This window comes from Schistocerca gregaria, chromosome X (assembly GCF_023897955.1).
Source record: "Schistocerca gregaria isolate iqSchGreg1 chromosome X, iqSchGreg1.2, whole genome shotgun sequence".
In the NCBI taxonomy this organism is placed as follows: domain Eukaryota; kingdom Metazoa; phylum Arthropoda; class Insecta; order Orthoptera; family Acrididae; genus Schistocerca; species Schistocerca gregaria.
This window is the reverse complement of record NC_064931.1, coordinates 163,078,936-163,223,114: the sequence shown is the minus strand read 5'-3', so window position 1 is coordinate 163,223,114 and position 144,179 is coordinate 163,078,936. Positions and strand designations below refer to the sequence as shown.

At 43.5% G+C, this 144,179-nt stretch overlaps 1 protein-coding gene across 1 annotated transcript; it reads right to left on the bottom strand.

Moving 5' to 3' along the window:
• Positions 1-49,984: 49,984 nt before the first annotated feature.
• LOC126298560 (uncharacterized) lies at positions 49,985-112,877 on the bottom strand. The gene is made up of 3 exons (XM_049989919.1): positions 112,805-112,877; positions 66,981-67,116; positions 49,985-52,489 (listed from the first exon to the last, which is right to left on the bottom strand). The coding sequence occupies exons 2-3, from the start codon at positions 67,103-67,105 to the stop codon at positions 52,291-52,293; spliced, it is 324 nt and encodes a 107-aa protein (XP_049845876.1). The 5' UTR covers positions 67,106-67,116; positions 112,805-112,877; the 3' UTR covers positions 49,985-52,290.
• Positions 112,878-144,179: the final 31,302 nt, after the last annotated feature.

Here is a 144,179-nt window from a genome sequence, read left to right as displayed (position 1 = left end):
GCCCCTGAGTGCATACCTGCCCCTAATGTAGGCAACCCGCACTAAATAAATGCGTGTTGCCGCCCTTGTCCCCCTACTCATGAGGTAGTCCTGTGGCAGAGGTATTAGTAATCAAGGGAGCTAGTTGTGAGCCAGCACTGTGCCATAAGAAGAGAAGATGAATTGAGTCATTGCAAGGAGGTGATGTGCCATTGATTTATTCTGAGTAAGTTGTGAGGTATCACTGACCCAATAGAAATTTTGTGTAAGTTAGCCAGTTGCAAGGTACCATTGTGCCAGGGATATTAGTTGATAAGTAAGACGATATGCAATTCTGTTTGAAGGTGCCAAAGTCCAGTGAGAGTAAGATGTAAAATGTTGGGTGTTTTCCTGTACTCCTGACAGGATTTATGTCTAAGCTGTTGGAGGAAACCCAAACCGAAATAAGGATAAGGCAAATGTATTATGAGAAACGAATTTTAGGTATAAAAATGGAGGACTGCAATAATGATGAAGAAAAGATAATGAATATACCAGCTGTATGAGTAATGAAACTCCATAATGTGACATTGAAGGTAAGGTCAAAAGAAAAGTAAGGAGGTAAGGATGACATGTTGCGCTAAAAATTCTAGATGAAAGAATATGCATGTTTGGTACGATGCATGATAAGTAATTTGGTATAGCTATAATATGTCCAAGACATTAATTAACAAAAGGGACATATAAAGAGGAGTGGCGATTGAAGAGCGCATCAGAGACGAATTATCGTAGAACAAACAAAACATGGATGTGGTACTATTGACAGTGCGAAGAGAGTAGGCAGTAGATGGAATGACACAGTAGCTAGGAGTTTCTAGCAGCAAGTAATAGTAAGGTGTTCGCTTCTGTATCAGCAGACATCTCGGGGGCCGTAAAATAGTACGTGAATGAATGACTAACCGCATCTTATTAAAATGTTAACAAACAAACCAACTCGTAATTTATAGAAATACGTAAAAATTATTACATGTTCTTTTAAGCAAAAAATTTGTACCAGCTAGTTCGTGGTTGATGAATCTGTAAACAAAGTCAATGTAAATTTAGCTCATTACAGACAATTCTGCGGGGCACTCGATTTTCGCGCGGAGGTAATTTCTGCTCTGTTTATCTGTCAGAAATCTCCATTTGTCTCGTGCGGTAGCGTTCTCGCTTCCCGCGCCCGGGTTCCCGGGTTCGATTCCCGGCGGGGTCGGGGATTTTCTCTGCCTCGTGATGGCTGGGTGTTGTGTGTTGTCCTTAGGTTAGTTAGGTTTGAGTAGTTCTAAGTTCTAGGGGACTGATGACCATACAGGGTGCGTTCCGAAAGTAATGCAATTATTTTTTTTAAGTAATTTATTGAACAGATTTGCACAAACACTTAAAATTCTTCAAAGTACTGTCCTTGGGCCTCTACACATTTTTTCCAGCGACTCTGCCATGACCGGTACGCGCCCTGGAAGCCGTCTTCTGGGACCTCTCGCAAGGTCTTCGTCACGGCGGATTGGATCTCGTCTATGGACGAAAAACGGGTTCCTTTCAGGGCTGACTTAATCCTAGGAAACAAAAAGAAGTCAGCTGGGGCGAGGTCAGGACTATAGGGGGGGGGGGGGGGGTGAAGCAGCGTTGGCACCTGGTGTTTGGCCAGGAACTCGCGGACTCGTAGCGCGTTGTGGCAAGGCGCGTTGTAGTGATGGAGTTGCCAGGTAGCGGAGATGTCCTTTCTCGTCCTGACGACCCTTTTGCAGAGTCTTTCCAGCACATCCACGTAGTAGGCAGCGTTAACTGTCTGTCCTTGAGGAACAAACTCCTTATGGACCACTCCTTTGCTGTCGAAAAAGACAATGAGCATTGTTTTCACTTTTGATTTGCTCATTCTTGCCTTTTTGGGCTTAAAGGCCTTTAACCACCTCGAAACTTGTGAGTAGGACAGAGCAGAGTCCCCGTAAGCATCACGAATCATTTTGTTAGTCTCCTCAAAAGATTTGTTCAGTTCAGCACAAAACTTAATCGCGTAACGTTGCTCGATCCCATTTTTTCCGTGACACGGTCGGCACGCAGAGGTTTACAATAACAGACGTCCTGCCGCTTCCACAGCTCGGAGAGCACTGAAACCGGTTTCGCGGCAAAGCTTAGCGTCCCCCCCACCTACTCCATGTGGCCCGCTCCCACTCCGACTACTAGGAGCGGCGCGGGAAATTCAATTGCATTACTTTCGGAACGTACCCTGTAGATGTTAAGTACCATAGTGCTCAGAGCCATTTTTTTCACCATTTGTCCGTTAATATTTTACAGTTACTCTGGAACATCATAGGCAGCTATTTTCCCGTCAAATCCCTTTCTGTTGCTCTGGAACATAGGAAGCCGCTATTTTCCCGTCTTAAACATCGTGAGTCGCGTTTTTCACATTCCCCAGTCTTACTCTCACGCATGTGCATGTACAGATTCTCATTGAAGCAATTTGGTATCCATATTCCCAAGATTGTGTATGGAACCTTGCTTAATGCATACAACCCACAGAAAAATTATCAACAGGTATATTCTGATTTTATAGCCAACAGCCTTGCCGCAGTGGTAACAACGGTTCCCGTCAGATTTCCGAAGTTAAGCGCTGTCGGGCTGGGCTAGCACTTGCATGGGTGACCATCCGGTATGGCGAGCGCTGTTGGCAAGCGGGGTGCACTCAGCCCTTGTGTGGCAAACTGATGAGCTACTTGATTGAGGAGTAACGCCTCCGGTCTCGGAAACTGACATGCTGTCGCGAGAGCGGAGTGCTGACCACATGCCCCTCCATATCGCATCCAGTGACGCCTGTGGACTGAGGATGACACGGCGGCCGGTCGGTACCGTTGGGCCTTCACGGCCTGTTTGGGAGGAGTTTAGTTTTAGTTTTATATACTGATTTTGTAACGTTGAATGCAATTTTCGCCATGCCCACATTACTTACATTAAACGTCAATTAAAAAACAACTCTCAAATACCTTTTTACGTTTCTTGTTACGCTCCTATGAGTCTTCTAAAAACTATTCTAATTAACGAATGAAAATGCCCCACAAAATCGGAAAATTTCCTGCAGTTAGAGGGTAAAAAAGGTTATGAAACACAGAAAATTAAAACAAATTGCATAAATAAATTATACATTGTAGTTTCCATGAATTAAGTGCAAGATGGAAGGATAATCCACATATACATCTACATTTATACTCCGCAAGCCAAACTACGATGTGTGGCGCAGGGCACTTTACGTGCCACTGTCATTACCTCCCTTTCCTGTTCCAGTAGCGTATGGTTCGCGGGAAGAACGACTGCCGGGAAGCCTCCGTGCGCGCTCGAATCTCTCTAATTTTACATTCGTGATCTCCTCGGGAGGTATAAGTAGGGGGAAGCAATATATTCAGTACCTCATCCAGAAACGCACCTTTTCGAAACCTGAACAGCACGCTACACAGCGATGCAGAGCGCCTCTCTTGCAGAGTCTTCCACTTGAGTTTGCTAAACATCTCCGTAACACTATCACGCTTACCAAATAACCCTGTGACGAAACGCGCCGCTCTTCTTTGTATCTTCTCTATCTCCTCTGTCAACCTGCAGTGGTACGGATCCCACATTGATGAGCAATACTCAAGTACAGGTGGAACGAGTGTTTTGTAAGCCACCTCTTTTGTTGATGGACTACATTTTTTAAGGACTCTCCCAATGAATCTCAACCTGGCACCCGTGATACGCCAGTATGGCGATAACGAATACACGCTTCCAATGTGCGTTCACCGCGTTGTCGCCAAGCACGGATGTGACCATAATGATGCTGTAAACAAAATCTGGATTCATCCTAAAAAATGACGTTTTGCCATTCGTGCACCCAGGCTCGTCGTTGAGTACACCACCGTAGGCACTCCTGTATGTGATGCAGCGTCAAGGGTAACCGGGTCGTCGAACTGTTAGAGCAGATGGTTGTTGTCTTGCAAACGTCCCCATCTGTTGACTCAGGGATCGAGACGTGGCTGCACAATCCGTTACAGCCATGCGTATAAGATGCCTGTCATCTCGACTGCTAGTGATACGAGGCCGTTGGGATCTAGCTCGGCGTTCCGTATTACCCTCCTGAACCCACCGATTCCATATTCTGCTAACAGTCATTGGATCTCGACCAACGCCAGCAGCAACGTCGCTATACGATACACAGGCTGCAGTCCGACCTTTGTCAAAGTCGGAAACGTGATGGTACGCATTTCTCCTCCTTATACGGGGCATCACAATAACATTTCACCAACCAACGCTGGTCAACTGCTGTTTGTGTATGAGAAATCGGTTGGAAACTTTCCTCATGTCAACACGTTACAGGTGTTGCCACCGGCGCCAACCTTGTGCGAATGCTCTGTAAAACTAATCATTTGCATATCACAGCATCTTCTTCCTGTCGGTTAAATTTCGCGTATGTACCACGTCATCTTCGTGGTGTAGGAATTTTGATGGTCAGTAGTGTAAAAACCGTCTTCTGCCCTCCAACTAAAACTAGAGCACTTCTTGGCAGTGTTAAGGACGACCTTGGTTGACGTAAATCAGGGGTTTACAAAATACCGTGCCAATGCGGTAAGGAATATATAGGTCAGACAATTCGCACCATTCAAGACCGATGCCGTGAACACCAATGGCACACTTGATTGCAACAGCTTAATAACATTGCCTGTCACAACTTCACGGAATGGATAATGACAAGACCGAGGTCCTAACACAGACTTCTAAATATAGAGACTGTATTATCAAAGAAGCTATAGAGATCAGAGTAAGAAAACCTGAACTGAGTCGTGACAGCCTCTATTCCTTAGCCAAGCTTGGGAACCAGCCATTACCCGGATTAAGGAGAAGATAGAAATATCTCAGAATATACTGACTTCGAGGGCAGGGGGAGGAACCTTCGAAACGCCGCCAACAAATCTCCCTGGATGCGGATCTACGAGGGAACACCCAGACGCGCTTCGCTGCGCTACGCAAATTCACGGAGCTTCGTACTCTAGTGTGTTGTAGGGTGAGCAGGTCACCGCTTTCCTACTTCTTCTTGGGAGTGTTGGAAGTTTTCTTCTCGTCTGAATCTTCCTCACGGTTGCGTTGGTTCTTTTAGTTCTTCTGGCTCCTGTCGCGGCGTGCCTTTACTCCAGCAACAGGTCTGGCCACCTTGTGGTAGGGCGCCAGTGCACTTTTTTGCCCAAGTTATGGACGTGGTCGTTCTCCGACATCCGGGCGTCCCCATAAAAACGATGCACCGCTTGTCGTAATCGGTGTTTGAGCAGCGGTACTCCCGCTACTCTGTGGAGTTCTCCGGTGCTGAAGTCTCGTGGCAGGTAAAGCGATAACCCAGGCGTCTTGTTCTGGACTGTCTGCAGCTTTGCGATGGACGAGTCGGCCGCGTTGCCCCGCACCACAGCAGCGTACTCTAACACTGGCCTGATTAGTGTCAGGTATAGAGTAATGCCGCCGTGTGGCGGCAGGGTTGTCGTTGGGTTGAGTAAGGGGTACAACAAGCGCAATCTGCCAAGCGCTTTACCCCTTACTTCCCTGATGTGCGCCTTCCACGTCAGGCGCCGGTCCAGAGTAACGCCTAGGTAGCGTCCGGTGTTCGACCACGGGATGGGGCCTCCCACGATACTGAGTGGCTGGAGATTAGCAGCAATCTTCTTCCTAGTGAAGATCACCACCTGACTTTTGGCTGCGATAAACTTGAGCCGCCATTTGGTGACCCAAGCTCCTAGGACGTCGCAAGCCGATTGCAGGCGGTGACGCATCAGCCTCGCGTTGACGCTTCTGCCGTAGAGCGCCGTATCGTCCGCGTAGAGCGCAACATGCAGGCCCTGCCTCTTCGGAACGTCGGCGGTGTAATCCAGACCCGGGGCCACAAGCCGGGCGTCGAACCCCGGCGCAGACGACCGAGAGAGCGCCCGCAGTGCGGACGGCGGGAGCGCCCGAGGGATGGGGAGGGGGAATCTGATATGTACCTCACTCCTGCCGTCCCTTGGCAGTACATCAGCACACCTGATGATGGCAGCAAGGTCGCTTGCCGAAATATTGTTTCCTTTGTTCACTCACACCAGGCTGTTCACCCGAGATGAAATACGCCTGGGAAAATTGAAGATAACACTAGATAACTAGTTTGTTTTTATGTCTTACACCCGTCTGAGGTTTGGTACTGAATATAAAGTAAATATGAGTTTTTACAGGTCTGACACTTGCTTTTCTCTTGATGTTTGAAACTTATGTATTCCCCTTATAAATTTCAGTGTCGTACATTTACGATACATTATACAAGGATGTAACTCACCTTCTTTTTATTATTTACTGGTAGGAATGCGACAGGTACGCCAACTTAGCACCTGGGCTGGGACACGTGAGCAAAAATTCCAGAATTCGTCGTATAACGAATAGCGCCAGTAATAAATCTGATGAATACTTATAATTACCGGATGTAATATGCTTCTTCAAGAGGAAATGCAATCATTTGGAAACTGTTGCAGGCTACACTTTCTGTCTGCAGATGAAGCACGAAACAGAGATTTAAGGAACCAGTGGCAGTAGGGACAGTACTCCACACTTCCGAAGCTCTCCTTTCGCCAGGGAGCTACAAGCATTAATGATACGACTCTCTGCGACGACTAAACGTGAATTAGATTCTTAAAAGTAAGTGAACAGTTTCTTATAAAATACTTGTAACACGAATACCCTGGATGGCGTGTGAAACCCACGCCTTCATCTTTCTAAATATTTCATAAATACGAAAGTTTGTGTGCATTAGTATGTTTTTTAGTCTTTCACGGTGAAACGCTGGACGGATTTGGATAAAATTTGGAATTGAGATAGTTTATACTCTGAATTAACACGTAGGCTACTACATAAACACTGAGGTGAAAAAAGTCAAGGAATACATCTTAATATTGTGTCGTATCTCCGTTATGCCTGGCGTACTGCAGCAATGCCGTGTCGAATGGGCTCAGCAAGTAGTTGGAAGTTTCCTGCAGAAATATCGAGCCATGCAGCCTCTATACCGCTCCATAATTCCGTAAGTGTTGCCAATGTAGGATTTTATGCACGAACTGACCTCTCCATTATACCCCATAAATCTTACATGGGATTTATGTCTATCTGTCTGGGTGGCGAAATCATTCGTTCGAATATTCCAGAACGTTATCCAAACTAATGGCGAGAAATTGTGTCCCAGTGGCATGGCGCATTATCATCTACAAAAATTAAAGCGTTGTTTGGGAACGTGAAGTCCATGAATGGGTGAAATGGTCTCGAAGTAGGCGAACATAACCAATTTCTAGACAATGATCTGTTCATCTGGATAAGTATACCTGTCTATTCCATGGAAACACAGCCCATGTCATTAAGGCGCACAATAACTTTCACACTGCATTGTTGACAGCTTGGGTCCACGGCTCCGTGGAATCTACGCCACAGTGGAAAGCCAGCATCAGCTCTTACCCAATGAAATCGGGACTCATGTGGCCAGGCCGTTGTTTCCAGTCTTCTAAAGTCCAGCCTATACAGCAAAGGGACTAAACTCGGTCGTCTACTCCACAGCCCATTAACGCTACATTTCACCGCCACGTCATACCAGATGAGTTCATCGTACCTCCCACAGTGGTTTCCACGGTTACTTCAAGGTGTATTGCTTGTCTGTTATCACTGACGACTCTACGTAAACGCCACTGCCCTCGGTCGTCGTGTGAAGGCCGTTGGCCACTGCATTGTCCCTGGTGAGAGGTAATGCCTGAAATTTGGTGTTTTCGGTACACACTTGACACTGTGGATCTCGGAATATTAAATTCGAAAACAATTTACGAAATGGATTGTTACATACTTCTAGCACCAACCACCATTAGGCGTTCAATGGCTGTTAATTACCTCCATAATCACGTCGGTAAGTTTTTCACTTGAATCACCCGACTACATACCACAGCTCCCCCAACACAATGCGCTTTTGTACACTACTCGCCACTAACATTGCTGCACCACGAAAATGACGTGCTACAGACGCGAAATTTAACCGACAGGAAGAAGACGCTGTGATATTGAAATGATTAGCTTTTCAGAGCATTCACACAAGGTTGGCGCCAGTGGCGACACCTATAACGTGCTGACATAAGGAAAGTTTCCAACCTATTTCTCATATACAAACAGCAGTTGACCGGCGTTGCCTGATGAAACGTTGTGATGCCTCGTGTAAGAAGGAGAAATGCATACCATCACGTTTCCGACTTCGATAAAAGTCGGATTGTAGCCTATCGCGATGGCGGTTTATCGTATCGCGACATTGCTGCACGCGTTGGTCGAGATACAATGACTGTTAGCAGAATATGGACTCTGTGGGTTCAGGAGGGTAATACAGAACGCCGTGCTGGATCCCAACGGCCTCGTATCACTAGCAGTCGAGATGACAGGCATCTTATCCGCATGGCTGTAACGGATCGTGCAGCCACGTCTCGATCCCTGAGTGAACAGATGGGGACGTTTGCAAGACAACAACCATCTGCACGAACAGTTGGACGACGTTTGCAGCAGCATGGACTATTCGCTCGCAGACCGTGGCTGCGGTTATTCTTGACGCTGCATCACAGACAGGAGCGCCAGCGATTGTATACTGAACGATGAACTTGGGTGGACGAATGGCAAAACGTTATTTTTTGTGATGAATCCAGGTTCTGTTTACAGCATCATGATGGTCGCATCCGTGTTTGGCATCATCGCGGTGAACGCACATTGGAAGTGTGTATTCGACATCGCCATACTGGCGTAACACCCGGTGTGATGGTATGGGGTGCCATTGGTTGCACGTCTCGGTCACCTATTGTTCGCAATGACGGCACTTTGAACAGCGGACGTTACATTTCAGATGTGTTAGGACCTGTGGCTCTGTCCTTCATTCTATCCCTACGAAACCCTACATTTTAGAAGGCACGACTGCATGTTGCAGGTCCTGTATGGGCCTTTCCGGATACAGAAAATGTTCGACTGCTGCCGTGACCAGCACATTCTCCAGGCCTCTCACCAACTGAAAACATCTGGTCAATGGTGGCCGAGGAACTGGCTCATCACAATACGCCAGTCACTACTCTTGATGAACTCTGGTATCGTGTTGAAGCTGCTTGGTCAGCTGTACCTGTACACGCCATCCAGGCTCTGTTTGACCCAATGGCCAGGCGTATCCAGGCCGTTATTACGGTTAGAGGTGGTTGTTCTGGGTAGTGATTTCTCAGGATCTATGCACCCAAATTGAGTAGAAAATGTAATCACATGTTAGTTCTAGTATAATATATTTGTCCAATACCCGTTTATTATCTCCATTTTTTCTTGGTATGGCAATTTTAATAGCCAGTATTGTACCTTGTGTACTCGATACCACTGCCTCCTGTATATGTGTACATCGCTACCCCATGACTTTTGTCATAAACACTGAGATGCGCGAAAACCTGCTGCATCATCCATGACATTGAATTTAATACATCTTTACGACTAACTCTAATCACAACACATTTCGCAGGCAGTAGCCAGTAATACCAATGGCTGCACCTGCAAAATCATATCATTCTAAGACATAAATTTGTAGAGACGACGTCTTAAACATTGAGCTGTGTGATAATTTGGTACACATTTTCGTTACGATCTGTAATGAAATACTGTGGGCTCCTGTTGATGAGGGAGTGATAACATGGAAAGAGGCGGACCGGGGGGGGGGGGGGGGCAGAGAGAGGAGCAGACAGAGATGGATGGGGAAGAAGGAGATGGACACTGACAGGGTGGTAGAGGGAGTGGACAGGCAGAGGGGATGGCAGGAGATACACATAGTCAGGATGGTGGAGGAGATGGACAGAGAGAGGGAGGAAGGAGATGGACGTGGGAAGGGAGGGGTGGACATGGATACAGGAAGGAAAGAGAAAGAGATGGACAAAGGGAGGAGAGCGAAAAAGAGAGAGAGAGAGAGAGAGAGGAGAGAGAGAGAGAGAGAGAGAGAGAGAGAGAGAGGAGATAAAAAGAGGGGTGGGGGAGGAGATGATTGGGAGGATGGAGGAAGGAGGAGATGGACAGGAAGGGTGGTGAGGTGGTGATGGCGAGAGAGAGATGCGTGAGGAGGAGATTCACAAAGAGAGTGGAAGAAGGAAGTGGATAGAGGGGGTGGGCATGAGGAAAGGAACAGGGGCTTGGGTTTTAGTAGGTACACAGAGAGAGTGGGGGGACGAGATGGACAGAGAAGGCGATGGGGGAAGGTGATGGACAGAGGGAGGAGCGAGGAGGAGATAGTCGAATGGAACACTAGAATAAATACATAACTCGACATTTTTTATAAGTACATGTTTGATCGTGGGTAGCACGTTGAGAGGTGGCACGTCACGCTCTCACTTTAAAAATACTGTCAGTCAGACATATTTTATATTTTAAGGCGTGCTCTCGGTGTTCCCTGGTACTGCGTTTCCTATGTGTGGCTAATGACTGTTTCTACATGTGGAAATTGTGGGCAGAATGTTCTTGTAGTCGGCCGAGGCGGCCGAGCGGTTCTAGGCACTACAGTCTAGAACCGCGCAACCGCAACGGTCGCAGGTTCGAATCCTGCCTCGGCCATGGGTGTTTGTGATATCCTTAGGTTAGTTAGGTTTAAGTAGTCCTAAGTTCTTGGGGACTGATGACCTCAGAAGTTAAGTCCTATAGTGCTCAGAGCCATTTGGGCCATTTTTGTTCTTGTAATTGCGTGTGAAACGTGTACAGAGCTTGTACTTGGGGGGCCATAGCAGAGGCGACCAATTCGCAAAACATTATACCTGGGCCAGGCGCCAGCCCACCACGAAAGTGGGTAGAGGAAATCATTTAAGAGAATATCGTAAACAGAGCTCTTGCGAAAATGGTGGCAAGGTCATAAAGCTCTGTGCATTCTCATGTTAGAAGTTGGGACAATAGGGACAGAGCAGCTGGCGTACATGTCTGGTTGAGGTAGGACTGCAATCCCCCGCCAACTGAAGCCAAGAAGTCACCTAGATCTTTTAGAGACCGGCAAAAACATATTTCACAGGCACAGCTTCTGGGAAGCTTAATAGCCTTCTTCCGTAAACCAGATGGTCGGCCTGGAAAGATTAGATATCTCTGTAAATGAGGAAAATTGGTCGTGTCTAGGTAGAGGTTTTTTCCTAAATATGGGCATGATTGCGGTGAGAATGACGCCTCCATAGACTAAAATCGTTTTTTTTTTTTTTTTTTTAAGGCAAGTCAGGTTTAGAGCCACTGATGGGCTCTTCTTAGGATATGGAAAATAGAGGCATGCTCCTCCAGTGTGGAAATCCCGATGTTGTGTCTGGATTGGGTACCAGGCCAACAGAACAGCCAACAGAGGAGATTCATTCAGAAGAAGACAGATTGGTTTGTGCAAAGTGGGGACTGTTTTCGTTTTCCTATTTCGGCTGCCATACCAAGGCTTGTCAGAAAAATGGTGGTAATTCTTTGCGGTCTTCATCTGCTGGCTCTCCCCTGCTGGAAAACTTCAGGTCTTTCCTTAGTGGGTGAGACTTGTGGTATGTATCTTGTGGTGGACTAAGAGCCACGTGGCAGTTCCCGGCTGTACAGAGAGTGGATCTGCACATCATCTTGGATATATAGTGTGTCATGTGGGTGAAGTTATTCGTCGTGAGTCGGCCGTCTGAAGTTTCACAATTCCGGGACGCACTGTGATGCCTGCGAGTCAAATTGGTTTGGCCAGGTCAGCGAAAGGGTGCACCTCACACTGAAATCTGCCGGAATTTCAGAGCTCAGATAGGGACGTTTCCTGCGTTCTGATAATCAGAACGCCAGACCTTGTAGTTAGCATACTTTCGTAGCCGCGTCAGAACATTACAGCTGCCGCAGCCACAGTTTCTCGCCCACAGCGCGCCGTTTTCTGCTTCTGCCTTAATGAAGTACTGCTTCACCAGTGTAGGGTTGTTAAATTATATTCACGGCTTCCTGTTGTCAGGTGTACCATAGTTTGTGGTATAGTTGGTCGTAGTTGATTCCATGTCGCCGGTCGGAGTGGCCGAGCGGTTCTAGGCGCAACAGTCTGGAACCAAGCGACAGCTACGGTCGCAGGTTCGAATCCTGCCTTGGGCATGGATGTCTGTGACGTCCTTAGGTTGGTTAGGTTTAAGTAGTTATAAGTGCTAGGGGACTGATGACGTAAGAAGTTAAGTCCCATAGTGCTCAGAGCCATTTGAACCATTTGATTCCATGTCAATAGAGGATTCATATCAACAGAGTCAGATTACGTTATAAAAGGGACTAATTCAGGGGAGAGATTGTATAGCTTCCATACCAATAGATGCTCTGGCTATCGAACATCATTCCTTATCTGGTTTGCGTTTGTCATTTTCATGTAAAATTTATTAGTTAGTTGTAGCTACTAAAGGGTTAATAAAAGTTGTCCTTATTTTGTAACCACCAATACGCCACTGTTCTCATCCACACTCCCTCTACTATTCACTGTTTTCATTGTGGTGTCTTGGTACGTGACTAGCTTCACTCACCCATACACTACTGGCCATTAAAATTGCTACACCAAGAAGAAATGCAGATTATAAACGGGTACTCATTGGACAAATATATTATTCTAGAACTGACATGTGAGTACATTTTCACGCATTTTTGGTGCATGAATCCTGAGAAATCAGTACGCAGAACAACCAACTCTGGCCGTAATAACAGCCTTGATACGCCTGGGCATTGAGTCAAACCGAGCTTGGATGGCGTGTATAGGTACAGCTGCCCATGCAGCTTCAACACGATACCACAGTTCATCAAGAGTAGTGGCTGGCGTATTGTGACAAGCCAGTTGCTCGGCCACCATTGACCAGTCGTTTTCAGTTGATGAGAGATCTGGAGAATGTGCTGGCCACGGCAGCAGTCGAACACTTTCTGTATCCGGAAAGGTCCGTACAGGACCTGCAACATGCGGTCGTGCATTATCGTGCTGAAATGTAGGATTTCGCAGGGATTGAATAAAGGGTAGAACCAGGGGTCGTAACACGTCTGAAATGTAACGTCCACTGTTCAAAGTGCCGCCAATGCGAACAAGAGGTGACTGAGACGTGTAACCGATGGCACCCCATACCATCACGCCGGGTGATACGCCAGTATGGCGATGACGAATACGCGCCTCCAATGTGCGTTCACCGTGATGCTGCAAAACACGCACACGACCATCATGTTGCGAAAAAATGACGTTTTGCCATTCGTGCACCCAAGTTCGTTGTTCAGTACACCATCGCAGGCGCTCCTTTCTGTGATGCAGTACACCATCGCAGGCGCTCCTTTCTGTGATGCAGCGTCAAGGGTAACCGCAACCATGGTCTCCGAGCTGATAGTCCATGCTGCTGCAAACGTCGTCCAACTGTTCGTGCAGATGGTTGTTGTCTTGCTAACGTCCCCATATGCTGACTGAGGGATCGAGACGTGGCTGCACGATACGTTACAGCCATGTGGATAAGATGCCTGTCATCTCGACTGCTCGTGATACGAGGCCGTTGGGATCCAGCACGGCGTTCCGTATTACTCTCCTGAACCCACCGATTCCATATTCTGCTAACAGTCATTGGATCCCGTCCAACGCGAACAGCAATGTTGAGATACGATAAACCGCAATCGCGATAGGCTACAATCCGAACTTTATCAATGTCGGAAACGTGATGGTACGCATTTCTCCTCATTATACAAGGCATCACAACAACGTTTCATTAGGCAACGCCGGTCAACTGCTGTTTGTGTATGAGAAATCGGGTGGAAACTTTCGTCATGTCAGAGCGTTGTAGGTGTCGCCACCGGCGCCAAACATGTGTGAATGCTCTGATAAGCTTATCATTTGCATATCGCAGAATCTTTTACCTGTCGGTTAAATTTCGCGTCTGTAGCACGTCATCTTCGTGGTGTAGCAATTTTAATGGCCAGTAATGTATATATCCTCTCTGTGTCAATGGATTTGGGCCTCGTCGTGGATTCGTATTAACAGAGTCAGATTTCGTTGTAAAAGGGATTAATTCAGGGGAGAGTATGTATAGCTTCCGTGCCAATATATGCTCTGGCTATCGAACACTATTCGTTATCTGGTTTGTGTTTGCCACTTTCATATAAGATTTATTATTTAGTTGTAGCTACTAAAGTGTTAATAAAATTTGACCTTATGTTGTAACAATCAATACGCCACTGTTCCCATTCACACTCCTCTACTATTCAGTGTTCTCATTGTGTTGTGTTGGTACATGACTAGTTTCACTCAGACATATATTTATGATCAAACGGAGGGACGCCCTCGAATTGGCGTCCCTTGGCCTGGATTTCGAAACATGGTGCTTCTGTGAGGTGGTTAGTGCGTTATCTTTTGGAATAGGCGCGTGTTTTCCTTTTTGTCTATCTTTCTTGAAAGTGAAACAATGGTGCACTACCAACATGTAGACTCGGATTTGGCTCTATGGATTGTATGTCAGCAAATTGTAGTATTTTGTAGTCATTTTATTTTAGTCTGTTTATTGCTTGTGTCATTTATTTAATTATTGTTCTTCATTGTGTCTTGTCAGTGACTTCTGTGCCAGTTCTTGTCTAATGTTGCATCGTTGCTAACAATGTTGTGCAAGCTGTTGTGGGAGACATTTGACTAGGGTGTGTGTACGACAATTCATAGTAGGTCTTTTTATTTCATGAGCTTAGCCAGATATGTGTGTATTATTTAAAAGAAGATCAGAGTAAAGTTGTGCCACGTTACGCTATAGAATTGCGAACTTGCAGTAGTAGCAGTCCATTTGAATGCTTAACGTGAAACGTCCCCTTAGAAAAATTATACATGACTGTGTTTAAACTGACACACAGTACTTTTAGCGCAACGCAGTCTGACTTTCAATAATCCCTACAAAAGAATGGTCCTGACTAACAATAACCTATACCTTTCACAAATCACTTACCTCACAAAAATCTTCGTTACTCGAACTACTGCAACGCCACTACTACCAGCTAAATAAAAGATTCAAAGTACTGAAGGCACAAACTACTGATAGGCATAATTAGCAAATGAAAGATTTTGATAGAGAACAAACAACGTATTTACCTTAACAGTGTTCAAAAGTCATAATATATATAGCAGCTCATGACATCCAGTCTTACAAATTTACTCTTTCTGATGAATACACGTCCAGATAGTCCGCTCTCAAAATTCCGCCATCTCTCTCCCCACATCCACCACTGCTGGCGGCTCACAAAAGTTGTACTTAATGCTCTTGATAAACATGAGTGTGTCACAGGCATATTTTTGGATCTTTCTAAGGCTTTTGATACAGTCGACCACAAGATTCTATTAAATAAATTAGAAGCATTAGGAATAAGAGGGGTAGCTAATGACTGGTTTCGATCATACCTAACAGATAGGGTACAAAGAGTAGAGATAACACATACTTCAAATAGATCTAAACATTTAGTAAAATACTTATCAGAACCAAAACATATTAATATAGGGGTTCCACAAGGTAGCATATTAGGACCAATACTATTCCTGATATACATCAATGACTTTCCCAGTAGTGTTACTCATGGTGAGAAAATTCTCTTCGCTGATGACAGCAATATTATAGTCACTGAGAGAACAAGAGAACTCCTTACCGAGAAAGCAAATGAAACTCTCAAGGAAGTTTACGATTGGTCAATAAGCAACAAATTGACATTAAACATAAAGAAAACTAATGCCATGAACTTCAGTTTGAAGAGGAAAAATGACAATGTTAAATTAAATGTAGATGGCACCTCTATAGACTGTGTAACAAATGCAAAATTTCTAGGAATGAATATTGACTCTCAGCTGAAGTGGTGCGAACACACAAAGGTACTTGCAAACAGAATGTCATCAGCATGTTATGCCCTTAGAATTCTATCATCTGTGTGTAACATGCAGTGTCTTTTAGTTACATATTATTCATATGTACACTCAATTCTTAGCTATGGCATTCTTTTTTGGGGAACAAATCCACAAAATATGAACACAATTTTCAAACTCCAGAAAAGAGCCATAAGAATAATAACCAGAAATAGTAGTCGAGCTCATTGTAAAGATCTGTTCAAAACACTGGGAATTTTAACTGCTCCATGTGAACACATTTACCAGTCAGTTGTACACATCAAAAGTAACATTGGCAATTACTGCACAAACAGCTCTGTCCATGACCATGCAACAAGAGATAGACTCAACTTACATTTAACAAGAAAAAATAAACATAAAACTCAAAACAGCATTTTCTACCAAGGAATAAAACTGTACAATAAATTACCAAAAGAGATTAAAGAAATTTCAGAAATACACTTATTTAAGAAGGCAGCTAAAAAGTACCTGTTATGCAATACATTTTATACATTGAAGGATTACTTAGATAAAGCAGAGTAGGGGTTTGATAAAAAAATGTTATACAAACAAATAATAATAATAATGATGATTATAAAACATCCAATATTCCACATAACACCTTCACTTTATTATTTTTCTTCTTTTTTCCTTTCTAGAGACACTCTCCCCTCAAGCTATGCATAGCACAATACTAACACCTTTTCCTCTTTCTGAGCTCAATATCTCACTCATTATGAAGGTATGCTGACTCAGTTTTTCAGGATAGCAAATGGGAACTTGCAGTACAGAAAATGGCCCAAGGATCACCTGTGTGTGTGTGTGTGTGTGTGTGTGTGTGTGTGTGTGTGTGTGTGTGTGTGTATGTAGTGAGTGAAGTGTTATGAAACAATGTGTGTATAGTGTGTGCAGTGACTGATAGTGAAATATGAGTGAATAGTGTGGCATTACATTATTTAATGAGTTATTTGTAAATAAATTATTGTATACCAGGAGTAAAATCTAATGATTGTCTCTAACTAGAAGTCTGTAAATATATGTGTATACGAATTAGCTTATTGTAAATTGATCTAAGCTTGTAAATACTTTGACATGTCCTATATCCTTGTAAAAAGAGATCTACGGATGAATAAAACTACTACTACTACTACCTCAAACTTCACAACGATACGCGCTGTTAACATCCAGCTGTCCAACACTACAATAGCGTATACTCCAACAATGTAAACCAGCCACAGTTTGCACACAGCACAGCCGGTGATTTTCATACAGAGTGCTACGTGCCGTTACCAATATAAAAACCTAAACAGCGTACTTACAAAGGGAAGCAAAGCACATTTAAATAGTGAGAAAAACTGCTCACTAATATTGTCCAAAAAGAACACTAGGCTGCCATTAATGCGGAACTAGACACAACGGTGGAAGAGGCTCATTTAAATCAGTCTGTAAACAAGGCTCAAATGTCAAACACGGAACACTCCAATGACGGGGGTTCAGTTCACTTAGAAACTGAAAGTGAAAACCATGCCGAGGCGTAAGGCGCTGTAGGCTCTGAAAATTCTCTACTGGCAATTAAAATTGGTACACCACGAATATGACGTGCTACAAACGCGAAATTTAACCGACAGGAAGAAGATGCTGTGATATGCAAATGATTAGCTTTTCAGGTGGCAACACAAACAACGTGCTGAAATGAGGAAAGTTTCCAACCGATTTCTCATACACAAACAGCAGTTGACGGCGTTGGCAGGTGAAACGTTGTTCTGATTCCTTGTGTAAGGAGGAGGGGACTAACTTATCGAATGTTGGCATTACGCTTTGTAGCAATTTCGTTACGACTAGCTGCAACAAGCAACAATGAGTCTGTAGAAATCCAAAATCTAGTCTCCTAGAATATACAGGCCAATTGAAATATATTAGTGTACACGTCATGCTATGGATTAGTTAGAAAGTTAGTTTGTTGTCGGTGTGTTGTGAGATCGAGCGTATTTTTACATTCTGAGCGAAAATTAGAACTACGTGACTGAATACAGCGTTGTACACTCCTGGAAATGGAAAAAAGAACACATTGACACCGGTGTGTCAGACCCACCATACTTGCTCCGGACACTGCGAGAGGGCTGTACAAGCAATGATCACACGCACGGCACAGCGGACACACCAGGAACCGCGGTGTTGGCCGTCGAATGGCGCTAGCTGCGCAGCATTTGTGCACCGCCGCCGTAAGTGTCAGCCAGTTTTCCGTGGCATACAGAGCTCCATCGCAGTCTTTAACACTGGTAGCATACCGCGACAGCGTGGACGTGAACCGTATGTGCAGTTGACGGACTTTGAGCGAGGGCGTATAGTGGGCATGCGGGAGGCCGGGTGGACGTACCGCCGAATTGCTCAACACGTGGGGCGTGAGGTCTCCACAGTACATCGATGTTGTCGCCAGTGGTCGGCGGAAGGTGCACGTGCCCGTCGACCTGGGACCGGACCGCAGCGACGCACGGATGCACGCCAAGACCGTAGGATGCTACGCAGTGCCGTAGGGGACCACACCGCCACTTCCCAGCAAATTAGGGACACTGTTGCTCCTGGGGTATGGGCGAGGACCATTCGCAACCGTCTCCATGAAGCTGGGCTACAGTCCCGCACACCGTTAGGCCGTCTTCCGCTCACGCCCCAACATCGTGCAGCCCGCCTCCAGTGGTGTCGCGACAGGCGTGAATGTAGGGACGAATGGAGACGTGTCGTCTTCAGCGATGAGAGTCGCTTCTGCCTTGGTGCCAATGATGGTCGTATGCGTGTTTGGCGCCGTGCAGGTGAGCCCCACAATCAGGACTGCATACGACCGAGGCACACAGGGCCCAGACCCAGCATCATGTTGTGGGGAGCGATCTCCTACACTGGCCGTACACCTCTGGTGATCATCGAGGGGACACTGAATAGTGCACGGTACATCCAAACCGTCATCGAAACCATCGTTCTACCATTCCTAGACCGGCAAGGGAACTTGCTGTTCCAACAGGACAATGCACGTCCGCATTTATCCCGTGCCACCCAACGTGCTCTAGAAGGTGTAAGTCAACTACCCTGGCCAGCAAGATCTCCGGATCTGTCCCCCATTGAGCATGTTTGGGACTGGATGAAGCGTCGTCTCACGCGGTCTGCACGTCCAGCACGAACGCTCGTCCAACTGAGGCGCCAGGTGGAAATGGCATGGCAAGCCGTTCCACAGGACTACATCCAGCATCTCTACGATCGTCTCCATGGGAGAATAGCAGCCTGCATTGCTGCGAAAGGCTGATATACACTGTACTAGTGCCGACATTGTGCATGCTCTGTTGCCTGTGGTTCAGTCTGTGTGATCTTGTAATGTATCTGACCCCAGGAATGTGTCAATAAAGTTTCCCCTTCCTGGGACAATGAATTCACGGTGTTCTTATTTCAATTTCCAGGAGTGTATATACCTGTGCGTGGGCATTTTTACCATAAACCGCTGGCAGTCGAGTGGAAGCCGGCACGGTTGCCCAGCGTGTTCGGTCAGAGGGTTTAGCTACCCTCTGTAATAAAAAAAACTGAGTCAATGGCTCAACGAACAACCTGGATGAACGTCATGGGACGTCCGCCTCGAACATATACAACGAACAATATAGACCAAAATGAGATGAAACAAAAAGTGGTTAGCGTTCAAGCCTCGTAATCACTGGGTCGCATGATCCAGTCCCGCATGTCAGTTTCTTTATTTATTTCTAACACAGTCATTTTCTTTACTATTTATATTACAATTGATACAATGGGAATAACACGTGTAATCGGATGAACTTTAATTAAATTTACAATGTTATTTGGCAGTCTACAAATTTTTATTATCACAAATAATATAATATTCATAACTACCGACTATTAAACGGCCAAATGCACAGAGTGATACTGAAAATGTATGCTTGTCCGTGATTTGAGAAATCCTTTGTACCTGTAGGGAGCTCAGAACTTGCTTGTTACCTCCAAGTTTTGACCGACACAGACGGCTTTCGAAAGATGTCGCTTTCGAAATTACAAGTTCCGGGATGGTATTTTTCGTAAAAAGATGAAAAACAAAGTTAAACGGCACCAGCTGCATTTCATAAATGCTATGTTTCCGCACACGCAAGGTCTTTTGAGGTTTTCCGTGGAAAAAAAAAAACCTCGTTAACATTTTCAAAAACCTCACTTTCAGTCAATAATTTGGAAGCAAACCGTGCATAACACAGCATTTCCTTAAATATCGGCGCTGATCATTGGCCATGCAGTATCGAGTGTATTTTAACAGCGTCTTCATGAGAAGCAATTTCTAGTTCTCTTTCGATAAAATACGAATAAATTTAAAGACACGGACAAGCATACATTTTCAGTATCACTTTATGCGTTTGGCCGTTTACTAGTCTGTAGTTATAAATATTATATTATTGGTGCTAATAAAAATTTGTAGACTGCCAAATGTTGTTGTGGTCTTCAGTCCTGAGACTGGTTTGATGCAACTCTCCATGCTACTCTATCCTGTGCCAGCTTCTTCATCTCCCAGAACCCACTGCAACCCACATCCTTCTGAATCTGCTTAGTGTAGTCATCTCTTGGTCTCCCTCTACGATTTTTACCCTCTACGCTTCCCTCCAATACTAAATTGGTGATCCCTTGATTCCTCAGAACATGTCATACCAACCGATCCCTTCTTCTGGTCAAGTTGTGCCACAAACGTCTCTTCTCCTCAATCCTATTCAATACTTCCTCGTTAGTTATGTGATCTACCCATCTAATCTTCAGCATTCTTCTGTAGCACCACATTTCGAAAGCTTCTATTCTCTTCTTGTCTAAACTATTAATCGTCCATGTTTCACTTCCATACATGGCTACACTCCACACAAATACTTTCAGAAATGTAAATTTAATAAAAGTTCATCCGATTACACTTATTTTTCCCATTACATGAATTGTAATATAAATAGTAAAGAAAATGATTGTTAGGAAAAAAACTGACGAGCGGGACTGGATATAGCGACCCAGCGATTACGAGCCTTCAACGCTAACCACATTTTTTTTTTGTTCGATGTATTTGTTCGCAGTGGACGTCACATGACATCCATTGAAGTTCGTTGTTGATCTTTTTACTCAGTTTTTTTATTACAGAGACACGCCAGGTCTCTGACTACACACGCTGAGCTACCGTGCCGGCGCCGCTAAGCTGCCGGCGCTTCATGGTAAAAGTGGCCACGCACAGATATATATTCGACGACCGAAATTATCTTGCAGTTCTCTCAGTAAGGTTTGAGAAGTACGCGCTACTGCTTACACATTTTGTTGTCCTCATGGGGTACTACGAGTGTACGAAGTTTACAGTAAATCCGCGTTCCAAACGTCGTGGCCTCCCCTTGTTAGAACTACTGAAACATAACTAACCTAAGGACATCACACACATCCATGCCCGAGGCAGCATTCGAACCTGCGACCGTAGCAGCAGAGCGGTTCCGGACTGAATTACCTACAACTGCACGGGCACAGCGGCCGGCTGAATGAAATTCTCAAGGTACATAGGGTGGAAATAATGACGGGCAAAACGCAACCAGAAACAGGTCGAGAAATAAACAATATCAAGTCCAAAGGTTTAACAATGAGCCTCAGTGGAATGTCAGAGTATGAAGATGGGCGCATTGTCGTAACTTTTAAGAAAACAGAAATATCAAAATACAAATGCAAAATTGTAACCAGTTCATGCAGCCGGTCTGGAACCCACAAGGGGAACTCCCCATCGTACCCGCATCAGATTTAGTGGCAAGAGGACGCTGTGGACAGCCCGTCAAAAACTGAACACAGATCAAGCATGAAAATAGAGACAAGGTGGACTGGACTATGAACAAAAAAGCAAAATAGAAACAGTTAACCGCCGGCAGCGGTGGTCTCGCGGTTCTAGGCGCGCAGTCCGAAACCGTGAGACTGATACGGTCGCAGATTCGAATCCTGCCTCGGGCATGGATGTGTGTGATGTCCTTAGGTTAGTTAGGTTTAAGTAGTTCTAAGTTCTAGGGGACTGATGACCACAGCAGTTGAGTCCCATAGTGCTCAGAGCCATTTGAACCATTTGAAACAGTTAACCGTCTAAGAACAAGAAATACAATAGAGAGCGAGTGAAAAGTTAAATGGCGTCGGAATTAAGTGGTTACGGTGTTGGATTGCGCTCCGTGTTCTAACCTCCATCGTGCCCGTTTTTTTTCCGCTGTTCGCGTTATTGAGATTTGTGTCTGTGTTGTGGTGTAACGTCCGTTTGCCACAGCCAGGTGTAAAGTAGGGACCTATAATGACAGTTGATTCTGCAAAACTACTCTAATAGCATACAATGGAGGCTTTCACTGCCAGTGTTGTCTTCAGTTAAAACTTCCGGGTTGAGAGGCCGTGGTCTACGTATAAAATTTCCACCTGAGGTTTCGTCTCCATCTGCGGGAGACACCTTCTGAGATCGTTTTCCAGTAGGTGACCATTGTCGCTCTTGACTTCTGGCTTCTTTTCTTCTTTGCCCGAAGTCAAGAGCAACAACGGTCACCTACTGGAAAAGTTGTCCTACCATTCATTAATGAAGTCACGGACCGTATCGGGAAAGTTCCGGCCAGGTATGGGATCGAAACAATCTTCAGACCCACCAAGAAGATTAAGGAATATTTAAGAACTGCAGGAGACGCCCGACACCCTCTAGCAACACCTGGGGTGTAGAAAATTCCATGCAACTGTGGACAAGTATATATTGGAACAACGAAAAGAAGTGTAAACACCCGCATACCCGAACATAAAAGAAACTGTTGCTTAGGACACATCGAAAAATCGGCCGTAGTTGAGCATGTTTTACGAGATGGGAACTACGAAATTAAATTTAACGAGACAAGCGTTCTAGCACGAACATCGCATTATCATGCGCGCATGTATAGAAAAGCAACAGAGATTCACAATCACCATAATAATTTTAACTGAAAAGAGGAAGTTTTAAAGTTGGACCAAATATGGATGTCGACGTTGCGCCAGCAGAATGACAATCGATTACTCTTAATCGAGAATGATAATGCTTTCCAAAGACAGGCATACCGTCGGCATCACGTGACGAATGGTGGTGCCCTGTATGCGCTCTATAAATGCGAGAGTACCTGAAGCCTCAGTGGCAGTAGCCGGACGACTTCAGAAGATGTCTCCCGCAGATGGGGACGAAACGTTAGGTGGAAATTTTATACATCGACCACGGCCTCTCAGCCTGGAAGTTTTAACTACTCTAATAGCAGCCGAAAGGAAGTGGCTTTCGAATGGGAACCGCAAACATTTGATTACAAGGCCACAAGTCAACCGAATCCTCCACCGGTAAACACGTCTGATGAGTCATACACGGCACTAGTGGCATTACGTGTGTCATATGATAGGAATCTCTTATCGACACACCCAATTTGTGCGACTGGTAAGTGAGTGAGATATGCCTCCTTGCCTGATACAGGTGTCTGTAGAAATATGAATGTGGTCACGCCCAAGGAAATGATGAAAACGTGATAGTTTGTCACATAGGCCGCAACAAATCAACGCAACAGTTTCACAATCACACAGTTTGTCTGTGCTCTGTTAAAGTATATGTTTTTAACCTTTCTGAAGTTGCGTTCTGTTTTGGAAGTCTTGACTCTTGAATTCGTTTGTTGTAACAAAGTTAACACCCGCTTATTTGTTGTTTTCATTTCTGCGAGATGCCTATGTCGTATCTCTCCTCCTCTCACTATTGATCACGTTTACTTGCTACTGTAACGTTTTCTTACCACATGACTCATATTCTATAACTAGTGACAAACGCCAAGGCCGGCCGGTGTGGCCGAGCGGTTCTAGGCGTTTCAGTCGGGAACCGCGCGACCGCTACGGTCGCAGGTTCGAATCCTGCCTCGGGCATGGATGTGTGTGCTGTCCTTAAGTTAGTTAGGTTTAACTAGCTCTAAGTTCTAGGGGACTGATGACCTCAGATGTTAAGTCCCATAGTGCTCAGAGCCATTTGAACAACCACCGAGACCATAGAAAGAGAGCAAACATTTCAATGACCGGACGGAAAGTTTACAACGTTGTGAAAAAAACATTGCAGAAGGTAGTTTTAAACAAGGCTCGCTCACTTGGTAGTCTACGACAATGACCGTTTACCCACGACGCCGTTGTTGTTCGGTACTGCTCTTCACTACACACCTTTTTCTTGGACCGTTCACTGTTTATATTTTTTTTCACTCTTCAGGACACCTTCTTCCTGTTTTTATGCTTGATCTGTGTTCAGTTTCTGACGGTCTATACATTTGGCCATCTTACCACTAAATCTGAGTCGGAGCGATGGAGATTTTCCCTTGTCAGGATCAAACAAGGAATACTGGAAGGATTGGTAGGCGAAATTCGCAACTCGATCACCAGAATGACGTAATGGAAATCAGGCCACTTAACCCCTCAAACAAAAACCGCAACCAAATTCCGTGTAGGAATTGACGGTTCTCCGCTGCGGCCTGAGCCCAAGATAAAAGCCCGCGCATAAAATCGGTACGGACAACAGAATAAGAGTTGGGTTGTTTGGGGGGGGGGGGGGGGGGCTGACCAGACAGCGAGGTCATCGGTCTCGTCGGATTAGGGAAGGACGGGGAAGGAAGTCGGCCGTGCCCTTTCCCAGGAACCATCCCTGCATTTGCCTGGAGCGATTTATGGAAATCACGGAAAACCTAAATCAGGATGGCCGGATGCAGGATTGAACCGTCGCCCTTCCGAGTGCGAGTCCAGTGTGCTAGCCACTGCGCCACCTCGCTCGGTCAACAGAATAAGACTTGTACGGTTATATCATTAACTTAGTGTTAACAATAATTTTTTTTCCATTTCATTTATGTAGTCATTTAGAGTTTTGTTCATTATTAGTTTACACATACAATCTTTGGATGGTTTATTATTATAATTATCGGATAAAACCTTTTACTGTGACATCTGGTCATTGAGTTAGGCGCTTGTAATTTTCCGTACAGCATTTGCACTTTGATAATTCACCACCAATTTGAGACGTACTGGTATTCTGTCACGTTTCGCAGATAGAAAACTTTTTCATGGATAGGAATGAGCCGATTTATCGGTGGAAAACTTGGGATTATAATAAAACTGCAATATTGCAGTGCCTGTATTATTCTGATTACGATGGAAAGCTCCTTTGGACAATCAAACGGTCACAACGAAAATTTATGCAGGATCGGGACTCGCTGGCCGCTGTGGACGAGCGGTTCTAGGCGCTACAGTCCGGAACCGCGCTGCTACTACCGTCGCAGGTTCGAATCCTGCCTTGGGCAAGGATGTGTGTGATGTCATAAGGTTAGTTAGGTTTAATTAGTTCTAAGTTCTAGGGGACTGATGAGCTCAGATGTTAAGTCCCATAGTGCCCAGAGCCATTTGAACGGAGACTCGAATAGGATTTCCCGGCTATCGTGAACGGTCGCCTTACCACATTTTTCTTTCCTTTTTTTTATTTTTGTTAACGTGGGACCTTTCCCTTGGCGGGCAAGTGCCCTATCGTCCTTTTTCTTAAATTGAAAACAAAAAAGATCCCTGTTTGTTGGTATTACAAAATGAGATTAACAGTTTCTTTATATATGAACTTATATAAGCTGAACACGATAACTATACACCAGACTGACGTAAAATTAACATCGTAGTAAGTAATAAACTTTGGGAAGTTAAACATACGTCAGAAATGAAGAACACGCCAAAAAAAGGAATACTTCTCTAACTACGAATTACGAAAAGAAAGAAAAACACTTCATAATGGAGAATAGTTTTTCCAATCCTCTCACTGTTCTGTCATCCGGATATGTCATCTCGTGAGTATACGGTATCCACCGTTCTTATCATCCGTTCAGTCTTTCTTCAAAAATGGTCAAATGTGTGTGAAATCTTATGGGACTTAACAGCTAAGGTGATCAGTCCCTAAGGTTACACAATACTTAACCTAAATTATCCTAAGGACAAACACACACACCTATACCCTACGGAGGACTCGAACCTCAGCCGGGACCAGCCTCACTGTCTATGACTGCAGCACCTTAGAGCGCTCGGCATTCTATCTTCGAATCGATAATTCAACTTCTCTTGTTCAGGACGTCCAGCTATGTGGGGGCTATTGAAACGCACTCCATAGAAAGTTACAGCAACACTGTCGGTATTATAGTTCACTATCTTGAGATATCTTTCTTGTACACTACTGGTTGTTAAAATTGCTACATTAAGAAGAAACGCAGATGATAAACGGGTATTCATTGGACAAATATATTATACTAGAACTGATATGTGATTACATTTTCACGCAACTTGGGTGCATAGATCCTGAGAAATCATTACCCAGAACAACCACCTCTGGCCGTAATAACGGCCTTGATACGCCTGGCCATTGAGTCAAACAGAGGTTGAATGGCGTGTACAGGTACAGCTGCCCATGCAGCTTCAACACGATACCACAGTTCATCACGAGTAGTGACTCGCGTATTGCGACGAGCCAGTTGCTCGGCCAACATTGACCAGACGTTTTCAGTTGGTGAGAGATCTGGAGAATGTGCTGGCCATGGCAGCAGTCGAACATTTTCTGTATCCAGAAATGGCCCAACAGGACAAGCAACATGCGGTCGTGCATTATCCTGCTCAAATGTAGGGTTTCCCAGGGATCGAATGAAGGGTAGAGCCACGGGTCGTCCACTGTTCAAAGCACCGTCATTGCGAACAAGAGGTGACCGAGACGTGTAACCAATGACACCCCATACCATCACGCCCGCTGATACGCCAGTATGACGCTCACGAATACACGCTTCCAATGTGCGTTCACCGCGATGACACCAAACACGGATGCGACCATCATAATGCTGTAAACAGAACCTGGATTCATCCGAAGAAATGAAGTTTTGTCATTCGTGTACCCACGTTCGTCGTTGAGTACACCATTGCAGGCGCTCCCGTCTGTGATGCAGCGTCAAAAGTAACCGCAGCCATGGTCTCCGAGCGAATAGTCCATGCTGCTGCAAAAGTCGTCGAACTGTTCGTGCAGATGGTTGTTGTCTTGCAAACGTCCCCATCTGTTGACTCAGGGATCCAGAAGTGACCACACGATCCGTTACAGCCATGCGGATAAGATGTCTGTCATCTCGACTGCTAGTGATACGAGGCCGTTGGGATCCAGCACGGCATTCCGTATTACCCTCCTGAACCCACCGATTCCATATTCTGCTAACAGTCATTGGATGTCGATCTACGCGAGCAGCATTGTCGCGATACGATAAACCGCAATCGCGATAGGCTACAATCCGACCTTTACCAAAATCAGAAACGTGATGTTACGCATTTCTCCTCCTTACACGATGCATCACGACAACGTTTCACCATGCAACGCCGGTCTACTGCTATTTGTGTATGAGAAATCGGTTGGAAACTTTCCTCGTGTCAGCACGTTGTAGGTGTCGCCACCGACGCCAACCTTGTGTGAATGCTCTGAAAAGCTAATCACTTGCATATCACAACATCTTCTTCCCGTCGGTTAAATTTCGCGTCTGTGTCACGTCATCTTCGTGGTGTAGCATTTTTAATGGCCAGTAGTGTTAAAAGGTCCAAAAGCCTGTTACACTTTTTGGGCCATCTCTGAAAATAGAGCAATGTCTGGCCTAGAAACCACGTTACGGCATTCGTTTTGGTACGTGGGTAGTGCGTCCCGTTCGGAAAGAATATAATCCCTGGTTCAATATCGTGTTGTCCCATTCGAAGAAGCAAAGTGATCACTGATGTCACCAAACGCCACACTTCTGACGAGGGCCGCATGTAATGCGGCGTTCATCGTTGTCCAGGTTCGGCACTGAGGATATAACGGTGAATCTGTCATATGAATCGCGTGAAGTTTGGAATGGGTGACGTTTCTACCATTAACTGTTAGGTACCACTAGGAAACAAGCTGTATCGGTAACCATTCTACACTCCTGGAAATTGAAATAAGAACACCGTGAATTCATTGTCCCAGGAAGGGGAAACTTTATTGACACATTCCTGGGGTCAGATACATCACATGATCACACTGACAGAACCACAGGCACATAGACACAGGCAACAGAGCATGCACAATGTCGGCACTAGTACAGTGTATATCCACCTTTCGCAGCAATGCAGGCTGCTATTTTCCCATGGAGACGATCGTAGAGATGCTGGATGTAGTCCTGTGGAACGGCTTGCCATGCCATTTCCACCTGGCACCTCAGTTGGACCAGCGTTCGTGCTGGACGTGCAGACCGCGTAAGACGACGCTTCATCCAGTCCCAAACATGCTCAATGGGGGACAGATCCGCAGATCTTGCTGGCCAGGGTAGTTGACTTACACCTTCTAGAGCACGTTGGGTGGCACGGGATACATGCGGACGTGCATTGTCCTGTTGGAACAGCAAGTTCCCTTGCCGGTCTAGGAATGGTAGAACGATGGGTTTGTTGACGGTTTGGATGTACCGTGCACTATTCAGTGTCCCCTCGACGATCACCAGAGGTGTACGGCCAGTGTAGGAGATCGCTCCCCACACCATGATGCCGGGTGTTGGCCCTGTGTGCCTCGGTCGTATGCAGTCCTGATTGTGGCGCTCACCTGCACGGCGCCAAACACGCATACGACCATCATTGGCACCAAGGCAGAAGCGACTCTCATCGCTGAAGACGACACGTCTCCATTCGTCCCTCCATTCACGTCTGTCGCGACACCACTGGAGGCGATGTTGGGGCGTGAGCGGAAGACGGCCTAACGGTGTGCGGGACCGTAGCCCAGTTTCATGGAGACGGTTGCGAATGGTCCTCGCCGATACCCCAGGAGCAACAGTGTCCCTAATTTGCTGGGAAGTGGCGGTGCGGTCCCCTACGGCACTGCGTAGGATCCTACGGTCTTGGCGTGCATCCGTGCGTCGCTGCGGTCCGGTCCCAGGTCGACGGGCACGTGCACCTTCCGCCGACCACTGGCGACAACATCGATGTACTGTGGAGACCTCACGCCCCACGTGTTGAGCAGTTCGGCGGTACGTCCACGCAGCCTCCCGCATGCCCACTATACGCCTTCGCTCAAAGTCCGTCAACTGCACATACGGTTCACGTCCACGCTGTCGCGGCATGCTACCAGTGTTAAAGACTGCGATAGAGCTCCGTATGCCACGGCATACTGGCTGACACTGACGGCGGCGGTGCAGAAATGCTGCGCAGCTAGCGCCATTCGACGGCCAACACCGCGGTTCCTGGTGTGTGTGCTGTGCCGTGCGTGTGATCATTGCTTGTACAGCCCTCTCGCAGTGTCCGGAGCAAGTATGGTGGGTCTGACACACCGGTGTCAATGTGTTCTTTTTTCCATTTCCAGGAGTGTATTTGCCAATTGTTATGTGGATGCTTCCTCTCAATATGATTGCTGTGTCGTCCTGTCGTTGGTATCCGATAAATGTCAGGCACCGTTACAAGTCTGGTTTACGGCAGAGCCGTCTGAACTTAGCTGTATTCTATAAAAAAAGTGCTTACATGCTGTAGTGACTGGGAAATTAAGATTCCTGAGGGACAAGTCTGGTGTCGTTTCCACAGTTTTAACATTGTGCTGGTATACAGGGTGGCCCATTGATAGTGACCGGGCCAAATATCTCACGAAATAAGCGTCAAAAGAAAAAAACGACAAAGAACGAAACTCGTCTAGCTTGAAGGGGGAAACCAGATGGCGCTATGGTTGGCCCGCTGGATGGCGCTGCCATAGGTCAAACGGATATCAACTGCGTTTTTTTTTAAATAGGAACCCTCAAAATTTTTGTTACATATACATGTAGTACGTAAAGAAGTATGAATATTTTAGTTGGACCACTTCTTTCGCTTTGTGACAGATGGCGCTGTAATAGTCACAAACATTTAAGTACGTGGTATCACGTAACATTCCGCCAGTCCGGACGGTATTTGCTTCGGGATACATTACCCGTGTTAAAATGGACCATTTACCAATTGCGGAGAAGATCGATGTCGTGTTGATGAACGGTTCAATTCCCGGCTGTGCCGGAGATTTTCTCCGCTCAGGGACTGGGTGTTGTGTTGTCTTAATCATCATTTCATCCCCATCGACGCGCAAGTCGCCGAATTGGCGTCAAATTGAAAGACTTGCACCCGGAGAACGGTCTACCTGCCGGGAGGCCCTAGTCACACGATATTTATTTTTTATTTTTTTACGGTTATGGTGATCAAAATGCCCAACGGGCGTGTGCTATGTATGCTGCACGGTATCCTGGACGACATCATCGAAGTGTCCGGACCGTTCGTCGGATAGTTAAGTTATTGAAGGAAACATGAAGCGTACAGCCACATGTGAAAGTCAACCACGACCTTCAACAAATGATGATGCCTAAGTAGGTGTTTTAGCTGCTGTCGCGGCTAATACGCACATCAGTAGCAGAAAAATTGCGCGAGTATCGGGAATCTCAGAACGTCGGTGTTGAGAATGCTACATCAACATCGATAGCACACGTACCATATTTCTATGCACCATGAATTGCATTTCGACGACTTTGAACGTCGTGTACGTTTCTGTCAGTGGGCACAAGAGAAATTACGGGACGAAGGCAGATTTTCTGCACGCGTTCTATTTAGCGACGAAGCGTCATTCACCAACATCGGTAACGTACACCGGCATAATATGCACTATTGCCCAACGGTAAATCCACAATGGCTGCGACAAGAGGAACATCAGCGATCTTGGCGGGGAAATGTATGGTGCGGCATTATGGGTGGAAGGATAATTGGCCCCCATTGTATCGACGGCAATCTAAATGGTGCTATGTATGCTGATTTCTTACGTAATGTTCAACCGGTGTTACTACAAGATGTTTCACTGCATGACAGAATGGCGATGTACTTCCAACAAGATGGATGTCCGGCATATAGCTCGCCTGCGGTTGAAGCGGTATTTAATGGCATATTTCATGACAGATGGATTGTTCGTCGAAGCACCATACCATGGCCCGCACGTTCACCGGATCTGACGTCCCCAAATTTCTTTCTGTGGGGAAAGTTGAAGGATAAATGATTCAAATGGCTCTGAGCACTATGGGACTTAACATCTATGATCATCAGTCCCTTAGAACTTAGAACTGCCTAAACCTAACAACCTAAAGACAACACACAACACCCAGCCATCACGAGGCAGAGAAAATCCCTGACCCCGCCGGGAATCGAACCGGGGAACCCGTGCGCGGGAAGCGAGAACGCTACCGTACGACCACGAGATGCGGGCAGTTGAAGGATATTTGCTATCGTTGATCCACCGACAACGCCTGACAATATGCGTCAGCGTATTGTCAGTGCATGTGCGAACACTAAGGGAGGCGAACTACTCGCTGTTGAGAGGAATGTAGTTACACGTATCGCCAAATGCATTGAGGTTGATGGACATCATTTTGAGCATTTGTTGCATTAATGTGGTATTTATAGGTAATGACGATGTAACAGCATGCGTCTCAGAAATGATAAGTTCACAAGGGTACATGTATCACATTGGAACAACCGAAATAAAATGTTCAAACGTACCTGAGATCTGTATTTTAATTTGAAAAACCCATCTGTTTCCAACTGTTCGTCTAAAATTGTGAGCCACATGTTTGTGACTATTAAAGCACCATTTATCACAAAGTGAAAAAAAGCCGTCCAACTAAAACATATTTCTTTACGTACTACACGAATATTTAATAAAAAATGGGAGTTCCTATTTAAAAAACGCAGTTGATATCCGTTTGACCTATGGCGGCGCCATCTAGCGGGGCGACCATAGCGCCTTCTGGTTTCCCCCTTCCAGCTAGACAAGTTTCGTCATTTGTAGTTTTTTTTACGCTTATTTTGTGAGATATTTGGCCCGGTCACGATCAGTGGACCACCTTGTATAGTGCCACCACACGAAACGAACATGAGCAAGTCCAAGTCCACTCCTACTAAGAGGCAGCGTAAGGGTGTCGTATCTTACTTTAAATAGTAGACCTGCACTCACAAAGGAACAGAACGCCACCAGTATTCGTCCTGGTATCGTCACCACCATTGGGAGTACTTGAGAAAAAAGCTGAATTGGTGACACCAGGTAGGTGTTAATATACGTCACTCGTTGGATCATGTCTAATGCCCTTGTGATGTTCCCTCTAAGGCCGTCCGGACTGACAGTACTAGTCTCTTATAGTTGTACGGTGCTGTGCGACGTATGTCGTTGGTAAAAACAATACCTAGGCATGTCAAGCGTTGGCGTAGGCCGCAAAATACCTAGTCGAGTGCCAGTGCACATAATGGTGTTGTTAAGGAACGTCCTTCTCTGACCGATCTCGTTACGACGAGAGGCTTTTTCATGTGTCCATTGACGAGCACTTTGGAGGAGGCATTGCTGAGTAGCCACATCACGACAGCGACAAATGAGCGTGGAAAACGCTTGTGTGTCAGAACTTCTGCGAGATATTTATGGCTTGCTCTATCAAAGGCTTTATCAAAATCTATTGACGCTGTACTGCACGGAGGCGGCACGCCGTTGCTAGGGCGATCAAATCCGTAACAGGTCGCGTTGTCAGAGGAGATAGAGAAGATCCAAGGAAGAACAGCGCGTTTTGTCACAGGGTTATTTGGTAAGCGTGATAGCGTTACGGAGATGTTCAGCAAACTCAGGTGGCAGACTCTGCAAGAGAGGCGCTGTGCATCGCGGTTTAGCTTGCTGTCCAGGTTTCGAGAGGGTGCGTTTCTGGATGAGGTATCGAATATATTGCTTCCCCCTACTTATACCTCCCGAGGAGATCAAGAATGTAAAATTAGAGAGATTCGAGCGCGCACGGAGGCTTTCCGGCAGTCGTTCTTCCCGCGAACCATACGCGACTGGAACAGGAAAGGGAGGTAATGAGTTATTCAACAAGTGCTGTCTGGATGTTGTTATCTCCACTGAGTGCAGTTTAATCGAGTGAGAGTACTTGGTGCAGTACTCTTCCGAGGCGTGCTTCTAATAATCTGGTGAATATTTTAAAGTTGCAGTTAAGGAACATCAATGGTCGGTAGTCCTGTATCCGTGTACCACCCGAGGGTTTCTGTATCGGCATAATCAGCCCCTCCACAAAAGCCGGCGGTAAGGGCACGTCAGGAAACAGTAATTCGCGGCAGATAGTAGTCAATCCTGGTGCTAAAGGTTCCGTAGAAATCCAGAGGGAGGCCATTTGGTCCCGGCGATTTGTTAACCGCTCCCCTACCAATGGCTTTCTTCACTTCCTCCTCTGTTCAAATGGCTCTGAGCATTATTGGACAACATCAGAGGTCATCAGTCCCCTAGAACTTAGAATTACTTAAACCTAACCAACTTAAGGACATCATACACATCAATGCCCGAGGCAGGATTCGAACCTGCGACCGCAGCAGTCCCACGGTTCCGAACTGAGCGCCTAGAACCGCTTGGCCACCGCGGCCTGCTCCTCCTCTGTAATCTCCTCCGTCAGTTGTGCTTCCGTGTCTGATTCAGTGGTGCCGAAAATCGTATGAGAAACTTCGTTAATGGCCGCCATATCGGTATCCACTGCGGTGAAACGTTGAGTGTAATGTTCTACAAAGGCATTGTCTAGTTCTTGCTGCGATGTTAGGTATCTGCCATCATCTGAGTCCACGGCATGTACTGGGGCTCTTCGTCGTCTTTTGTTTTCGTTGATGGTGTGACACTTCGATGGACGTTCTCCTGCAACTCGCTCTAGTGTCCGAGTTCTGACCATATTTCATCACTGCACGGCGCAGCGCCGGTTTGGTGCACCCCATCCACCAACTTAGGGTCGTGGGATACGACCGAAGACGTCGCTCGCAAGACGTCCAAACACCTTCAATGACGTCTCGACAAGCTCGGTCGCGCAGGTGGGAGACGTTCATTTTCCAAGGACCGCGGCTACGCCACATTTGCTAGAGCCGCAAGGAGATTGAACATACAGGGTGTTTCAAAAATGACCGGTATATTTGAAACGGCAATAAAAACTAAACGAGCAGCGATAGAATTACACCGTTTGTTGCAATATGCTCGGGACAACAGTACATTTTCAGGCGGACAAACTTTCGAAATTACAGTAGTTACAATTTTCAACAACAGATGGCGCTGCAAGTGATGTGAAAGATATAGAAGACAACGCAGTCTGTGGGTGCGCCATTCTGAACGTCGTCTTTCTGCTGTAGGCGTGTGCTGTTCACAACGTGCAAGTGTGCTGTGGACAACATGGTTTATTCCTTAGAACAGAGGATTTTTGGATTTTTCTGGTGTTGGAATTCCACCGCCTAGAGCACAGTGTTGTTGCAACAAGACGAAGTTTTCAACGGAGGTTTAATGTAACCAAAGGACCGAAAAGCGATACAATAAAGGATCTGTTTGAAAAATTTCAACAGACTGGGAACGTGACGGATGAATGTGCTGGAAAGGTAGAGCGACCGCTTACGGCAACCACAGAGGGCAACGCGCAGCTAGTGCAGCAGGTGATCCAACAGCGGCCTTGGGTTTCCGTTCGCCGTGTTGCAGCTGCGGTCCAAATGACGCCAACGTCCACGTATCGTCTCATGCGCCAGAGTTTACACCTCTATCCATACAAAATTCAAACGCGGCAACCCCTCAGCGCCGCTACCATTGCTGCACGAGAGACATTCCCTAACGATATAGTGTACAGGATTGATGACGGCGACATGCATGTGGGCAGCATTTGGTTTACTGACGAAGCTTATTTTTACCTGGACGGCTTCGTCAATAAACAGAACTGGCGCATATGGGGAACCGAAAAGCCCCATGTTGCAGTCCCATCGTCCCTGCATCCTCAAAAAGTACTGGTCTGGGCCGCCATTTCTTCCAAAGGAATCATTGGCCCATTTTTCAGATCCGAAACTATTACTGCATCACGCTATCTGGACATTCTTCGTGAATTTGTGGCGGTACAAACTGCCTTAGACGACACTGCGAACACCTCGTGGTTTATGCAAGATGGTGATCGGCCACATCGCACGGCCGACGTCTTTAATTTCCTGAATGAATATATCGATGATCGTGTGATTGCTTTGGGCTATCCGAAATATACAGGAGGCGGCGTGGATTGGCCTCCCTATTCGCCAGACATGAACCCCTGTGACTTCTTTCTGTGGGGACACTTGAAAGACCAGGTGTACCGCCAGAATCCAGAAACAATTGAACAGCTGAAGCAGTACATCTCATCTGCATGTGAAGCCATTCCGCCAGACACGTTGTCAAAGGTTTCGGGTAATTTCATTCAGAGACTACGCCATATTATTGCTACGCATGGTGGATATGTGGAAAATATCGTACTATAGAGTTTCCCAGACCGCAGCGCCATCTATTGTTGACAATTGTAACTACTGTAATTTCGAAAGTTTGTCTGCCTGAAAATGTACTGTTGTCCCAAGCATATTGCAACAAACGGTGTATTTCTATCGCTGCTCGTTTAGTTTGTATTGCCGTTTCAAATATACCGGTCATTTTTGAAACACCCTGTATTAATGCTGTATTGCCAGACGGGGTGGCCGAGCGGTTCTAGGCGCTACGATCTGGAATTGCGCGACCGTTACGGTCGCAGGTTCGAATCCTGCTTCGGGCATGGATGTGTGTGATGTCCTCAGGTTAGTTATGTTTAAATAGTTCTAAGTTCTAGGGGACTGATGACCTCAGATGCTAAGTCCCATAGTGCTCAGAGCCATTTGAACCATTTTTATTGCTGTATAGTCGGTATAGGTTGTAGGCCACAGCTCCGCTTCCAGAACGTCAGCGTTAAGATTGGGAGCAATATGTATTCGGTTGAGACGGCTAGCAGAATGACTCGTTGTATGGGTAAATCCAGGACTGAGGCCATGCACATGCTCCCAAATGTCGACCAGATGCGTACTTTGCACCAACATTCGAAATTCTGGGCACGGGGTATATTAAGGAAATTGTTCTTTCCGTGCAAGATGTAAAGGTTCTTTATTTATGTGACCATTACGGTACTCCAACCCCAGTTCTCGATACCAGTAATATCGTACTACTTTTCCGCGAAGTAACAGACATATTTTTGTGACAATATTCACATTTGGTTTTATTAATGTATAGGTACTCCGATATATCGATATATTACAGTGATATGGTTGTTGTGTGTATTCGTCCGCAACCCGCAGTCCGGCTTTCGCCGCCGTGCAGTGCGGACGTGTTGTTTCCGCCTGCGGAGCGCGCGCGCTCGCTGTTGTTTACATTTCAGCGGCCGCCACTAAAAAAAAAAAAAAAAAAAAAAAAAAAAATGGCTCTGAGCACTATGGGACTCAACTGCTGTGGTCATTAGTCCCCTAGAACTTAGAACTACTTCAGCCTAACTAACCTAAGGACATCACACACATCCATGCCCGAGGCAGGATTCGAAGCTGCGACCGTAGCAGTCGCACGGCTCCGGACTGCGCGCCTAGAACCGCGAGACCACTGCGCTAGAACCATGGCTAACCGTTTTCGAAAATCAACATTACGATTCACCTTCTGCAACGAATACGCACGACCAAAGGCCTTTGAAGTGGAACGCTTTCTACGCGACGTTGCTAAGATCCCAGCTTCCGACATCTTGGGCATCCATTTGTCCATATTAAGCAGTACTGTGTACGACAAAGTCGTCAATGACGCGGTATGTGAAAGAATACTTCGTGACAACAAACATGGATTACAGTTTTGCCACGCCGACGGCAATATCGGAGCGGTCACTGTCGACCATGCCGGCTTATGAATGCGCACCATACGAGTTTTCGAACTGCCGTTCGAGCTTCCGGCGAAAGGCGTTATCGCGGCTTTCCGCCCCTATGGCACTGTACATGACCACGCTGCCGAACGCTGGGCGCAATTCCAAACGTACCCCGTTCTTAACGGTGTACGGCAGATCACCATCGACCTCCATCGCCACGTGCCATCTTAGCTGCAAATTAGCTGGTGCCGCGCGGTTGTCAACCCAAGACCTGTTCCGGGTGCGGCAAAGAAGGCCACCTCAGATCTGAGTGTCTTCAGCGACGAATCACCCAATTGCCAGCCGCTACCGTGGCACCTCCGGCTCCGACGACGGTTTTACCGATCACCTACGCATCGGCGCTCTCTTCTCCTCCCACCGGCCGCCGCCCATCGGACCACGTAGCGGTAACCCTTCCAGCTGCTACGGATACCGCCGCGGCCGACACGTCGCGCCCAAAGCCTGACGCTACTCCGGCGCCACTACCAACAGCGTCGACTTCCGACACCCACCCGCCTGAACATATGGACGCCCCTTCATTTGACGTTCCCGCGACGGCCTTCCTCTCAGAGCGACGCGACTCCCTTCCGTCTTCTGACACGGAGGGACAAACCCGCAAACAACGTTCACCTAAGAGGCGCAAGAGGAGGCGCCGTACGGTCTCGGAACGAGACGGATCACCTCCCCCTGATGCTCCAGAGGCTGTCCGACCCGACGAGGCCTCGGAGAACCTACACGACGATACGAATGACGCCAACACGACGCCGACTGTCGCTGTGTCGATGCCTACTCTACTGGCTCGCTCAGGTGATCCTGAACCAATGGACTCCACCGTTGCGACTGCCGCCGAGACGTCATCCGCCCCTACGACCGAAGTGGAACGTACGACCATCACAACGACAGCGCCTTTAATGGTGTGGAGTGAGGACGTCGATGAGGACCCGGACCACAGGCTGGGGACAGAGTTAAAAAATGGCTCTGAGCACTATGGGACTCAACTGCTGTGGTCATTAGTCCCCTAGAACTTAGAACTACTTAAACCTGACTAACCTAAGGACGTCACACACATCCATGCCCGAGGCAGGATTCGAACCTGCGACCGTAGCAGTCGCACGGTTCCGGACTGCGCGCCTAGAACCGCGAGACCACCGCGGCCGGCGGACAGAGTTACCCCAGACGGAAGCATCGTTACGCCGCTGATAGTGCCGTCAGGTGGCGTAAGGCACGACTCGCCGTTGCCTCGTCCCTCTTCATCCTCCGCCGGTGGAGTGCCCCTCCACGGCTGGGTACGGCTCCAAACCTACCGAATAGCGACGATTAACACTAACACCATTAGCTCACCAGTGAAACTTCAACTGGTGCGAGAGAAGATATGGGCGTCGGACGTCGATATGGCACTACTACAGGAAGCACTCTTGGCCACACTTCCAGACGTCGCGGGATATAACACTTATCCTTCTCCTGGTGACCACCTGGGACGCGGCGTAGCCATCTACGCCAGAGAAGTCATTCCAGTGGCCGATATCACATACCTCCCATCTGCATGAACACGTGCCTCCTTTCTTTTATGCACTATACCAGATGGCCGGCCGCGGTGGTCTCGCGGTTCTAGGCGCGTAGTCCGGAACCGTGAGCCTGCTACGGTCGCAGGTTCGAATCCTGCCTCGGGCATGGATGTGTGTGATGTCCTTAGGTTAGTTAGGTTTAAGTAGTTCTAAGTTCTAGGGGACTGATGACCACAGCAGTTGAGTCCCATAGTGCTCAGAGCCATTTGAACCACTATACCAGAAAACACTGATTTTTCCCTAACTCCACTGTATATTGCTTCACACCTCTTAGCTTAAATCAGTATTATTATTCCTTTTTTCCTACACCTTGTTCAAAAAAAAATTGCTCGCCTTGTACGAGTATAATGTCTTGTGTTTTTTTTTTCGCCGGAAGGATGGCATTTCTGTTGCATTTACGTTTGCACCAATAAAGATCTTTTGTTCATTTACCCTGTTCCTGGTGAATAAAAAAAAGAAAGTAGAAGGTCGTGAGTTCAGAACTCACCTGAACCGTACCATTTTAATTTCCATATTCGGTACGAGTACATTCTATAAGCATCGACAAATGTTAAGAATCAAATATTTAAAAAAAAGTGGTCTTGCGGCAGCGTTCTCGCTTCTTGCGCTCGGGGTCCCTGGTTCGATTCCCGGCGGCGTCAGGGACTTTCTCTACCTCGTGATTACTGGATGTTGTGTGTCTTTCATCATCGTTTCATCATCATTGACTCGCAAGCCGCCGAAGTGGCTTCAACTAAAAAGGATTTGCAATACGGCGGCCGAACTTCCCAACATGGGGCCTCTCGGCCGATCATTTCATTTCATTGTGTGTATTTACTTCTGTGAGACTGTCATAATTTTTGACTTACTTGTAACCGTTTTGGCGCAAATGCGCGCAGAGCAGTCTTTGTTTCACTTTGCAGATGTAAAGTTGTTATCTCGATTGGTAAAAGAACAGTCAAGTCTTGTGTTTGGTTAAAGTGGAAATAAAATATATGAAGATTGATACAAAACTGCTTTGCTGATGATGTGACAATTGAGAAGAAGTATATGTGAATTTACAACAAATTTAATAAAAATGTTGATCGAGAACACCAAGTCAAAAATTATTTCTACCATACCATTGTTCTGATCTGGGATTGTTTCATCATTAAGAATTTCCTGAAAAACGCGTTCGTTAGGCCTTCAAATATTGCTAAAATACAGATCTGGACCTTCTAGCAGTCAAAGTGGAATCACGCTAGAATCAACAAGATGAGCCATAACAACTTTGACGAAATCTACGTGGGAGTCATTTCAAGATCAGTGCCAAAATTAATAACCTTTTTACAGTGACTTCATTATTTCCATTCTGACGATACCCTCCACAGTCAATAACTTTGTTGTTGCCCGATAAAGCGAACACATGCAGCGTGAGCAACATTATTAACCTGATTTCTAACCTACTTTGCAAGTGGTGGTATTGGTAGAAAGTACACAATTAATATCACCGCCTAGAATTAATCGGTCGTGTCGACCTACTACGAACGGGGCAATTTCGTATGCGAAAAAGCGATAACGCTCTCGTCTCCTGTCTGTAAAGGACGCCGGCCGTGGTGGTCTAGCGGTTCAGGCGCTCAGTCCGGAACCGCGCGACTGCTACGGACGCAGGTTCGAATCCTGCCTCGGGCATGGATGTGTGTGAGGTCCTTAGGTTAGTTATGTTTAAGTAGTTCTAAGTTCTAGAGGACTGATGACCGATTTCTCATACACACAGCAGTTGACCGACGTTGCCAGGTGAAACGTTGTTGTGATGCCTTGTGTAAGGAGGAGAAATGCGTACCATCACGTTTCCGACTTTGATAAAGGTCTGATTGTAGCCTATCGCAATAGCAGTATCGTATCGCGACACTGCTGTTCGCGTTGGTCGAGATCCAATGACTGTTAGCAGAATATGGAATCGGTGGATTCAGGAGGGTAATACGGAACGCCATGCTGAATCCCAACGGCCACGTATCGCTAGCAGTCGAGATGACAGGCATCTTATCCGCATGGCTGTAACGGATCGTGCAGCCACGTCTCGATCCCTCAGTCAACAGATGGGGACGCTTGCAAGACAACAACCATCTGCACGAACAGTTCGACGACGTTTGCAGCACCACGGACTATCAGCTCGGAGACAATAGCTGCGGTTACCCTTGACGCTGCATCACAGACAGGAGCGCCTGCGATGGTGTACTCAACGACGAACCTGGGTGCACGAATGGCAAAACGTCATTTTTTCGAATGAATCCAGGTTTTGTTTACAGCATCATGATTGTCGCATCCGTGTTTGGCGCCACCGCGATGAACACAAATTGGAAGCGTGTATTCGTCATCACCCGGTATGATGGTATGGGATGCCATTGGTTACACGTCTCGCTCACCTCTTGTTCGCATTGACGGCACTATGAACTCTGGACATTACATTTCTGATGTGTACAGTCATTTCTGGATACAGAAAATGTTCCACTCCTGCCCTGGTCAGCACATTCTCCAGCTCTCTCACCAACTGAATATGTCTGGTCAATGGTGGCCGAGCAACTGGCTCCTCACAATAAGTCCGTCACTACTTTTCATGAACTGTGGTGTTCAAATGGTTCAAATGGCTCTGAGCTCTATGGGACTTAACATCTATGGTCATCAGTCCCCTAGAACTTAGAACTACTTAAACCTAACTAACCTAAGGACATCACACAACACCCAGTCATCACGAGGCCGAGAAAATCCCTGACCCCCCCGGGAATCGAACCCGGGAACCCGGGGGCGGGAAGCGAGAACTCTACCACACGACTACGAGCTCCGGACAACTGTGGTGTCGTGTTGAGGCCGGCCGCGGTGGCCGAGCGGTTCTAGGTGCTTCAGTCTGGAACCGCGCGACCGCTACGGTCATAGGTTCGAATCCTGCCTCGGGCATGTATGTGTAAGATGTCCTTAGGTTAGTTAGGTTTAAGCAGTTCTAAGTTCTAGGTGACTGATGACCTCAGATGTTAAGTCCCATAGTGCTCAGAGTCATTTGAACCATTTTTTTTTGTCGTGCTGAAGCTGCATGGGCAGCTGTACCTCTACACGCCATCGAAGCTGTATTTGACTCAATGCCCAGGCGTATCAAGGACGATATTACGGCCAGAGGTGGTTGTTCTGGGTACTGATTTTTCAGGATCTATGCACCCGAATTGCGTGAAAATATAATCGCATATCAGTTGTAGTGTAATATATTTGTCCAATGAATACCCGTTTATCATTTGCATAGTGTAGCTCTTTTAATGGCCAGTAGTGTATATCGGTCATGGGAGCTTACGCCGTCTGCCGTTGTACTGGCACGTTATGTGACCCCGTCCTGCACGCCGTCGTTGGTTATAAGTTGAACTTTAGAGGGTCGCAGCCGCCGTCGTGTTGTCTGTTGCGACTGTCGGTGGGTCCCCTTCACAATCGTCAGCCCGCGCCCGTATCTCGTGATCGTGCGGTAGCGTTCTCGCTTCCCACGCCCGGGTTCCTGGGTTCGATTCCCGGCGGGGTCAGGGATTTTCTCTGCCTCGTGATGGCTGGGTGTTGTTTGATGTCCTTAGGTTAGTTAGGTTTAAGTAGTTCCAAGTTCTAGGGGACTGATGACCATAGATGTTAAGTCCAATAGTGCTCAGAGCCATTTGAACAATTTGAACATCAGTGCACTCTTCTTGGGTCCGGTGTTCGCCAACCCCGTCTCTCTGTGGCTCCTCTTCTAACGCGTTTGAATGGCAGTGGACTGCTGGTTGCCGCGCGATGTCAAGTTTTTCCGGTCTCTCTTGACGTATTCGGCTGTCGAGACCGCGGTATTCTGGATAAGGGCCTCGGGACTGTATGTAAGGTGGCCGTCTTCCTCGGTCGTTTCTTGATCGTCGCCCTGCATACGAATTAAGGAGTCGTCCGACGGAGTTAGGCGTCGTTTCTTGCGTCGTTTCGGAGATCGTTGCTTAGCGTGTGCGTTTCCGTATCAAAATGTGGGCGAGTGTCTCTATCGCCACTGCCTCTGACAGGAAGGCAGCCGTTATTACTATTCGACTGTCGAGGACAATTTGCTCGGCCTATCTGTGTTCTGGTGGTATCGATCGGTGCTGCTCGGAGAGAGGCGTCCCCGCCGCCACCATGCTCGTGTCTTCATCCGACGACGTCGACTTTTCGACTGGCCTCTCCAGCTGTTGGGCGCTGTCACTGTCCAGTGGGGTGTCCTTCCGGAACACGTTTGCATATGTGAGTGGCAGAGACGTCGCCATAGGTGTTGTTACAGCTTCACCTGTCGATATTTGTGCAATTTTTGGAGACATCCTGAGCGAACGTGGCCTTCCTGACCACAGCCTGAGGAAATTTTGGGCTCACCATCGTAAATGACTATCGCTCTGCAGCCTCCAGTTGTGAGATAAGACGGCACATGATTTGATAGCTCGATCCGTATTTGTCGCACACCATTAAGTACCGGATAGATCGTACACTGTGTGAAATCTTATGGGATTTAACTACTAAGGTCATCAGTCCCTACGTTTACACAGTATTTAACCTAAATTATCCTAAGGACAAACACACACAGCCATTCCCGAGGGAGGACTCAAACCTCCGCCGGGACCAACCACACAGTCCACGTCTAAGGCGCTACAGTCATGGACTGTGCAAGGGTGTGTGTGTTTGTCGTTAGGATAATTTAGGTCAAATAGTGTGTAAGCTTAGGGACTGATGAACTTAGCAGTTAAGCCCCATAAGATTTCACACACATTTGAACATTTTTTTTAGATTTTACAGGTTGTCCATTTTTCTGCTATGTGACTAAGTACCCGACCATGGGGTTGTAGCTCGTTAACCAGCCAGAATCTCAAATGGTAGCTCAAATACTCTGACAGTTCTCAATCCCAGCCCCGCATGGTCAATAGCTACCGTTCCGACATGGGCGTCAGAATGTTTAAATGTAAGCCCACCTTTATGGTCGCGTACGATGTTGTCACACACCATGTCGTTGATCAGTTTGACGTAGACCACACTGATTGTGAAAGAGAAGTGGATGTCAATTATATCTTGTGGTTCAATTTTAATTTCTTCACGTATAAATTGTTCAACTTAAGATGCCTTCGGTCGTTGTAATTCATTATTAAAGCTGATTTTGATAGTAGATTTTCGGTACAAATGGTCCATTCCATGTCGAAAGTGCAAGCACTAGCGAAGGCTAACACGGAGTAAACAACGTGTGTGAGCGAAGCTCCGTGGTAGGGACATAAACAGACGTCCGGTCCTCACGACTGCGGTAAGCAGACTTCCCATTTGCCGCCCCCCCCCCCCCCCTCCCCCATGCACGACTCACGGCTGCAACCAAACTTCCATACGTCATCAACTAATCGTTTACAATCTTTAGTCCTACATCCATTAAATAAAAGGTTGCGAACCCTAGGTGTTTTCTTTGATTTAACGAAGGCCTTTGACTGTGTTGACCACAAAATATTACTGCAGAAGTTGGACCATTATGGAGTAAGGGGAGTAGCTTACAATTGGTTCGCCTCTTACTTTAAGAACAGAAAGCAGAAGATAATTCTGCGCAGTATTGAGAGTGGTAGTGATGTTCAGTCCCAATGGGGCACTGTTAAGTGGGGCGTTCCCCAAGGGTCGGTGCTGGGGCCGCTGCCGTTTCTTATTTATATAAATGATATGCCTTCTAGTATTACAGGTGATTCAAAAATATTTCTGTTTGCTGATGACACCAGCTTGGTAGTGAAGGATCTTGTGTGTAATATTGAAACAGTATCAAATAATGTAGTTCATGAAATAAGCTCGTGGCTTGTGGAAAGAATTTGATGCTAAATCACAGTGAGACTCAGTTTTTACAGTTTCTAACTCACAATTCAACAAGAACCGATATTTTGATCAGACAGAATGGGCATATTATAAGCGAGACGGAACAGTTCAAGTTCCTAGGCGTTCGGATAGATAGTAAGCTGTTGTGGAAAGCCCATGTTCAGGATCTTGTTCAGAAACTAAATGCTGCTTTATTTACCATTAGAAAAGTATCCGAAATAAGTGACACTTCAACACGAAAAGTAGTCTACTTCGCATATTTTCATACGCTTATGTCATATGGTATTATTTTTTGGGGTAATTCTTCTGATTCAGAAAGGGTATTTTTGGCTCAAAACGGGCTGTTCGAGCTATGTGTGGTGTAAGTTCGAGAACCTCTTGTCGACTCCTATTCAATAGTCTGCGAATTCAGACATTTCCCTCACAGTATATATTTTCTTTAATGTCGTTTGTTGTTAGCAATACTAGCTTATTCCCAAGAGTTAGCAGCTTTCACTCAGTTAATACTAGGCATAAATCAAATCTGCATGTGGAATGCACTTCCTTGACTCTTGTGCCGAAAGGAGTGCAGTATTCTGCTGCATCCATTTTCAATAAGCTACCACAAGAACTCAAAAATCTTAGCAGTAGCCGAAACACTTTTAAGTTTAAACTGAAGAGTTTCCTCATGGATCACTCCTTCTATTCTGACGAGGAGCTCCTGGAAGAGCTGAAAAATTAAGCAAATTCCAGTGTTACATTGTTGATTTTCTGTATTTAAACTTACGAATTGTCACCTGAATATGTTTCTTATATTTCATTTTATCTGTTTCTACTATCGTGCAAAATTTCATGTATTGACACGTTCCATGACCATGGAGACTTCTTAATTTGGTCCCACGGAACAATAAATAAATAAATAAATAAAAAATGTATATTCCTATACAGGTCAGACGTTGTATTTCAAAGTCGCTTGCTCGGTATCGGCATATAAATACGATATTGCAGTGCCTGTGTTATTCTGATGGCGAGGCAAAGTTCCTTTGGCCCTCGCGGTTACCACTTTACCATTGTTGTATTAGTAGCTTCTCTCGTCATGGCAAAGCTATGTGCTGGAACAGCATGAAAATTTCATTTTTGGTTCAGAAGTAACTGCACAAATCTTGGAGAGACAGTTCTTCTCAGAATCGATCTTGGAATGTAGTAATGGTTTGGTTTCTTCCGTTGATATTTTGTGCGTTGCCAGCGGGGCGAATGCACGGTCTGTTCCACCATTCGTAGCGAGGAGGCGATAGTGGTGCAATAGAAGTTGATTTGCGATCCGCCAATGGATATTGGCTTGATTTCAATCATCTACCGATACCTATGGGGTATCTTGCAAGAGAGACATCGTTTGTCTAGGCCAGAGGCGTGTTGACGTTCAAGTATGGTTTTTTTCGTCATGGTTTGATTATCGCCAGTGGAGCTATATGCTCTGGTTGGTGGTTTTCCAGTATGGTTACGCTTGTGGATAATAGCCTTTAATGAGATATTTTTCCACTGGTGGTGCTTTTTCGACTGTGGTTTTTGCTTATGGATTATCGCCAACAGTGCGGTGATGTTTGCCTTTTGATATTTCGATTGTGGATCGCCAAGGCCAGAAGCGTGTCATCAGCGAAGTTTGGTGAGCATGTGGAGTGCCAGTCACAGCAGCTGTTAATTGATGATATCTGCACGCGGATTTCTGAGAAAGGTGAATTCGTGCCAAAGTCTCATTTATCCTGGTATCCTGGTAAGGAGTGAGCGGATGGCGTTGGGTGGTATTTGTCTCGGCTTCTCTGTCAGATATCTGCGTCAGCGACACCACCCAAAAAGTTGGCGTCAGGAGAAGTATCAAAATCCAGATCAGCGTAAAGTAGAAAGGGGTATAGTTACCTGGACCTGGTAATGGGTAGAATATAATTAGAAGTAAGTGTTGCATGGTGTGAGTGTGCTTGAAGTATGAATGTGCAGGCTGTGCCCACTTAGCCCATTGTTGTGCATGACTAGTGTTGGGAAACCAACAACACGATGTCATACACTACAGCAAAATGTCTACACTACTAGAAAATGATTAGTTTATGTCTTTTAGATTAGCGATTGATGATCAATGTTTATTAAAATAAAAGAAATGTATCTGTGAAGGACTGCAATTTTTTAAAGGAGCCTTAGTAGTAACAGTGTTAAAATAAAAGAATGCAGTAAGGCATGTGTCAGTTCTTTGCATTAATCATAATGTAAAGTTTCATCTACAAGCAGTTCAAGTTTTTGTTATGATTTTCTATATGCGTGTTTTTGTAAACATTCATTGTAAAAACACAGTACTAAGATATGCGATACGGACTGTGCAGAGGGATAGAGTCTCCCAAACATTGATCTAGAAGCAGACCTGTGGACGACGGTGGCTGGTGCTAAGTTGGCAGTACTCATTGCAGTGCAGCTGGCGGTGCTGTGGTGAGGTAGCGAAACGTCGCCTGATTGGCGAGCTCCAACGCCTGCAGCTGGTTATGGGACGTCACCACATGGCCATCAGCTGAGACGAGCGACCAACTGACGTGACATCATCGCATGACCATACCAGCAGCTGTCAATTGCATGTGACCTGTCCCCCCATCTAGCCTCCCCCAAGGAGACAGGGCAAACAGCCGGCTACATTGGGGTAGCTCACAGGCGATAGATGCATGCACAGTGTCCCTCTCGGCTCTTTCACTCACGCCAATGGAGAGGGAAAGGAATTCCAGACACTGTGGCACATCAGCACGGAAGCCTTGCCAGCAGGCAGCAGATAACGAAGGTTCGCCCCTGGCGTCACACGCCCAACTGGGGCCACTGTCGTTTGATGCGAGAGGCTTGAAGAAGCAAATCTGAAGGCAACGCCACCGTTGGCGGAACTAGAGAGCTCCATACCAAGTGATTAACGTCTCCTGACACTCGCCACAATACTGGCAACTGCTGCTGGAGGACAGTCTTCAACAAGAGCTACAGTCTGTCAACTGCTGCCCAATCTCTTGACTGTCAATAGCCCAGATGCCAACCTGTTGCTACCATAGATAGGTGGCAGGTTCTACTGCCACCCATGATGCTATTAAGTAAAGGGGTAAGGTAATCCTTCTCTCAGAACCAACTCAGCCGCCATAGCTGCCATGTCCAACTTCTTACACACCTCTAAAGTTTTTATTTTTGTGATTAATGTAAAGATAATTTTTGGACACCCTAAAGACCCTAGAGAACGGAGGAATAGGAGACTTAAAAATGTTTTTTTTATTCTTATTTTTGTGTGCCTGCCTGTATTTATTTTATTAGGTTAAATGCAATTTTTAATTTTGTTTTCTATTATGTTTGTCATGAGAGACAATATCATTTTCTGCTGTGTACTGGGGTACAAGTTCACCCTCATCGAAAATTTAAGATTGAGAAAGATCGCACAAAACAAATACACTAATATTCAAACCACTTTTTGAGGCTGACTCGTGTTTTTATTTTGTCTTTGCCATTTGTGTAAGGATTAAGCTTATCGATTACGGATATTTTAGAACCTATGACTGTTTATTGAATGTAAATAGATAAAACTGCAACCAGTCACTTTTTTGAACAGTTATTTATTATTCTATGAACAGGTTTTCGAACCTTTTCAGGTCATCTTCAGATGTTTTCCCTGAAATTACGTACATCGTTCTAGCAAATACTTCTTGTCACTGTGCTAGCACCCAGCATTATGCTAGAAACAGATATTTAACTTCTGGAAAACTATCTGAAGATGGTGCGGTTATAGGCGCTCCAGTCCGGAGCCGCGGGACTGCTACAGTCGCAGGTTCGAATCCTGCCTCGGGCATGGATGTGTGTGATGTTCATAGGTTAGTTAGGTTTAAGTAGTTCTAAGTTCTAGGGGACTTTCACCTCAGATGTTGAGTCCCATAGTGCTCGCAGCCATTTGAACCATTCGCGAAGACCAAGTTAAAGCGTAATAATTTCTTCTGCTCCATGCCGCACTAACCTTTTCATTGAAGTATGACACTCCCCATGCAGAAATTGTTGGGTAACGGTGACGTAGCGAGAAGAGGCACACTGCTCTCTCGTTTTAACAATACTGCCACTCAGTTTAACTTTCATATTTTAGGGCGTGATCTCAGTGTTCCCCAGTCCAACATTTCCTGCTTATGGTTAAGGACTTTTTCTGCGTGAGGAAATTGTGGGTAGAATGTTCTGACTGCATGTGTAGGCTGTAGAAAGTTTGTACCCAGGTGAGACCAGGAAGAGGAAATGAGATGAATTGGGACCACCAAATGCTGAGCACAGTGACCTAGCTGTCATTCTTAGAAACAGTGTTCAGTGGTTCTTACCTGGAGAGGGCTTCTGGCCAAAGCTCTCTTCTCCTTATGCTTAGGATCGGACACAAGAGCGGCAGCTTACAAAACATTTTAACTGGACCAGACACCAGTCTGTCATGGAAGACAGCTTGGTGTGGGAAATCATTTCAAAGAAACTGCTCTAAACTGAGCTGCTGTGTAAAATACAGGATCCGTATATAAGTGCCGACGGAGTTCGGCCAGCTCTCATTTGGTTGGCATCTCAATTTTGCCTATTCTCTTATTCGTTTATGGCTCATGTTATTGTGCTCTCTTTCAGCTATTCTGATTGTTTTGATTTACTCCCAATTGAGAAGTGCCCATTTTGGCATTTCACTTTAGCATATTTCTCATTTTTCTAATAATATGCTCCTTAGCTTTTTACAGTTGAATTGATTAACATATTCTCATGTACTGTTTGTTCATTTCAGCCTGTTCGTGTTTTGATGTTCTTTAAATACTGTAATAATTATCGGAAGCATTTCTTCCCTTAAACTTGTGTAAAGTATTCTTGATGTAGGATTTGTTCTGTGACACAAGTGTAAGGTTTTGAATATAAATTATATACGAAACTGTGCTTTAAAAGGAATTTATTTTTTTTAGTTGTACTACCTCAGACGACAATTTTGTGATATGGGGGAGAAATTTGAGGGGCGAACCCATGGAAATAGTCTTAAGTGACCCCCTTTAAAAATAAACATTTGTGTGACACTGAAAGACGTAACGCTGTAGGCACCGAACATATATTATCTTGGACATACCGTGTGCCACGAAGTTGAACTTATTCGTCCTGCATCGGCCAACTGACGTATCACAATTGCCTCTGAGTCAAAATGGTTTGGCCAGATCAGCGAATGGGTGCACCTCACACTGAAATTTGTCGGGATTTCTGGGCTCTGATAGGGAAATTTCCTGCGTTCTGATAATCAGTACGCCAGACCTTGTAGTTCGCATACTTTTGTGGACTCGTCAGAACATTACAGCTTCCACAGCCACCGTTTCTCTCCCACAGCGCGCCGTTTTCTGCTGCCACCTGAATCGAGGTGAAAAGGTAAAGTACTGCTTCACCAATGTAGGGTTGTTAAATGATATTCACAGCTCCCTGTTCTCAGGTAAACCGTAGAGTGAGGTATAGTTGATCGTAGTTGATTCCATTTAAATAGAGTTAGGCCTCACAGTGGTGTCATATAAACAGTCAGATTTCGTTGTAAAAGGGATTAATTCACGTGCGAGTTTGTACAGCTTCCACTCCAATATGTGCTTTGCCTATCGAACACTATTCCTTATCTAATTTTTGTGTAGGATTTATGAGCTAGTTCTAGTTACTAATGGGTTAATAAGACTTGTCATTATTTTGTAAACTTCAATATGCCTTTGTTCTCATTCACACTCCCCGCACTATTGATTTTATTGCGGTGCTACATAAGTAACTTAACTGAGACATACATTTATGATTTAAGTGCGCGATGGCCCGGAATTGCGAGGCACAGCTAGTCATACAGAAATTTGTTAAATTACGTTTCCAGCCGCATTTTCTTCCGGATCTTGATCTGTTTCTTGATTGTTTTATAACTATGGCACAAATGTAGGTACTCAAAGGATATGTAATGTTTACAGCAAACAGCTGATTTTATTGCTACATTAAATTTCGTTACAAGTATTTCATTGCTATAAATAGCTTGTGTTATAAATTACCATGTAAGGAAGTTCCTTTTTTGTGTCCGTACTGTTGGTCAGATTTAACTTGTTACTTGATCAGACATTCCTAAATAACACAAGAAGTCTTGAAATTCCACATGTATCTCATAGACTAACTTGAAATATAGTTTGTAAGCGTCTCTGCAATATTGAAGAGTCAGAATTCACAAATCTCAGCAGCGTTTACTTGTCAGTGGGTAGATTTAGTACACAATTCGTGAGCTATTATAGGTATTTATCACTATTACTATCAAATTAACATATGATTTTGCAGACATTAAATGTATCGAGTAAGAGTGATACATACATCAATCTTGGCCCAGAAAAAAATTCCCACCCCTCCTTCTCTTTCATGATCTTTAATGGTATAACACGCTCAGTCGCGATTTCTTGTGCTATACTTCCAAACACACTATGCGGTGACAGAAGAATGTAACGACGTTATAATATCGTTCTCCACCGGACCAATGCTTTTCCTACAGCCATGGTATTGATCACTACGAATCCTATTTTCTTTACACATTAAAACGAATAACAAGTGCCTGTGTCTAAACAGGCAGGCAATTTGCTTGCAGAAATGTTTATACACTAAGGATGCAAATTTCGAACGAAAGCTATTTTACAACGTAACTTTTAATCCGTCTTGATTGCAAAATGTTTAGTCATATTACCGGTTTCGGTTCCTCTAGAACCATCTTCAGATCTGTAAAGATAATGATACTAATTAACTATTTCACGAAAGCGAGCCTTTTTCATCTTATCTAATCAACATCAAATGCACCAGACCGTACCTAATATTTCGGTTACAGGAGCAACCCGTCCAAATACAGCAACTTTCACATCCTGCGTCACATAAAATTAGTTGGTAGATTGCACGTCATTTATATTAATTATAACACTTTTACCGACAGGTGGCGTCTGGTACGTTTGTTACGTTATAAAAGATGTGCATTCTGACAAGCAATTTTATTTGACGCAGCATGTGAAAGTTGCTGTATTTGGACGGGTTGCTCCTGTAACCGAAATATCAGTTACGTTCTGGTACATTTGGTGCTGATTAGATAAGATGAAAATGGCACGCATTCGTGAAATAGTAAATTAGTATCATTCGCCCGATTGGCCGTGCGGTCTGACGCACTGCTTTACGGCACGAAGGAGCGCCGGTCCCCGGCGGGAATCCGGCCGGCGGATTTGTGTCGAGGTCCGGTGAGCCGGCCAGTCTGTGAATCGTTTTTAGGCCGTTTTCCATCTGCCTCGGCGAATGCGGGCCGGTTCCCCTTATTCTGCCTCAGCTACACTATGTCGCCGATTGCTGCGAAAACAAGTTCTAGTGGTTCAAATGGCTCTGAGCACTATGGGACTTAACATCTGTGGCCATCAGTCCCCTAGAACTTATAACTACTTAAACCCGAGAAATCACACACATCCATGCCCGAGGCAGGATTCGAACCTGCGACCGTAGCGGTCACGCGGTTCCAGACTGAAGCGCCTAGAACCGCACGGCCACACCGGCCGGCTAAACAAGGTCTCCACGAACGCGTACATCACCGTTATTCTATCACGCAAACATAAAGGTTACACTCGTCTGGTGTGAGACGTTCCCCGGAGGGGGATCCACTGGGGGCCAAACCGCACAATAACCCTGGGTTCGGTGTGGGGCGGCGGAGGGGTGAAGTGGACTGCGGTAGTCGTCGTGGGGTTGTGGACCACTGCGGCTGCGGCGGGGAAGGAGCCTCTCCGTCGTTAACATAACCTAACATAAAATCATTATCTTTACAGATCTGAAGATGGATATAGAGGAACCGAAACCTGTCATACGTATAAACATTTTGCAATCAAGGCGGATTAAAAATTACATTGTAAAATCACTGATTGCGGCTATCCTATCAGACATTATGTCTGTTTTTGCGAAAGCTATTTTGTTGTAATTACGCAATGCCGAAGTGCGATGTAAGACCTTGGGATGTGGGTATTGCAAGAAGGGAACTTTAAGAGAGAAGACGCATGGCACCGCGCCAACGCGGCTAGACAGTACACTACTGACAGGGATTTTCATGACGTTCGCGTGGCAGCAGCTCATTGGGAACACGAGATGTCAACAGTCGTAGGAAATTAATAAATATTTCATCCAGTACATACAAAAGTTAAACCATAAATACGTCGTACATTGCGAAATGAATACTGTTTCGCGTGTAGAGAAAGTGTTGTCAGCTTCAGACGCGGAATAGTTTGAGGTGAGCCGCTGCGATGACGTCCTTGCAGTCGACGTCGGGGCTGTGCCTGGCGAGCGCGAGGACGAGCCCGATGAGGAGCCCCACGACGAGCAGCCCGAGCGCCGCCACCACCAACACCAGCCTGCGCTCCAGCTTGGTGCGCGGCCGGCACATGCAGTACTGCTCGTGCACCACCGTCCTGCAACACACCCCTCCACTCAGCGATCTCCACTATCACTTAATGAACTCTAAGTACACTACTGGCCATTACAAAAGCTACACCAAGAAGATGACGTGCTACAGACGCGAAATTTAACCGACGGGTAGAAGATGCTGTGCTATGCAAATGATTAGCTTTCCAGAGCATTCACACAAGGTTGGCGCCGGTGGCGACACCTACAACGTGCTGACACGAGGAAAGTTTCCGACCGATTTCTCATACACAAACAGCAGCTGACCGGCGTTGCCTGGTGAATCGTTGTTGTGATGCCTCGTGTAAGGAGGAGAAATGCGTACCATCACGTTTCCGACTTTGATGAAGGTCGGATTATAGCCTATGGCGATTGCTGTTTATCGTATCGCGACATTGCTGGTGGCGTTGGTCGAGATCCAATGACTATTAGCAAAATATGGAATCGGTGAGATTAGGAGGGTGATATGGAATGCCGTGCTGGATCGCAACGGCCTCGTATCACTAGCAGTCGAGATGACAAAATCTTATGCGCATGGCTGTAACGGATTTTGCAGCCACGTCTCGATCCCTGAGCCAACAGATGGGGACGTTTACAAGACTATGAGCTCGGAGACCACGACAGCGGTTACCCTTGACGCTGCATCACAGAGAGGAGCGCCTGCGATGGTGTAATCAACGACGAACCTGGGTGTACGAATGGCAAAACCTCATTTTAACTGATGAATCCAGGTTCTGTTTACAGTTTTCTCATTGACGGCACTTTCAACAGCGGACGTTACATTTAAGATGCGTTATGACCTGTGGCTCTCCCCTTCATTCGATCCCTGCGAAACCATATATTTCAGCAGGATAATGCAAGATCGTATGTTGCAGGTCCTGTACGGGCCTTTCTGAACAAGAAAATCTTCGACTGCTACCGTGGCCAGCACATTCTCCAGATCTCTACCCAATTGAAAACGTCTAGTCAATGGTGGCCGAGCAACTGGCTCGTCACAATACCCCGTATCCTGCTGAAATGTAGGGTTTCGCAGGGATCGAATGGATGGTAGAGCCACGGGCCGTAACACATCTGATATGTAACGTCCACTGTTCAATGTACCGTCATTGCGAACAAGAGGTGACCGAGACGTGTAACTAATGTCATACCATATCATCCCGCCGGGTGATACGCCAGTACGGCGATAACGAATACACGCTTCCAATGTGGGTTCACCGCGACTTCGCCAAACACGGGTGCGATCATCACGATGATGAAAACAGGACCCGTACAGGACCGGCAACATGCGGTCGTGCATTATCTTGCTGAAATGTACTGTTCGCAGGGATCGAATGAAGGTTAGAGCCACGGGTCGTAACACATCTGAAATGTAAGATCCACTATTCAAAGTGCCGCCAATGCGAACAAGAGGTGGTTGAGACGTGTAACCAATGGCATCCCATAGCATCACGCCGCGTGATACGTCAGTATGGCGATGAGGAATAGACGCTTCCAATGTGCGTTCACCGCGATATCGCCAAACACACGCTATAAACACAACCTGGATTCATCCGAAAAAATGACATTTTGCCATTCGTGCACACCGGTTTGTCGTTGAGTATACCATCGCAGGCGCTCCTTTCTGTGATGCAGCGTCAAGGATAACCGCAGCCATGGTCTCCGAGCTGATAGTCCATGCTGCTGCAAACGTCTTCGAACTGTTGGTGCAGATGGTTGTTGTCTTGCAAACGTCCCCATCTGTTGACTCAGGCATCGAGGCCTGGCTGCACGATCCGTTACAGCCATGCGGATAAGATACCTGTCATCCCGACTGCTAGTGATACAAGGCCGTTGGGATTCAGCACGGCGTTCCGTATCACCCTCTTAATCTCACCAATTCCATATTCTGCTAATAGTCATTGGATCTCGACCAACGTCACCAGCAATGTCGCGATACGATAAACCGCAATCGCCATTGGCTATAATCCGACCTTTATCGAAGTCGGAAACGTGATGGTACGCATTTCTTCTCCTTATACGAGGCATCACAACAACGTTTCACCAGGCAACGCCGGTCAACTGCTGTTTGAGTATAAGAAATCGTTTGGAAACTTTCCTCATTTCAGCACGTTGTAGGTGTTGCCACCGGCACCAGCCTTGTGTGAATGGTCTGAAAAGCTAATCATTTGCATATCACAGCATCTTCTTCCTGTCGGTTAAATTTAGCGTTTGTAGCACGTCATCTTCGTGGTGTAGCAATTTTAATGGCCACTAGTGTAGTCCGTAAATCACACTGTTTACTCAACGGGCGCGCGTAAAATTCCTACGTTAGCTCTATTAAAACGCACATTTCCTCCATCGTCCACGAAAAGGAAAGTTCCAATACAAACAGTGCGGTAGAAATTTGGAATAATTCTCCGCATAAGATAAACATTATATCATCATTCCCACATTTTAGTAAAACCTCAAGATCAGTCTTACTTAATCACTGTTCCTACCCAGTAGCAGAATCTTTGCAACATTTGAATTTCGAAGCGTAAAAGAAAAAGGAGCAAAATATCGTTATACAAGTAGCACAAGATGTCTTGTAGATTAAGCCATTCGAGGAAAGTCACCCCTCAAAAAGAGCTGAACTTATATTTACATACCATCAAATCTTATAGTATACACTTAGATTAAACAAATAATAAAGTATCAGAACCTAATAAAAACATGATCACGTGGAAAAAAAAATTGTAAGTGCCAATACGTGAACAATTTACTCAGTTCCACACAGTGACGCTACCCATTACGCTTTTTTTTGTGGTTGATCGCAGTATTTGGTCGTTGCGGACAACACATGGCATCCTTTGAAGAAGTTCTTTGTTGATCCTTCCACTCAGGTTTTTATTACAGAGGCCAACCAGCTTTCTGACCGAACACGCTGAGCTACCGTGCCAGCATCGCTAAACCAACAACACACACTTCGTCTCTAATCGTAGTATCTTACTCCTTGCTGAAAACTTTACTCGTAGACATGTTACTAATTGAAATTTAATTATAACAAATTGTGCCAAGAACAATGCGGTTTTGGCGGATCTTCAGCTGCCTTCAAATCGCCTACTCCCATAATATGCAAGTTAAAATAATTCTTTTGACACGAATATGATGTTTCTTATTATTTTATTGGAAAGAATCACACAGTTAACAACGGGTTTTCCACTAATTCTCAATTTGTTGGTGCTCAGAAACGGAATATATACATATGGGCTTGAAATGAATGCCAATATGGCGCCTCACAACTCTGTACTGAAGGGAGGCGGCATGTTTGTGACGTAGGTGGCGTTGTGCCATCTCATTGGCCAACGGTCAGACGCTGGCTCAGATTATCTGACATGCCAGATATTGCTCTGCACGTTCTAAAAGACTCCCGAACCTGCTTTTCCACGCTATGACGTCAGAAATTCTTCACGATCAACGCTCAACGTTCGGATGCACGGTCCGTGTGCAGACGGCTTTACGCTACATCGTGTTGTTCGGAAGATGCCGTACAATACCAGTTTTGAGACCTCGCTTTGTGTGTAGATTTTGTGTCGCATGTCTCTTCAGACGGTCAGAACTTTGCCGTTGAGGGACTTTCTTGCTTTTGCGGAAGAAGTGTCTCTTAACTTCTCCTGAGGACACACGTACCTCATGACGGGACATCACAGCTGTTATCACTTACAACTTCCGGGATGAGAGGCCATGGTCGATGCATAAGACCCTCTCCTGACGTTTTATCTCCGACTGCAAGAGATATCCTCCGAGGTAAAGCGGTGACCTACAAAGAGAACTCGAGGAAGCGCTGATTATAAAGGGTGGTCCATTGATCGTGACCAGGCCAAATATCTCACGAAATAAGCGTCAAACGAAAAAACTACAAGGAACGAAACTTTTCTAGCTTGAAGAGGGATACCAGATGGCGCTATGGTTGGCCCACTAGATGGCGCAGCCATAGGTTAAACGGATATCAACTGCGTTTTTTTTTAAATAGTAACCCCCATTTTTATTACATATTTGATAGTACGTAAAGAGATATCAATGTTTTAGTTGGACAACCTTTTCGCTGTGTGATATATGGCACTGTAATAGTCACAAAAATATGGCTCACAATTTTAGACGAACAGTTGGTACCAGGCAGGTTTTTTAAATTAAAATACAGAACGTGGGTACGTTTGAACATTTTATTTCATTTGTTCAAATGTGATACATGTACCTCTGTGAACGCATGCTGCTACAGTGTGTTTCCCTCTAAATACCTCATTAATGCAATAAATGCTCAAAATGATGTCCGTCAACCTCAATGCATTTGGCAATACGTGTAACGACATTCCTCTCAACTGCGAGTAGTTCGCCTTCCGTAATGTTCGCAAATACATTGACAATGCACTGGCGCATGTTGTCAGGCGTTGTCAGTGGATCATGATAACGAATATCCTTCAACTTTCCCCCACATAAAGAAATCCAGGGACGTCAGATCCTTTGAATGTGCGGGCCAATCCACCAATCCACCTGTCATGAAATTTGCTATTCAATACCGCTTCAATCGCCTGCGAGCTATGTGCCGGACATCCATCATGTTGGAAGTACATCGCCATTCTGTTATGCAGTGAAACATCTTCTAGTAACATCGGTAGAATATTACGTAGGAAATCAGCATACATTGCACTATTTAGATTGCCATCGATAAAATGGGAACCAATTATCCGTCCTCCCATAATCTCGCACCATACATTAACCCGCAAAGGTCGCTGATGTTCCGCTTGTCGCAGCCATCGTGGTTTTTCCGTTGCCAAATAGTGCATATTATGCCGGTTTACGTTACCGCTGTTGGTGAGTGACGCTTTGTCGCTGAATAGAACGCGTGCAAAAACTCTGTCATCGTCTCGTAATTTCTCTTGTGCCCAGTGGCAAAACTGTACACGACGTTCAAAGACGTCGCCATGCAACTCCTGGTGCATAGTACGGGTGCAATCGATGTTGATGTAGCATTCTCAACACCGACGTTTTTGAGATTCCCTTTTCTCGCGCAGATTGTCTGGTACTGATGTGCGGATTAGCCTCGACAGCAGCTAAAACACCTACTTGGGTATCATCATTTGTTAAAGGCGTGGTTCACGTTTCACATGTGGCTGAACAATTCCTGTTTCCTTAAATAACGTAACTATCCGGCGAACGATCCGGACACTTGGATGATGTCGTCCAAGATACCGAGCAGCATACATAACACACGCCCGTTGGGCATTTTGATCACAATAGCCATACATCAACACGATATCGACCTTTTCCGCAATTGGTTAACGGTCCATTTTAACACAGGTAATGTATTACGAAGCAAATACCGTCCGCACTAGCGGAATGTTACGTGATACCACGTACTGATACGTTTGTGACTATTACAGCGCCATCTATTAAAAATCGAAAATAGTGGTTCAACTAAATCATTCGTATTTCTTTACGTACTACACGAATATATAATGGAAAAATGGGGGTTCCGATTAAAAAAAAAAAAAAACCAGTTGATATCCGTTTGACATATGGCATCGCCATCTAGGGGGGCCAACCATAGCGCCATCTGGTTTCCCCCTTCAAGCTAGACGAATTTCGTTCTTTGTAGTGTTTTCGTTTGATGCTTATTTCCTGAAATATTTGGCCCGTACACTATCAATGGGCCACCCTGTATAGCCCGTGCAGAGGACGCCACTGTCCATCGCGTGGCGTCGGCTATCAGACTGTATCGATTGAAAGTAATCGATCGTTTCGTTTCCGGTGCAACGCTGACATTCAAATTTTATCAGGAAAATACCGGGATGGTTCCTTCGAAGAGCTTGTGCTTCGTCTCAAATGACTTTGAAATCAACGAGTTCTTGAACGCCAATTTTCTCCCTTTCTTTCGGGAACAGGCAACATTCTATTAATCCTGCATGCAGATCTTTCAGTGTGTCCCGACATCTCTGGACTGCTAGCGTTTCTTGTCTGTCAGCCTTCTGACAATGTTCGGGTATAGCATCTAATTTTACATACGCTACAATTCTCCAAACGTTACTGTAAGTTTGAACTTCTCTTAAATTATCTTAACAGAGTCCTCTTCAAAAGCCATTGGCATTTGTTCTGCTTCGGAACTTGTATGTAGCGCTGTGATTGCTAGAAGTAGGAACATTCTCTCTACATGTGCCGTACCTGAAATTGAAATAAAAACTTGGAAGGAGAGAGTGGCGTATGTAGCAACACTCTTATGCTACTGACACAAAATTTGAAGAGACATCATCTTTCGTATGTAGAAGCTCTTCTTCGAACTTTGTGTCACACAACTCCTTCTTGATGTTCCAATTTTTTTGCGTCAGTGAATAACGAGCGTTGTACTAAGTGTTGGTGTGTTACTCGAGAAAGCGCAATCTTTATGTGGGACTTTATCACCGCCCAGTGCTTTCGTTTAAAATACAAGCATAAGTCTTCACTATACAGACACAGTACAATCTCAAGAACCAGTTATAAGCGTTGTGGGCTATGTTGCCTCACCAGAGGCTCTACAAAACCTGTCCCAGGGAATCAGTGTATGCGTCCAGTCCAGAGAGTGGGCAGCGCCTAATGATAACTGAGATGGTACTGCCAAGATTTTTCCAAATTTGACTCGATATTGTAATTACTGTAATAGCATGACATACCATCCCACACTGCGAAGTTTCAATTTCGCTTTCACCTCCATTTCTGTGTTCTTCACTTTCTTTGTCGGCCAGAGTAAATTCCGAATGTCACTATACAGTGTATTGCAGACGAAATTTCGTACGAATATTAGCGATTGTCAGTTCTACTCCACTAATACATGGAGCGAGGTCATGCCCTGAACTTTCTCAGCTTTCTTGGCCACCATTTCTTTATAATTTACCCAATTTATGTTCTTGAACATCTGTGTTGCATTTCCGTAAGACTTGTATGAACTTGTTAGACCTTAGCGACGAGCTTCTGAATTCGTTCCATGTTTGTTGTAATGCCTATTAGAAAAGGGCAAAAAGCTGTCGATATAATTTAGAAAATGAAAATTTGTGGTAAGGTCTTGTGGGACGTAACTGCTGAGGTCATCGGTCCCTAAGCCTACACACTACTTAATCTAACTTAAACTAACTTACGCTATGGACAACACACACACCCATGCCCGAGGGAGGACTCGAACCTCCAATGTGTGGAGCCGCACAGACTGTGACAAGGCGCCTCTGACCGCACGGTTACCCCGCGCGGCCGATATAATTTAGACTTGGGTGCATTAGAACCTTGTATTTATTTTTCATAACAGATGCACTACGTTTCCCAAGAACCGTTCCAATTAATCTAAGTCTTTCCTAGTACGGATGTCATATTGCTTTATTATATTCTTCTCCGTATGTGAGAGGCTAAAAATCTGTACAACTAGTCGAATATTTGGGGTTCTTTCTCTTTGTTACGAGCGCTATCTTGTAATTGCCGACACTTAAAGAGGGCATCCTCTCCTTACGCCAAGTGTAAATATTGCGTTCATCCTTTTACATTTCATGGACTTGGTCAGGCAAAATTTATCGATATTTAAATACTAAGTTTACTCTTGTCCGTACTCAAGATCGTAATAGAGATTTTTCTCCATTTAACCACATATGGAGGAATATGATTTGAATGCCGGTCGTGAAAGTAATCATAATTTCTAAAACTTTCTGATACAATGTTGTTAGTCACCAGATCACATCGAACTGATTATCCCAATTATCTTCCGAAAGCTCTCTTTAGTGTCACAGGGACACAGGGAACAGTGAATTCAATGATCGCCCGTCTATGAGATGGGTCCTTTAATAATGTCAAATACTTCTATCCATTCTAACCAATATCCACCGTCAACATCTCGCTTCAGAACACGTCTGGTGTATCGTTCAGTGACACTAGATTAATCATATGACGAAACCCTATCGTTGGCCGGAGTGGCCGTGCGGTTCTACAGTCTGGAACCGAACGAGAGCGACGGTTGCAGGTTCGAATCCTGCCTCGGGAATGGATGTGTGTGATGCCCTTAGATTAGTTAGGTTTAATTAGTTCTAAGTTCTGGGCGACTGATGACCTCAGAAGTTAAGTCGCATAGTGCTCAGCGCCATTTGAACCATTTGAAACCCCGATCACGTAAACAACCGATGACCTCAGCCTTTGCAATTATCATAACACAGTCACAAAGCTGTGGTTTTGTACAATACGTCTGTATAGTAACCAACATATGTGTTCATTTCCACATGACAAGGAATGTGCTTTAGTACCAATGGTATACAAGATTTTGCAGCTTTTTCCGTTTGAAACGATAAAACAGCAATGGAAACAAGCATTGTAATAGCATACTTAATTGCAATTGTGGCTTATAGTTGCAAGGAAGCTATGATGTCTCCAGTCATGTTGATTACTTTTCCCGCTTTTATGCTAGCAGCCGGCCGAGGTGGACGATCTGTTCTAGGAGCTACAGTCTGGAACCGCGCGACCGATACGGTCGCAGGTTCGAATCCTGCCTCGGGCATGGATGTGTGTGATGTCCTTAGGTTAGTTAGGTTTAAGTAGTTCTAAGTTGAAGAGGACTGATGACCTTAGAAGTTAAGTCTCATAGTGCTCAGAGCCATTTGAACCATTTTGCTAGCATTCTTTCAGCAAAATAGTATAAAACCGATCTGAGTTAATTAAATAACAGTGACTAGAATGAACCACGTCCCACAGTATCTTAGAAACAGCCTGTCTCAAGTTAGACATTTGTCATGGAAACTTAAAGGCATGGAAGAGGAATGCTGTAAACGTTGCCTTGTTCGATAGCATACGCTATGAGGAGTTCCTCAAATTGAGTCCCGTCACTACTTCTGCTTACGAAAAGTCTGTTCGAGCAGCTGCAATGTAATCTTCATTTGCTTCTATTTCTCGTGGTTGAAACTTTCAATATTTTTTTTCTAAACATTGCTTCTCTTTCAGGTTAGTTTCTTCATTCAGTACCTCGTTCGGGAACTGTCTGTATATCTGTAATTCTTCCACAGTGTTCATGGTACATACTTTAGATATTTTCTGTAAACTTGTTACACAGTTTTCAATGCATCGTGCTTTGTCATTTTCATTTTTAAGGTGAAGATTCAGAGTTGAGTGATTGTTTTCGCGTGATCTCGTATGTTCTTTGAATCTAATGTTGATACTTCTGCCCGTTTGTGCGATGTAGAATTTAATGATAAACTTTTGGACACAAGTACATGGGGTTGCAATGGGCAACTGTGTAGCAGGAATAATTCCAAACATATTCATAAATACACTATGTGACCAAAAGTATCCGGACACTCACAAAAACATACGGTTTTCATATTAGGTGCATTGTGCTGCCACCTACTACCAGGTACTCCATATCAAAGACCTCAGTAGTCATTAGACATCGTGAGAGAGCAGAATGTGGCGGTCCGCGGAACTCGGACTTCGAACGTGGTCAGGTGATTGGGTATCACTTGTGCTATACGTCTGTACGCGAGATTTCCACACTCCTAAACACCCCTAGATCCACTGCTTCCGATGTGATAGTGCAGTGGAGACGTGAAGGGACACGTACAGCACAAAAGCGTACAGGCCGACCTCGTCTGTTGACTGACAGAGACCGCCGACAGTTGAAGAGGGTCGTTATGTGTAATAAGCAGACATCTATTCAGTACATCACACAGGAATTCCAAATTGCATCAGGATCCACTGCAAGTGCTATGACAACTAGGTGGGAGGTGAGAAAACTTGGATATCATGGTCGAGCGGCTGCTCATAAGCCACACATCACGCCGATAAAGGCCAAACGACGCCGCGTTTGGTGTAAGGAGAGTAAACATTGGACGATTGAACAATGGAATAATGTTGTGTGGAGTGACGAATCACGTTACACAATGTGGCGATCCGAAGGCAGGGTGTAGGTATGGCGAATAACCGGTGAACGTCATCTGCCAGCGTCTGTAGTGCCAACAGTAAAATTCGGAGGTGGTGGTGTTATGGTGTGGTCACGCTTTTCAAATGGTTCAAATGGCTCTGAGCACTATGCGACGTAACTTCTGAGGTTATCAGTCGCCTAGAACTTAGAACTAATTAAACCTAACTAACCTAAGGACATCACACACATCCATGCCCGAGGCAGGATCCAATCAGCGACCGTAGCGGTCACGCGGTTCCAGACTGAAGCGCCTAGAACCGCACGGCCACACCAGCCGGCTCACGCTTTTCATGGAGGGGACTTGCACCCCTTGTTGTTTTGCGTGGCACTATCACAGCACAGGCCTACATTGATGTTTTAAGCACCTTCTTGCTTCCCACTGTTAAAGAGCAATTCCTGGATGGCGATTACATCTTTCAACACTGTCGAGCACCCGTTCACTATGCACGGCCTGTGTCGGAGTGGTTACACGACAATAACATTCCTGTACTGGACTGGCCTGCACAGAGTCCTGACCTGAAACCTGTAGAACGCGTTTGGTATGTTTTGGAACGCCGACTTCGTGCTAGGTCTCACCGACTGACATCGATACTTCTCCTCAGTGCAGCACTCAGTGAAGAATGGGCTGTCAATCCCCAGGAAACCTTCTAGCACTTGATTGAACGTATGCCTGCGAGAGTGGAAGCTGTAATCAAGACTAAGGGTGGCCCAACACCAGACAGAATTCCAGTATTACAGATGGAGGGCACCACGAACTTTTAAGTCTTTTCAGCCAGGTGTCCCATTACTTTTGATCACATAGTGTACATTAGAATAAAAAATTATTAGTTCCATCAGACAATTAACTGAAAAAAATTGTGTTACTACACATACATGGACGACATCGTATTGCTGAAAATGATGACATTCAAGAAATACACCAAAAATTTAAAATTTACATCGAAAAATAAACTTTACTATGTAACCTGAGACCAATAACTCTATAAATTTTCTTGATCTAGAAATAAGTAACAATAAGAATACATTCGAAATATATAGAAAAGCAGCCACTACAGTCAACATCATTAGTAAACATTCTTGTCACCCGAATGCACATAAATAAGCAATTTTCAAAACGGTGACCAACACAATTGTAAATGTGCCCCTAGAGCATCACACAATACGAAAAGAAATCAAAACACTATAATAAATAGCACAAAAAATAATTCTCACCCACGTGTAATACCCATAATGTACAACCAACAAAAGCACGTGCAAAAAATTATTTGGGCCACACAATGAATAAAATGAACAAATTCTCACATAACACAAACGTAAAATTAGCGTTTCACACGACCAATTACCTGAAAATATTAATTCGATCAGGAAAAGCCAAAATCTCAGAATTTCCGAACCCAGGACTCTCCAGAATGTTTTGTGAAAACTTAAAGAAATTCTAAATCAGACAGACAAGAAGAAATATCAACATTAGATTTAAAGAACATGTGAGAACATGAGAAAGCAATTGTTCAACTTTCGACCAACACCTAAAAATGAAAGCGGCAAAGCAGAACACATTGAAAACACTTTACAAATTTTACACAGAATATCTAAATGACGTTCCATGAACATTTTGGAAGAATTAGAGATATACATACATACGAGAAATTTCGCGAACGGCCTGGTCAGTGAACAAACTGACTTGCAACTGAAGCCCTACTTAGAAAATTTTATTGAAATTGCCCGCCACTAGAAAGGTTAAAGAGATGAAATCACAAATAACAAATACATAAAAATGTTAACCAAATAACAGCTATGCTACAAACACTCCATCCCTGGTACTCAAAGATAAAAAAATCTGTAAGTATCTAAATTCTGGCTGTCAAACACTTATCACAAAAAATTCATGTTATAAAAATTACGTGATTCTAATAATATTATTTCGTACCAGACAGCTCACAGTTGGCCCCTAGGTGCCATGTGATCGTTAACTCTACATAGACGTAAAAAAAAATTTAAATTATAAAAGTGACATTATTGATCATAAGTAAGCCGAAAATAAAGTTTACTGTTCACAATATCCACAGGTGCACTTCAGAATGGCATTGTAAGCCGAAACAGGCAAGCATGTTCTGCAAAAATCTCGAAAAGCAAGCAAATTGGCTCACTACAAAATGTCACATTTCGACTTAGCTCGTGCTGTAGGTCCTACTGACAAGCGACTTTCGTTTATAATAAGATGTTGACATTCGGAAATAGCCTCAAATGGGAGCTGAAGGAGAAGTCTGTAAACGCCATAGATGCACGCTTGTTACGAAGTAAATGCTATCAGGAATCTAATTCATAAGCTAAAAGGTGACATTTGTTAAAAAATGACGTCAAAATGCACCCTCAGGAAGGCGAGCTCGGCCGTCGATACACGATAAACTGACTTCTGGCACTGAAATAGTTCATTGAGTGTTGAAGACTCATAAACGCACTTCTTAAAATTTTTTTTAGTGATAGCCTATTGCGATATTACTTCTGATCTGCTACTCCGTAGACAGTGAGAGAATATTAATTTTTTGTGAAATATTCAACGCCAAAAACGAATGTAACAATGTGCGTCGATGCTAATTTTAGTTTATAAAGTTTTCAAAGACGTCCCGAAGAACATTACCGACCACGATGCAGATCCTTCTGAAGAGTGTTGATAGGTGCTGTTCCCTACTAGGACAACTGAAGAAACAATTACCCAAGGAACGTTTGAACTGAACTTAGCGTTTATACAAGAAAATTACATTATGTGTACTTTTACCAGTTCTCTGTGATGTGCTACCATGTGACGCACTTTAAGAGGATTACTCACTATCTGAAGATAGAGAACGATGAATTGCCAAGATAGCTTGTAAAGCCTATTCGGTACCTCGCTTTGAGGAAGTACAGCGCTTGCGCCTAGAGCTGTGAAAAGCAGCAAGTCACCTTACGGTTGAGTTTACTCGACCGGCCCAGGAGCATTTTATTCAGCCCGTCTTAGAAAACAGATAGGAACATGCCGATGGCATGCATTCAACTGCTAAATGCAGCTATAAATGTGGTAATAAGTCTGCACAATTTGGTTGACTTCTTGAAGTAACGTCGAGAAGTATTATCCTCTGGTAGAAATGCTACTGTCACAACAGCTATATTACTTTAATTTCTTTCTTTCTTTTGCTTGTGCCGTTTGCCCGCAGTGACGCACGGTCGGCATGGTTAATCGGATTTGGCAAGGTTAATTTAAAAGGGTGGCCGGATGCCCTTCCTGCTACCACCCCGTACCCCCCGGGACGGAATGAGTGTACCCAACTGTCTGTATCTAGTGTAATCGATGGAATAGTGTGAATACTTTCAGATGTCTGCGAGCCGTGTAACTGAGGCGGGACGTGGGGACCAGCCTGGCTTTAACCTAGTGGGATGTGGAAAACCACCTAAAAACCACATCCAGGCTGGCCGGCACACCGGCCGACGTCGTTAATCCTCCGGGCGGATTCGATCCGCGGCCGGCGCGCCTACCCGAGTCCAGGAAGCAGCGCGTTAGCGCTCTCGGCTAACCTGGCAGGTAATTAGATCACTATAATAGAATTTCAAAATTTTATCTTGCATCAGTAACCTTTGGGAAATAAGACGATGATAGCTAAGGATATTTACCGTTTGACAGTTACTACAGTAAAATTTTCCGGAAATTTTTTCTTTAGTGCTGAGAACCGGCCTGAAAATATAAAGTTATCAGTAATGGAGCCTAATTTAAAGGTAGAAGTCCTTTGCTTTACACTTAATATATAACGTTCTTCGCTAGAGCATGTGGCAGTGATATGTAAAACACGCCATTCCGTTGAATACTCGTATCATCAATTTGCACTTAAATCTAAATAGAAGCATACTTCCGATGCCGTTTATTACGCATTACTAGAAAACTTCGAAAGATGCCTTAGTTTTCTGTGAAGTTTCTTTGTGAGGGAGTCATTTATAAAAATACATAAAAAAATATTTCTTAATAAACGTGCTATCATAAACTCATTACCTAATAGACTCGAGTAGATGGGAATATGGTGTACGTAAAATAAGCTCGAAAAGGAAACTACGTCTCAAAAAACTTATAACTACTGAAAATTAAATGAAGTGGCTATTAAAATCTTTAAAAGATCGCGTATTTGATTGTCATTCTTAGAGTAAGGTAACACCTGCAAGAATAGTGAAGGAATGAAAGAGCATAATAAGAGGAATGAGTCAGATGCTACATATTTTGGTTGTAGATTTGGTATTAACATTCCAATGGCATGGTATGCTACCCTTACATGATGCTGAAGATGCAGACGAGACATTCACCCCGTGCATCTGCAATTTCTTCAGGCTAACCAAATCTGACCGGAGTGAAATCGTATCTGAATCTCCCGGTTACCAACACATCATTTTATCTTTTTGTAAACACCTTCTGTGTTCTGTTGGAAAAAAATAAGAATGCATTAAGCATTCAATGAACATAATACATTACAGAAAATATGTCCACCAATATTATATTTACTATAAATATAGTTTTTGTGTCTTATCGAGAGGTATTTGATACTTACGAAACTTGAGAGATATTCCCCGCACTACCCATCTGCATAGACCCGAATGTGGACGGGGCAGACGTCAAAGTATGTATGTCAAGGGTACGGGGTGCATCTTCGATTTGATCATTGGTCCTTTTCATGGTGACTCCCTCTGAAATAAAATTAAAGCTCTTAATTTCTTCCTACCAGAAGTCATACATAATACAATTATTTGCATTTCAGTTATTCTAGACATATTTAAACGATATAACGCTTACTGTTGTAAGGCCAGCAAAACGCAGATGAGTTTATGTACCTCCACCTCCATTATCTTTAATTGAACTCGCCACTGTTTTACAGAAAAAATGGTATACACCTAGATCTCTACTAGAGTCTGGAATTTCTGTTGCGAGGATATCTTCACCAGGATCTCTGTTGTGTTTTATTTGACTGACGTAACTTTTAATCATTTCGATGCTTAGTGTTTTTAATTTTCGTTTGGGATACTATCGTGGAATTCCAGTCTTTCCGCCTATTTTTCACATTTCAATGGCTTTTAAAAACAGGCTGTCAGTAGCATACAGTATTCTTCATTGTTAAGTACGCGTTTTGGATTTTCTGCCCTGTAGCTTAGCGATTGTGGAACATACACCTATATAGAGCTGTTGAACATTTTGTGTATTATATTTTTTAAAGCTTTCATCCATGATTTGAAGGAGCTTCTTTCTAAACACTTCTTGTGTGACCTATTAATTTTATCTTGTCGCTTCTTCTCAGTCTGTTAAATTTTCCAATTATTGCTTGTTAAGCTGCTATAAAAATTGTTCCTAGCTTTATTTGTTAGTTGTAACTGATTCTTCACATTCGTTATTCCACCATCTGCGCTTTCTTTGTTTGTTCTCTGGAGCTATTTCAAATGCAATATATTTCATGGTTTCTATAAGGTTATTGGCATTAATATTCACATCTATCAACATCTTTTGAAAATCACATTTCCTTTCGCTCAAAGTTTCGTTACTAGTTCTCTTAGATGTACTGGTTCGTGTCATGATTTTATGTTTTGAAATAAATATCATATGGATATCCGTTGGGTAGTGATCTGAATCAATTTCCATTTCTCTAATGATTCTGGTGTTCTTGATTTCTTGAAAAATATGTCTGGAGATGGCGATATCATCATTTAGAGACTCTTTCAAATCGGGGTTTGGTTATATCCATGTTTTTGGCTTTCTGGGTGGCTTTTTGAAGCGTGTTTCCATGATATTAAGATCGAATGAGTTGCATATCTACCAGTCTTGAGCAATTTGTGTTAGACATTGAGAGCTTAATAGTTTCGAATAACTTTTCGGAATGATTTATTCTTACCTAGTTTGCCATTTAAGTCCCCCGTCGTGATTATTATGTTCTTTTTGTGAGTTTTCCACAGTCTGTTTTCCAGATTTTTCCCTGGAGTTTTCTACTTTGTCTCTGTTATCCTTGTTTTCTTCATTTGTTGATGCGTGGCAGTTGAGTATTGAGAAAAATTTATTATTTCATTTAATCACTAAAACAGAATCGTTCTGTAAGGACTCAAAATCAAAACCATTTCGGATTATATTTTTGTGAATTTCGATGGTTGTTACGAGAATTCTGAGGTTTGAGTTGGAAAGTCTAACTGCACGTTTATGTTTAAAAATTCGATAGTTTGCCTTCTCCATTGTTAGGTTATCAGCATAACGTGTTTCTTGGATTGCTGCTAGCAAGGTGGTAGTTGAAATTTAAGAAGTTTATCGTTTGGTTTGGTTTTCCGTATTTGCAGAGTGCGTTAATATTTATGGGTGCAAATTTATATTTGCTCTTAAATTTCAGTTTGAAATTACAAAGGTTTTCAGGGTTCCCAAACGTTCCTTGTGTGATGGTGCAGACACTCAAGAATCCGAACGTCTGCTTGCATTACTTTACAACAGGATTGGCAACCTGGAGTAATACTGGTTTTCTTAATCGCACGCCATGATTATCCAGTTTTTACAATATGGATAGACATTTGTCTAGCAACGTTATAACTCAGATTCTTAGTATTAGAGTGTTCTTTTCCAGTAGGTTGTCTACACTATGTTTGTCCGTCCTCTTCTGAAGTAATACTGCGCTGTATGGAATCCGCATCAGATAGGACTGACGGAGAACATTGTAAAAGTTCAGAGAAAATCAGTTCGTTTTGTATTATGGTAAAAGAGGTGAGAAAGTGCCACAGATGGTGTAAGCGAAATGGGGTGGCAGTCATTAAGACAACGGCGTTTTCGTGGCGGCAGGATCTCCTCATGAAATTTCAGTTACCAACTTTCTCCCCCGAATGCGAAAATATTTTGCTGGCACCCATTTACATAGATAGAAACGATCATTGTAATAAAACAAGAGAAATCAGAGCTCGCACGAAAAGGTTTAAGTGCTCGTTTTTCTCATGTACTGTTAGAGAGTGCAACGATAGAGATATACCTTGATCGTTATTTGACTAACCCTCTGTCACACATTTAATAACGAATTGCAGAGTAGTCATGTAGATTTAGACGGAAACGATATGGCAGAATCCATAAGTGAATATGATCCATTTCACGTTAAAATTTAAAAAAAAGCAGTCAGTTCATACCATGTTAAAACAGAAACGAAAGCAGTAGATTATGAATTCGAAACTGAAGAAATGAATCAGTGTAGATATTGAACAGAAATCAGTAACTTCTAAAATGACGGGAATGTTAAAAAATATCAGTGTTAATATGAATACTATGAACAGTAATATAGGTATTCTACAATGTGTTCTTACTAGCAAGGTTGAAGAAACTAGTAAGATAGAAATTATTTGTAAAACGCAACATAATAATAGCAAGATGAAATATAATATTAGTAAACAGGAGACGAACCGTACTAATATGAAGAAAGAGAAGATTACTGAATTAGATACGAGTCTTACAGTCTAGATGATGCACTCCGCAAGCACGAGCTCTCCAGCCATACCCGCACCTAGCCCTCCGGGTTTCGCTGAGAGGGAAGGAGGAAGAGAAAAACAAAGTTTGCAGCCAGGCGCCACCAGAACAAACCATTCGGCATCTCAGGCGTAAAGCAGTTTGCTGACAATACTACCTTGCGTTAAACTAATTTACATTTGTAAGTAGGCTGTTTAGGTTTTTATGTTGGTAACGCCACGTAGCGCTCTATATGAAAATCACTGACTGTGCTGTGTGAAGTCTGTAGCTGGTTTGCATTGTTGGAATTCGCTATTGTAGAGTTGTGCAGTTGGCTATTAACAGTGCGTAGCGTTGCGCAGTTGAAGGTGAGCCACCAGCAGTGGTGGATGTGGGGAGAGAAATGGCGGAGTTTTGAGAGCGGATGATCTGGACGTGTGTCCATCAGAGACAGTAAATTTGTAAGACTGGATGTCATGAATTGATATATATATATATATATATATATATATATATATATATATATATATATATATAATTTTGAACACTATTAAGGTAAATACACTGTTTATTCTCTATCAATGAACACTATTAAGGTAAATACACTGTTTATTCTCTATCAAAATCTTTCATTTGCTAACTATGCCTATCAGTAGTTAGTGCCTTCAGTAGTTTGAATCTTTTATTTAGCTGGCAGTAGTGGCGCTCGCTGCATTGCAGTAGTTCGAGTAAAGAAGATTTTTGTGAGATAAGTGATTTGTGAAAGGTATAGGTTAATGTTAGTCAGGGCCATTCTTTTGTAGGGATTATTGAAAGTCAGATTGCGTTGCGCTAAAAATATTATGTGTCAATTTAGTGATGATCAGAATAAATAAAGAGAGAAATGTCTGAGAACGTTCAGTTTTGCTCAGCGGTTTGAAAATCAAATAACGTAAGGGGTTTATGAACTGTAGGTGGCCATTAGGACAGAAACTCAGTTAATGGTAAGTATAGTAGTGATAAAATCTTCTGTAGTCGACATCGGCAATTATTTGAATTCATTAAGCGTGTTAATGCAAGGTGTCAATCACTTAGTAACAGATACGGAGGACAAGACTGATGCTGTCAAACAAACAGAAGCCATGTAGAAAAATCAGCTTCAAGTTCACGATAGAATATTTCCTGTATCTCAAGACAATCATCTGTAGAAAAGACATGACTGACTACCTTTTATTAATCGAAACATTTCATCATGAGTTCTCAAAGAGACTCCAGGACAATGAACGAATGAAGACGGATTTCGATTTATTTGTCAGACCGTTCCCGCTTTTCACTGATAATGTATCTCTTTACTATCAACTTGAAGCGATAGACATACAGTATGCCACCCAGCTCAACGACTGTTTGTTCAGTCCATGGACTTAAAAAACTTTGATAAATGTTATCCCAAAAGCAATATCCTTTACTGCACACACAAGCTTCTAAAGTTATTCCAATTTATGACTTTCTGGAAGTCCCGATTTAAAACATTTGTGCGCATCGGTTGTTTGTCACTCACTCCGCCCCACTGCAGCCGCCTAAAGTTCGAGTTGCAAAGTACTGTATACCGGAGTAATAACCAGAGCGCGATGTTGAAGGAGAGAGAAGAGGGGGCGATCGACACATTTGCCCAACGTGTTTTGAAATCTTCGAGCATACGTGCTGTTTAAAATGGTTCAAATGGCTCTGAGCACTATGGGACTTAGCTGCTGAGGTCATCAGTCCCCTAGAACTTAGAACTACTTAAACCTAACTAACCTAAGGACATCACACACATCCATGCCCGAGGCAGGATTCGAACCTGCGACCGTGGCGGTAGCGCGGCTCGAGACTGTAGCGCCTAGAACCGCTCCGCCACTCAGCCGGCACGTGCTGTTTAACCCAGCTGTTTAGTCCATACCTAAGATCTCCCCCGGAGGGCTGTGATCATGTGGGTGGGAGCAGTTAAGAAGTCACCTTTTATGTTTTTGTTGAATAACTCGAAAACTATTGCTTCTAGCGAAAATATTTCTGAGTTCAAATTAAATTACATTACATTTTCTACAAAACAGGTACTATCCATTTTTTCTCTTGGGCTATTGGTTTCTGCCTTACATGGGATGGAAAAATCGCGGGCTCGAAAGAAGCAGCACGAGGAAAGTTAGGTAGTGGGAATTTGGTCATGCATTTCCCTGCATCATGGGTCTGCGAAGTGAAGAAAGACCAGTTGATTCCCCACTCTGCCTACCCCACCACGAAAGAACAAACAATTAAAGAGTATTTCACAAAGTTACACCGACCCACAGCAGCGTGCCTTACGAATCACTGTCGATGCTCTGCGCAGATATGCGAGGGGAAAGTTTATTTTCCACAAAGCGCGTTAACATTAGGCGACGGCCTTGCCACAGTGGGTACACCGGTTCCCGTCAGATCACCGAAGCTAGGCGCTTGGATGGGTGAACATCCGAGCCGCCGTGCGTTGTTGCCATTTTTCGGGGTGCACTCAGCCTCGTGATGCCAACTGAGGAGCTACTCGACCAAATAGTAAAGACTCCGGCCAAAGAAAACCATCATAACGACCGGGAGAGCGGTGTGCTGGCCACACGCCCCTCCTGTCCGCGTCCTCATCTGAAACTGACACGGCGGTCCGATGGTCCCGATAGGAGACGGAGTGCATTACATGGTATACAGATATAAGTTACTAATAACGCAGGAAACGCTTATATACTCAATCTATGTAAATCCCTGTACATTGTATTGTATGTAACTGGGGACCCAGAAACGACGGAGAGGCTTCGTCCCCGCCGTAGCCCGCAGTGGTACACAACCCCACAACAGGCTACAGCAGTCCACTCACCCCACCGCCGCCTCACACGGAACCCAGGGTTATTGTGCGGTTCGGCTCCCAGTGGACCCCCCCCCCCCCCCCCCCCCCCTCTAGGAACTTCTCACACCAGACGAGTGTAACCCGGATGTTTGCGTAGTAGAGTATTGATGGTGTACGCGTACGTGGAGAAAGTGTTTACGCAGCAATCGCCGACATAGTGCAACTGAGGCAGAATAAGGGGAACCAGCCGGCATTCGCCGAGGCAAATGGAAAACCGCCTTAAAAACCATAAACGGGCTGGCCGGCACGCTTCCCGCCCGGAAAGCAGTGCGTTAGACCGCACGGCTTACCGGGAGGGCTAATCTCTGTACACTGTTGTACACCGATAGAGGCGAAATTGATTCTTAGTCAGCCTGCACGGCTTCAGGGAAACGCTGCCTTCCTTTCCTTCTCGAAGACTGAGAGCTATGTGTTTAACTTTGAACATAGCTGCTAAGGTTCAGTGACAGTGTCAGAATTATATTAGAACAAATAAGCCCTTGGTCACAAATATTAAGTCAAAATTGACCACGTTTCGACGCTACTATGAGCGTCGTCTTCAGAATTAAACTAAGTGTTCTAAAATATATTAGGCATATAATACATTGATAAAATTAAAGTTTGTACTGACTGGAAAGAGATGCAGTACTTACAGGTCACATTAAAAAAAATCTAAGCCTGAAAGGCAACCCTTGTTCACTCAAGTACGAGCAGCCCCTAGCGGCTCGCATTTTATTTACAACTATTTATGACGTCGAAGTTCCGGCTTAGATCTTTTTATAATGTGACTTGTAAGTACTGCATCTCTTTCCAGTCAGTACAAACTTGAATTTTATTAATGTATTATATACCTAATATGTTTTAGAACAGCTAGTTTAATTCTGAAGACGACGCTCATAGTAGCGTCGAAGTCTGGTCAACTTTGACTTAATATTTGTGACCAAGGGCTTATTTGTTCTATTATAGCTATGTCTTTATATGTTAAGTAAATATGACTGTAATAGTGACTGTATAATGTAGTGTCGTTTCCGTGTTGTAGCTTATAAGAGACACTTGGGACAGGCACTTCAGTGTAGTAGACAGCTGACTGCTCCAGCTTTGAACTTTTTCACATAACATCTCAGTTAACAGCTTCAAGTAAGTTCTCATTTAATGAAGTGAAAATAACACCACTATATAGGGTGGCCCATTGTTAGTGACAGGGCCAAATATCTCACGAAATAAGCATCACACGAAAAAACTACAAAGAACGAAGCTCGTCCACCTTGAAGCGGGAAACCAGATGGTGCTATGGAAGGCCCGCTAGATGCCGCTGCCACACGTCAAACGGATATCAACTGCGCTTTTTTTAAATAGGACCCCCATTTTTATTACATATTCGTGTAGTACGTATAGAATCCCCCCATGAACCACGCACCTTGCCGTTGGTGGTGAGGCCTGCATGCCTCAGCGATACAGATAGCCGTACCGTAGGTACAACCACGTCGGAGGGGTATCCGTTGAGAGGCCAGACAAACGTGTGGTTCCTGAAGAAGGGCAGCAGCCTTTTCAGTAGTTGCAAGGGCAACAGTGTGGATGATTGACTGATCTGGCCTTGTAACAATAACCAAAACGGCCTTGCTGTGCTGGTACTGCGAACGGCTGAAAGCAAGGAGAAATTACAGCCGTAATTTTTCCCGAGGACATGCAGCTTTACTGTATGATTAAATGATGATGGCGTCCTCTTGGGTAAAATATTCCGGAGGTAAAATATCCCCCATTCGGATCTCCGGGCGGGGACTACTCAAGAAGATGTCGTTATGAAGAGAAAGAAAACTGGCGTTCTACGGATCGGAGCGTGGAATGTCAGATCCCTTAATCGGGCAGGTAGGTTAGAAAATTTAAAAAGGGAAATGGATAGGTTAAAGTTAGATATAGTGGGAATTAGTGAAGTCCGGTGGCAGGAGGAACAAGACTTCTGGTCAGGTGACTACAGGGTTATAAACACAAAATCAAATAGGGGTAATACAGGAGTAGGTTTAATAATGAATAGGAAAATAGGAATGCGGGTAAGCTACTACAAACAGCATAGTGAACGAATTATTGTGGCCAAGATAGATACGAAGCCCACGCCTACTACAGTAGTACAAGTTTATATGACAACTAGCTCTTCAGATGACGAAGAAATTGAAGAAATGTATGATGAAATAAAAGAAATTATTGAGATAGTGAAGGGTGACGAAAATTTAATAGTCATGGGTGACTAGTATTCGAGTGTAGGAAAAGGGAGAGAAGGAAACATAGTAGGGGAATATGGATTGGGGCTAAGAAATGAAAGAGGAAGCCGCCTAGTAGAATTTTGCACAGAGCACAACCTAATCATAGCTAACACTTAGTTTAAGAATCATGAAAGAATGTTGTATACATGGAAGAACCCTGGAGATGTTAAAAGGTATCAGATAGATTATATAATGGTAAGACAGAGATTTAGGAACCAGGTTTTAAGTTGTAAGACATTTCCAGGGGCAGATGTGGTCTCTGACCACAATCTATGGTTATGACCTGTATATTAAAACTGAAGAAACTGCAAAAAGGTGGGAAATTAAGGAGATAGGACCTGGATAAACTGAAATAACCAGAGGTTGTACAGAGTTTCAGGGAGAGCATAAGGGAAGAATTGACAGGAATAGGGGAAAGAAATACAGTGGAAGAAGAATGGGTAGCTTTGAGGGATGAAGTAGTGAAGGCAGCAGAGGAACAATTAAGTAAAAGCACGAGGGCTAGTAGAAATCCTTGGGTAACAGAAGAAATATTGAATTTAAATGATGAAAGGGGAAAATATAAAAATGCAGTAAATGAAGCATGCAGAAAGGAATACAATCGTCTCAAAAATGAGATCGACAGGAAGTGCAAAATGGCTAAGCAGTGATGGCTAGAGGACAAATGTAAGGATGTAGAGGCTTATCTCACTAGGGGTAAGATAGATACTGCCTACAGAAAAATTAAAAAGACCTTTGGAGATAAGAGAACCACTTGTATGAACATCAAGAGCTCAGATGGAAACCCAGTTCTAAGCAAAGAAGGGAAAGCAGAAAGGTGGAAGGAGTATATAGAGGGTCTATACAAGGGCGATGTACTTGAGGGACAATATTATGGAAATGGAAGAGGATGTAGATGAAGATAAAATGGGAGATAAGATACTGCGTGAAGAGTTTGACAGAGTACTGAAGGACCTGAGCCGAAACAAGGCCCCCGGAGTAGACAACATTCCATTATAACCACTGACAGCCTTGGGAGAGCCAGTCCTGACAAAACTCTACCATCTGGTGAGCAAGATGTATGAGACAGGCGAAATACCCTCAGACTTCAAGAAGAATATAATAATTCCAATCCCAAAGAAAGCAGGTGTTGACAGATGTGAAAATTACCGAACTATCAGTTTAATAAGCCACAGCTGCAAAATACTAACACGAATTCTTTACAGACGAATGGAAAGAACTAGTAGAAGCCGACGTCGGGGAAGATCAGTTTGGATTCCATAGAAATACTGGAACACGTGAGGCAATACTGACCTTACGACTTATATTAGAAGAAAGATTAAGGAAAGGCAAATTTACGTTTCTAGCATTTGTAGACATAGAGAAAGCGTTTGACAATGTTGACTGGAATACTCTCTTTCACATTCTAAAGATGGCAGGGGTAAAATACAGGGAGCGAAAGGCTATTTCCAATTTGTACAGAAACCAGATGGCAGTTGTAAGAGTCGATGGGCATGAAAGGGAAGGCAGTGGTTGGGAAGGGAGTGAGACAGGGTTGTAGCCTATCCCCGATGTTATTCAATCTGTATATTGAGCAAGCAGTAAAGGAAACAAAAGTAAATTCGGAGTTGGTATTATAATCCATGGAGAAGAAATAAAAACGTTGAGGTTCGCCGATGACATTGTAATTCTGTCGGAGACAGCAAAGGACTTGGAAGAGCAGTTGAATGGCACGGACAATGTCTTGACAGGAGGATGTAAGATGAACATCAACAAAAGCAAAACGAGGATAATGGAATGTAGTCGAATTAAGTCGGGTGATGCTGAGGGAATTAGATTAGGCAATGAGACACTTAAAGTAGTAAGGGAGTTTTGCTATTTGGGGAGCAAAATAACTGATGATGGTCGAAGTAGAGAGGATATAAAATGTAGACTGGCAATGGCAAGGAAAGCGTTTCTGAAGAAGAGAAATTTGTTAACATCGAGTACTGATTTAAGTGCCAGGAAGTCATTTCTGAAAGTATTTGTAGGGAGTGTAGCCATGTATGGAAGTGAAACATGAACGATAAATAGTTTGAACAAGAAGAGAATAGAGGCTTTCGAAATGTGGTACTACAGATGAATGCTGAAGATTAGATGGGTAGATCACATAACTAATGAGGAAGAATTGAATAGGATTGGGGAGAAGAAAAGTTTGTGGCACATCTTGACTAGAAGGAGGGATTGGTTGGTAGGACATGTTCTGAGGCATCATGGGATCACCAACTTAGTATTGGAGGGCAGCGTGGAGGGTAAAAATCGTAGACGGAGACCAAGAGATGAATACACTAAGCAGATTCAGAAGGATGTAGGTTGCAGTAAGTACTGGGAGATGAACAAGCTTGCACAGGATAGAGTAGCATGGAGAGCTGCATCAAACCAGTCTTAGGACTGAAGACCACAACAACAAGAACGTATAGAATTATGAATGTTTTAGTTGGATCACACTCTTCGCTTAGTGATAGATGGCGCTGTAATAGTCATAAACGTATAAGTACGTTGTATTACGTAACATTCCTCCAGTGCGGACGGTATTTGCTTCGTGATACATTACCCGTGTAAAAATGGATCGTTTATCAATTGCGGAAAAGGTCGATATCGTGTTGATGTATGGCTATTATGATCAAAATGCCGAACGGGCGTATTCAAAGTATGCTGCTTGGTATCCTGGACGACATCATCCAAGTGTCCGGACCGTTCGCCGGATAGTTACGATATTTAAGGAAACAGGAAGCGTTCAGCAACGTGTGAAACGTCATCCACGACCTGCAACAAATGATGATGGCCAAGTAGGTGTTTTAGCTGCTGTCGCGGCTAATCTGCACATCAGTAGCAGACAAAGTGCGCGAGAATCGGGAATCTCAAAGACGTCAGTATTAAGAATGCTACATCAACATAGATTGCGCCCGTACCATATTTCTATGCACCAGGAATTGCATGGCGACGACTTTGAACGTCGTGTACATTTCTGCCACTGGGCACAAGAGAAATTACGGGACGATGACAGATTTTTTGCGCACGTTCTATTTGGCGACGAAGCCTCATTCACCAACAGTGGCCTGCCGTTCTGGCCATGCGGTTCTAGGCGCTTCAGTCTAGAATCACGTGACCGCTACGGTCGCAGTTTAGAAACCTGCCTCGGGCATGGATGTGTGTGATGTCCTTAGGTTAGTTAGGTTTAAGTAGTTCTAAGTTCTAGGGGACTGATGACCATAGATGTTAAGTCCCATAGTGCTCAGAGCCATTAGAACCATATTTGAACCTATCTGTTAAATTTCGCGTCTGTAGCACGTCATCTTCGTGCTGTAGCAATTTTAATGGCCAGTAGTGTACTTTCTCTAGGAAGTGAATTTCATCATCAAGCAGTCGAACCGTATTACCGGTACATAACTATTGCACAATTTAATCAGTTTAATATTAGGATCTTGATAAATCTCGAAAAACAACCCAGGTGATCGATATTGCACGCAAGGTGACTGGGAATGACACGAAAGCTACGTTAATGACTTGTTTCCTCAGTTACATATGTACGACCAGTACCAAAATCCATAGGTGTGCAGTCTTCTGGGATAAAGTGTCTCTTCCAGATCGAGGACAGATTTTAATAACAGTGTTTTTAATGGTAGTAGTAGTTTTGAACCGGCTGGTTTCTGTCAAAAATAGGTGCTTTCAAGAAGCCGAGGTCAAGAAACCGATACCGGAGATTGTCTTAGTGATCACTGAAGAGCCTCGTTTAAGCATTTTGAGTAGCTTCACACATGAAGACTCTAGAAACTGGAGTTGTGCTGCGTACTCTCCCCACCACCTCCTCCCAGAGAGTGTAACCGTCTTCACTGCTTCGGCCAACCACCTGAAAGAACCGCGGATTGCCTTTGAAGATTGTAAACAGCTGTCGTGGTGGCTGACTGGAGCAACTGAATTCCTCTGGCTGCATTCGGTGAGTCAGATAACTGTCAACAGCCTACTACCCATCTCTAAGTAGGGCTGTATTTCGTGAGATTATCGTGAAGGTTTTTGCGTTATCTGTATTGAACTACAGACAAGTATTGTGTCCCTGGATGTTGAAACATTTACAGTCTCAGAGATGATAACAGCTACGTCAAGGAATTACGTACCTCAACAGATCCGGACTTACACAGTGAAAGGATGATAAAAATTACGCGGAAAGGCTGGGCACCTGTCAAGATATCAGTGGCGCGTACTAAGCTATTCGGAGAAGTAGACTTAATAAAATCTTAAGGAAATGAACACAAAGATCCACAAGTACGACAAAAATTCCAGGAATTTTCCCAGATCTACCACGTCGTTTAAGTGTGGCAGTAAAATCTGATTTCAATGACTGTAAGAAGGATCCTAGTGAAAATATTACTGAACCAACAGGGAAGCCTTAGTGAGAGATCTGAAGAGTGACTTGCAGAAGATGCAGTTCAAATATTTACAAACGTGTTTGAAAATGTAGTTAAGGTAGTTCAAATTAGCAAATGGCACCGTACCGTAACAAACGATACACCGTTTTTGTGCAAATTAGCGATGGAAGGTATTCCTGACATATAAACGTGCTTAACATAGACAGTCATCTGTATGTTAAATTGTGTACCGCGGATAACATGTGGCGCATAAGGCGTCCATAGTTGAAAGGAAGTCAGTAGTCATAGGTAAAAAATATTTAAAGATATGAAATCACTGAATGACCCAATTTAAGATGTGAGTAGTGTTCTGTCACAGAACAAGAAAAACCCGTGTCAGTTTCTTATGGTAAACATTTTTATCGTGCGGTGTGAACAAAAGGTTCTCTGAATATTTTGATACATTTTTTTTATATACATATATGTTTTCAACAGGCTAGTGCAGTATGTAGTGACTTTTCAGTTTGGCACAATCAAAGTCAATTCAAATTCGCACGAAGTCGTGATGAAAAATACCTCTGCATTTTTATATGAAAAATCTTAATGCTTTTTAAATAAAAGAAAGGTTATTAACATTCCACAACTCTATTCTTCGTATCTACAAATTTATTTCTCGACATCGTACACCTAGCGATGAACATATTTCCCACAACGAGAGACCAGTTTGTGATACTGTCACTGTAAAATGTTTGACGTTGTTGACGAAACCATAACCTCACCTTCTCTTGCACAGCTTCATCACTATCGAAGTGAAGTCTTCGACGGTCTTCTTTAAGTTTGGGAAACAGGCGAAAATCGGATGGGGCTAAGCGGGAACTACGGGGAAGATGATCGATGACAGTTAACCCGAGGAGTCGGACTGTTGAAAATCTCGCAGCACCCGTGTGTGGTCTTGCATTGTCATGTTGATGGAGAGAGTGCTTCATGTGTGGAATAATTCTTCGAATTCGAAACTCGATTAAAGCACGCTCCGTCTCATGCACCGACATATTTACGTTAAAAACCACCTTGTTACATCCTACAGTTCGGACCTCTTGTGCGTGCGTGCGTGTTCGTGTGTGTGTGTGTGTGTGTGTGTGTGTGTGTGTGTGTGTGTGTGTGTGTGTGTGTGTGTGTGCTGCTGACAACTCTGTGTGGGTTCTGCTGTCAAAGTATACTGCCGCTGTCCTTGCCTCCACCTGCCACAGCTCGAGGAACAGCCTGAATGTGTATTTGGTCTATAGAGTAGATCGCGCTCCTACTCATACACAAAAGTAAAATGTCTATTAGAATAAATAAGCCATACAGAATACAAGTTACTTAATGGTAACTGAAGACAGGCCCACTCTTCCTATGGTAAAATGTGGCGCATTCAGCATACAGCAGTTTAACAAATAATGTAAAGGGAAATTACTGTGAGTTCTACAGCGTTAACGGAAACCAAAGGCGTGGTCGAGAAAGCTGGAGCTGATAATCTAAATACAGAGATAAGCTATTCACGTAGTATGAGATTAGATACACCTGGTATTGCAACAAGCAAGATTTGAGACTAGCTACAAACAGACCATTTACCAAAGGAGGGATTCGGAACATTTTGAAAATTCTTCGGTAACCGACACATATCCATATTCTGTAATTCCAAAACTGGAATTGCTAGGATGAATTAAATGCGGAAACTTTCTCTTAAGATGATTCGATGTACGGTACTCGACGGTGAACGTAATGAAATGTAGATGACATGGGATTTACGCCTTATGCAAGACACCGGTTTGTTACTTTTTGTTCACCCATACATGTTTCAGCACTTTGTGTGGTATCTTGACTAGGTTTTTTCATTCTTTTCTTTCTGCAAACGTGTTATCACATGTGCACATCTTGTATGAGTAATGGACTTTTGGCACAAGCTACACTGACGGAAAAAATCTTAACACCAAGAAGGAGTTGCGCGACATAAATGAAAGTTGTTATGCGCGTTTCTACATCTGAAAGATGGTGTCGATTCAGTTTTCGCACCAGTCGCCTAAGAGTGGCGCTAGTGCTGAAACCATGACGATGCAAATCAGGTTTGGTTTACACAGAGGCTATAACGTTCTTTAGAGTTAGCTACCTTTGAAATTGGGCATGGTGAGTTGATGGTAGTCAAGAATATGATTAAGGCCACAAAGACACCATTATCAGCACCTCACTGAGTTTTGAAGAGGGAAGACAATCGTGTTCGGCGTATGGCTCTGATGCATCCTAATGCATCTGAAATAGCAATTTGAGCAGCAGTTGGCATCACAGGGACGCAATGAATTGTAACAAATCTGTTACTTCATGGATAGCTCCAAGCTAGATGCCCCGTAGGGTGCATTCCACTGATCACAAAGCACCCCCATTTGTGACTTCAGTGGTGTCAAGCGAGAGGTCACAGAAAGATCCGTACCTAAATACTGGAAAATTGCTCAAGTCACATCAGTACCCAAAAAGGGAAGTAGGAGTAATCCGCTGAATTACAGGCCTATATCACTAACGTCTATTTGCAGTAGGGTTTCAGAACATATGCTGTATTCGAATATTATGAAGTGCCTCGAAGCAAACTATATATTGATGGCATATAGTCAGCACGGATTCAGAAAATATCGTTCTTGTGAAACACAACTAGCTCTTTATACTCGTGAAGTAATTAGTGCTATCGACAGGGGATGTCAAATTGATTCCATATTTTTAGATTTCCAGAAGGCTTTCGACACCGTTCCTCAAAAGCGTCTTCTAACCAAACTGCGTGCCTACGGAGTATCGCCTCAGTTGTGCTACTGGATTCGTGATTTCCTCTCAGAAAGGTCACAGTTCGTAGTAACGGACGGAAACTCAGCGAGTGAAACAGAAGTAATATCCGGCGTTCTCCAAGGAAGTGTTATAGGCCCTCTATTGTTCCTGATCTAGATTAACGACATAGGAGACAATCTGAGTAGCCGTCTTAGATTGTTTGCACATGATGCTGTCATTTACCGTCTTGTAAAGTCATCAGATGATCAAAACGACTTGCAAAATGATTTTGATAAGATATCTGTATGGTGCGAAAAGTGGTAATTGACCCTAAGTAAAGAAAAGTGTGAAGTTATTCACATGCGTACTAAAAGAAATCAGCCAAATTTTGATTACGCGGTAACTCACACAAATCTGAGGGCTGTAAACTCAACTAAATACTTTGGGATTACAATTACAAATAACTTAAACTGGAACGATCACATAGATGATATTGTGGGTAGAGCAAACCAAAGACTGCGTTTCATTGGCAGAACACTTGAAGGTGCAACAGGTCTACCAAAGAGACTGATTACACTACGCTTGTCCTCCCTATTCTGGAGTATTGCTGTGAGGTGTGGGATCCGCATCAGTTGGGACTGACGGATGACATCGAAAAAGTACGAAGAAGGGCAGCTCGTTTTGTATTATCGCGAAATAGGGGAGATATTGTCGCAGACATGATACGTGATTTGGAGTGGCAATCATTAAATCAAAGGCGATTTTTGTTGCTACGGGATCTTCTCATGAAATTTCAATCACCAGTTTTCTCCTCCGATTGCGAAAACATTCTGTTGGCACCCACCTACATAGGGAGAAATGATCATCACGATAAAATAAGAGAAATCAGGGCTCGCACAGAAAAAATTAAGTGCTCTTTTTTCCCTCGTGCCGTTCGAGAGTGGAACGGTACAGAGACAGCATGAACGTGGTTCATTGAACCATCTGCCAGGAACTTTATTGTGAATAGCAGAGCAATCACGTAGATGTAGATTTAGATGTGTAGATGTCATCGGAGGGTAGGGTGGAGATCTGTAATGAAAGATGGTTCTTCCACGGTGCCATTAATGGCGGTGTGCTGGTTGGTTGGAGGCCACTTAAAGGCCTGCAACCAACCTGTCTGCGTGATTGTCACATTGGACGTTCACTTGAGTCTCGGTCTGGGGTGCGATTTCGTATGACAGCAGGAGCATTCTCGCCGTTATCCCACGCCGCTGACTACAAATTTGTACATCACTCTGGTGATTCGACATGTTGTTCTAGCATTCATGAACAGCATTGCAGGGGTCATTTACCAACTGCATAGCGCTCACCCACAGACCACTCTACTAACCCACCATACCCTACAGAATGTGGACATGTTGCCCTGGCGTCCTCGATCGTCAGATCTGTCTCCAGTCGAGCACATATGCGGCGTCATTGGGCGATAACTCCAGCGTCATCCACAATCACCATTAACCGTCCCTGTATTGGCAGACCCAATCCTACAGGCATAGAACTGACTTAAACATTCTTAAAACTATTAACAGCCTATACCAAAAATTAACAGTGGAAGACAATCGTCATACCCAAAAATCAATAGCCCAAGGAACTATTTGAACAGACATCACTGTGCAAAAAAACAGTCTTTGCCACAACTGAAGAATTACATAAACCACCCACAACCCAAAAGTGCACATGGCTTCCCTTTGAAATTAAATTTTCCTCCATATACCCCAGACAAATCGCCGGCCGCGGTGGTCTCGCGGTTCTAGGCGCGCAGTCCGGAGCCGCGCGACTGCTACGGTCGCAGGTTCGAATCCTGCCTCGGGCATCGATGTGTGTGATGTCCTTAGGTTAGTTAGGTTTAAGTAGTTCTAAGTTCTAGGGGACTGATGACCACAGCTGTTAAGTCCCATAGTGCTCAGAGCCATTTGAACCATTTTTGAACCCAGACCAATCACTCAACCTGCCCATCTCTAACTCCCTCAGCCCCCCTCTCTCTGACTCTCTCCCTCTCTTCAAATGGTTCAAATGGCTCTGAGCACTATGGGACTCAACTGCTGTGGTCATAAGTCCCCTATAACGTAGAACTACTTAAACCTAACCAACCTAAGGACATCACACACACCCTTGCCCGAGGCAGGATTCGAACCTGCGACCGTAGCAGCCCCGCGGTTCCGGACTGCAGCGCCAGAACCGCACGGCCACGGCGGCCGGCTCTCCCTCCCTCTCTCTCTCTCTCTCTCTCTCTCTCTCTCTCTCTCTCTCTCTCTCTCTCTCTCTCTCTCACACACACACACACACACGCACACACACACGAACTAGACATTAAAAACGTTAACAACGCCTCAAATCCGCACACCAAATCCCAAACAAACACGACACGAAACAAATGATCACCAAACAGCCGTAACAACATGTAATGGTGTAGAAACTTTGTTCTTACAACATGTCAGGTTAACGACAACATCCTAAGGAATAGGTATGTTGCTTCGGCACAAAGAATGGAAAAAAACACCGCATCAAAAACTAGCTAACTCCTAAATAACCTTATATATAGCGATTTTCAGTCGGAAATGAACAATAAGCAAAAAAATATTGTTGTTTGCAGATTACAAACTGTAGGTTGTGTAAGATTGTGTAGTAGGTTCAAGGTAAGGCCATAAACTACCAATAGCGTCATTTGAGGTATGTAAACAAATGTATGCATCAATTTTATATCTAAATTTACTGTAAAAATAAAAGATTCAGACAATCGTAAATAAACAACATAGAATGAATCAGCTGAGTGATATATGTATGTCTCAACACTATATTGTATGCAGACTAATACAAAATATTTGACATTAATCGCTTCTACAATAAATGTAAGTATCTTGTGAAAAAGTTCGTATAGCCCTTACAAGAGCTTGGATAATAAAAAAAATAATAATACAGTTGACCTGGGCCATATTTTCATTCTCAAAGCCAAAGTTTGACATGTAACAACAGACATTTGTGGGTGAAAACAAAACTGCAAAACGATAACTAGCGTAAGGCGGAATTCCTCTCCAATTTTCCTTAGCAAGCAAGGAAATAGGGGGAACTGCATCATTTACAATATGCTAATGAAACATAGGTATCTCTGTTCCTCGAAAACTGTTGTAGCAATGAACTTAAGTCCGTTTATTGAAGAAATATCGAGCCTGCCGAGCACCGGACCAGATTTGTGGCTGGGTTCAAGACGTCCTTGCAGACAGAAGTCAACACGTCGCTCTTGTTGTTGTTGTGGTCTTCAGTCCTGAGACTGGTTTGATGCAGCTCTCCATGCTACTCTATCCTGTGCAAGCTTCTTCATCTCCCAGTACCTACTGCAACCTACGTCCTTCTGGATCTGCTTAGTGAATTCATCTCTTGGTCTCCCTCTACGGTTTTTACCCTCCACGCTACCCTCCAATACTAAACTGGTGATCCCTTGATGCCTCAGAACATGTCCTACCAACCGATCCCTTCTTCTAGTCAAGGTGTCCCACAAATTTCTCTTCTCCCCAATTCTATTCAATACCTCCTCATTAGTTATGTGATCTACCCATCTAATCTTCAGCATTCTTCTGTAGCACCACATTTCGAAAGCTTCTATTCTCTTCTTGTCTAAACTATTTATCGTCCACGTTTCACTTCCTTACGTGGCTACATTCCATACAAATACTTTCAGAAACGATTTCCTGACACTTAAATCTATAGTGGATATTAACAAATTTCTCTTCTTCAGAAACGCTTTCCGTGCCATTGCCAGTCTACATTTTATATCATCTCTACTTCGACCATCATCAGTTATTTTGCTACCCAAATAGCGAAACTCATTTACTACTTTAAGCGTCTCATTTCCTAATCTAATTCCCTCAGCATCACCCGATTTTATTCGACTACATTCCATTATCCTCGTTTTGCTTTTGTTGATGTTCGTCTTATATCCTCCTTTCAAGACACTGTCCATTCCGTTCAACTGCTCTTCCAGGTCCTTTGCTGTCTCTGACAGAACTACAATGTTACTGGCAAACCTCAAAGTTTTTATTTCTTCTCCATGGATTTTAATTCCTACTCCAAATTTTTCTTTTATTTCCTTTACTGCTTGCTCAATATACAGATTGAATAACATCGGGGATAGGCTACAACCCTGTCTCACTCCCTTCCCAACCACTGCTTCCCTTTCATGCCTCTCGAGTCCTAGAACTGCCATCTGGTTTCTGTACAAATTGTAAATAGCCTTTCGCTCCCTGTATTTTACCCCTGCCACCTTCAGAATTTGTGAGAGAGTATTCCAGTCAACAAGCTTTCTCTAAGTCTACAAATGCTAAGAACGTAGGTTTGCCTTTCCTTAATCTATTTTCTAAGATAAATCGTAGGGTCATTATAGCCTCGCGTGTTCCAACATATCCACGGAATCCAAAGTGGTCTTTCCTGAGGCCGGCTACTACCAGTTTTTCCATTCGTCTGTAAAGAATTCGTGTTAGTATTTTGCAGCCGTGGCTTATTAAACTGATAGTTCGAATTATTATATTCTTCTTGAAGTCTGAGGGTATTTCACCTGTCTCATACATCTTGCTCACCTGATGGTACAATTTTGTCAGGGCTGGCTCTCCCAAGGCCATCAGTAGTTCTAATGGAATGTTGTCTACTTCCGGGGACCGTCGCAGTTAATGGAACAAAATCGACAGATGTAAAAGTAATTAAGAGGTAGCTCTGGAAAGTTTGATAGGGCTGTGACTGTTTACAATGTATATAAATTATCTAGTAAAAAAATGTCAGAAGCATCATAAGGCTGTTGGCAGATAGCACTGTTATCTATAAGGAAGTAGAAACGACAGAAAACTGGAGCGATTTGCAAGAAGTCCTGCAGAGGATGGATGAATGTTGATGGGACTAACCATTGACTTTGAACATAAATAAATGTAACATATTGTGCACACGTAAGAGAAAAATTCCAGTACTGTACAAATAAACTAACGATGCCAATTTGCTGAAAACCGTATTTATCATAATTTATCTAAAAGTAACCATCCGGAACGAACGTAAGTTGAATGACCACGTGAAAAAAATACGAGGAAACGTAGGTGCCACACTACGATTCGCAGGTAGAATCTTAAGAAAATGTAACTCACCACGAAAGAAGTGGCTTATAGGTCAGTATTTCGACCGGTTCTTTAGCGTTGCTCAACAGACGCTTACTAAGTAGGATAAATAGAAGAGATAGAGAAGATCCAACGAAGAGCGGCGCGCTTCGTAACGGGATCGCTTAACTGCTGCGAAAGCGAAACGAAGATGCTTAACAACCTCCAATGGCAGTCTCTACGAAAGAGGTGTTGTGCATCGCAGAGACGTTTGCTGTTGGAATTCCGAAAGAGTACGTTATGGAAGAGTTCGGACAAAATATCATTTTCTCCCACATACACCTCTCGAAATGACAAAAATCGAGAAATACAGAAGTTTACCGACAATCATTCTTTCCATTCGTGAATGGAACAGGGAAAGGGGGGTTAGTTAGTGGTTCCAGAAGTACCCTCGATCACACATCGTCAGGTGGCTTGCGGAGTGTTGATATAGGAGCAAAGTATCAAAGATTTTCAGTTTTATACTTCACGAAAAGATATCGACAATAGACTGATTGCAGCACTTGACAGCAGTATGCATTAGACAGCCGCAACAAGTGCACAATTCCAGCACCATTTTCAGCGTTAACGTTATCAGTTGCTTCATATCTTCTGTTATGTCTCTGACACGCCTCAGGTTACTACTATGTAATAAGTATTTCATGTTACTCAATTTTACACTAGCCCTCCATCTACTTTAGGAGTACGGCTTCAGAGCTATCATTCATTTCTTCACTTTCATTGGTGTCCAGATTTAATTGTGCCATAAGCCGAACAACGACATTTCATGTGTCATTCTCAACCAGTAACAAGGAAAACAGGCAGTACGTGAAAAATGTTTAATTTCATAAAATTTTAATGCACCTGCGGCAGGTCTTTCACTGATTCAGGGAAAACATGTTTTCTGTCTTATTACAGATAAAGCAATATGAAAATGTAGCCGCCAAGCCTGAATGTACTACCGGTACCTAAAAATGGGGGTTAGCTCAGAGACACATTGAACATGAGCTGAAAAATAGTCATATTATGCTGGGTGTCAAATTGTTGACACAAAAGAAATGCGCAAGCATATTACCGCTGTTAATGACTTGCACTTATAATCTGTATGACAACTTAAACTGGGACAAATAATTCCCATGCATACCACATTAGAGTAAAATGCAAATAAATCGGAAATACGGCTTCTTGGAGCCGCTAGCTGATAACAGCAAAAATTTAGACCCTTTTGGACCTTTTCATCTATAGTGTTTTAACTACAAAATCGTAAGAGGATTACTGTACCTCCTTAGCAAGTAGGAACTGTGTGGTTAATTATGAAGTCCACTGAGAATCTCTGCCTTACGCAAACGACATTGCGTCATGGAGGCGCTCTCGACAATTTGACGTAAATGTTCCATCTATCAACATATGCGAACAGACAGAATTTTTCAGCCAGAATGTGTGGTGTGATAGGTAGGGTAATTTGGGGTTGCGCAAGAGACTTTGGTCAACCCTTGTCCGTCACATCCTTCTAATTTGTCCTGGACGTTTCTAATGACATTTCGATTTGGAACCAACCCCAAATCCATTCTCTTCGAGGAGTTCCTAGTAGGTCAAAGCCTGCGCGTGGTTGATAAAATTAAGTAGGGGTGCTGGACTTGGAGTAAAAAAGGAGGATTAGCTGTAAAAATATCTGAATGCGGTAGTTAAGGCCATACACAGTTACAAAATTTGCTTAAACGTAAGCCAGATTTAATTGAGAATAGAACAACTGTTGTAATTCTATCTATAAAAGAAAACCGTTAAAAGGGTCAGAATCGCACGAAGCAATGCATTCGTGTGAGCAAACACAAGTGATCTGTAACAGTTTAAACTAAATTTTATATTTTCCACTAGGACTTCAGTACGCTGTTGTAATGCCTAAAAGTAGCCTTGAGTTAGGCAGTAGTTGCCGACCGAGACAGACGCAGCAACAGGGAAGTAACGGCTTTTGTGACATTTACGAGTTCCTAACCAGGGGCGAATTTTATTATATCATGTTTGTGCTTTAATAGTTTAATTTCTTGAGTCTCTGCGTGGAAATTTAATACCTAATAGCCACAGTTCACGCGTTTTCGTTTGCGTCGTAAAGTAAACCGATTTAGTGACACATTACAAGTTCCTAATCAGGGACGAATTATTTGATTTCACCTGAGTGCTTTGGTAGTTAGGTTTTTGAATATCTGCATATTATTAGACACAGTTCCTGCGATTTCGTCAGGGTCTACAGCAGAGTTGCGCAGCACGTGCCGATAGTCCATTTATCTCCATAGTTTCGTTTTCCACAGCCTTTAGCTAGGGCAGGGACTGCAATTGTTGTGTGCAGATGCGAGCCGAGTTGGTGACACTTCGCTCTCAGCTCCAGGCTGTGATGGCTTCGGTTACACGGCCTGATGCTGCAGTGTGGATGGGCACTACTATTGTTGGCCTGCAGCGGGAGTCCAACGGACGTCCAGCACGTCAGAGTCGTCTAATCGGCCCTCATTGGTGGCCGATCCAGTTACTACTCGCACTGAGGCTGACCCCTCACCTGCAGTCGAGTGGGAGGTCGCCCCGGAGCGAAGCAGGTGGCGAAAGACTTCCCAGGCGGCCGCACGTAAGCCGCCCCCCCCCCCCCCCCGGTTTGTCTAACAAACAGGTTCCAGGTGCTGTCTGTGGCTGACACTGTCGCTGAACCATATGCTGTCGCCTGTCCTGTTTCAGAGGAAACCACTCAGCCTGCAAGAGCCGGGCAATCACAGAGGGTGGGATTATTGGTAGTTGGGAGCTACAACATTAGGCACATTATGGGGCCCCTTAGGGACTTGCCTAAAAAGAAGGGAAAGAAAACTAATGTGCACTCCGTGTGCATACAGGTGGAGTCATTCCAGGTATGGAAAGGGTCCTCCCAGATGCCATGAAGAGCACAGGGTGCAGCCAACTGCAGGTGGTTGCTCATGTCGGTACCAATGATGTGTGTTACTTTGGATCAGAAGAGATCCTCTCCGGTTTCGAGCGTCTAACAGAAGTGGCAAAGGCTGCCAGTCTACCTTGCAAGATGAAAGCAGAGCTGACCATTTGCAGCATAGTCGACAGGACCGATTGCGGACCTCCGGTACAGAGCCGAGTGGACGGTCTGAATCAGAGGCTCAGATGGTTCTGCGACCGTGTAGGCTGCAAATTCCTCGACTTGCGCCAAAGGGTGGTTGCGTGTTGGGTTCCGTTCAATAGGTAGGTGTCCACTATACGCAGAAGGCGGGTACACGGGTAACAGGGCCTGGGTGGCGTGGACTGGGTGGTTTTTTAGGTTAGAGGATCTCGGGAAGACACAAGAAGGGCTTCAGCCACAAAGGGTGCAGGCTGAACACAGGAAGAAGCTTGATACAGGAACCTTTGATATAATAGTTGTCACTTAGTGACCATCCTCAGTGCTGTAATATACAATTAAAATTGGTAGGCACTGGTATCAAGCTATAACCACAAGCTTAGAGTGATCACATAAATTTTTATGTGATCGGTCTAAGCTTGTGGTTATAGCTTGATACCAGTGGAACTCATTCGGCTGTTTGAAGATATTAAACCCGCCATTGCATAACGTTATTCTGTTCTATTATTCTATTCTATTATTCTATTAAGCTAGGGCCCTATCAAATAAAATTTTGTGGTTATTAAGCAGTAAATACTGCTTTTAGAACTTTTTTAGAATAAAAAGCCTACAATTTAGCAATGATGATTTATTATTTAATTTTATTGTACGATTTAATGAATGATAAGTTTAGTCGATTAAAAAATTGAATTCATTTTGATATACAACACAATTTATTGCATCGTTATGAATAACTACATTCTTTTTAACAAAAGAAAAAAAGTTGTTATTCAAGTCCATTCAGAATCAATATTTTAATTTTAAGAATAATATGTTGTAGCCGGCCGCGGTGGTCTCGCGGTTCTAGGCGCGCAGTCCGGAACCGTGCGACTGCTACGGTCGCAGGTTCGAATCCTGCCTCGGGCATGGATGTGTGTGATGTCCTTAGGTTAGTTAGGATTAAGTAGTTCTAAGTTCTAGGGGACTGATGACCACAGCAGTTGAGTCCCATAGTGCTCAGAGCCATTTGAACCATTTTTGAATATGTTGTAACCATAAGCAAACATGCTTCTAAGGCAAACGCAAAGTATCAAAAGGTATGTAACAACCAAGTAAATTGTATTTTTACTTAGTTCTGATACAATAGTTTCACAAACTATTAGTCTTAAAATGAACCGCGCGGGATTAGCTCCCGGCGGAGGTTCGAGTCCTCCCTCGGGCATGGGTGTGTGTGTTTGTCCTTAGGATAATTTAGGTTTAGTAGTGATTAAGCTTACGGACTGATGACCTTAGCAGTTAAGTCCCATAAGATTTCACACACATTTGAACATTTTTTCGTAAAATGAAAGTTTCAAACAATCTTACAGGCTAATTGGTTCGCACCTATACTTCGTATTAATGAAGTTACTTATAATCTGACAATAGCTCACGGTGGTTGCTTGAGCTTTTTATGTCACGACTCAGTAAGCTATTTTTCAGACGCTGTAGGCCTGAGAACGTCTTTTACGTTTCCTCCAATATACTCGCAAGAAATAAAATTGCCTGAAAATAGTGTTCCCCAGCTAGAAGAGGTTAAGAATCTGCACCTTGCTACAGGCTGTGAAGAAGAAAAAAATTATGGTTCCTTGTTTCGATGAAATGGGTTGTGGAAGACATACTCTTTCTGCGATATCGAACTCACTCACAACTGGCAGAATTCCATCAACCATTCTTTTAAATAATGTTTCTGAGCACTACGGGACTTAACATCTGAGGTCATAACTCCCGTAGAACTTAGAACTACTTAAACCTAACTAACCTAAGGACATCACACACATCCATGCCCGAGACAGGATTAGAACCTGCGACCGTAGCGGTCGCGCGCTTTCAGACTGAAGCGCCTAGAACCGCTCGGCCACACTGGCCAGCATTCTTTTAAAGGTGTTAGCGAATTTAGCACACGTTCGACTGGGTTCTACTGGCAGTTTGCCCCGTTGCCCCGCGGGATTTGAGGTGTGAATGTTAAAATAATTCCTATCAGTTGTAAACTGAAAACTTCAGCCAAATAAGCATATACGAAATAATTGCTTCCAAGCCTTTTAGGACTAGAGGGACCGCAGTATGGCATTTAAAGAATTTTTTATTTTAAATTTTCGTGATTTTTGTCTCTATACAGCATCCTAGATAGCCTGCATGGAAATGTGTCTCTGACAAGAAGGACTTATCAAAGTACAGTATGTGTCAAGAATAAACTCAATATATTTGTTGATGCATCTGGGTTGGGTGGGGATTAGGTTTAGTTTTAGGTTTAGGTTAGTCAGAAATCCTGCACAGAAATGTGTTTCTGGCTTGAAGGAGATTTGGCAGCATATGTTAAGGACAAACTCAAAATATTTGTTAATTACGTCGGATAGTGAACACAAACACCCAGCTATAGAAGGCTGTTTTCTGATTTACTTGTAAAAACGATGATGTTGATTTTTCTTTTCATGTTATTATAACATGCATTTGCCATCAATATGTCTGTTAATGTTACGCTGTTGCGATGATGTGACGTGAGGATGCAGACTTCCAACAGGGGATAACTGTTTTGAGTACATAGTTTGTTCGTGCATGAGTACGCTAGAAAATCTCCTTTGGGTAAATATATCTATTGTGTCCACCTCCAGACAATATAAGCCTACAGAGCTTTTCGAGAAAATTCACATAGCTTTTAGTAAACAAAATACTAGCTGGAAAATTATACTTACTGGCGGAGAAAGATACTTTAAAGGGAATTGTTATCTCCCATGAAAATAATAAGCAACACTGCTAAGAAAGTAATTGCTGAACTTAATATACATCCACCAGGACACAGGTGCAACGAAAAGATAGATTCACAATCACCAAACCATTTGTGGAACAGGTACCGTATGTCTAATGGAGATGATTCATTGGTGAAAGGAGTATAAAATCTGAATCGTCGATCAACGAGAACCTCTAGTGTGCTCTCGTGTTGTATTGATTTCTAACTCAGGACGTGTTTACATGAGGAAAACTCCACGAGAAGAATACAGTTCAGATCGTTTTCTTAGAACTACCAAACATGGTGAAGATTTTTTAAATGATTAGTTGTTCATAGCTGCATTTTTAGAGAACACTACGAGAACAATGTAAAAATTATCTCAAACGAATACATTTAATCAGTGTTGGAGGCTTTGTGCTTGGAGGGATTACATCTTGCAAGATGAAAAGCACTCACCTGCCAAGAATTACTCGCGTCTTCCCGGGGATGCACAGCAGCCACATCTAAATATTATTAAGCTATTGTATGTTGTTTGGGAAACATAATTATCGGTCCATTACTGCTCAAGAGAGCTGAAGCAATTTCTTTGCGAGTAATGGTACAGAGTCTCATCGACGCGGTTCGTGATTTAACTGAGCTGTTGCCCAGGAGGATCTAGGTGGTTTTGATTATTGGATTGTAACTTTGTATGCATGGTCTTACTTACACATGAGCGTGGTTAAAGGTGCGTACCACAGCTGTTACATGTCACAAGCACATTTCTAGATGTGATGTTTGAAAGCTTCGCCTAACGGTTCTTAAGCGGGGTTCCGATTATTTCTGTGGATAACACTACCTAATATTTTTAGGTTTATTAGGCAGGGACAGTGACTCAACATTCCCATCCCATTGTATAGACTCACGTATCTACAAAAGGTAAATTCCTTTAAATCGTAGGTGATGCCAAATAGGTGCAGCAGATGCGGAAACAGTATGGGACGGAACACTTTGCGTCCACTCGCAGTAACCCCAACACATCTTCGAGTTCATTTTAAAAACAAAACGGTAACGAAGCGAATACTTTGTGACTCGTTAGAAAACTCAATTACGTACGGATAGACAGATGGCACAATGCTGCTACTGACAACGTGCATTTAGCAATGATATAGCAAAAAGAGAAAGTCAGCCACACTCTTTCCAATGTGCAGCTTTTGAATGGAAAACCATGTCTCACAACACTCCGTCAAAACGTGTTGCCATGTGGCGAGCAAAGTACGGTACTCTTCTATACACGATGCCGCGATACAGCAAACACTTAATACTTCCTGCACTTTTAACAAATCGGATACCATACCATACAGCAATACTGGAAAAGAAGGTGGACAAGTATAGTGTAAGCAGTCTCTTTCGTAAGCCTGTTGCGTTTTCTAAGTGTTCTGCCAATGAATTGTAGATTTTGGTTAGCTTCCCCAGAACGTTATCTATCTTCCTGTTTTTTCAGTTGTTATTGTTATTTACGCCTGCATGGATTTCTTATGAGCCCTTCCTGTTGCTAGGCACTATCAATAACAATGAACCACAGCTGCGGTGATCGATCAGATTGACTCATCCCAGACCTTGAGCTTACAAGGTTGGACCTCCATGATAGACGGACAGATATATAAATAATTCATTTCTCTCCTTCTACAATAATTTTACACTTAAGTACGATGTTTAGGGGCAGTTTTTCAATTTTCTGGCCGGCCGCGGTGGTCTCGCGGTTAAGGAGCTCAGTCCGGAACCGCGTGACTGCTACGGTCGCAGGTTAGAATCCTGCCTCGGGCATGGATGTGTGTGATGTCCTTAGGTTAGTTAGGTTTAAGTAGTTCTAAGTTCTAGGGGACTGATGACCACAGATGTTAAGTCCCATAGTGCTCAGAGCCATTTGAACCATTTCAATTTTCTAGGCGCAGCGATGGAGGAGAATGTAGATCTAGATGTACTGCTAAGAGTCAACACGCCAACAGACGATAACGTGAGATCCATATTAAAGTCCAGACACTGATGAATTTCTACATGAGTACCAGAAATTACCGCATGTGGTCCTTGTTTACAAAATCATTACACACACAAGAGACTTATCAGTATCGTTTCTTCTTCTTCCTAGAACGAATTCTGGGACTGCCTAGAGACAGGTTTGTGGCAGTAATACTGCACCTCAATGCGTTCGCCAGGACCGTCAACGCCACACCTGGGTGGGTCAGTGTCAGACCCAAGTCTTACGGTACTGAGTATGGACTTATGAACGACACACTCCCCGCATGCAGCCCCATAGATACTGTTCTGCCGTAACCAAAAGCGACAGAATGAAGATGCGGAAGGAAAGACCAGAGAAGGCGGTGAGGAAACGTCGACCAGTGGTGCATGGAACTGGACCGCGCTGCGCCAAGAAATGAAGATAAGCGGCCCTTCTGCCAGCCTCGGCAGCTCATATCGGCTCAGTATACGGACTGTAATCAGTGACATCTGTCAACTTGTCTCAACATTTCACATATCACTAGACTAGGAATTATATTGCATGTTGCCACCCCTTTGCGACAACATTTTATAGACACAATCTGATTTATAGAAATAAAACTACAAATGTTATTTTCTTGACTTGTTATATAGCATTCAGAGAACGCAGCATCATTTAGGTGCCCAATAAGTGACGAGTGGCACAAGATCCAAGAGATACCACACTCCCAGCATCTGACCTTTTAAATGGCACACTCTTCGGCGATACCTCCATCTAGCCTGGGACTACAAAAACTGGCTAGCAGCACCTCCCTTGCCCATCTTACTTGTTTAGAATAGCGCCATGTCAGTCGACCATCAGTTTTAACTACTCAATGGTTGCATGTGCATCTAGGGATTAGATCTCATATGCTCACATGCATCACTCTACGGGAGTTACCCAGACTCAACCGTTTACCTCAACGTTAGACTACCCATTCCGGAAAAGGAGTTCCACAAAATGGTCTATGATTGATGGTATCCCGCCATTAAGTATTCTGTAGTACCGTGCTGCGAAAAACATAACTGCAGAAGAAGGTGGTAATGGTTGTTGTTGGTGTTGTTGTTGTTGTTGTGGTCTTCAGTCCTGAGACTGGTTTGATGCAGCTCTCCATGCTACTCTATCCTGTGCAAGCTTCTTCATCGCCCAGTACCTACTGCAACCTACATCCTTCTGAATCTGCTTACTGTATTCATCTCTTGGTCTCCCTCTACGACTTTACCCTCCACGCTGCCCTCCAATACTAAATTGGTGATCCCTTGATGCCTCAGAACATGTCCTACCAACCGATCCCTTCTTCTGGTCAAGTTGTGCCACAAACGTCTCTTCTCCCCAATCCTATTTAAAACTTCCTCATTAGTTATGCGATCTACGAATCTAATCTTCAGCATGCTTCTGTAGTACCACATTTCGAAAGCTTCTATTCTCTTCTTGTCCAAACTATTTATCGTCCATGTTTCACTTCCATACATGGCTACACTCCATACAAATACTTTCAGAAAAGACTTCCTGACACTTAAATCAATACTCGATGTTAACAAATTTCTCTTCTTCAGAAAAGCTTTCCTTCCCATTGCCAGTCTACATTTTATATCCTCTCTACTTCGACCATCATCAGTTATTTTGCTCCCCAAATAACAAAATTCCTTTACTACTTTATGTGTCTCATTTCCTAATCTATTCCGCTCAGCATCACCCGACTTAATTCGACTACATTCCATTATCCTCGTTTTGCTTTTGTTGATGTTCATCTTATATACTCCTCTCAAGACACTGTCCATTCCATTCAACAGCTCTTCCAAGTCCTTTGCTGTCTCTGACACAATTACAATTTCATCGGCGAACCTCAAAGTTTTTATTTCTTCTCCATGGATTTTAATACCTACTCCGAATTTTTCTTTTGTTTCCTTTACTGCTTGCTCATTATACAGATTGAATAACATTGGTGAGAGGCTACAACCCTGTCTTACTCCCTTCCCAACCACTGCTTCCCTTTCATGTCCCTCGACTCTTACAACTGCCCTCTGGTTTCTGTACAAATTGGAAATAGCCTTTCGCTCCCTGTATTTTATCACTGCCACCTTTAGAATTTGAAAGAGAGTATTCCAGTCATCATTGTCAAAAGCTTTCTCTAAGTCTACAAATGCTAGAAACGTAAGTTTGCCTTTCCTTAATCTTTCTTCAAAGATAAGTTGTAAGGTCAGTATTGCCTCACGTGTTCCAGTATTTCTACGGAATCCAAACAGATCTTCCCCGAGGTCGGCTTCTACCAGTTTTTCCATTGGTCTGGAGAGAATTCGTGTTTGTATTTGGCAGCTTTGGCTTATTAAACTGATTGTTCGGTAATTTTCACATCTGTCAACACCTGCTTTCTTTGGGATTTGAATTATTATATTCTTCTTGAAGTCTGAGGGTATTTCGCTTGTTTCATACATCTTGCTCACCAGCTGGTAGAGTTTTGTCAGGACTGGCTCTCCCAAGGCCGTCAGTAGTTCCAATGGAATGTTGTCTACTCCGGGGGCCTTGTTTCGACTCAGGTCTTTCAGTGTTGGTAGTAATGGTGTGGACGATAAATCCATTATCTACAGTATATTATGGATGAAAATAGCGTGATATTATGGTGTGACTCAATTGCTAAATGGTCCAGTAACTTTATCTTGAGTGTCTTACTGGATCAGTTTTCCAAAATGCAGGAACGAGGGCCAGGTAAGGTTCTCAGCCGCATTCTCTACTTGCACATCGAATCACATGTCAGTGAGCCTATAAATGGGGGTCTAGCTACATCACGCTTCGAAGGGATATTAATGACCAATGCTGTACTATTATCTAAAATTCCGAAGATGAATTTTGCTTCCCATGGTCAATACTACACTATTGGCCATTAAAATTGCTGCACCACGAAGATGACGTGCTACAGACGCGAAATTTAACTGACAGGAAGAAGATGCTGTGATATGCAAATGATTAGCTTTTCAGAGCATTCACACAAGGTTGGCGCCGGTGGCGACACCTACAACGTGTTGACATGAGGAAACCTTCCAACCGATTTCTCATGCACAAACAGCAGTTGACCGGCGTCGCCTGGTGAAACGTTGTTGTGAAGCCTCGTGTAAGGAGGAGAAATGCGTACCATCACGTTTCCGACTTTGATAAAGGTCGGATTGTAGCCTATCACGATTGCGGTTTATCGTATCGTGACATTACTGCCCGCGTTGGTCGAGATCCAATGACTGTTAGCAGAATATGGAATCGGTGGGTTGAGGAGGGTAATACGGAACGGCGTGCTGGATCCCAACGGCCTCGTATCACTAGCAGTCCAGATGCCAGGCATCTTATCCGCATGGCTGTAACGGATCGTGCAGCCACGTCTCGATCCCTGAGTCAACATATGGGGACGTTGACAAGAGAACAACCATCTTGACGAACAGTTCGACGAAGTTTGCAGCAGCATGGACTATCCACTCGGAGACCATGACTGCGGTTACCCTTGACGCTGCATCACACACAGGAGCGCCTGCGATGGTGTACTCAACGACGAACCCGGGTGCACGAATGGCAAAAAGTCATTTTTTCGGATCAATTCAGGATCTGTTTACAGCATCATGATGGTAGCATCCGTGTTTGGCTACATCGCGGTGAACGTACACTGGAATCGTGTATTCGTCATCGTCATACTGGCGTATCACCCGGCGTAATGTTATGGGTGCCATTGGTTACCCGTCTCACTCACCTCTTGTTCGCATTGACGGCACTTCTGAACACTGGACATTACATTTCATTTGTGTTACGACCAGTGGCTCTACCCTTCAATCGATCCCTGCGAAACCCTACATTTCAGCAGCATAATGCACGACCCCATGTTGCAGGTACTGTAGGGGCCTTTTTGGATAAAGGAAGTTTTCGACTGCTTCCCTGGCCAGCACATTCTCCAGATCTCTCACCAACTGAAAACGTCTGGTACTCTTGATGAACTGTGGTATCGTGATGAACTGTGGTATCGTGTTGAAGCTCCATGGCAGCTGTACCTGTACACGCAATCCAAGCTCTGCTTGACTGAATGCCCGAGAGTATCAAGGCTGTTATTACGGCCAGAGGTGATTGTTCTGGATACTGATTTCTCCGGATCTATGCACCCAAATTGCGTGTTAGTGTAATCACCTTTCAGTTCTAATATAATATATTTGTCCAATGAATACCCGTTTATCATCTGCATTTCTTCTTGGTGTAACAATTTAATTTGATTCCCTTTATTTCATTATGATTATCGTTTTTCCCTATGTAGTCTGCATCAAGAAAATATTTTTGCACTCGGAGGAGAAATATGGTGATTGAAACTTGGAGGGAAGGTTTCACCGCAACAAAAAATCGCCTTTGTTTGAGTGATGTCCACCACAAATCCTGTATCATGCCTGACCCTTTCTTCCTTATTTCTCGATAATACAAAATATGCTGCTCTTCTTTGAACTATATGGTATGGATCCCACACCGCGCAGAAGTACTCCTAAAGAGGACGGACAAGCATAGCTCTCTTTAGTAGCTCTGTTGCGTCCTCTAACTAGTGTTCTGCCAATAAAACGCAGTCTTTGTTTCGCCTTTCCCACAATATTTTCTACGTATTCTTCCCAATTTCAGTTATTCGTAAATTCAATTCCTAGATATTAAGCTTAAATTACAGTCTTTAGATTTGACTAATTTATCGTGTAACCGAAGTTTAACGGATTCCTTTTAGCAGGCATGTGGATGACCACACACTTTTCATTATTTAGGATCAATTTCCAATTTTCACACCATATAGGTATCTTTTCTAGGTCTTTTTGGAATTTGTTTTGACCTTCTGATGACGTTACTAGATGCTAGCCGACAGCGTCATCTGTAAACAACCTAAGACGGCTGCTCTGATTGTCTCCTAAACTCTTTATTTAGATAACAAACAGCAAAGAGCCTATAACACTACGTTGGGAAATGCCAGAAATCACTTCTGTTTTAATCGATGACTTTCCGTCAATTACTAGGAACTGTGAACTCTCTGAAAGAAAATTACGAATGCAGTTACATAACTGAGACGATATTCCATATGCACGCAGTTTGACTAAAAGCCGCTTGTAAGTTACAGTATCAAAATCCATCCGGAAATCTAGAAATACGGAATCAATTTGAAATAGCTTGTCATCAGCAGTCAACAATTCGTGCGAGTAAAGATTGTTTCGTTTCACAAGTACAACGTTTTCTAAACCCATATTGACTGTGTGTCAATAGACCGTTCTCTTCGAAGTAATTCATAATATTTGAACGCAATATATGTTCCTAAATCCTGCTGCACATCGACATCAATGATATGGGTCTGTAATGTAGTGTATTACTCCTACTACCTTTCTTGAATATTGGTGTGACCTGTGCAGATTTCCAGTCTTTGGGTACGTATCTGTCGTCGAGCGAGCAACTGTATATGGTTTTAAATTACGGAGCTATTGCATCAGCATACTCTGAGAGAAACCTAATTGGTATACGGTCTGAGCCGGAATACTTGTTCCTATTAAGTGATTTATGTTGCTTCACTAGTCTTAGGAAATTTTTTCTTCTAAGTTACTCATGTTAGAAACTGTTCTTGATTCGAATTGATTCTTTGGTGAAGAAATTTCGGAAGGCTGTGCGTAGTAACTCTGCTTTAACATCACTGTCATCGACACTGCATGACACAGCCATATTCACTTCAGAAACGTGCTGAGACAATGCACCAAGAGAACATACACCTCAAGACAGCTGCACATCCAGAAGATGCAAAGTTTCAGTTCATGATGAGCAAGAGGTCTTCTCCCCATACGAATATCTGGATTCAATGGAGAGTCTCAACAAAACGACACTGCATGACATAGCCACATTCGACAAAATGTATACACGCAGTGCCTTTACGAATGCAAAGTATCTTGGCAGGAGTTCAGTATCTCTAATTGAGGGGAGTATGCAAAGCTATATGTGGACAAGGATGTACACATGCTTACAGATATTTTCTAGATAATGTATCCATGGCCATATACAAGCTCGATCCTGCATCTATTATACTGTGCCATGGGATGCAGTGTCGAAAACGACACGTTTCAACATCGAAAAACTGACTATTGTCGACATATTGTTCTTTTCCGAACGTGGAATTTTCTGGGAATTTCTACAGTGTGTCCATAGGCACGCCGTGGCAAATAACTTGCGATTTGGTGAGCATTTGTAGGCACCTGATGAAGTGAGTCACATAAAGTACCAGGATGTTAATAACTCATATGGGCTTGCCATGCAACAATCTTTGCCTTTTGGAGAGTTCCGGTGCATGCCAAATAGGGAATTCGTTAGGAGTACAAAATTGTTATGGCGTTCGTGGCCACTTGTTGATAAACTGCCTATTCTCGTGGTGGTGAACCGGCAATGGAGGGTGAAGCTTTGACAATGCCAGCCACTCGTGCTGGCGAAACGTCAGAAAAATCATTAGATGAACGTCGGCCGAAGAACCCGAGACAGAAGCCCATAGGCAGTTTGTCGTTAGGATTAGATAAATTCACCGATATGGCAGCGAAATCTGGTGCAGCATCTGTCCTGGAAGCAGACCTAGCCTATCCTAATAGTTTACATGACATACACAATGATACACTGTCCCAAAACGGCCTTGCTGTGCTGGTACTGCGAACGGCTGAAGGCAAGGAGAAACTACGGCCGTAATTTTTCCCGAGGTCATGCAGCTTTACTGTATGGTTAAATGATGATGGCGTCCTCTTGGGTAAAATATTCCGGAGGTAAAATAGTCCCCCATTCGGAACTCCGGGCGGGGACTACTCAAGAGGATGTCGTTATCAGGAGAATGAAAACTGGCATTCTACGGATCGGAGCGTGGAATGTCAGATCACTTAATCGGGCAGATAGGTTAGAAAATTTAAAAAGGGAAATGGATAGGTTAAAGTTAGATATAGTGGGAATTAGTGAAGTTCGGTGGTAGGAGGAAGAAGACTTCTGGTCAGGTGACTACAGGGTTATAAACACAAAATGAAATAGGGGTAATGAAGGAGTAGGTTTAATAATGAATAGGAAAATAGGAATGCGGATAAGCTACTACAAACAGCATAGTAAACTTCTTATTGTGGCCAAGATAGATACGAAGCCCACACCTACTACAGTAGTACAAGTTTATATGCCAACTATCTCTGCAGATGACGAAGAAATTGAGGAAATGTATGATGAAATAAAAGAAATTATTGAGATAGTGAAGGGTGAAGAAAATTTAATAGCCATGGGTGACTGGAATTCGGTAGCAGGAAAAGGGAAACAAGGAAACGTAGTAGGTGAATATGGATTGGGGCTAAGAAATGAAAAAGGAAGCCGCCTCGTAGAATTTTGCACAGAGCACAACCTAATCATAGCTAACACTTGGTTTAAGAATAATGAAAGAAGGTTGTGTACATGGAAGAACCCTGGAGATACTAAAAGGTATCAGATAGATTATATAATGGTAAGACAGAGATTTAGGAACCAGGTTTTAAATTGTAAGACATTTCCAGGGGCAGATGTGGACTCTGACCACAATCTATTGGGTATGACCTGTAGATTAAAACTGAAGAAACTGCAAAAAGGTGGGAATTTAAGGAGATGGGACCTGGACAGACTGAAAGAACCAGAGGTTGTACAGAGTTTCAGAGAGAGCATAAGGGGACAACTGACAGGAATAGGGGAAAGAAATACAGTAGAAGGAGAATGGGTAGCTTTGAGGGATGAAATAGTGGAGGCAGCAGAGGATCAAGTAGGTAAAAAGGCAAGGTCTAGTAGAAATCCTTGGGTAACAGAAGAAATATTGAATTTAATTGATGAAAGGGGAAAATATAAAAATGCAGTAAATGAAGCAGGCGAAAAGGAATACAAATGTCTCAAAAATGAGATCGACAGGAAGTGCAAAATGGCTAAGCAGGGATGGCTAGAGGACAAATGTAAGGATGTAGAGGCTTATCTCACTAGGGGTAAAATACATGCTGCCTACAGGAAAATTAAAGAGACCTTTGGAGAAAAGAGAACCACTTCTATGAATATCAAGAGCTCAGATGGAAACCCAGTTCTAACCAAAGAAGGGAAAGCAGAAAGGTGGAAGCAGTATATATAGGGTCTATACAAGGGCGATGTACTTGAGGACAATATTATGGAAATGGAAGAGGATGTAGATAAAGATGAAATGGGAGATACGATACTGCGTGTAGAGTTTGACAGAGCACTGAAAGACCTGAGTCGAAACAAGGCCCCCGGAGTAGACAACATTCCATTAGAATTACTGATGGCCTTGGGAGAGCCAGTCCTGACAAAACTCTACCGTCTGGTGAGCAAGATGTATGAGACAGGCGAAATACCCTCAGACTTCAAGAAGAATATAATAATTCCAATCTCAAAGAAAGCAGGTGTTGACAGATGTGAAAATTACCGAACTATCAGTTTAATAAGTCACAGCTGCAAAATACTATCACGAATAATATACAGACGAATGGAAAAACTGGTAGAAGCCGACCTCGGGGAAGATCAGTTTGCATTCCGTAGAAATGTTGGAACACGTGAGCCAATACTGACCCTACGACTTATTTTAGAAGAAAGATTAAGGAAAGGCAAACCTACGTTTCTAGCCCTTGTGGACTTAGAGAAAGCTTTTGACAATGTTGATTGGAACACACTCTTTCAAATTCTGAAGGTGGCAGGGGTAAAATACAGGGAGCGAAAGGCTATTTACAATTTGTACAGAAAGCAGATGGCAGTTATAAGAGTCGAGGGACATGAAAGGGAAGCAGTTGTTGGGAAGTTAGTAAGACAGGGCTGTAGTCTCTCCCCGATGTTATTCAATCTGTATAATGAGCAAGCAGTAAAGGAAACAAAAGAAAAATTCGGAGTAGGTATTAAAATCCATGGAGAAGAAATAAAAACTTTTAGGTTCGCCGATGACATTGTAATTGTGTCAGAGACAGCAAATGACTTGGAAGAGCAGTTGAATGGAATGGATAGCGTCTTGAAAGGAGGATATAAGATGAACATCAACAAAAGCAAAACGAGGATAATGGAATGTAGTCGAATTAAGTCTGGTGATGCTGAGGGAAATAGATTAGGAAATGAAACACTTAAAGTAGTAAAGGAGTTTTGCTATTTGGGGAGCAAAATAACTGACGATGGTCGAAGTAGAGAGGATATAATATGTAGACTGGCAATGGGAAGGAAAGCGTTGCTGAAGAAGAGAAATTTGTTAACATCGAGTATAGATTTAAGTTTGAGGAAATCATTACTGAAAGTATTTGTATGGAGTGTAGCCATGTATGGAAGTGAAACATGGACGATAAATAGTTTGGACAAGAAGAGAATAGAAACTTTCGAAATGTGGTGCTACAGAAGAATGTTGAAGATTAGATGGGTAGGTCACATAACTAATGAGGAAGTACTGAATAGGATTGGGGAGAAGAGAAGTTTGTGGCACAACTTGACAAGAAGAAGGGACCGGCTGGTAAGACATGTTCTGAGGCATCAAGGGATCACAAATTTAGTATTGGAGGGCAGCGTGGAAGGTAAAAATCGTAGAGGGAGACCAAGAGATGAATACACTAAGCAGATTCAGAAGGATGTAGGTTGCAGAAGGTACTGGGCGATGGAGAAGCTTGCACAGGATAGAGTAGCATGGAGAGCTGCATCAAACCAGTCTCAGGACTGAAGACCACAACAACAACAACAACAACAACAACAACAATAAACAGAGGGCACTCACAACGTGCGAATATGAAAAAGACTTTTTACATTAAATAATAACGCTATTTTCGGGAAAAGCACTGGAATATCTGTGAAACTACTGCAAGATTAACATAGCATACTGGCTGGATGGGCGTTATGGCCTACATGATTATATCGCCACGCCATATTTTAAATGAGCCACTATCTTCAATCAAGGATTAGTCGTTCTGGAGATGGCTAAGATTTTGGGACGTTCACAAAACCTGTCTGTGTAGATATGTGTATACTAGACCTTTCCAGGTTTCACATGTACCATTTTCATTATGTTTTTTGCGATAACTCATTTTACATATCCAAAGTTTTAACCAATCGAGTAAGTACTCAGTTCTTTGATAGAACGAAACTGGTAATCATACACTGAAATGTAAACTCTAAGACCAACTACAGTCCTTTTAACCTTTTATTCTGAAACACTAAAATTCACTCTGAGTCACAGTTTCGGGCATATACAGTTCCAAATCCGAAGATGAAGTTTTGTCTGTATGCATAAAACTATTCACAGCTATACCAAACAGAATGAGGAATCAGATGCAGCAAAAAGACCAGTAAGAAATAATAAATGTTTAACGCCAAGCTCCAATAGAAATTATGGTCAGTTTCTTGCTAATTTTTAGGCAAAATAGAACTTAGCGATTTCGGTGGTCTACGGGTATGAAACTACAGGGGACAGTAACGCAATACGCTACGCTTTGCCTTATTACAATTAGAATTTAATTTGAGAAAATGAGTGCAGTATTTGTGTTCTGGTATGACATTGTTTCTAATTTACCCAGAAGACACTACTATTGCTGAAAACAATTTTGAATATAGAGGAAAGGTTCCTATTATGGGAGAGTTCCCTAATGTGAAACAGTTAGGTCTGACAAAAGTAAGTGCCCGACTCAGTTGGAACTTAGTTCACACAGCGGCGGGAGTATACGGTATGACAGTAAGAACGTTACAGAGCTGGACACTGTACACAATCCTTGATTGTAGAGGCGTTAAATTTCAAGTTTTTTAATGTATGTGCTTGTAGGGCTTTAATATGTGAAGTTGAGTAGCTGTTGCAACAATATTCGTATGATTACATTCTTCACAGAACATAGAGGTTGGGTCACTGCAAACCGAGCAGTGTAACTATGTGGCTATGTTTAGAGCGTAAGAGGTTTGTTCTTAATATACGATAGTTTGAGTAGCCTAATAGGTGCAGTATCTCATATTAGGAGACGCTATCTCGTAATAGGACAACTTCAACTTGTCACCTTAGTAGCTGGATTCATACTCAAATTTTTGATAAGCGGTTCGACAATATAGTGAACTTTGTGAAGCCATCTGGTAGTGATCCTGTGTTGCTAATATTTGATAGGCATCATATAACATTTCTTTAACAGACAAAGCAAGAGAAAACCACGTCCACATCATCTGTTTATAGCCCCATTCCACGCATAAAATGCAATCTCCTCTGTGGAATTAATGACACCGTTTAAAACGCACCATCCCCAAGAAATAGAAATCTGGTGGGAAAATATCCCACGTCAAGTAGTACCTTCATTTTTATTACCAGAAAACTTGGAACGGCCAACTTCGAAGCAGGAAAAATGCATTATGATACGAACGGCCTGTAGGAAAAGGGACTCTTCCAATGTAACAGGCATGTACGTAGAGACAACGACTTTGAAATACAACAGGAGTTTGACGTACAAGATGCAGATTTTGTGTGTCCTGACTGCACTTCGGTTGCACAATAAACGCAGAAAATGCTGGAGAGGCAATAAGAACGAGAGTATTATTGGTTTAGCGTTTGCCTATTCTTGTATTGGTCGATACCAAGCGTTTTCTCTGATTGTCTCATATTAGGACGCCGTTTCCATTTCGATTTAAATGGACTTCTTTGTGATTTTCTTCACATTGGCATGTATCACGTTTTAAGTGGAACGAATTCAATAAAAAAATATGAAGTGCAATGGCTTCTCATAGATTACATTTTCACTGAATTTGGGTGCATAGATCCTGAGAAATCAGTACCCAGGACAACCACCTCTGGCCGTAATAACGGCCTTGATACACCAGTTGCTCGGCCACCATTGACCAGACGTTTTCAATTGGTGGGAGATCTGGAGAATGTGCTGGCTAGTGCAGCTGTCTAACATTGTCTGTATCCAGAAAGGCCCGTACAAGACCTGCAACAATAGTGTAGTCTCGATTGCAGCACCTGGCACTAATCACACAGGACCGAAGTGACGCGTGCTGGAAAAGCGAGTCGCGCAACTGACAGCAGTTTCAGTTTGCTTCAGGAATAGCTTTCAGCTGTCACCGATTAAGGACGCCTTGCGTATCGGCAGAAAAGGGAAAGCCGGCTGCTTTCCTGCCATACTATACAGCAACGAGAAGCAACGTATGCTACGTAGATGTGGACTGAGGCCTATGTTCTTGCTGCCCCCAAAATATGAGATATTCTGCGACCCGTTAATGAACCTCTTCATGTGTCCGGTGTGTGTGTGTGTAGGTCAAAATATTATCAGATGGTTCAAATGGCTCTGAGCACTATGGGACGTAACATCTATGGGCATCAGTCCCCTAGAACTTAGAACTACTTAAACCTACCTAACCTAAGGAAATCACACAACACCCAGCCATCACGAGGCGGAGAAAATCCCTGACCCCGCCGGGAATCGAACCCGGGAACCCGGGCGTGGGAAGCGAGAACGCTACCGCACGACCACGAGATGAGGAGTGTTGTACTGAGCATAAAGACATATTAAACCGAGGAAGCTTGAAAAGTCTACCACAGCTGATTACTGCCTGGAAAATAGACCCAAAATACTGTTTGAAAAGACGAGTGTCTTATCTTATGCCTCAATATATAGGAATTCTGTTATAAAGAAGGCAGCCGATATTTGAATAAATATCAACAATTTTAACAGTGGCCAGAATACACATTTAGTAATGCAAGCTGATGGGTTTCGGACATCGAAAGAAAGCAAAGCCAGATAACTAGCGCCTGTAGGGCGGGAGCAGTAGTTTCAAACGTGGAACCAGCACCTCGCTGCACGTGACATTGTTGGAGCTGTCGTGAGCTGCGCAACTTGCCTTCTGAGTACGAGTCATTTCAGCTCTCTGTGACGTGCCAGATGTTGCAATCGTGCAATTGTATGCAGGGCGTGCCGCTGCGAAAGACTCCGAGGGCACGAAGTCGCTTACGCTAGTGGATTTCCCCATATCATCGCTCGAATGAGTCCTCATGCGTCTCTGCTTCTCACTTTCTTACCGCGTCAACTACCCACAACACCATCAGGCGGTACTCAATCTGTTGACAGGCAGCGGTCATGATGTTTTGGATCATCTGTGTATGTGCAGTGTGCTTCTTTCTCAAAACATGACTAATGTGGTGCATCCAGCTTAAGTCTCTCCCCATCAATGCCATTAAATGTTTGTTTGTTTGACTTTATGCCTGTGATTGAAATCCGAGTAACGTAAAAGTGAATATCCACGGAGTGGTGAAGCAACTTAATAAAACCAAGTCTTCTGTTCCTGACTGTATACCAGTTAGGTTGCTTTCCTAGTATGCTGATGCATTAGCTCCATACTTAACAATCATATACAACAGTTCGCTCGACAAAGATCCGTACCCAAAGACTGGAAAGTTGCACAGGTCACATCAATATTCAAGAAAGGTAGTAGGAGTAATCCACTAAATTACAGCCCATATCGTTAACGTCGATATGCAGCAGGATTTTATAACATATATTGTGTTCGAACATTATGAATTACCTCGAAGGAAACGGTCTATTGACACACAGCCAACATGGGTTTAGAAAACATCGTTCCTGTGAAACACAACTATCTCTTTATTCACATGAAGTGCTGAGTGCTATTGTTAAGGGATTTCAGATCGATTCCGCATTCATGGATTCCCGGAAGGCTTTTGACACTGTACCTCAAAAGCGGCTCGTAGTGAAATTGTGTGCTTATGGAATATCATCTCAGTTATGTGACTGGATTTGCGATTTCCTGTCAGAGAGGTCACAGTTCGTAGTAATTGACGGAAAGTCATCGAGTAAAACAGAAGTGATCTGAGGCGTTCCCCAAGGTAGTGTTGAACGCCCTTTGCTGTTCCTTATCTGTACAAACAATTTGGGAGACAATCTGAGTAGCCGTCTTCGGTTGTTTGCAGATGACGCTGTCGTTTATCGACTAATACAGTCATCAGAAGGTCAAAACAATCTGAAAACGATTTAGAAAAATTGGCAGCTGACCCTAAATAACGAAAAGTATGAGGTCATCCACATGAGTGCTAAAAGGAACTGGTTAACCTTCGGCTGCACGATAAATCAGTCTAATCTAAGAGCCGTAAATTCAACTAAATACCTAGGAATTACAGTTACGAACTACTTAAATTGGAAAGAACACATAGAAATTGTTGTGAGGAAGGCTAACCAAAGACCGTGTTTTATTGGCAGGACACAGACATACTAAGGAGACTGCCTACACTACGCTTGTCTGTTTTCTTTTGGAATACTGCTGCGCTGTGTACGATCCTTACCAGATAGGACTGACGGCGTACATCGAAAAAGTTCGAAGAAAGGCAGCACGTTTTGTATTATCGCGAAATATGGGAGAGAGTGTCACAGAAATGATACAGTATTTGGGCTGGAAATCATTAAAAGAAAGGCGTTTTTCGGCGCTACGGAAACTTCTGACGAAATTCCAATCACCAGCTTTCTCCTCCGAATGTGAAAATATTTTGTTGACACCGACCTACATAGGAAGGAAAGATCACGACGATGAAATAAGGGAAATCAAAGCTCTTACGGAAAGATATAGGTGTTCATTCTTTCCGGGCGCTATACAAAACTGGAATAATAGAGAATTGTGAAGGTGGGTGGTTGGATGAACCCTCTGCCAGGCACTTAAATGTGATTTGCAGAATATCCATGTAGATGCAGATGTAGATCTAAAATATAAGATCCTTTTTTATGCTTATTGCGCTACTTTTGGTTATGTTGAAGTTTAGCTTTCATTCTGTGCGTCAGGCCTAGGTCACCTTCAGGGAAGATGTGATTTGGCCACAACTTTCTAATGTAACCTTACTTTATACAACTTTACGCGAAGAGGCTCAGGAAGTTACCAGGTATTGTATATATAATGCGTAGTAATGCTACTCTCATACTTCCCCGAGGACCTGCACGTTGTACTTCCGCTCTCTGCGGCGCGTTTCCTCTGAGAACAATGCACCAGCTTCTGGCTACCAAAAAATCTTCAGTCCAGTATCATAACTATCCTTGTATTCGGTATGCATGTGTATTGTTTTCAAGGTGTCACTCAGAAATCGTATCAGATATTTCACAGAGCTCCAGAATCACAGCATAAACTTGGCTTCAGCTGTTTACAACCTCCTTGATCTCACGAAGGAAAAAATTGGTGTAGAGGTTCACAAATCGGTGTTTCTGGATTTGTACTTAATCTTCAGTTGAAGTTGCTCCTTGTTGTAAATCCTGAGTTCCGTTAATCTGTCTTCCAACACTTATTAATATCCTCAACTATCAGTGAATTTTTGTAAACTTAGGAGCTGCTCCAGAGATCTCCGATAAACCTTACTAAGTGACATTCCAGTTCCAGCTTTTTGCATAATCTAAAAGAATTTGACATCCCCTTCCTCTCAAACGGCCTTCACATTCAGGGGCTTCTCTAAATCCTTCTCGAATTCACATAATGATCCTTTACATACACGAAGACACTTCAGAAAGTAAATTACGTAAGTCGCTGTCGTCCCAAGCTAAGACCAACACGAAAGAAGAGCGGCAGTATTGTCAGAAGAGAATTCATGACGCGGACCTCCTGTAGTTACAGTTCTGCTGCGTTCAAATAACAGGTACATCACACAGTGCGAGATAAATGGAGCGTTAACTGCCCATCACGAAATTCTAGTATACAGTCCTAATGCAATGCTGCGTACAACCACAGCGAAACGCTGCCAACATTTTGATCAAGGCCGGGCGGAAGCAAGTGGTTTTTGTTGGGAAGGCGGGAGGGAAAATGTGATTTCCATCTTTTCGGCAAGCTGAAAAAGATCTGTGGGGAAAGAGATGGGGATGTTCACACAGCGGTTCTCGAGTGGTTCCCTGGCCGAGTAGCGGATTTCTGTCGTCGAGGAACTGAACGAGAGGTAGGACGTTCAAAAATGGGTAAAATGGCACTAAGCACTATGGGACTTAACATCTGAGGTCATCAGTCCCCTAGACTTAGAACTACATAAACCAAAGTAAACTAAGGAGGCAGGATTCAGCCTGCGTCTGTAGCAGCTGCGCGGTTCCGGACTGAAGCGTCTAGAACCGCTCGGCCGTTGTTTACATATACTTGGTGATTTTGCTGAAAAAATTGCACTTTCAAGTGTACTGCAGCGCTCAATAATGTGTATTTTCAGCGCACGTGAGACGATCGAAACGCGAAAATGTAGTGAGATTATCTTCATAGAAACAGTTTGAATTTCTTCATCACGGTGGACACTGTGTGGCTCTATTTCCTGTACATTATCACACAGTGTCACCATGAACGCTAACAGACCGATTCTACTAACTTTTAATTAGTAAACCTCTAAGAATAATTTTTGCTAAAATTTTCCCCCGACGTTTTTGTTCTATTTTAACTCAAATTTCGGAAAGTACTCCGCCTACAATAGTGGTACTGAATTTATTTATTTTAACATCCCAAAAATAATTCTAATGTAAGTATTTGTTTCTCAAGGAGCAATCCTGCGTTTCTTCTATAAGCTTAATTCGTTAGTAATGTTCATAAATCGTAAGAGGTCTTATGATCAGCGAAGACTCTTATACGAGAAAATTATACTGGTGTAGCTCTGTAGATTATATCTACAAATATTTCCATAACTGAGCCTATTCACAACCGGATTCTTGGAGAAAAAATGTTCAAATGTGTGTGAAATCTTATAAGACTTAACTGCTAAGGTCACCAGTCCCTAATCTTACATACTACTTAACCCAAATTATCCTAAGGACAAACACACACACCCCTGCCCGAGGGAGGACTCGAACCTCCGCCGGGACCAGCCGCACAGTCCAGGACTGCAGCCCCTGACCGCTCGGCTAACCCCGCGCGGCGATTCTTGGAGAAAATGACCACAAAACATAGTCATTCAGCTGTAATGAAATTGAAGTACTTGGGATATAACAGTAGCAACTCTTTAAGTGGAGCCGCGGTCTGATATCTTCCCACAGCGTACAAATTCCGTGTACTTTCTGCTTGTTAAGTGAAAGGAAATACTATAACCCAGTGTTTAAAAAGATTCGTACGATTGTATTGTGTGACGTGGTTGGATGCGGTCATGGCGGTGATGATCACGGCGAGACTGCTTCACAGTAAGTTAAGATTCTTAAGCACAGCAAAAGAGTAGAGAATATTGTCACACTTCCCGAGCACCTCACGATCCACTGGTAAGTTGGGTAAAACGAAGCACAGGCATGAAATTTCAATAAAACATGGATAGCAGTCAGTTAACATCTACTCCAATTTCGACACGTAAAAACAAATGACAAACATTAGAGCTGATGATAGAAGCTTTACACGGAGGAAGTCAACTATACGTGATACGCTAGAATTTAAAATTAACTCACTATGATTTTCAATTACAAGACGACGATATTGTAACACTTTATGTAATGTCATAACGAAATTAGAGGAAAATTGTAGAATTTGTAACAGCGAAGAGCAGAAATATCGATCGGAAAACTGAGATGAACGATTGGTTGCGTGTATTGGTATCTGAAGCGTGCATTTCATTTGAATTAATACAGTTTGGCAAGACAAGAGCGATGAAATATCGAGTGATGAAGCTTTGAAGCTAGAACCGCAAACACAAATACCTTGAAGCAGTCGCCGTGCTGAGGTATCGCCTGATGAGTTGACCGTTGACAACAGGGAGAACACGCGGCGACTCTCCTCTGACACCTGCCCACCGATAGCAGATAACACTCTTATCAGAATCGCTCTCCTGTTTCCACGACACGTAATCTATGAGTGCAGTCCTTATCTTGGTCCAGCAAAAGACGGGCAGGAAATTGACGCACGCTGATACCACTGCCAACTAATGCGCTTCCTTCGCGCAGGTCACGTTCCGTGCTAATGCGGAACATTGCTTATAGAGAGGGGAAAGATTTTTCGTGACAAAGCAGAGCACCATAATCACAATTCACTAATAAAAAGTATCGTCGTGTTATATCGTTAAAGTCGATATCCAAAAGGATTTTTGAACATATATTGTGTTCGAACATTATGAATTACCCCGAAGGAAACGGTCTATTGACACACAGTCAACATGGGTTTAGAAAACATCGTTCCTGTGAAACACAACTAACTCTTTATTCACATGAAGTGCTGAGTGCCGTTGACAAGGGATTTTAGATCGATTGCGTATTCTTGGAGTTTCGGAAGGCTTTCGACACTGTACCTCACAAGCGGCTCGTAGTGAAATTGCGTGCTTACGGAATATCGTCTCCGGTATGTGGCTGGATTAGCGATTCCATGTCAGGGAGGAGACAGTTCGTAGTAACTGACGGAAAGTCATCGAGTAAAACCGAAGAGAAATCAGGCGTTCCCCAAGGTAGTGTTAGAGGCCCTTCGCTGTTCCTTTTCTGTATAAACGATTTGGGAGACAATCTGAGCAGCCGTCTCCGGTTGTTTGCAGATGACGCTGTCGTTTATCGACTAATAAACTCATCAGAACATCAAAACAAACTGCTAAACGATCTAGAAAAAAATCTGCGTCGTACGAAAAGTGGCAGTTGACACTAAATAGTGAAAAGTGTGAGGTCATCCACATAACTGCGAAAAGGAACTCAAACTTCGGTTACACGATAAATCAGTCTGATCTAAAAGGCGTAAATTCAACTCAATACCTAGGTATTACAATTACGAACAACTTAACTGGAAGGTTCAAATGGTCCAAATGCCTCTGAGCACTACGGGACTTAACTTCTGAGGTCATCAGCCCCTAGAACTTAGGACTACTTAAACCTAACCAACCTAAGGACATCACACACACCAATGCCGGAGGCAGGATTCGAACCTGCGACCGTAGCGGTCGTGCTGCTCCAGATTGTAGCGCCTAGAACCGCTCGGCCACACCAGCCGGCAAATTGTAAGGAACACATAGAAAATATTGTGGGGAAGGCTAACCAAAGTCTGCGTTTTATTGGCAGTACACTTAGAAAATGTAACAGACCTACTAAGGAGACTGCCAACTCTACGCTTGTCCGTCCTCTTTTAGAATACTGCTGCGCGGTGTGGGATTCTTACCAGGTAGGACTGACGGAGTACATCAAAAAAGTTCAAAGAAAGGCAGCACGTTTTGTATTATAGGGAAATGTGGGAGAGAGTGTCACAGAAATGATACAGGATTTGGGGTTGACATCATTAAAAGAAAGGCGTTTATCGTTGCGACAGAATCTTCTCACGAAATTCCAACCACCACCTATCTCCTCCGAATGCGAAAATACTTTGTTGACACCGACCTACATAGGCAGGAACGATTACCACGATAAAATAAGGGAGATCAGAGCTCGTACGGAAAGATATAGGTGTTCATTCCTTCCGCGCGCTATACGAGACTGGAATAATAGAGAATTGTGAAGGTGGTTCCATGAACCCTTGCCAGGCGTTTAAATGTGATTTGCAGAGTATCCATGTAAATGTATATTGTGACCAACAGTATGTCCTGTAGGCAGCACCGTGAGCAACTGTTCACAAATGTTGCCATTTAGAGCGGTATCATTCTGGATAAACTGGATTCTACACCTTCTGGAGAGCACGTGCCAGAGCATTCATTCAACAAATATAACCACTGACCTAATGTTATAAGCTCCCAGATGGCTTAAATTTTGAGTAAGTGGAAAACAAAAAAGAACCCACACTACTTTTGCAGAATATTTCAAACGCTGCACGAAAAAAATGGAGCTCTAAAGATTTGATTATAGCCCCAAAATAAATAAATACAATTGAACATTTTTGGTTGTTGGCAGGTACATGCCTCCAACATGCGAAATCCCTGGGTCACAGTGGCGTAGTCTGCCGAAACAAATGTACCAGGTACTGCTGAAAAGGAGCATTGGGTGGCTAATCGTTCTCTGCATTAGAATGGGAACAAGCCATGCTGAGCTGATTGAAGTGCTCGGAAACATTGCACAATCATATCACACAGTGGTTAACTAGACTAACAAGTCTAAATGCAATAGAGAGAAGTAGCAGGTTGTGTATCCGTGACGAACCGGAGGTTGTAAGATAAGCGACGACTGGCGCTTGAAGATGGCACGTCACCATTGATGCTATAGTGGAAAAAATTGAAATTAGTCGTGGATCAATGTACAACACATTTCGACATTTTGAACATGACAACGGTCACCATCCGCTCAGTGGTAATTTAGTAGTTGTCAAATGGCTCTGAGCACTATGGGACTTAACATCTATGGTCGTCAGTCCCCTAGAACTTAGAAATACTTAAACTTACCTAACCTAAGGACATCACACAACACCCAGTCATCACGAGGCAGAGAAAATCTCTGACCCCGCCAGGAATCGAACCCGGGAACCCGGGCGTGGGAAGCGGGAACGCTACCGCACGGCCACGAGATGTGGAATTGTAGTTGTCACACACCAATCCAGATGATTTCCTTAGCTGCCTAATCACAATGGGCGAGTGCTACTTGTACTGTATCCCAGAGTCAAAGTAGAGTACTGGCCATTAAAATTGCTACACCACGAAGATGACGTGCTACAGACGTGACATTTAACCGACAGGAAGAAGATGCTGTGATATGCAAATGATTAGCTTTTCAGAGCATTCACACAAGGTTGGCGCCGTTGGCGACACCTACAACGTGCTGACATGAGAAAACTTTCCAGCCGATTTCTCATACACAAACTGCAGTTGGCCAGCGTTGCCTGGTGAAACGTTGGTGTGATGCCACGTCTAAGGAGGAGAAATGCGTTCCATCACGTTTCCGACTTTGATAAAGGTCGGATTGTAGCCTATCGCGATTCCGGTTTATCGTATCTCGACACTGCTGCTCGCTTCGTCAAGATCGAAGGACTGTTAGGAGAATAAGGAATCGGTGGGTGCAGCAGGGTAATACGGAACGGCGTGCTGGATCCCAGCGACCTCGTATCACTAGCAGTCGAGATGACGGGCATCTTATCTGCATGGCAGTAACGGATCTTGCATACACGTCTCGATCCCTGAGTCAGCAGATGAGGACGTTTGCCAGACAACAACCATCTGCACGAACAATTCGACGACGTTTGCAGCAGCATGAACTATCAGCTCGGGGACCGTGGCTCCGGTTACCCTTCACACTGCATCACAGACAGGTGCGCCTGCGATGATGTACTCAACGACATACCTGGGTGCACGAATAGCAAAACGTCATTTTTTCGGATGAATCCAGGTTCTGTTTACAGTATCATGATAGTGGCATCCGTGTTTGGCGACGTCGCGGTGAACGCACATCGGAAGCGTGTATTCATCATCGCCATACTGGCGTATCACCCGCCGCGATGGTATAGGGTACCATTGGTTACACGTCACGGTTACCTCTTGTTCGCATTGGCGGCACTCTGAACAATGGGCGTTATATTTCAGATGTGTTACGACCCGTGGCTCTACCTTTCATTCTATCCCTGCGAAACCCTACATTTCAGTAGGATAATGCACGACCGAATGTTGCAGGTCCTGTACGGGCCTTTCTGGATACAGAAAATGTTCGACTGCTACCCTGGCCAGCACATTCTCCAGATCTCTCACCAACTGTTTACGTCTGGTCAATGGTGGTCGAGTAACTGGCTCGTCACAATACGCTAGTCACTACTCTTGATGAACTGTGGAATCGTGTTGAAGCTGCATTGGCAGCTGTACCTGTACACGCCATCCAAGCTCTGTTTGACTCAATGCCCAGGCGTATCAAGGCCGTTATTACGGCCAGAAGTGGTTGTTCTGAGTACTGATTTTTCAGGATCTATGCACCCAAATTGCGTGAAAATGTAATCACATGTCAGTTCTAATATAATACACTCCTGGAAATGGAAAAAAGAACACATTGACACCGGTGTGTCAGACCCACCATACTTGCTCCGGACACTGCGAGAGGGCTGTACAAGCAATGATCACACGCACGGCGCAGCGGACACACCAGGAACCGCGGTGTTGGCCGTCGAATGGCGCTAGCTGCGCAGCATTTGTGCACCGCCGCCCTCAGTGTCAGCCAGTTTGCCGTGGCATACGGAGCTCCATCGCAGTCTTTAACACTGGTAGCATGCCGCGACAGCGTGGACGTGAACCGTATGAGCAGCTGACGGACTTTGAGTGAGGGCGTATAATGGGCATGCGGGAGGCCGTGTGGACGTACCGCCGACTTGCTCAACACGTGGGGCGTGAGGTCTCCACAGTACATCGATGTTGTCGCCAGTGGTCGGCGGAAGGTGCACGTGCCCGTCTACCTGGGACCGAACCGCAGCGACGCACGGATGCATGCCAAGACCGTAGGATCCTACGCAGTGCCGTAGGGGACCGCACCGCCACTTCCCAGCAAATTAGGGACACTGTTGCTCCTGGGGTATCGGCGAGGACCATTCGCAACCGTCTCCATGAAGCTGGGATACGGTCCCGCACACCGTTAGGCCGTCTTCCGCTCACGCCCCAACATCGTGCACTCCGTCTCCAGTGGTGTCGCGACAGGCGTGAATGGAGGGACGAATGGAGACGTGTCGTCTTCAGCGATGAGAGTCGCTTCTGCCTTGGTGCCAATGATGGTCGTATGCGTGTTTGGCGCCGTGCAGATGAGCGCCACAATCAGGATTGCATACGACCGAGGCACACAGGGCCAACACCCGGCATCATGGTGTGGGGAGCGATCTCCTACACTGGCCGTACACCTCTGGTGATCGTCGAGGGGACACTGAATAGTGCACGGTACACCCAAACCGTCATCGAACCCATCGTTCTACCATTCCTAGACCGGCAAGGGAACTTGCTGTTCCAACAGGATAATGCACGTCCGCATGTATCCCGTGCCACCCAACGTGCTCTAGAAGGTGTAAGTCAACTACCCTGGCCAGCAAGATCTCCGGATCTGTCGCCCATTGAGCATGTTTGGGACTGGATGAAGCGTCGTCTCACGCGGTCTGCACGTCCAGCACGAACGCTGGTCCAACTGAGGCGCCAGGCGGAAATGGCATGGCAAGCCGTTCCACAGGACGACATCCAGCATCTCTACGATCGTCTCCATGGGAGAATAGCAGCCTGCATTGCTGCGAAAGGTGGATATACACTGTACTAATGCCGACATTGTGCATGCTCTGTTGCCTGTGTCTATGTGCCTGTGGTTCTGTCAGTGTGATCATGTGATGTATCTGACCCCAGGAATGTGTCAATAAACTTTCCCCTTCCTGGAACAATGAATTCACGGTGTTCTTATTTCAATTTCCAGGAGTGTATATTTGTCCAATGAATATCCGTTTATCATTTGCATTTCTTCTTGGTGTAGCAATTTTAATGGCCAATAGTGTACAAAGCGTGGTTTTTTAAAATTTTTCTGTTTTTGTTCTTTCAAGCGGTAATTGTTAAATATTCATCCAAGCAAATGATTTTTTATATTTATTAATATGATGTAATTTGAGTGCAATCAAACGTTTGTGAGAGGATATGCGACATACAAACACACACACACACACACACACACACACACACACACACACACACAGAGAGAGAGAGAGAGAGAGAGAGAGAGAGAGAGAGAGAGAGAAACGAAAATTTAGGTCTCCAAATCACGAACTAGTATTTGGTCCGAAGCAGCCAACTCTATGCACCCAAGACTCGGCATTTTGCCAACGACAGTAGTGCTATACTTGCATCAAACTTTTTCAGTGCACAATGCACACTCAAATTGAAGATCACGATGTTATTCTCACTTCTAAATTGTCTACAGTGTTTATCAAAATAGTTAACGACATTAACACTACTGGACTGAAACTGACAATCAGAGAGCTTCTTATGCCAAATATGGCCAAGGGGAGGTGACATGATACCATTCTGATCCAGTTGTGACCGTAACTGTATAACATCTTCATATGATTGTCTGCAATGCATATTCCTTGTATATCCGCATGCAGCCAAGTCCTTGCACATGTCTTATCCGAAAGCTGTTAGCTGAAATTACCTATGTAACTGCATTCATGCATGAAGGACTTTAAATATGCTGTCTGGTATGGAAGTGTAAACTGATATAATAGGTTTACATCGCAAGAAAACATTGATATTTATAGCTCAAAATATTATCGAATGTCTAGTACCTACAGATTATAAATCCAGTTTCATAATATATTTACAACATGTATGCTATAATTTCCGTTTCTTAATATGTATACAACCAGTAGTAGGTTTCAATCTCATTTTCATAACACAGCTATAATATGCCCGTTTCAGGCTAACGATTTTCTGCTCTAACTCGACCACTCGATTTGAGTGAGCGTCGAGCGCCTGCGTGTAAATCAGCAGCCAATCATAACGCTAGTAGATTAGTGACGTCAATGATCAACCTAGAGCTCTTACATGATAGGATAGATCGCCATGTTTTCTCCAGCTCTGAGGATTCGGCTATGTTTACCTTGTGGACGGTGAATTTATTCACGCAACTTTATAAAATATTTATCACAAAATATTTGATATTGGGCGTATGAAGTGTACAGAACAGCACTTACTGTGTATAGAATGCCCTTTTCATATAACAGACAAACTGAAATGTAATATTATACAGCTATAGAAATATAGGCTCAGAACTTGCGTGGTAGTTCCTAAATATTAAAAGCAATGAGTTCCTCGGTACCAATGTCTCTAAATATGGATGTAATACAGTAACAAACTGTGCCTATTTATTAGTTGTCGTCCGTATATAGGCATTTGTAAAAGTGGTATTTATACCTTTCCCACCTCTGTACAACGAAAATGCCGCATTTCGTAAAGTACATACTTCTGATTAAAAATTAGTTTCATGTTACAGCGTAACGAATTTTTATTAAAAGTTTCATCTGTCGTTTAACCAGTATTCATTTGTACTTCACGATAGGTTTGTTGCTTGTAAAATTGTAGTAAGAACTTCGTTCTTTCACGGTTATGCTACTTGTGCAAGTTCCTTCATAGTGACCAATCTGATGACGTGTATGTACGAGGGTCACTCCAAACGAAATGCACACTATTTCTTTTTTAAATCCATCTTTTATTCTACACGTTTGAAAGTTTTACAGTGTGTAGATACATCCTTTAGCAACAACATTTTCATTTCTCCACATAATTTCCATCCCTCTCAACTGTCTTACGCCATCTTGGAACCAGCGCCTGTATAACCGCACGGTAAAATTCTGGACCAACCTGTTGGAGCCACTGTTCGGCAGCGTGCACAAGGGAGTCATTATCTTCAAACCTTGTTCCACGAAGAGAGTCTTTCAGTTTCCCAAAGAGGTGATAGTCACATGGAGCCAGGTCAGGACTGTAAGGTGGGTGTTTCAGTGTTGTCCATTCGAGTTTTGTGATCGTTTCCATGGTTTTTGACTGACATGTGGCCGTGCATAGTCGTGCAACAGCATAACATCCTGCTTTTGCCGATGTGGTCGAACACGACTCAGTCGAGCTTGAAGTTTCTTCAGTGTCGTCGTCACATATGCACACAATTTATGGTGGTTCCACTTAGCATGATGTCCACGAGCAAGAGTCCTTCGGAATCGAAAAACACCATAGCCATAACTTTTCCAGCAGTAGGTGTGGTTTTGAATTTTTTTTCTTGGGTGAATTAGCATGATGCCACTCCATTGACTGCCTCTTCGTCTCTGGTGAAAGATGATGGAGCCATTTTTCATCACCTGTCACAATTCTTCCAAGAAATTCATCTCCACCATTCTCGTACTGTACCAAAAGTTCGCTGCATACCTTTTTTCTTGTTTCTTTGTGAGCCACTGTCAACATCCTGGAAACCCACCTGGCACAAACCTTTTTTAACGCCAACACTTTTAGTATTCTCCAAACACTTCCTTCCCCTAACCCAACGCAGCGTGACAATTCGTTCACTGTGATCCGTCTGTCAGCAGTCACCAGTTCGTTAACTCTCTGCACGTTGTCTGGAGTGTGTGCAGTACGAGGCCTGCCGCTACTACGACAATCCTCAACATTGCCGTACCCCCTTTCATCACGTAACCGGCTGTACCGCGATCGACAGCAGCATCTCCATACACCTTTTTCATCCTCTTGTGAATGTTTCCCACTGTCTCGTTTTCACTGCACAGGAATTCTATGACAGCACGTTGCTTGAAGACATGCTGTGACGGCGCCACTCACGGGAACAGGTTGAACTAAGTTTGAAAACAAGCGGGAAGGATGTATCTACACACTGTAAAACTTTCACACATGCAGAATGAAAACTGTATTTTTACAAAAATAGTGTGCATTTCTTTTGGAGTGACCGTCGTATGTTTCTGATAAAGATGTATAAATACATAACAAATATTCATATCAACTTTGTTAACAGAGAAAATGTCTCAGGAATCAAAAAAAAAAAAAAAAAAAATAGAGGCGAACAGCTTCATTATAGTTTTCGACTGGGGAATAAACACTATTGTATACAATTGGTTTCATGTTTATAACCACTTTTATTAACGGACAGTTACAATCTTGGTTCCCGGTCGTCTCTACCGCAATTTATGGCCGTGGGCCCAACTTTGGCAGCATTCGGAGTCACTGGGAAATCTAAACATGCTGAAACCGATTTTGTAATAGATAGTGCAGTTCACAGCTGAGCGACCAGCCATATTTGCGACGAATTCTTTAATACATTTAGTTAGAAATCTCCACTCGCTTGGTGCCTCATCCATAAACAAGTGTGAATATCCTGCACTTTGGGGAAAACATGTCGGACAGTTCAGCTAGGATTGTAGGAGTCATGGATCAACTGACTGTGCCGGGTGCGCATGGTTCAAATGGCTCTGAGCACTACGGGACTTAACATCTCTGGTCATCAGTCCCCTAGAACTTAGAACTACTTAAACCTAACTAACCTAAGGACATCACACACATCCATGCCCGAGGCAGGATTCGAACCTGCGACCGTAGCAGTCGCACGGTTTCGGGCTGAGAGCCTAGAACCGCTAGACCACCGCGGCCGGCCCGGGTGCGGAGCTGAATCGCTTACGCAGAAGCCATAGCTGCGCGATATTTGTTTGCAGTCGTGGACCTCCTTCAGAAGACACGCCTCAATTTTTCACGGAACATTCATAGTGAATATTCATAATGACTTGTTATTAATGTACTGAACTTCATGGTACTGTACTCAACTTCATAGTATTGTCAGAATATATTTATAAATATTTGTATTTTATAAGTCTGTGGTATTTTCTAGAAATAGAATGGACAAAGAACTCTACGACTGCCCTCATTTTTGCTTATTACAAGGTAAACATACAGGGTGTTGATGTACTGCTTCAGCTGTTTAATTCTTTCTGGATTCTGGCGGTACACTTGGTCTTTCAAGTGTCCCCACAGAAAGAAGTCACAGGGGTTCATGTCTGGCGAATAGGGAGGCCCATCCACGCCGCCTCCTGTATGTTTCGGATAGCCCAAAGCAATCACACGATCATCGAAATATTCATTCAGGAAATTAAAGACGTCGGCCGTGCGATGTGGCCGGGCACCATCTTGCATAAACCACGAGGTGTTCGCAGTGTCGTCTAAGGCAGTTTGTACCGCCACAAATTCACGAAGAATGTCCAGATAGCGTGATGCAGTAATAGTTTCGGATCTGAAAAATGAGCCAATGATTCCTTTGGAAGAAATGGCGGCCCAGACCAGTACTTTTTGAGGATGCAGGGACGATGGGACTGCAACATGGGGCTTTTCGGTTCCCCATATGCGCCAGTTCTGTTTATTGACGAAGCCGTCCAGGTAAAAATAAGCTTCGTCAGTAAACCAAATGCTGCCCACATGCATATCGCCGTCATCAATCCTGTGCACTATATCGTTAGCAAATGTCTCTCGTGCAGCAATGGTAGTGGTGCTGAGGGGTTGCCGCGTTTGAATTTTGTATGGATAGAGGTGTAAACTCTGGCGCATGAGACGATAAGTGGACGTTGGCGTCATTTGGACCGCAGCTGTAACACGGCGAACGGAAACCCGAGGCCGCTGTTGGATCATCTGCTGCACTAGCTGCGCGTTGCCCTCTGTGGTTGCCGCACGCGGTCGCTCTACCTTTCCAGCACGTTCATCCGTCACGTTCCCAGTCTGTTGAAATTTTTCAAACAGATCCTTTATTGTATCGCTTTTCGGTCGTTTGGATACATTAAACCTCTGTTGAAAACTTCGTCTTGTTGCAACAACACTGTGTTCTAGGCGGTGGAATTCCAACACTAGAAATATCCTCTGTTCTAAGGAATAAACAATGTTGTCCACAGCACACTTGCACGTTGTGAACAGCACATGCTTACAGCAGAAAGATGACGTACAGAATGGCGCACCCACAGACTGCGTTGTCTTCTTTATCTTTCACATCACTTGCAGCGCCATCTGTTGTTGAAAATTGTAACTACTGTAATTTCGAAAGTTTGTCCACCTGAAAATGTACTGTTGTCCCAAGCATATTACAACAAACGGTGTATTTCTATCGCTGCTCGTTTAGTTTTTATTGCCGTTTCAAATATATCGGTCATTTTTGAAACACCCTGTATATATAATCTGTGACATGTTAATGTACTACCACGACCATAACCAACAAGTAAAAAGACTCAAGGGCCTCAGCATTACCTTGAAAAGGAGTCACATACATGGGCATGTATGTATTCAATGTACCTGCTAGGTGGTAAATACCTTGGGTAGTGCTATGAGGTTTAAGTGAATAAAACAATTTGTCTGGCTATGTCTTTTACCCTACAGGATGGTATCTACACAGTGTGACCTGAGTTCTCTGTTTTTGGAGTGGGAAGTGGGGGGGCGTGGCGATGAGAGGAGAGTTTTCTGGTATATTATGGTGAAAGAGTGTGGGGGTGCCTCTCTGAGCTGCAAAGACTTCTTAGGATCTGACAGGGAATCCATAATGTCTCCTCCAGTGTTAGCAGTTTTGGATGACTCAGTGCCACCAACATGAATATCAGTACCACTTAGCTCTGCAGTGGTTTGGAAATTAAAAATGTGGAACTACTCCTGGATCTTCTTCTTCGAAAGGAAGTTGCTTAATACTATATACCGGATAGTTCTGTGATGTTACAATCTTCCAGGGATGATGAAGAAGGGTAAATGCATCCATTTGTAGTAAGGAATCCCTGTCCAGAGAAGACAGTCAAAAGTTACAAATGGAAATCATTCCAACTTCAACTGTGGCCCCCTTATACTGCGAGACCTTTGCTTACCATGTATTGGGAGAACGTAGTATGGACCAAAACAAGAAACAATCTTCTAGTAAACATGGGCTCTAAACTCCATACCTTAAGAAGTATGATCACTTCGTCGGTAGAAAAGTGTTTCACAGGAGCAAATGTGAACAAGTGTAAGGTGTGCACTTTGAAGCCCATGTTTACTGGACTTTTTTGCTTGGTTTGGTCCATATTGCGTGCTCCCTCAATATGGAAAGCAAAGAGCTGCCAGTAGAAGAGATACACTGTCAGAAGTATGAGAACGATTGTCGCTTATGACTTTCAGCTCTGGTGTTTCTGGACCAGGGCCCCTTACCTCAATTTGATACATTTACCCTCCTACAGCATCTATGAAAGTTGGTAACATCATCACAGAATCACCCTGTACTTCCTATATTTCATTGTTTGAGTTAACTCTACAGATTGTGGTGTAGTGAATGTTATGTAGCAAGACTTTTCAATATAATGAACGCTCTATTCCAATGCCAGATAGAAATAAGTAAAAAATGTGCAGTTCTACTGCATGTAGCTATTAACACATTTAGCATGTTCAACGGTATTCAGATTTTATTGAGGTGCTCTAAATACACAGTTTCAACTTGACACGTCACTGGCCATTTACATATTAGTTAACCATTTATTCAATTGGCTATCGTAAATGAAATGAACTTCATTATAGTTAGACAATTATTTTTGTTACTGCTGCAATGTATTTCACTCACTACTTAGTTTCTGACCAAATGCCTTTAATTACGATCACTTGATACCCATATAATTATTAGTCACTTGCCACTGGACACTAAACACTGATATGCATTCCGCCCTTCACTGTCCTGAAATGATTTGATATCTGTCTTATCTGTAAATGGTGCATGAAAAGCTCATCGTTTGATGAATTGGGCAGTATAATACGAGTACGCTGCCTCTTAAAAAAAAAAATTGTTCATGGCATGAAAATTTGATTTCAGTGAATTATTGGGTAACATTTGAGATAAAAGTGGTTGTTGAGGTGGGTAATGAAATATAATATTGTCAACACATACTGACCAAATATTTTGTCACTAAGACTCATCAGTTAGGAAATTCGCTTTTAAAAGTTGTGTCCTCATGATCCATTTAACGTAGAAATTGATTCCAGTTGTTGTAGTCAAACATTTAATGAAAACGTTGCAGAAAAAAAAGCTCTTCAGTATTTATGTAGCCATTTCAGTTTATTAGCATCCTTGTATGTCGTCCGTCACACATAATTGAGTGTCACATTATAAGGTCTACATGCATTAGTTTTACAGTTTTATGTCGATACAATATTATGTAGAACACTGTGCCATACATGTAATAGTTGGTGGTCTGTCCAGCCTGCAGCCATACGCATAGCAACCCAATGTTTTTTCTTTTGGTCATCAGTCTACTGACTGGTTTGATGCGGTCCGCCATGAATTCCTTTCCTGTGCTAAACTCTTCATCTCAGAGTAGCACTTGCAAACTACGTCCTCAATTATTTGCTTGACGTATTCCAATCTCTGTCTTCCTCTACAGTTGCTGCCCTCTACAGCTCTCTCTAGTACCATGGAAGTCATTCCCTCATGTCTTAGCAGATGTCCTATCATCCCGTCCCTTCTCCTTATCAGTGTTTTCCACATATTCCTTTCCTCTCCGATGCTGCGTAGAACCTCCTTATTCCTTACCTTATCAGTCCACCTAATTTTCAACATTCGCCTATAGCACCACATCTCAAATGCTTCGATTCTCTTCTGTTCCGGTTTTCCCACAGTCCATGTTTCACTACCATACAATGCTATACTCCAGACGTACATCCTCAGAAATTTCTTCCTCAAATTCAGCCCGGTACTTGATATTAGTAGACTTCTCTTGGCCAGAAATGCCTTTTTTGCCATAGCGAGTCTGCGTTTGATGTCCTCCTTGCTCCGCCCGTCATTGGTTATTTTACTGCCTAGGTAGCAGGATTCCTTAACTTCATTGACTTCGTGACCATCCATCCTGATGTTAAGTTTCTCCCTGTTCTCATTTCTACTACTCCTCATTACCTTCGTCTTTCTCAGATTTACTCTCAAACCATACTGTGTACTCATTAGACTTCAGTTAAAACTTCCGGGCTGAGAGGCCGTGGTCGATGTATAAAATTTCCACCTGACGTTTCGTCTCCAGCTGCGGGAGACATCTTCCGAGGTCGTCCGGCTACTGCAGTAGCCGGACGACCTCGGAAGATGTCTCCCGCAGCTGGAGACGAAACGTCAGGTGGAAATTTTATACATCGACCACGGCCTCTCAGCCCGGAAGTTTTAACTGAAGACTATTCCGGCCGTGAAAGCCTGCACTCATTAGACTGTTCATTCCGTTCAGCAAATCATTTAATTCTTCTTCACTTTCACTCAGGATAGCAATGTCATCAGCGAATCGTATCATTGATTTCCTTTCACCTTGTATTTTAATTCCACTCCTGAACCTTTCTTTTATTTCCATCATTGCTTCCTCGATATACAGATTGAAGAGTAGGGGCGAAAGGCTACAGACTTGTCTTACTCCCTTCTTAATACGAGCACTTCGTTCTTGATCGTCCACTCTTATTATTCCCTCTTGGTTGTTGTACATTTTGTATATGACCCGTCTCTCCCTATAGCTTACCCCTACTTTTTTCAGTATCTTGAACAGCTTGCACCATTTTATATTGTCGAACGCTTTTTCCAGGTCGACAAATCCTATGAACGTGTCTTGATTTTTCTTTAGCCTTGCTTCCATTATTAGCCGTAACGTCAGAATTGCCTCTCCGACGCCTTTACTTTTCCTAAAGCCAAACTGATCGTCACCTAGCGCATTCTTAATTTTCTTTCCCATTCTTCTGTATACTATTCTTGTAAGCAGCTTCGATGCATGAGCTTTTAGGCTGATTGTGCGATAATTCTCGCACTTGTCACCTCTTGCCGCCTTCGGAATTGTGTGGATGATGCTTTTCCGAAAGTCAGATGGTATGTAGCCAGACTCATGTATTCTACACACCAACGTGAACAGTCGTTTTGTTGCCACTTCCCCTAATGATTTTAGAAATTCTGATGGAATGTTATCCATCCCTTCTGCCTTATTTGACCGTAAGTCCTCCAAAGCTCTTTTAAATTACGATTCTAATACTGGATCCCCAATCTCTTCTCAATCGACTCCTGTTTCTTCTTCTATCACATCAGACAAATCTTCACCCTCATAGAGGCTTTCAATGTATTCTTTCCACCTATCTGCTCTCTCCTCTGCATTTAACAGTGGACTTGCCGTTGCACTCTTAATGTTACCACCGTTGCTTTTAATGTCACCAAAGGTTGTTTTGTCTTTCCTCTATGCTCAGTCTGTCATTCCGACAATCATATATTTTTCGATGTCTTCACATTTTTACTGCAGCCATTTCGTCTTAGCTTCCCTGCACTTCCTATTTATTTCATTCTTCAGCGACTTGTATTTCTGTATTCCTGATGTTCCCGGAACATGTTTGTACTTCCTCCTTTCATCAATCAACTGAAGTATTTCTTCTGTTATCCATGGTTTCTTCGCAGCTACCTTCTTTGTACCTATGTTTTCCTTCCCAACTTCTGTGATGGCCCTTTTTAGAGATGTCCATTCCTCTTCAACTGTGTTGCCTACTGCGCTATTCCTTATTGCTGTATCTATAGCCTTAGAGAACTTCAAACGTATCTCGTCATTCCTTAGAACTTCCGTATCCCACTTCTTAGCGTATTGATTCTTCCTGACTAATGTCTTGAACTTCAGCCTACTCTTCATCACTACTATAGTGTGATCTGAGTCTATATCTGCTCCTGGATACGCTTTACAATCCAGTATCTGATTTCGGAATCTCTGTCTGACTATGATGTAATCTAATTGAAATGTTCCCGTATCTCCCCGCCTTTTCCAAGTATACCTCCTCCTCTTGTGATTCTTGAACAGGGTATTCGCTATTACTAGCTGAAACTTGTTACAGAACTCAATTAGCCTTTCTCCTCTTTCATTCCTTGTCCCAAGCCCATATTCTCCTGTAACCTTTTCTTCTACTCCTTCCCCTACAACTGCATTCCAGTCGCCCATGACTATTAGATTTTCGTCCCCCTTTACATACTGCATTACCCTTTCAATATCCTCATACACTTTCTCTATCTGTTCATCTTCAGCAATGTTTAATGTGCAATTAAAGGTAAGGAAATGTTTCATGTACCTCACAAATCTGTTCCAGGAATCCACCGGACTGAGGTCATAAACTTTTACTATGAGAGTAGTAATGTAAGTCAGATCCATTATATTTTTAATTTTTGTTGTCCAGTAAGTACTAATTCATGCACAAAAATATTTTTTCTCAGGTGGATAGCTTGCCATGTACATCATGAAATAGTTAAGGCCCAGATATAGCAACAGATGTAAATAAAGGACTCACTTGAGGTCACGTTCAAAACCTTTTAAACAAATAAGTGTATTCCACCCTGCAAATGCAAAGATCGAATCTTAACTGCCCTACATATCTTTTATAGAATAAAGTAGCTCTTAATGAAATTAAACTGTAACTCATACAGCGCACTTGAAAACTATACCATTTTTCATTACGGAATGTGGATGTGGCAAAAGAGCTGAATTTGAAGTCCCTAATACCCAAATGGCTTCCAGGTGCAAGTTGGAAGAAGAGGAAGAGTGACAGTAATCGATTACTATCACAACTTGATATTTTGAAGGACTTCATTGTACAAGAATTGAAGAAGCTAAAAAATTCAACACTTGTAAGTGATACACGTAAAATACTGAAAATTATAATGGAGGCACAAGTAATGGATGATAATTACCGAAGAGTATCAATTTTGTATTTATTACTTTGAAAGTCAAAAACTAAAGTTCTTAATTGACCCCCATTACCGAGGTCCAAAACCACATGCATTAAAATGTTCACAGTATCTGTCCCGAACTTCCTTTGCTTCCCATGCAGTTCTTTTTCTATTCTGCTGGTGAGAGCTGCACCACAGAGCACCATACGCTGTGACAATTCCCCTATCGTACAGCACTCAGTATTTTTAATGTACCTGGCTGATACGTATGTGTTTTAGGCTTCGTCAATCAAACAGTTACGTAAATTGCAAAGGTCTACAGGAAGTTTAATAGTCGTCAGTAAAATTCGGAAGCTGGTGACCAGAATATCAACGGCATTTTCAACAACTCTCTTTGCCCTTGATTATCTGTAATTGAAAGCCTTTTTCTGATTTTCATTTTGAAAGTCTTTGTATGGCTTTATAACGTATGACGGGAGTCTGAAAGAGTCATCTGCCACAACAACATATGGAACAGATATGTTGCTGCTTTTTAGCACTTTCTCTTGTAGAACTTTCAACCAATTTTCCCTTCGTGCAGAGTTTATTGTACTTTGTTGAAAGACTCCTCCATCGCTTACCCGTCCCTTGCACCCACTGTCAGTAAGAGAAAACAGATACTTAGCATCAACCACTGCTAGTATTACAATGCTATTAAATTTCATGTTATTAAAATAAAGTGATCTTGGTGATCTGCAGCTAATGCAACGTGTTTCCCATCCATTTCACCTGTAAAAGAAGCAAATATCTTAACAATACAGATGTGATTTGTCAGTTTCATTTAAGTAGACTTTCTTTAGAGACAGTCATAATAAACTGCACAAAAAGTCAACTTCCTTGCATAAGTAACTTACCTAAGCAATAACGAGTCTTCCAAAGTTCGTCAAACGTGTCGGTAGTCGTTTTCCATTCTCCTTCTGTTGTTGGAACCTATTGAAAAAAGGCAGCAGTGATACATTGACATGGTTTCCACAATTATAATTGAGGATAATGGTTTTGGTAGGATGATAGTTCAACTACCGCTGTCAAGGACTTACTCACCTTCAACTCGTTGTCTTTCAGTACATTCCGCATTGCTGTGCATACTAGAACTACAATTTGTGAAATACTTCTCACAGATATTCTGTGTCGGAATGCCAAAGTCTTATGACATTCCTCGTTGTCAAGAACCTGAGAGTAACAGCAAGACTGAAAAATATTTTTTTTTATTCATTCACACATCATGTACCGTAGATCCCATCCCGAAGAAGAGCTGTCAAGTATAAGGAACGAGTGAAGTTATGTATTAACAGGCAGAAGCAATGTGTGCTGACTACTTCTACGTAATGTACTTGCAGAACATATTATGACTATGACTAATCTATTCAAAGAGTTATGGTAATTACTTCTAGATTACTTTACGTATGTATGTTACAACGAAACACCTACTTTGAAAAGGTCACACAAACCACTGAAAGCTATTCATATACCGGCTAAGTAAGGTTGCACCAAATACAGACGTATGCAGAATTCACATTCTTGAGTCCAAGTACACGTATCTTACAGTGAATAATGAGATATTCATTTATCTTGCATTTAAATATTTGGAATTTTCGGTTTCCTGCTAGATGTCGACTGGTAACTTGTTAAATGCTACTACACCAGAATGTAAAACGTAGCTCTGAATCCTAGAGAGGGGTGCATGAAAATTATTACTTTTAGTGTCGTAGCTGTGAATTGCTGACTTTAAACTAAATACCATTAGGGGGTATATATATTGGGATTTAAGAATCCCTAGGTCCTCGGAGAAACATCAGCAGGATATCCAGTTATCAATTTTACATAATACTATTGTTCTTGTTGTTGTGGTCTTCAGTCCTGAGACTAGTTTGATGCAGCTCTCCATGCTACTCTATCCTGTGCAAGGTTCTTCATCTCCCAGTACCTATTGCAGCCTACATCCTTCTGAACCTGTTTAGTGTATTCATCTCTTGGTCTCCCTCTACGATTTTTACCCGCCACGCTGCCCTCCAATACTAAATTGGTGATCCCTTGATAGCTCAGAACATGTCCTACTAAACGATCCCTTCTTCTAGTCAAGTTGTGCCATAAGCTCCTCTTCTCCCCAATTCTATTCAATACCTCCTCATTAGTTATGTGATCTACCCATCTAATCTTCAGCATTCTTCTGTAGCACCACATTTCGAAAGCTACTATTCCCTTCTTGTCTAAACTATTTATCGTCCACGTTTCACTACCGTACATGGCTACAATCCATACAAATACTTTCAGAAACGACTTCGTGACATTTAAATCTATACTCAATGTTAAAAAATTTTTGTTCTTCAGAAACGCTTTCGTTGCCATTGCCAGTGTACATTTTATATCCTCTCTACTTCGACCATAATCAGTTATTTTTCTCCCCCAATAGCAAAACTCCTTTACTACTTTAAGTGTTTCATTTCCTAATCTAATTCCCTCAGCACAACCCGACTTAATTCGACTACATTGCTTTTGTTGATGTTCATATTATACCCTCCTTTCAAGACACTGTCCATTCCGTTCAACTGTTCTTCCAAGTCCCTTGCTGTCTCTGACAGAATTACAATGTTATCTGCGAACCTCAAAATTTTATTTCTTCTCCATGGATTTTAATACCTACTGTGAACTTTTCTTTTGTCTCCTTTTTTGCTTGCTCAATATACAGATTGAATAACATCGGGGATAGGCTACAACCCCGTCCCATTTCCTTAGCAACCACTGCTTCCCTTTCATACCCCTCGACTCTTATAACTGCCATCTGCTTTCTGTACAAATTGCAAATAGCCTTTCGTTCCCTGTATTTTACCCCTGCCATCTTCAGAATTTGAAAGAGAGTATTCCAATCAACATTGTCAAAAGCTTTCTCTAAGTCTACAAAAGCTAGAAACGTAGTTTGCCTTTCCTTAATCTTTCTTCTAAAATAAGTCGTAGGGTCAGTATTGCCTCACGTGTTCCAACATTTCTACAGAATCCAAACTGATCCTCCCCGAGGTTGGCTTCTACCAGTTTTTCCATTCGTCTGGAAAGAATTCGTGATAGTATTTTGCAGCTGTGACTTATTAAACTGATAGTTCGGTAATTTTCACATCTGTCAACACCTGCTTTCTTTGGGATTGGAATTATTATATTCTTCTTGAAGTCTGAGGGTATTTCGCCTGTCTCATACATCTTGCTCACCAGACGGTAGAGTTTTGTCAGGACTGGCTCTCCCAAGGCTGTCAGTAGTTCTAATGGAATGTTGTCTACTCTGGGGGCCTTGTTTCGACCCAGGTCCTTCAGTGCTCTGTCAAACTCTTCACGCAGTATCATATCTCCCATTTCATCTTTATCTACATCCTCTTCCATTTCCATAATATTGTCCTCAAGCACGTCGCTCTTATATAGACCCTCTATATATTGATTCCATCTTTCTGCTTTCCCTTCTTTGCTTAGAACTGGGTTTCCATCTGAGCTCTTGATATTCATACAAGTGGTTCTCTTTTCTCCAAAGATCTCTTTAAATTTTCTTTAGGAAGTATGTATCTTACCCCTAGTGAGATAAGCCTCTACATCCTTACATTTGTCCTCTAGCCATCCCTGCTTAGCCATTTTGCACTTCCTGACGATCTCATTTTTGAGACGTTTGTGTTCCTTTATGCCTGGTTAATTTACTGCATTTTTAAATTTCCTCCTTTCATCAATCAAATTCAATAATTTTTCTGTTACTCAAGGATTTCTACTAGCCTTCGTCTTTTTACCTACTTGATCTTCTGCTGCCTTCACTACTTCATCCCTCATAGCTGCCCAGTCTTCTTCTGTGTTTCTTTCCCCCATTCCTATCAATTGTTCCCTTATGGTCTCCCTGAAACTCTGTACAATATCTGGTTCTTTCAGTTTATCCAGCTCCCATCTCCTTAAATTCCCTCCTTTTTGCAGTTTATTCAGTTTTAATCTACAGTTCATAACCAATAGATTGTGGCCAGAGTCCTCTTCTGCGCCTGGAAATGTCTTAAAATTTAAAACCTGATTCCTAAATCTCTGTCTTACCATTATACAATCTATCTGATACCTTTTAGTATCTCCGGGGTTCTTCCATGTATACAATCTTCTTTCATGATTCTTGAACTAAGTGTCAGCTATGATTAAGTTATGCTCTGTGCAAAATTCTACCAGGCGGCTTCCTCTTTCATTTCTTAGTCCCAATCCATATTCACCTACCATGTTTCCTTCTCTCCATTTTCCTACTCTGGAATTCCAGTCACCCATGACTATTAAATTTTCGTCTCCCTTCACTACCTGAATACTTGCTTTTATCTCATCATACATATCATCAATTTCTTTATCATCTACAGATCTAGTTGGCATATAAACTTGTACTACTGTAGTAGGCGTGGGCTTCAGCCACAATAATGCGTTCACTATACTGTTTGTAGTAGCTTACCCGTACTCCTATGTTTTTTATTCATTATTAAACCTACTCCTGCATTACCCCTATTTGATTTTGTGTTCATAACCCTGTAGTCACCTAATCAGGAGTCTTGTTCCTCATGCCACAGAACTTCACTAATTCCCACTGTATCTAACTTTAACCTATCCATTTCCCTTTTTAAATTTTCTAACCTACCTGCCCGATTAAGGGATCTGACATTCCACTCTCCGATCCGTAGAACGCCAGTTTTCTTTCTCCTGATAACGACATCCTCTTGAGTAATCCCCGCCCGGAGATACGAATGGGGGACTATTTTACCTCCGGAATATTTTACCCAAGAGGACGCCATCATCATTTAACCATACAGTAAAGCTGCATGCCCTGGGGAAAAATTACGGCTGTAGTTTCCCCTTGCTTTCAGCCGTTCGCATTAGCAGCACAGCAAGGCCATTTTGGTTAGTGTTGCAAGGCCAGATCATTCAATCATCGAGACTGTTGCCCCAGCAACTACTGAAAATGCTGCTGCCCCTCTTCAGGAACCACACGTTTGTCCGGCCTCTCAACAGATACCTCTCCGTTGTGGTTGCGCCTACAGTACGTCTATCTGTATCGTTAAGGCACGCAAGCCTCCCCACCAACGGCAACGTCCATGGTTCGTGGTGGGGGGGGGGGGGGGGACAATACTATTATCATGCACTTACGTAAAATAAACACTTCTTTCGCCATAGCTGCTATGCCCCACAAGATGTTGCCACAGGATAAACTGAGTGTAAGAATGCCAGCAGTCTCGTCTACAAATCAACATAATGCAAGACGTTTCTAATTGCAAGTCATGAAGAACTCATCTTTTGGGTTAAAGTATCCCCCATGCTGGTGACACCTCAGTTTATTACCCACCTGAATGCCTGGGTACTTAATACTTGGAGTCTCATCCATTGACTGTACCATTATTCCGTACTGCTGGTACCCGTTAAGTCATTTTGATATGTATATAATTGCATGTTATGAGTTTCTGAAATATTAAGGGATAGTTTGTTGGCTGTGAACCAGCTGTAGGCTCGTTTCTTTACTCTGCTGGCTGTCTCCAGTGAGGATGTGTTTGGAATTTTATCAGTACAGCATTGCCATCAGCGAACATTACAGGTTTTGAGTAATCCTCAAATATTCGTGATAAATTATATATGTAGACCAAGAACAGGTGTTAGCCAAGTGTGTAACCTTGCAGCACGACATATTAATATTTTCCCACCCTGAATCTTTTTCTTATTCCCATTGTATCATTTGTTAATGCGAGCATCCGCTTTGTGTTTTTAAGATATTACTTCGACCTTACATAGGAGACACCACTAATGCCATACGATTGTAGTTTCTGCAGCAGAATTTTATGATTACCCAGTCAAAGGACTTTGCAAGATCACAAAAAACGGCAGTAAGATTTTTCATTTACTTTTACAAGAACTTAGTTTTTGAAATCATATATCGCATTCTCGGTAGAGAAGCCATTACTGAAGCCAAATTGAGCTGTTTGAAGATTATTCTCAAGACGTACTTACATTAACAGTTGCAGAGTGAATAGTGTTATGTATCCAAATTTAATAACTGTATACAGTTAGGCGTAATCACATAATCAATGCAGAAATGCAACCTAAATTATCGCTCAAGAGTCTGTATACATCAGTGCGCAAATTTGTCTGAAGGGAATGATAACTGCTGCAGTACATGTAGGAAGTAATGCATTTTAAATGCAAATACTAACAGTGCTAGATTACTATAATTTTTCAACATCAAGAATAAATAAGGCTGCAAAATGCGCTCTTCAACAGCTTAATCGAGGATTAGGTAGGAAGCGGTAACATTTGGTCTTAATAAACGTTCTACCAAAGTTAGAATATGTTACTAAAATAGACTGAAATACGCTTTTCCTATTACATTTACACTGCCACTGATTTTATCCTATTCATGAACGAATTTGAATGACAAATCACTTGCCGTATTCTGCAAGAAGTCAGCACGAAGTAAATACATATAGTGCACACATTAAAATTATAATCTTAACAATATGGTATATTGCATTCCACATGATCTTACTTTCCGCCAGAAGAAATTTATTCTCTCATGACGGCGTCTTTGTGACGAATGTTATCGCTAATGAACGCCAACAATTTGTCATAACATGCCTTATCCATGCGTATAGAATTGAGGAACTAAGTGGGGCCCTCTGGCTCCAGTTCGTCCATCAACATGCTGGAAATATACCCCTCCCTTCTTTCCGTCTTTGCATCCAATGGCGCACCCAACAGCCTCTGTTTCTGCCTATTCTATCTTTCTTTTTCTCTTCCATTACAGCGACTAATATCGTCGCTGCACCAATTTCTAGCAGATTCCTACCCATTGCTGTTTCTTCAGAACGTTGAAACAAGTTAACAGGGTGGTCCATTGATCGTGACCGGGCCAAATATCTCAAGAAATAAGCGTCAAACGAAAGAACTACGAAGAACGAAACTTGACTAACTTGAAGGGGGAAACCAGATGGCGCCATGGGCGGCTCGCTAGATGGCGCTGCCATAGGTCGTACGGATATCAAATGCGTTTTTTAAGCAGAAACCCCCATTTCTATTACATATTCGTGTGGTACAAAAGAAATATGAATCTTTTAATTGGACCACTTTTTTCGCTTTCTGATAGAAGGCTCTGTAATAGTCACAAACATGTGGCTAACAATCTTAGACGAACAGTTGGTAGCAGATAGGTTTTTTAAATTAAAATACAAAATGTAGGTACGTTTAAGCATTTTATTTCGGTTGTTCCAATGTGATACATGTAACTTTGTGAACTTATCATTTCTGAGAACGCATGCTGTTACAGCTTGATCACCTGTAAATATCACATTAACAAAATAAATGCTCAAAATGATGTCCGTCGACCTCAACGCATTTGGCAATACGTGTAACAACATTCCTCTCAACAGCGAGTAGTTCGCCTTCCGTAATGCTCGCACGTGCATTGACAATGCGCTGACGAATGTTGTCAGGCATTGTCGGTGAATCACGATAACAAATATCCTTCAACTTTCCCCACAGAAAGAACTCCGGGGACGTCAGATCCGGTGAACGTGCGGACCAATCCACCTGTCATCGAATATGCTATTCAATACCGCTTCAACCGCAAGCGAGCTATGTGCCGGAAATCCATCATGTACGAAGTACATCGCCATTCTGTCATGCAGTGGAACATCTTGTAGTAACATCGGTAGAACATTACGTAGGGAATCAACATACATTGCACCATTTAGATTGCCATCGATAAAATGAGGGCCAATTATCCTTCCTCCCATAATGCCGCACGATACATTAACCCGGCAAGGTCGCTGATGTTCCGCTTGTCGCAGCCATCGTGGATTTTTCGTTTCCCAATAGTGCATATCATGCCGGTTTACGTTACCGCTGTTGGTGAATGACGCTTCGTCGCTAAATAGAAGGCATGCAAAAAATCTGTCATCGTCCCGTAATTTCTCTTGTGCCCAGTGGCAGAGGTGTGCACGACGTTCAGAGTCGTCACCATGCAATTCCTGGTGCACGGAAGTATGGCACGGGCGCAATCGATGTTGATGTAGCATTCTCAACACCGACGTGTTTGAGACTCCCAATCGTCGCGCAATTTGTCCGCTACTAATGTGCGGGTTAGCCGCGGCAGCAGCTAAAACACCTACTTGGGCATAATCATATGTGGCAGATCGTGGTTGGAGTTTCACATGTGGCTGAACGCTTCCTGTTTCCTTAAATAACGTAACTATCCGGCGAACGATCCGGACACTTGGATGATGTCATCCAGGGTACCGAGCAGCATACATAGCACACGCCCGTTGGCCATCTTGATCACAATAACCATACATCAACACGATATCGACCTTTTCTGCAATTGGTAAACGGTCCATTTTAACACGGGTAATGTATCACGAAGCAAAACCCGTCCGCACTGGCGGAATGTTACGTGATACCTCGTACTTAAACGTTTGTGGCTACTACAGCGCCATCTATCACAAAGCGAAAAAAGCGGTCCAACTAAAACATTCATATTTCTTTACGTACTACAAGAATATGTAATAAAAAATGGGGGTTCCTATATAAAAAAAACGCAATTTATGTCCGTTTGACCTATGGCAGCGCCATCTAGCGGGCCAACCATAGCGCCATCTGGTTTCCCCAGTCAAGCTAGATGAGTTTCGTTCTTTGTATTTTTTCCGTTTGATGCTTATTTCGTGAGATATTTGGCCCGGTCACAATCAATGGACCACCCTGTATAATTGCACGTGATGAAATGCATATCGCAAGTGCATTGAATGCACTGAATATAATGCAAGAAAATGCACGTACATAAGTAAATTTGATGTACCTTTTGGACTGAGACACGACGATCGGCAAGAAGATTTAAGCAGCTTCGAAATGCGCTATAGATACGGCTAACAAGTTGCACAGCGAACAGCACGAACTCGCGCAATTTTGCCCGCCAGCAGAACAAAACGAAAACCACCAGTCAAAATATGTGTAGCCCAGTACCGCCAGGGCCGTTGCAGTATACACACTCGCCACGAGTAGGCGAGCGGCATGAGAAAGTCGTTCGTTAAAAGGGATTCGAGGCGGCGAGTGACAGCTGCTACCTGCTATCGTAAGGGGAGTCACCGAGGAGATATGCACGTCACGTGGCGCCATCCACTGACGACTGTTTGCCTTTGAGGCTGTGACCAGGGATCGCAATGCGGAGCGCTCCTTGTTATACTTTGCAACTGCTCGTGTAGTGCAACTGCACACTCAGGCTGACTCAATCATAACCACACTACTGGCCATTAAAATTACTACATCAAGAAGAAATGCAAATGATAAACGGGTATTCATTGGACAAATATATTATACTAGTACTGACATGTGATTATATTTTCACGCAATTTGGGTGCATAGATCCTGAGAAATCGGTACCCAGAACAACACCTCTGGCCGTAATAACGGCCTTGAAACGCCTGGGCATTCAGTCAAACACAGCTTGGATGACGTGTACAGGTACAGCTGCCCATGAAGAGTGGTGACTGGCGTATTGTGACGAGACAGCTGCGCGGCCACCGTTGACCAGACGTTTTCAATTGGTGAGAGATCTGGAGAATGTACTGGCCAGGGTAGCAGTCGAACATTTCCTGTATACAGAAAGGCCCGTACAGGACCTGCAACGTGCGGCTGTGAATTATCCTGCTGAAATGTAGGGTTTCGCAGGGATCGAATGAAAGGTAGAGCCACGGGTTGCAACACATCTGAAATGTACCGTCCACTTTTCAAAGTGCCGTCAATGAGAACAAGAGGTGACCGAGACGGGTAACCAATGGCACCCCATACCATCACGCCGGGTGATACGCCAGTATGGCGATGACGAGTACAGGCTTCCAATGTGCGTGCACCGCCATGTCGCCAAACACTGATGCGGCCATCAAGATGCTGTAAACAGAATCTGGATTCATCCGAAAAATGACGTTTTGCCATTCGTGCACCCAGGTTCGTCGTTGAGTACACCATCGCAGGCGGTCCTGTCTGTGATGCAGCGTCAAGGGTTACCACAGCCATGGTCTCCGAGCTGATAGTCCGTGCTGCTGCAAACGTCGTCGAACTGTTCGTGCAGATGGTTGTTGTCTTGCAAGCGTCCCCATCTTTTCACTCAGGAGTCCAGACGTGGCTGCACGATCCAAATGTTCATATGTTCAAATGTGTGTGAAATCTTATGGGATTTAACTGATAAGGTCATCAGTCCCTGAGCTTACACACTACTTAAACTAAATTGTCCTAGGGACGAACACACACACCCATACCCGAGGGCGGACTCGAACCTCCGCCGCGACCAGCCCCATAGTCCATGACTGCAGCGCCCAAGACCGCTCAGCTAATCCCGCGCGGCTGCACGATCCGTTACAGCCATGCGGATAAGATGCGTGTCATCTCGACTGCTAGTGATACGAGGCAGTTGGGATCCAGCTCGGTGTTCCGTATTAACCTCCTGAACCCACCGATTCCATATTCTGCTAACAGTCATTGGATCTCGACGAACGCGAGCAGCCATGTCGTGATACGATAAACCGCAATCGCGATGGGCTACAATCCGACCATTATAAAAGTTGGAAAGGTGATGGTACGCATTTCTCCTTCTTACACAAGGCATCAAAACAGCGTTTCACCGGGCAACGCCGGTCAACTGCTGTTTGTGTATGAGCAATCGATTGGAACCTTTCCTCATGTCAGCACGATGTAGGTGTCGCCGCCGGCGCCAACCTTGCGTGAATGCTCCGAAAAGCTAATCATATTGCAGTTTCTTCTTACTGTCGGTTAAATTTCGCGTCTGTAGCACGTCATCTTCATGGTGTAGCAATTTTAATGACCAGTAGTGTACATGAAGATGGTATCTGTTCTTTCTGACATGTCTGAGAAAATAGATACCATCTTCATATAGTCAAGGCTAACTGGCCATTGACCTTCTTCATCTGTGTTGGATGCACACGCATTGCCCGAACTCTTACCGGACTCGGTAAGATTGTCTTCCGCGAGCAATGAGTGTAATGGGCAGGTGCACTACGAATGTAATGTGTGGACATTCAGTTGGGAATGTTGGTCTCACGGGGAGCGTGCAAAGGATAAATCCCTGCAGTCGCACTACCCTCTGTAGCCTCGATGGTTCAGATGGATAGAGCGTCTGCCATGTAAGCAGGAGATCCTGGGTTCGAGCTTAGCTATGTCAAAGAAGCCTTCCGAACAACACGACTACCGACGACGCGAGATGTTTACCAACTCTTACAGCGCCGGTGCCCCAGGAATACCCTGGAAAAGAAGTGCCCAGACAAGAACTGGTGACAGATATGGCGCTTTATACGGAATGTCTACCTCCCAACATCGGTGCGCTCAGCATGGTATGTGGTGGTAAATAGGCAACGAATCAACGGCGGCATGCGATTCATTTGGCAGACACTCCACTATATTTAAGCTGTGCAACGGTGGACACTGATGAACATCGTTTAGCATGTAGTGGGACGGCTCCGGTGTGGCATTTGACACGACAGATATTGGCGTTCCTGGTACACTCCGCTCCTCACACAATTTCATCGGACACACTTTTTTCCCCATGAATTTTATTTTCAGGTCCAAAAAACCAATGCAGCGCCATGCATACGGGCAATGGTTGTGGGCTACGTCTACAACGAATCGGAAGAGGAAAAAATGGTTTTTTGGCATTTTCTCCTGGATGGACACGCGAAGCTGCAACAGCATAAGAAACATAGGCAAGACTTCGCTAGTTACATGCGACGGACATTTACAGACCGGTCGACCAGATGGTGTGTGACGGGAGAGAGATGAGATAGACGATGTAAGCCGAGACAGTCATCTATCACACTTAACGGAACCTTAGTTATTTTCGAGAAGACGACCCAGTCTTACGCCAATGTCTGGAGAACTGGTCGATAGATGGCTCTATTGCTCTATCGAACGTCGGTGGTGATCAGGTGTCGCCCCCGACATGAATTTCGTTTCATTGCTAGAGGAGTATGTTTCTTTTGTATTTGTGCTATCCGCGATGTCTTCATGTCTTTTCCATTTGGACATTTTCAGTTTATTTCATTTCTCTACTTAATTATTTTCCTAATTAGCCACTATTTGTCAACATTTCGACATTGTATACAAAATGGTTCAAATGGCTATGAGCACTATGGGACTTTACTTCTGAGGTCATCAGTCCCCTACAACTTAGAGCTACTTAAACCTAACTAACCTAAGGACATCACACACACCCATGCCCGAGGCAGGATTCGAATCTGCGGCCATAGCGGTCGCGCGACTACAAACTGTAGCGTCTAGAACCGCTCGGCCATCCCGATCGGTCATTATAGACACTATTTACGCAGTAGTTTAACAAAATGTATGTGAGCAAAGATTGTAAGTCTAACCTTGTAAAACAATTATTATTCTTTGTATAATAATAGTGCCAGAGCAAAAAATAAGAAATAGACAAAAAAAATAAGAAGAAAAGATGGATAGAGCATCTGCCACGCAAGCAGGAGATCCTGGGTTCGAGTCCCGGACAGGGCACACATTTTCAATTGTCCCCTTTGATGTATATCAACGCCTGTCGACAACTTAGGGTCTTGATTTATTATGATTTGACTCAGTCTACTTTCCGACCTTGAGTGGTTACTGATCTGGAACTTTTGTATTTCTACCGCGACTTCGCTACATTCCTAACTTTTTAGAGCTCCGTCCATTTCGGGTAATCAAGCTATTGCTAATAGGAACGTGTGTTAATTTCCCTGTGGCTTGGTGTGGCCATCGGAGCAAGTGGAGGTAAACAGTAACCTATGCGACGCAGGCTAGAAAACCATTTGCAACATGTAGCTTATAGGGAGACCAAGAGATGAATACACTAAGCAGATTCAGAAGGATGTAGGTTGCAGTAGGTCCTGTGAAATGAAGAAGCTTGCTCAGTATAGAGTAGCATGGAGGGCTGCATCAAACCAGTCTCAGGACTGAAGACCACAACAACAACAACAGCTTACGTTCTCAGTTTATATCTTTTCTGTATCTGTTACATCTAGTTTACATTCCCATTTTACATTTCGCCTATATCTACTACATGTAGATTACAATTGGTGTATTATGTATCCAACACGTACGTTTCAGTTACGGCACTTTACATTTCCAAACAGTAGGTTACTGTTAAATCAACTATTCTGCACTCAACTGCCTTCTCAAAGTTGACCCCACGCAACAGTGATCAGTTCATCGTCTAGTGCGACAGTGATAATTCACTTTGCTTTACAGTCGAAATTGTGAGCAGCTTGTAAGTTTACAGAAATCGATTCCGCATGTAGGGCATTGAATCAACCCTTACTTACGAGTATCTCCGGCAGGCTGTAGCAGCAAAGATGACGCGTGAACGTCCCATACTACGAGAGAGGTGACTGTCCACTATGACGAGCTTGAATGTGCCAGTCTGGTCTGAGAGAGCGTACTGAGCAGGTGACGAAAAGTGAAATTGGTGCAATCAGGTACTAAACTCTAATAATTTTGGAATTTCGTGTTCGATTAAAGGATATTTAAAGTATTGTGGTAGCCTACTGAACCTAAAATTAATGGATAGCTCAAAAGCAACTCTGACGTGCATGTGAGTGAGACGGCAGAGTGGATTCTAATTTGGCAGCACAGGGACATTCGTCTGGAACGTAATCACAATAATCCTGTGTTCGTTAAAATATGTGTAATTTCGAGACAGCTTTTCCATAATTTTGATGTAAAATGATATGCAGGAACAATAGGTGCTTAGATAGAACATTTACCACTAAACACACAGTTATACACATTAATAGTGCGAGATGCTTGTATCACGAACTTAAGTCTGACCTCCGGTGATGTAGTAAATGTTACTTGGGACAGCAAAACGCGACAACAAATTATAATGGCTCCCTGGTGGTAGGACTGTTTCAATCTTCGGATACGACCAATATGAAGAGGAGAAGAAGTGAGCCAACTCAAGAGAGATGTCAAGTGAATCAACTGCATAACTCTTTACAAATGACGAGCTACAAGTGTGGATGAGTAACTGCTTTGTAACAAATTTTAGAGTCAACTGTGACGGAGAAATGCAAGCAAGAGCTGCTCACAAATGACTCAGCGAGAAAGCACAGAGCTGTTTAAACAATGCAATGGCTACAAAGAATTGGTTAAAATCTCCATTGACAACTATGACAAGAGAGAAGAGACAGGAACACACGACCGAGAAACATGGGTTGAGCAGATCCCACATGACAATGCACAGCGGGCATCAGTAGCAGAAAACCACCGTGTAAGTATCACAAGTGCCATAGGTGAATATTTAAAATCACAAATGTAGAAAAGCATTTAGAATTGCTGCTGTAGGGGTGTATTTAGAAGTGCTCTAGTAGGCTACAAAGAGTGCTGGAACTGGGCGTGACAAAATTTGGTGTAATAAATTAAAACTTGCTGCATCTTGCATAATATTCAGGAAAAGTATTTATGAGTATAAAACAGTTAAAATGGGAATGTGTCACCAACTAGTTAAACAGGAGAACCTATCAGATGGGAAGGAGTATAAACTGGATAACTCGATGGAGTTTCCACTAACATGGCAGGAGCATGAACACACTCCGGCAAGTATTGTGGGTAATTGTAGGAGAAAGACAAGATGACGGCAGGATTAAAAATTTAGAGCCGCCAAATACACAAACAGGAAACTGTAAGAAGTTAATAAATACAATAATAAAATTTATAGATTGAAACGTAAATGCCAGCCTGGGTGGACGAGCGGTTCTAGCCGCTACAGTCTGGAACCGCGCGACCGTTACGGTCGCAGGTTCGAATCCTGCCTCAAGCATGGATGTGTGTGATGTCCTTAGGTTAGTTAGGTTTCAGTAGTTCTAAGTTGTAAGGGACTGATGACCTCAGAAGTTAAGTCCCATAGTGCTCAGAACCATTTGAACCAGTTTTTTTTTAA

Coding starts and splice junctions, on each gene's coding strand:
- LOC126298560 (XM_049989919.1), bottom strand. CDS start 67,105: ATGAAAAGGACCAATGATCAAATCGAAGATGCACCCCGTACCCTTGAC. Junction 52,490..66,980: donor GGGAATATCTCTCAAGTTTC/GTAAGTATCAAA, acceptor GGTGTGTTGCAG/GACGGTGGTGCACGAGCAGT.